The sequence below is a fragment of the Sylvia atricapilla genome, chromosome 22, assembly GCF_009819655.1.
Source record: "Sylvia atricapilla isolate bSylAtr1 chromosome 22, bSylAtr1.pri, whole genome shotgun sequence".
NCBI classification, from domain to species: domain Eukaryota; kingdom Metazoa; phylum Chordata; class Aves; order Passeriformes; family Sylviidae; genus Sylvia; species Sylvia atricapilla.
In genome coordinates this window covers 2122554-2266412 of record NC_089161.1, presented here as the reverse complement: position 1 = coordinate 2266412, position 143859 = coordinate 2122554, and the positions used below count along the sequence as shown (strand labels likewise).

The following is a 143859-nucleotide window of genomic DNA, read 5'->3' as shown; positions in this document are numbered from 1 at the left end:
GGTTCCACCCCTCGGGCCGCTCCAGGGCCCTTCACTCCTGGCTCTCGGGCCGCTCCAGGGCCGTTCCCGTGTCCAGGGCCGTTCCCGTGTCCAGGGCCGTTCCCGTGTCCAGGGCCGTTCCCGTGTCCCGGGCCGGTCCCGTGTCCCGGGCCGTTCCCGTGTCCCGGGCCGGTCCCGTGTCCAGGGCCGGTCCCGTGTCCCGGGCCGTTCCCGTGTCCCGGGCCGTTCCCGTGTCCCGGGCCGTTCCCGTGTCCAGGGCCGTTCCCGTGGCCAGGGCCGGTCCCGTGGCCAGGGCCGGTCCCGTGTCCCGGGCCGTTCCCGTGTCCCGGGCCGTTCCCGTGTCCCGGGCCGTTCCCGTGTCCCGGGCCGTTCCCGTGTCCCGGGCCGTTCCCGTGTCCCGGGCCGGTCCCGTGTCCCGGGCCGGTCCCGTGTCCCGGGCCGGTCCCGTGTCCAGGGCCGTTCCCGTGTCCAGGGCCGGTCCCGTGGCCAGGGCCGTTCCCGTGTCCCGGGCCGTTCCCGTGTCCCGGGCCGGTCCCGTGTCCAGGGCCGTTCCCGTGGCCAGGGCCGTTCCCGTGGCCAGGGCCGTTCCCGTGGCCAGGGCCGGTCCCGGCGCTCCCGCCCCGTCTGCGGCCCCCGGGAGCCCTGAGGGGACTCCGCCAGGGGGCGCCCTCCGCCGAGCGGGGCCGGGAATGGCCGGGAATGGCCGGGAATGGCCGGGAATGGCCGGGAATGGCCGGGAATGGCCGGGAGCGGGGCCGGGAATGGCCGGGAGCGGCCCCGCTGGGCCCTGAGGCGGTCCCGCTGGGCCCTGAGGCCTTCCCGGGTCACGGCGAGTCACTGTGCCCCTCTGCACAGCCGTGTGCCGTGCTGTGTTCAGCTCCGGACCCTCAGCGCAGCACGGGCAGGGAGCTCCTGGAGCACGGCCAGCGAGAGCTGCGGAGTTTAATTAGGGCCTGGAGAATCTCCGTGCCCGGGAAAGGCTGAGGGAGCGGGGCTGCCGAGCCTCAGAGGGGCCCTCAGCCCGGGTGTGGCTGTCTGTCCCCGGGTGTGGCTGTCTGTCCCCCGGGTGTGTCTGTCTGTCCCCCGGGTGTGTCTGTCTGTCCCCCGGGTGTGGCTGTCTGTCCCCCGGGTGTGGCTGTCTGTCCCCCGGTGTGGCTGGCTGTCCCCGGTGTCGCTGTCTGTCCCCCCGGTGTGGCTGTCTGTCCCCGGTGTGGCTGTCTGTCCCCGGTGTGTCTGTCTGTCCCCCGGGTGTGTCTGTCTGTCCCCGGGTGTGGCTGTCTGTCCCCCGGTGTGGCTGTCTGTCCCCCCCGGTGTGGCTGTCTGTCCCCGGGTGTCGCTATCTGTCTGTCCCCCGGTGTGGCTGGCTGTCCCCGGGTGTGGCTGTCTGTCCCCGGTGTGTCTGTCTGTCCCCCGGGTGTGGCTGTCTGTCCCCCGGGTGTGGCTGTCTGTCCCCGGTGTGGCTGTCTGTCCCCGGTGTGTCTGTCTGTCCCCGGGTGTGGCTGTCTGTCCCCCGGGTGTGGCTGTCTGTCCCCGGGTGTGGCTGTCTGTCCCCGGGTGTGGCTGTCTGTCCCCGGTGTGGCTGTCTGTCCCCGGGTGTGGCTGTCTGTCCCCCGGGTGTCGCTGTCTGTCCCCCGGTGTCGCTGTCTGTCCCCCGGTGTGGCTGTCTGTCCCCGGGTGTCGCTATCTGTCTGTCCCCCGGGTGTGGCTGTCTGTCCCCCAGTGTGGCTGGCTGTCCCCGGTGTGGCTGTCTGTCCCCCGGGTGTGGCTGGCTGTCCCCCGGGTGTGGCTGTCTGTCCCCCGGTGTGGCTGTCTGTCCCCCAGTGTGGCTGGCTGTCCCCGGTGTGGCTGTCTGTCCCCCGGGTGTGGCTGTCTGTCCCCCGGTGTGGCTGTCTGTCCCCCCGGGTGTGGCTGTCTGTCCCCGGTGTCGCTGGCTGTCCCCGGGTGTGGCTGTCTGTCCCCGGGTGTGGCTGTCTGTCCCCCGGTGTGGCTGTCTGTCCCCGGGTGTCGCTATCTGTCTGTCCCCCGGGTGTGGCTGGCTGTCCCCGGGTGTGGCTGTCTGTCCCCCCGGGTGTGGCTGTCTGTCCCCGGGTGTGGCTGTCTGTCCCCGGGTGTGGCTGTCTGTCCCCCGGGTGTGGCTGTCTGTCCCCCGGGTGTGGCTGTCTGTCCCCGGTGTGGCTGGCTGTCCCCGGGTGTCCCTGTGCCCGGACGGGCAGAGCAGGGCCGGGCTCTGGCCCCAGCAATGGCACCAGAGCCACGGGCAGGGACTGAGCCCAGAGTTCCACCTGAACGTGAGTTCCACCTTTACCAGCGCTGGAACAGACTCCCCGGAGAGAGTGTGGAGTGTCCCTCGCTGGTTTGTTAGAGTTACACTTTTACAAAGTGTCCCTCACGGTGACATGAGCAGGGCAGCTCGCTGGCTGCAGCAGCACCCACCCTGGATGAGGATTTGCCTTGTAGCGATCCAGCTCTTTTTTGCGTGATCCAGTTCTTTTTTGCGTGGTCCCATTGCCGTCATCATCAGCCGTGTCTGAGTGAAGCTGCAAGCAGGACGTGCAGCGTCCTTGTGAAGGTTTGAATTACAGCCTGATCCTTCAAAACATCTCAAGTTTGGTTAAACCCACAGAGGTACTTTCAAGTCCTTATTAGCTGCCAGTTTTATAGTTTCTTTGCTCATGTTGCAGTCAGGATTAATTGCTGTTGTACCTTTTGTAATCCCAGTCTGGTCTGGGTTGGAAGGAGCCTTCAAGCTGAACCTGTTCCACCCCCTGCCATGGGCAGGGACACCTCCCACCATCCCAGGCTTCTCCAAGCCCCAATGTCCAGCCTGACCCTGGACACTTCCAAGGATCCAGGGGCAGCCACAGCTTCTCTGGGCACCTGTGCCAGGCCCCACCACCCTCACAGCCAGGAATTCCTTCCCAATATTCAATCTAAACCTACTTCTTGTCAGTCTGAAGCCACTCTCCCTTGTCCTGCCACTCCAGGCTCTTGTAAATAGTTCTTCTCTACCTTTCTTCCAGGCTGCTTCAGGTACTGCAAGACCACATTTAGGTCACCTCAAACCCCTCAGATTTGGTGATAAAATACTTTGCATTTAGGAGTGGCATAAATGTTCTGAAAGCGAAATAACAATCTCCAGTATTTCTTTTTTCTCAGAATGTTCCAAAGTTACCAATTAGCATCAGTATCAAGGTTTTTTTTATACCATTTCCTTTCAGGTTTTTCACTTTCCTCTTTAAACCACCTCAGCTCTTAATTATGGCTGTCAAACAGAGCACAAGCCAGACATGGCATTTAGCAACCTAATTCTACCATCCTTCTTCTTTTCCATTTCCTTTCCTGTAGCATTCACAAATGCCTGTACCAGTGGGTACCTCTGACATTTCCAAATTGCAATTTGATGGTGTCAGGAAGGTTCATGAATTATTAAAACGTCTCAGCATCATAGAGGTTGGAAAATTACATGTAATTTGACAAAACAAACGCACGCAGGGAAAGAAAACCCCACCCAGGCATTCCCAAATCAAGAGAGCACCTTTAAAACTTTCCTTTGAATTTGCTTAAAAGGCTCGAATAGTAGGAGAGCTGCATGAGTCATTCTCTCTGTGTCTCTCTCTAGAACAGGAAAGCTCGCAGAGGGTGGAGGCATGTCAGCACAGTGTGGTACACTCTAAAATATCAGCTGAAATGACTAGGCTGGAGAAGTGGGAGGACTGATATTAGTCACAGCCACTGAACAGCTCAGAAGATGAAGGCAGGAGGAATTACCGGACGGGCATCTGCCACTCTGCCCAGCCTTTGAAAACACCTATCTGGGCTTCAGATCTCTTCAGTCTTCCTGCAGAATGCCCCTTTTCCCCTTTCACTGTGACACTCACTGTCTTGGCCACGCAGAGCAGCTGTGATGTTAGAGAGCAGTTGAGTTCACCCCACAAACCATAGCAGCAACTTCCATCTGGGATCGTTTTGCTCCAGCCTTTTGTTCTTTATCCCACTGGATGAGCACGGGAGCTGCTGCCACCAGCCAGCTCCATGAGCTTTAGTGAGATGGAGATCTGTGCAGGGCCACCAAGATCACAGGGAGATCTTTGCTGGGCTCTCCTGCCCTGCTGCAGCAGCTCTGTCTGCACAGGGCAGTGATGCATTCCCATTTGCCAGCCTGTGTTCTCTCACCACAGCTCTCTGCACTTGGCCTGTCCTGCACAGAAACCCTGCAATTGTCCTGGTGACCACAACACACGCCCCAGGAACTGGGATGAACTGGGATGTGAGTACCATGTCAGGCTCTGTGATTGCAGTAGCACCAAATTAATTTGGTTAAAGAAAAGGAGCAGTGTGTGCTCGGGGTGTGTGAATTCCCTAGTTATAATGGAAGAAAGCTTTCTGAACACTAGCATTGTTCTAAGATGATGAATATTTGCTTTGGTGTCTGCAGCTGAGGGATTTTGAAGCATTTTACATACTTCAGCTCACCTCTGTGTGCTCATCTTGTTCTCCCAATGCATCTGAAACCATTGTTTAAGCCTGCTTTATATGCAGAAAGTGGGGTGACCTGACCAATTTTGCAAGAAACTGCTGGTGTCAGCCACAAACTGAGCTCAGGAGCTTTCTTTTCCACTTTGTGTAAAGTTCTCTTCCTGCAAAAAATCCTGAAGCCAATTGAGTAAGAGAAATGCAGATCACACAGCATTACCTTGTCCTGGGTGGAGCATGGATACTTCCAGATTTCTGTACAAGGCTGGACACATCCCATTTTGCCCAAACTGTGGATTTTTGATAGTTTTTAAGCCCAGGCCATGTGCCTGGTGCCAGGTATTGGTTGTGCTGAGCAGGTCTGGGGGTCAGTGGGGTTTGAGCCAAGTCACAAACTGCCTGAGGAGCAGGACAGAGCTGCTGTGTCCAGGTTTTGGTGGAGTGTGTGTCCTCCTGCTCATTCAGAGATGGGAGGAGGTTTGTACTCAGATGAACTCCTCAAAAAATACAAACACCACTTTGCTGTTGGGCCCTCTGCTCAGCCTGGCCAGGTTTGCAGGATACAGACCTCTTGTGTAGCTGAATTGTTACCAGAAGGTGTTTCATTAAATAGCCCAGATCTTGCCTCTGTTCTATGCTGGTTTATCTCCCTGCAGTGTGTCTGATAATCTTATATATCACATTTAACCAAGCCAAAAATAAAACTTGCAACAGACCTTCCTGATTGTCTGTGACTGTCTGGAGAAGTGATTTCCTCAGCCCTGTGAACCGGTGTGGATTTGTTCTTACCCAGATTTCAGCCTGTTTGCCACGTGCAAATACTTCCTTAGTGTTTGCTCCTCCAGAAACATTTTAATGTCAGCTATCATATCTTTTTCTTTGAAAGGGAAAAAAAAAAAAAAAAGTCACGATCATTTACTCAATTTTCTGACAAATTCTGAAAATAATTTTTGGAATTGCACCATTCCTCTGCCCTAATTGCACCATTCCTCACCTAATTGGGTGCCTGGAAAGCATCTTAACAGCTGTCAAGAATTCTCAAGTGAGTAAAATACAGTGTGAAAGCTTATGAAAGTTATAAGTGAGCTGTACTAGCTGATGTTATTAAATCATTTCATTGGTTAGAACATCCAGAGTAGTTCACCCTTCCCTCCAGGCTGGCCACTGATTTTTTTTTTTTTTTTATGGCATATATTGAAATCTGCTTCCCAAATCATCATTTTCAGGATGATAAGGGTGGTAGCAGGCAAAGAAAAAAGACCCTCTCGCCTTTCATGGTGAAACTTGTCCTCCTGAATGCATTTGTTTGCTTTTCTGATTTATTTTCTTTTGATCAGAACCATCTGACCCTCGTGTTTAAAGGAATGTTCCTTGCAGTTTTGAAGTCTGCCTGTTATAACATCAATCCTGCAACCTGCGGCGAGAGGAGCTGGCAGAGGCATCCTCAGCTCATACTCAACAGATCCATCCCTCTTGCCACGCCAGACACCTGCAGCACATCAGCAGTGTCCTTGGTCCCTGTGCAGAGGGAAAAATCCAGGCTGCAAAGTTATGGATTTTCTCATTTCGTGAGAATGTTTTCATATGTGCAAAATCCTGCACGTGCTTGGTTTCCTGAGCCTTCCCTCTAGGTGTTTGGAGAGGCAGCTTTCTTGCTCAGTTTGAAATGCATTTTCTTCTCCTCTGCACAAAAATAAAATATTCCCAGCCTCTCCATCCCTTGTGCTGGTTTTCAAGGCAAAACCAAAGAGATTGGATGCTGGGAGAAGTGCAGCATGAGCACAATGTGCTAACGACTCATCCAGGATCCAGCCACTTCCCACCCATTCCCTGCACAGATCCAGGATCAGTGCCTGAGCAGTGAGGTCATGCAGCTTTGGGAGGGAACAAGGAGAACTGAGGTGGGGATTCTGTGATCCTTGGGCTCCGTGTTCTGTGTTCCAAAGCTCTCCGCTGTCAGAGCTGGGCAGGGGACGGTCTGTGTTTGGTTTGTTATGGAATGTCAGGGGAGACAGACAAGCAGCTCCTTTCCTGGGGCTCTTTCTTGTCCTTTGAGGCTGTTGGCTTCTGTTGGCTTTCCAAGTAGGAAGCTTTGATGAAAAACAAGTCTTTGGAGTTGTAGAAAGAGTCAGAAAGTGCTGGATTCCCAGTTTGTGGCAAACAAGTTCCTTTTTCTGCAGAAGTGAAACCTCTGGATTTTGCCAAAACTCCATTTTCTATGGACCAAAAGAAAGCAAAACACCATTTTAGCCATGACCTTGTCCCATGTGTTTTTGGAAATTCAGCCATCATTTAGTACCTAAGCTGGGAGTTGAGCTCATTTGGAAAATTAGGACTAATCTTTGGTAGTGAACTATGAATATGTACCACGTTTTTTGTGCAGGGGTTGGTAGTCAAGAAGGAACAATACTGGCACAGAAATTACTGCTTCAGGTTTGAAATTCCTGCCTCTTAATTCTTTCAGATGGCCATTCGTCAGTTATTCAACTGCATAAACACAGCTCTGGTTTAATTTCTGGTTTAAATTGTTGTCATTAAGGAGTTACTTTTGACTTCCAGGAGTCTGAGATTAGAAAGCGATTCTGATGACGTTTGTGTGGTTTGTCTCTGCATGTCCTTTGTAAGGCTCTCAAAATGTAAAAGTAAAGTAAACAAAAAATGGGTTAAAAGTGAGTGTGGTTTTATATTTGAGCAGCTCAGGCAGTACCAGAGAGGGCTGTGCTGACTACACTGACATTTCACTGCAGTCACTGACCAGGTACTTCTCTGGAAATGATTCCCAGCGTCTTATTTCATTATCAGACGTAAAATAGGTCACTCTAGGGCTTTGAATTCTGTAGTGAATCTGTTCAGGTGACCTCACAGCAGCATCCTGCAATCTGCCATGGTGGGTTGGAGCAGCAACAATTTCTTCACAGCATGAACCTGCCACTGCCCTCCCTGGTCCTCCTTTGAAGTAGGTCAAGCCTGTGAACTGCGAAGACTCCGCGGATCCCTCGTTTATTCCACCATTTCTGCCTCAGGATGTGGAGTAGAGCTCTCCTCCTGCACCCAGCGTGAGCACTGCAGCTCAGGTGCACAGAGCACAGGGACTGTGCTGGGCCTGCATCAGGAAGGCTCTCTCTGGCCTCCTTCTGCAGCTTGAAGAGGATAATCTACAAAAACAAACTCTTAAAGGAGTGGTTTCCACCCAGTTGTTTACCGGTGGTTCTTTTCATCCCTGTTCTCTGGCTTTTTTTAGGTGTTTTTTTTGTTGTTGCACTGTCTGTTTGAAGGTGCTGCAAGTTGCATAACCACGTCCAGCTTTTACTTAGGGCTGTCTCAGGTGCACAGCTTCAGGGGAACCTGCAAATCCAGGAGGGTCACCTGGGTCTCACTGGAGTGTCTGTCACTGAATTCAGGGGTTTTTTAAATTTCCTTCTCAAATCAGGATTTTCTTTTCCCATCTTTGAGCTGGATTTGCAGGCTGGCAAAAAAAAAAAAAAAAAAAAAAAAAAAAAAAAAGTACAGAATGTTGCCACTGTTTTGTTTAATTTTTTTAATCATAGCAAGAAAATGCAAAGTTTCCTGTTAGTACAGGTGTTCTGAAGTTTCACTAGTGAGTATTGGAGGAGAAACTTAAAAACTTGTATAACTTTGTCACTGATATGGAAGGGAATGAGGGAATGTCCTAAAGTACTTGGCAACTGGTCTTCTCCTTTATTAATGATATTGCCCAACTAGCTATTGCACAAAAGTTTGTTACTAAAGATATTTCTAAGGAGAGTGGATTTAATTTTCCTCATTTCACTGACTGAGGAAGTGAAGGCCTAGAGAAAGGAAGTGATTATTTAGAGACTCTAGAGAGGAAACTGAGCCCAGGGTTCTGTATAAGGACCATGTAGACAATGTAACATGTCCTGAAACACCCACTGCAGTTCAGATATACCTGTCCTGCTCTGAATTCCAGAGATAAAATACCTGTTGCTGCTCTCTTTATTCCTTTTTCTTTCCTGGAGCTGGGATGTGAAAATGCAGTTGCCCCGTGCCCAGCAAGGTTTGGTGAGTGAGTTGAATTTCAGAGCTGCCCCAGAGGCATTTGCTCTGCTGTGCTGTCACTCAGAGACAGCAGAGCAGCAAGAGCCCAGCTGCTCCAGGGTCTGTCTGTGCCACCAGGTGACACTGGGGCCTTCAGCACCACTCAGTGCCAGGGAAGAGGGAACAGAGCTGGGAATGTGGTGTTGGTGGAGGCAGGATGAAGAAACCTCTTGATTTGCTCTGTGACTTCAGATCCCAGCCCAGCTCTTGAAACTGCTCAGCAGAGGAGCACACAAGTGTTGCCCCAGCAGCATTACTTGTCCCTGTTGATGTCCTTGTGCAAAACAACACAAATCTTGAAACAACTAAATGTGCTCAGTGCCCTCTGCAAGCTCTTGGCTTTGTGGGGCTGTTCCCCAGCGTGGAGACACCGAGGCAGACGCTGACAGGGCTCTTGTTGGGCACAGTTTGTCTTGTTGGTTTATCTCCCATGAGCAAACTCAGCTCCCAGTCAGACTGATCCTATCTGTGGTGGGCGTTCTCTGAGGTCAAGGGGAGTTTCCTGGGCCTGGTGGCCTCCAAAGCTTCTCCCACCCTTTCCTGTTAACAGCTCTGGAATCAGGAGCTGCAGCCTGGTTTTGTTTACTGATAGATTTGAGAAGGGAATCCCCATCTCCATTCATTCTTTCAATCCATGGACACTAAAGCATCAGCCTCAAAACACTGGTCAACTTCCCATTGGCTGTAAACCAGGATTGCTGTGGTCAAAGTTAGAAAATGGAATGGGGAAAGGGAGAGGAGGAGGACTTGAGGGGTCTTGCAGCTGTTTTCACATCCTCTCTCAAAAAGAATGTCTTCAATTCATAGCAAGGATCTTAAGCAGGAAAACTTGGAAGAAATCAGGTTGCACAAATGTTTGGGGTTTTTTTCCCCCAGGAGCTGCCATAAGTTGCATTACTGCAGGTTATTTTATTCCTCTTTTCTCTCTCTCTGTGGAACTACAAAAGTGACAGTGCTTTAAATGGAAAGATTTGCAGCGAGCCATCAGTCACTGTGCATGGAGGATAGATCTCCTGGTTTAGTCTTGCTTGTGCATCCATAAATCAGCATAGCTAAAATATTTGTGGTTGTCTGTAGGAGATTTATGCAGGTGGGAGCTTAGAGTCAGTCTGTCATTTTTGTGGGGGAAGTGAGAGATGGAACGGGCTGGGGAATGCTGGCTTGCAGGAAGGAAGGATTTATAATGATATTTTGGACATTTAGGGGTTCCACGGAGACAATTAGGAGGAACTCTGTGAGTGTACGTGTGTACACGTCTCTGATTTGGAAACAGCCTGTTGTTTCCCTGTATCCTCTAGTCAGGCAGGTGGGGATGTTTGTGTGTATGGAAGATTCCTTCTCTTGGATCTGCTTCGGCTTGGTTTTCTTTTTTGCTCTTTCATTCCCTTAGGTCTGAGGTGTTCTGTGCCTGGGTTCTGCCTGACTTTGGCTGGTGTGTGTAAATGGGTGTGTAACTGTGGGTTAAAAAGCTCTTACAGACTGCCTCTCATCCCACAACCCTGACTGCAAGCTCAGGGACTTTGCTGATGATTGTTGCCCTGTGAGTTCTGAACAAGATTAAGGGGAAGGAGGGACAAGAGAAATATCTTTTAACAGTGGCAACAAAATCCAGGTTTCTGTTTTCAGTAATGTGTGACCCCAGTGTTTCACTGGCAGCTCTGAGTGCAGCCCCAGACTGAGTGGAGAGACCCTGATCCCCCCAGCTGATATCCCAGTGCTGTTCCTGTGGGACAGGTGTCCCCAGGAGCGGTGGGACGGTGTGAGAGTGCCCCAGACTTGCAGCTCCTGCTCCTTTTGCAGGCTCAGGCAAGGCCAGGGCTGGGCTGTGTGAAGGTCAGGGCTGTGGTTTCTCTTTCCCCCTGTCACTGGTGGGATCCTGTTCCCGAGGATTTGCTGTCTTGGCCAAAGTTCAGCGCGCAGTGGGGAGGCTGCAGAGCCCCAAACCCCGGTAAATACATTTTGGAAAGCTTTTAAAAAGTGCTGCTTATCACACGATACTCAAAATTCTCTGGGATTCTTTCTCCTCTACAGTAGTGAGTTTCTGATTTTCCAAACACTTGTTTTGCACCCTCTGATTCCCTGTTTCCCTCCAGTTTTAATTCAGACTGGGCTGTAATGTGAGACACCCAGGGAGCAGCAGCCAGCTTGGGAGTCCTGCGTAATTCCAGCAGGGAATTCTGCACAGTCCACAAACCCCAAAGGACAGGAAGGGGCAACTCCACCTACAGAATCCCCAAATCAACACGCTGACCAGAGGTACCAGCACCTGCCTAGGGGATAAAAGTGCCCCTGTAGTTTGTTAAACCAAAAAGGAATTATCCAGGGCTAATAGAGGGAGAGATGCTTTGGCAATAGTTTTTAGGGGGGAACAATAATCAGGAAAATAATAATAGTTTTGAAGTAGCGTTGCTCTGCTGCGTCACTCTCTTGCATTTTATTAAACTTCTGTAAAATAATTTCTAGGGATGTGTGTCATATAGAAGGACAGAGATGAGTCTTAAATCAGATTTTTTTTTGTGTGTGTTTTCCATCTTTGCCAAGTTCCTATAAATCTTTGCAGTTGTAGAGACAGCCTAAAAACTGCTAACATTTCCAACTACAGAGCATAACACTGAATAAGGATAGTTGAAAAATCTCTGTCAAAACTGTGTTTAATGGAAAATAGAGTTTTTATAAAATAGCATTTTCACTGAAAATAGCTGCTTTCCATGGAGAATGTTGGTTTTTCACTGCAATATTTTGACAGAAATTTTAAAATCTTGGGCTGAAATATGTACAGCTGTTCAAGTCCGTCTAGTGCCACTCATATTTCTTCACCTCCTCAAATTTGAGGTATTTTGCCAACTCTTTGGTTTTTAACATTGTGATACTTGGGAGGTTTCGTCAAGCCCACCTCAGGATTCCTGCCATAGGACTCTGGGGTTTGTGTTCAAAAAGCTGGGTTTCTGTGGCTTTTGAAGTTAGAGGGGAAAAAAACTTTAAAAAAATGTGATCCAATAACATCAGGAATTAGGAATCAAAGGAAGCTAATGAAAATCTTGGTTTTTTTCAAATAATTATCAAAAATTTTAAACTGTTAAAAAATATTTCTATAGAAAATGTGTTACCCAGTCGGATTAATTATTAGAATCCTTCTCTCCATTTTCTGTGCCTTTTTCAGACCTATTTGCATTTTTTGAAAAGGGCAAAAGTCACTACTGGACCCAAATATGAGCATACTCATAGATTTACCTGGGGACAAAGAACTGCTCTCTGTTTCCTCTTCCTTTTCCAGTGATTCTTCCCATTGTTTGCATTTCTGAACATGCTGGAGTATTTTTCTGGTTTTCCTGGAACTTTTTGTCCCAGCCTGAAGGTGCATCTGCACAGCAGCTGTCACTGGTGTCTGTCTGGGTTAAGGTGACATCGTTTTTGTGCTGATCAAAGGGGACTGGGAGGGTGAAGGAGGTGAGAAGGGAAACCTCAGGCTCGTGGGCAGGAACCTGTGTTCTGTGTGGGCTTTCACACTTGTGATTTCACTTCACAGCTGGGGTGGGTTTCTGCTTGGAGATCCCTTTTTAATTCCAAAGTAAAGATCAGCCAGTGAGGCTGGAGTGGGATCTGCCAGACCTGCTGTGACTGTTCCAGGGCACAGTGAGGGGGCAGAGTGAAGGTCTGATGAGCACACAGCTCGCTGGCAAGTTCTCCACAGTGCTGCTTCCAAACTGGACCTGGAATCCCTCCTAGGAAATGTTAACTCTAATACTCAATCTGCCATTATAAAGCTTTTTTTTTTTTTTTTCCCCTTTTTTTTTTTCCTTCTTTTTGCCTGGGTTCTCTGTTCAGATGACAGTGTCCAAGTACAAAACTTTATTCTAGTGAGCATCTGGAAATCTTAGGCTGTGTCCACGCTAGTAAAACCAAGGATGCCTGGGAATGTTCCCAGGAATGTTCCTCAAGTGTGGAACATGATACTGTACTAGTGAAGTGCTGGAATGCTGCTTGGCAGAATTTTGGCCTGTGCAGGCTGGTATTTGTCTCAACTGTTCCCAGGTAGGGTTTGAAGCTGGAGACCATTCCCAAGAAGTGGTTTTTCTGCAGTCATCCGGATTCAGAGAGCGGAGAGCTTTCCAACCCCGGCATGAGCTGTTCTGTGTCAGCTGCCCTCAGTGTTTGGGCACATTCCTGTGCACATTTAACGTGTTGGTGCTGATAGCTGTTACTTGAAGAGACTTTAGGCTAAACCCCTCCCCCCTGTTGCCTTTCATGTCACCTTTGCTTCTCAGAGAACGTGAACGTGTCTCAGGAGGTTGTTTACACCGTGTTTATTTAAATTATGCTCCAGCGAGTGTCATTGTAGCTGACTCTGTGTCAGTGATTTCCTTTGATCAGCCACAAGTGCTGATTTCAAATGGGGTTCACGGGCATGAACTTTATGCAGGAGCGTATTTTGAATATGTAAGACAATTCTGAACAATATTAATTATTTTGTGATGTGCTGGTTAAAAGGAGAGAACAAAGATTTACTACTCTAGAGCTATACTTGTACTTTGTGGGAAGTTCCTGTCCCCAAAACACCACAGTTTCAAGAGTTAATCCACGGAAGAAGTGTCCCAGGTTCACCTCTTTTTTTTATTTAAAGGTCTAGGAAAATCAGGGTAGTGGCCAGTGTAAAATCTAGTCACATGTAAGTTGTAAAAATGAAATAGATGTGGGCTCAGTGTATCAAATGGAGGCATCTTTTTTTTCATATGAGCTCATCAGAAACTAACCCATACTGTGGATTTTCATTTTATGGGGTTTTGTTGAATCATTACCTTGATTTTAAGTAGCTGGACTATGAATAAGTTACATTTTTATATCGCATATTAGAATAAGATGGCGACCATCAATATTTTGCAAACACTTTATGAAGAATTTGAAATCTGTTTGATTTGTCTATATGAATTAAAACTGAGAGCTTCTGTTGGGGTCCTGGGCTATGAATTTGGGGGCTGACTGTTAGGTTGTGGCAGAATCTTCCCCCAGGACCAGAGCAGTGGCAGTCCCCAGGGAGCTCCTGGTGTGTTTGGGATGTGCCAGGATCGGGGCTGGCAAGTGAAGGTGTGATTGAGCCATGAAGGAAATCGGTGCTGGGAGCTGCCCTCTGGCAGGAGACTTTCCTGTCCAGGGCAAGAAGCTCCCCAGCTCTTTTTTTTTTCAACATCACACAGATGTTTTCAGTGGTTTCCATGGTGAGTGTCACCCTGACGTGTGAAGTGTGACCTCAGTGATCACTAAAATGCAGGTGAAATTGGTAGAGTTGGGTTTGACCTGTCACCCTGATCCTCGCACACTCTTTTTCTGCACACCCCGATCCCTGCACACCCTGATCCTTACACACCTTCAGTCTGCAGCTCGATCCTTGCACACCCCGATCCCTGCACACCCTTATTCTGCACATTCTGATTCTTGCACACCTTTAGTCTGCAGCCCGATCCTTGCACACTCTTTTTCTGCACACCCCGATCCCTGCACACCCTGATCCTTACACACCTTCAGTCTGCAGCTCGATCCTTGCACACCCTTTTTCTGTACATCCCGATCCCTGCACACCCATTTTTCTGTACACCCTGCTCCTTACACACCTTCAGTCTGCACCCTGATCACTGCACACCCCGATCCTTGCACACCCTTTTTCTGCACACCCCGATCCCTGCACACCCTTATTCTGCACATTCTGATTCTTGCACACCTTCAGTCTGCAGCCTGATCCTGCACACCCCGACTGTCGCACACCCCGACTGTCGCACACCCCGACTGTCGCACACCCCGACTGTCGCACACCCCGATCCCTGCACACCCCGATCCCTGCACACCCCGATCCCTGCACACCCCGATCCCTGCACACCCCGATCCCTGCACACCCCGACTGTCGCACACCCCGATCCTTGCACACCCCGATCCTTGCACACCCCGACTGTCGCACACCCCGACTGTCGCACACCCCGATCCTTGCACACCCCGACTGTCGCACACCCCGATCCCTGCACACCCCGATCCCTGCACACCCCGATCCTTGCACACCCCGACTGTCGCACACCCCGACTGTCGCACACCCCGATCCTTGCACACCCCGACTGTCGCACACCCTGATCCCTGCACACCCCGACGGTCGCACCCCCTGTTGCTGTCTCCTGGAAGCGGAGAACCTGCAGCCCCCGGGCGGTGGCTCCGGTGCCATTTCCCACCAAGTCCCCAGGCTCTGCGTCAGCCCAGCTCATCGCAGCCAGGGCTGTCCCCAACCGCAGCTCTCGTACTTTCCTACTGAGTCACAGCCCAAGTGACAGACTGGAGCACTTTGAACGCTCACATTAATGACAGTCCTCCCAGTCGCCTCCGAGGGCTCCAGAGCTGGGGCACAGAGCTCTGAAAGTCCAAACTTCCACAGCACAATCACGGAGCCTGCAACTGAAAATTTCCCAGATTCACTTGAAACAAAGGTGGTTTTTTTGTGCCTTCTTTGAGATGAAACGCTTATCAGGGTTTACAAGCTTTCCTGGTAAATTTTAGCCCTGTGCCGGGGGAATTCCCTGCAGGGGGTGGTGTAAATGTTGAGGAAAGCTATACTGTAATTGTGAAAGCATGAGAAACCATAGAGGGGTTTTCAAATGAATTTTCAGGTTCATTCACAGCTTGGCTGAAGAGCAGCTGTGGGAAACAAACCTCCTGAGAACTGAAACAGTGCACGGAGTGGAGCTGGGAGCTGCAATTCTTTCAGTAAAGCAGGGAATTTAAGCATTTCACTGCTGGGGAAATGAAACTGGCCGGTGCTCTGTTCTACTGGGTGAGAAAACAGCCCATTTCTGTAGGGTTTGGCGTTGTTACAGAGTGGTTTTCAAGATATAGGAAGAAAAAAAAGAGTTACTTCAAATTTCCTTTAGCCCTGGCATATTTTGAGAGGGGAAATACTTCTGTTTGAAATTTCAGTGCTAGTCATCAGTGGCTTAATTTAGGGAGTTATTGAGCATTGCTTTTGAAGGCACTTTGTCCCTGTAGCTGTCACTGAGTCAACTGGAGAGGTACACAGGTGTTCATCATACAAAAATGTCTTAATTGTTGTCCTGCCCCAAATTGAAGGCCTCATTTTTGGTGCTGAGATCCTCCTTGGAACTGGTATTCCATCACAGGGAACGATATGAAATATGGAACATGCTTCCCTTATGGATTCTTCCCTTTCTAACCTAAATTTGCAGGTTCATTTTTTTCCCAACAACTCGTGAAGAATGAATGGGGACAGGTCTTTTAAAAAGGTGTAATATAAATTTGATTGCCCTTTAAAATCAGTGCCAATAGGATCCAGATTTTCAAAGCTCATAAGTGCTTTACATCCAGTGATTTAAATTGGAATGAGACACCTCTACAGCTTTTGAAGGTCTACGACTTTTATCTTTTAATTGCCACTGTAATGAAGAGGTGGGGTTTCTCAGGCCTGTCTGTCTCTGTGATAACCTCATCTCCTCGTGCCCGCCCTACAAGGCCTCCCCAGCTTTATCTCTGAGGCATTGAGCTCTTTGAATGAGTTTCCATTTGTTCTCAGCCAGATAAGCAGCACCCTTGTAATATCCACTCGCTCCAGCGCGGGCTCTGACGCAGCTGGGGTGGTGAAGTCTTTATCAGATTAGAGCTTATCGGGCTCACAAACACAGCCTGGACACTTGGTGTATCTCCAGGGTTACAGAGGCCCGGGCTGCCCTTGGCTTCACAGGCTCCATTCAGGAAAGTGCTCAAGCACGTGCTTGAGCGAGTGAATAGTCCCACTCAGTGGCTGTGCAGTTCCCTTTGGCTTTGTCGGGGATCTATTCAAACATTTCCTCAGATTAGAGCTTGGGGGTGGCTGATTTATCATCTAAGTCAGCTCCTGAGCAGGAGCAGAGTGTAATGGTCAAGGGGGAAATAGGTTCTGCTGCATAATTCCACGTGGAAAGCACACACCTGTTGCAGGAGGAAGTGCTGGAAGGGGAACTCTCGGTTCTGCTGGTTCACAAGTAGTTTTGAAGCATGGAAAATACTGCCAGAGGAAGCCGGTTTGCTGAAGGAAATGCTGTGCAGATGCCCTGTATTGTGAACTCATCCTAAATCAGATTTAATGCAAGAAGATCACTTATGTAATGGATAATTGAAATATGGCAGAAGTGCACAGGATTTGAACTCATGCTGAGGAAAAAAAAAATTCCACAGAAACCCCAATCAGCGGGCAGGTTGTTGGCAGGACAAGGCAATGTTGGTTTGACAGTAAAGAATGTTTTATATTTCATAATGTTCTTGTGTCATACAAGCATTTGGGGTGTCTGAAAATACCAGTGTGTTCAGCAGTTTGAGCTCACGACTTTCTGACTCATCCCACTCAAAATGCCAAAGAAATAAAGCTATTCCTTTGTATCCTTCCAGAGTGGACAGGAAACACTCCCAGGTGGTCCAGAAAAGCACCCATCATTACAGGACACCTAAAATTCAAGTGGTTTAAAGATTAGAGCACCTTATCCAGGAACTTTGGCACAGTCCTTTATATCCCTACAAACAGGTGGTGAAACTGTAGATAACGAAAAATCAGGACTGAGAAATTTGGGTCATTTGATAAGGAGGTTTAGTGAACTTTCCTGTCTTTATTGAACTTCTGTTACTCCAACATGTGGAAGGTGCGAGCCTGTCACAGCTCCTTGTTGGCAAGCTTGGCTGCTCCTACCCTGAGGTGTTTGGTTAATCTTTGAACTGTGGGGATCCTTGGCCAGTCCCAGTGGGGCAGCCAAGATAAGAGGCACTGCACGGAGCAGGGGATTACACCCAGCCTCAGTTCATACCCATTTTGTAAATGATTAGTGGCTGCCTTAGTAAATAATTGTTCACCCCAGCGTGTGCAGTGCCCCAGCCCATAAAACGTTTATAACACCTGAGAATAGTTTATTGCCTCCATATAAACTGCTTATAAATGGAAAATTAGCGTGGTGTGGGACCAAGGGCAGGGGCAGAGAGGGCAGTGTTGGGCCTCTGTTGCTGAGCTCCAGGATCCTCCTGCCACAGGAGGATGTGAGACCCTGCAGAGAAGGAGAAAAGTCCCCCTTTGAGTGTACCTTAGCTGGAATTGTCAGAGCCCTTTGGGCTCTAATGCATACAGGATTTATCCTGAGGATACAGATAAGAAGGTATTATGATGACTGGCAGCTGGAAGAAAATGGGGAATTCTGCCTGATTCAGTGCTGGAAGGGACTGGCTGGCTCTGGGAGATGGTTTTTTCCATCACTGACTGGGGCTGGGAGAATCAGACCTTTCCTTATCTATGGGGTCACAATTCACTTGGGGCCGAATCTCATACTCACCTCCATCCTCCAATGTAAATAATCCACAGGACACCAAAAGATGAGTGATAAAAATCACAAATATCTTCCAGCAGAACTGTGATTAACATGTTTTCCTTTATTTTCTCATCTTCCCTTTAAGGATGCTGTTGGCCCTGCTTGACTCACCCTATTCCCTCCATTTGGATTGGCTTCTGGTGGGCAGTTTAGCAGCTGTACCTTTGTTTTCTGTCTTCTCTCACTGCTGCAGAATATAAAAATGCAGATTTTTGTGTGTCAGAGTTTCATATGTGACTCAGTAGGCAGAGAACTCTGCAGTGTCCAATAAGTGCAATCTGTGCTGTTGTCACTGAGGAGCCTGTGCCCCCCTGCCCCACTCCCCAAACCCCAAAGGGAGCTCTGAGAATACTTTAATGTTCAGTTAAATCTGAATTAACCCAATGTCCTGGCATTTGTGTGTGTTTTTCATGGGCCCTTCTCCTTCCACAGGCCCATTAATGAGGCTAAAATAACATCAATGTAACAGAAGCATAAAAATAACACAGGATCTCTTCTCTTGATCCTGGCATCAAAACCAACAGGAACATGTGATGGGATCATGTGAATCCACATTACTTTGGCCCCACAAACAGGCCCTAAGGCCTGTTAAAAAAACCTGTGGAAAAACATAAACACAAATACCACAAGTGTCATGGAATCCCAGAATGGTTTGTGTTGGAAAGGAGCTTTAAAGATCATCTAGTCCAAACCCTCCATGTGTTTTTCCCCATGTTTTCTGCTCTAATCCAAGAGCCACAGTGTGGGCTTCAGAGGAAGGAAGGTGAAGGCTCTTTTCTTGATGAGTATCCTGTTAGAAAAGTCTGGAAATCTCTGATGTGGGAGGTTGTTCCAGCTGTGACAGTGGAGAGCAAAGCAGAGACTCTCTCCCTGGTGCAAAAGTAAAATCTGATTAAAATGAGAGTGTGTTTTGGAAAAGGGGAACCAGTAGGAAATACTGAGCTTTCTGTAGGCTTTACCCAGTTCTGACTCACAGGTGATGCTCCAGTTTTTCTCACATGATGCTGAAAGTGCTCATTGAACTGAGTGAGAGCTGCACATCTCTGTTACAGGTGCTGATTTTCTGGTATTTATATACATATATAATACATGATATTATGTCTGCTATGTTCTAAGACAATGGGATCTGCAATCAGCCTGAAATAAAAAGGCAGCCTCTCTGGAAAACCTGAAAGTTGGGCCCTGAATTGTGGCAGAGTGCACAAGTTCTGTTTCTCCGGATTTTCTGGGTTATGAGCAGGACTGTGCTGTTTTGGTTTTGTTTGGTTTTGGGTGGGGATTTTTGTTTGTTTGTTTTTATTTTGTTTGTGGAATTTTTTGAGTGCAGTTTATTTAGCACCTCTGCAAGATTTAATGTGATAACTCTTGAGATCTCAGCACACTGAAGTAGAATGTCATAAAGGTGTCTGGTAAACAGATGTTCCAGTCTCTGTGAGCTGCTGAGAAACTGCATCACTGAATTCACGTGGAAGCAGCTGCAGCTTTGGAAGCTTTAGTTTCCTGAATAAATTCTTTGGACATCTATTCCACTTTGGCAACTGTGGCTGTGGTGAGATAAAGACACAAGTAAAGCGCAGTTGCAGCAATAGGCTGGACCTTTTATCAAGCCAACTGATAACAGAAAAGTGGATTCACTTTCAGGCAGTCAGATGAGGAAGTTTTGAAAGGGAACCATTAATGCCCAGCAGACATTAATGGATCAGGAGAGGTCTTTGTCAAGATTTGCTTGTGCAGGTAGTGAAAAGGTGTTCTGTGCTTTAATGTGCATCTCACTGCTGCAAGATCATCACAGGCCCCTAAGAAATGACAAGACTTAATAACAGAATAATTCAGCAGGGTAACAAGAGGGAGATGTTTTGTTGTGGCTATTCACTTTCTGGCCTTTAGGTTTTCAGAAAATTCGAACGGCTGGGGCTCTAATAATGATATTAGATAGCCAAAATTAGCACCTGTCTTCAAGTAATACTTTTTAAAAATAAAACCTGAAATGGGAGTTGTGCCCAAAATCATGCTGGAAGATTTCAAAATCCAAACCAGGACCTGAGACTTTTGCCTGAGCTCCCCAAACTCTTTGGAGGCTTAAACGAAAAGTTGTGCAGGAAGGAAAGAAAAGCCTCCCTGGATGTTCTGTGCTGCTACACGGCTCAGCAGGGATTTCCACCCAGGGCACAACTGCTGCTCCTTGGAGGTGGAACTCAGCCTTTTCCATGCTCTGATCTCAGGGTGGGTTCATTCCTTCCCCGTGGAGCTGGCGATCCATCTTATTTGATGGAGAAATTGCTATGACAAAATGCTAAAAGCTCTTGCTCCGGGCTATTTTTAATCTACTGTAGGTGAAAGATCAGAACACATTTTTGGAAGATTTATGTGTGGTACCCTTGCGCTGCGCTGGATGGGATAAATGGGAGTTGACAAAATACAGGACACGAGATTTAAACCCTTGACCTGTGACACTGCGAGTCATCAGGACTGTATGTTATCACATTTATGTTCTGAAGGGAAAGGCTTTGCTCTGAGGGAATCTCAGAAATGCTCAGCAGAGGTGCAGGGACATGGTTCTCACTCAGTCTTTCTGCTTTTTTTGTCGGTGATCAGTAGTGCAATCTCCTCTCAGGCCTGGGTGGGTTTCAGTGCAGAATTTTTCCCAGCAGTTTTCGTGTTGTCTGTGCACAGTAACACAAAAACATGTTTGTGCACAGGAACACATCTGTGTTTTGTGGAAAGGGCGAAGCTACTTAATGACAGCTCAGCTTGTGCAGCCTCAGCAGTTTTGCTGATCCTTTAATAGTCCAGGCTTTCCAACTGCTTCCAACTCTCTGCTCGCTGTGTCCATTTCAGAAACAAGAGCCCTGATCAAGCCGAGAGACTTTAGAAATTCTGTGAAACACTGTTTTCACCTCAAGTTCAGGGTTCTGCTGAACCCTGCAGTGAATGTCGGTGATGTTCATCTGCAACGTGTGCTTCCAAAATTCCACCTCCTTGTGAGGGGCACCTCCCAATTAGTCTGGGGATTGGTTCTGCACGTGCGAATCTTTTCCTGGGCAAGGAAGTGTCACATGGAGACTTGGCTGAAGAAAGCAAGCTGTTTAATCTTAAATGGTAATTGTCATCCTCTGGCTAATGATAAGCAATATTATGGCCTGTGTATCAGCTGTAATTAAGCAGTAAGACACAACAAGGTGTATGTTACACAGTGATAACAGTGCTCAAGAGCCAGTGACCTGCAAAGCCCATTATCTCCCAGCTGCACGAGCCAGGCTGTGCACGTGTGGTCCCAAAGCCACTGTCCCCTCTGCCCCTGCCTGCAGGCTGCTCCTGGGGGGGCAAAAATGGGCAAGGGGTTTGTGTTGTATGATGTTGTGTGTTGTATTATTAACAAAGCTTTTTTTTCCCGAGTATTTGGTTTCTGTGCGTTTAAAAGACCAAATGTGAAACATTCTGAGGTGTCACTCCCTGGAGTGCTGGGAAATGGGCACCACTTCAGGCCAGGCCCTGCAGGGCTGTGCTGGCCAGGGAGGGGTGGGGTGTGCAGGAAGGATCTCCAATTCCAGCACCAAACCAGCAGCAAAGCCTCATTTGCTCCAGGAAAGAATTCCTGTTGCTTTCACAGATAGCAGAGGGAGCTGGAACGTGGGGTTAGATGGACTTTGTTTCGGAGTAGGATTGGGGTTTGGTTGGAATTAAAGGTTGGAGGAGTGAAGTTTGCACTGTTCATTCTGAACACAAAACCCTTCCTGTGGAGGTGCCATTGCCCGTGCCCTGCACAGAGTGACCAGATGCTGCAGGAGCAGAGAATGAAAACCAGGGTGGTGCAAGCACCAAACCAAAGGGGATGAGAGCACCTGAGTCCTGCTTCCTCCAGCACAATCCATGCTCTGACGTTTACTGCAGGGATCCTAGAGGAGAACCAGTGCTGGAGGAGGAGGAAACCCCAGTGTGTGAGAGCTTCCAGTAACAGGGAATGTAGAACAGGATCAGCTCCTCCTTGCTGAGGCCTGTCCTACTGTTTTCCTTCATTCATTAAGTTACCTCAGTGAAAGTTGCAGGGCCAAGTACTTTGATGTTGATCAGATTTTCAGTTTAAATATCCTGGCTGTGGATGTGCTCCCCCTTGGTACTGGGCTGCTGTGGATAATTGCACAAAATTAAAATACAGTGGATCAAATGCTGTGGTTTGTTCCTATGTAACAGTCTGTCTCACACTTAGTTATTCATGGGTTTTCTCTCCCCAGACATACAAATTAGAAAGTCACTGGGATCTTGATAAACAAACTGCTGACAATTTAGTCTGGGCAGAGGGAGAAAAGCAGCAATAAACTGAGGTGAGAACTGCCTCATCTAATGTCTTTTAGCCAGTAATTGCCAGGACTGAGTATGTCTGCATGGATTTCCCAAGTTTGGGTGATGTTACCCATTCCAGTGGGTGGATTCTTATTTAGCCAAATAATAATTTGCAAGATCTTTAGAAAGATATGAGCAAGGTGGACAATCCCTTTGTAGCCTGAGTTGTCATGTTGTCAGAAGCAGAGATCAGTTCTGAGGGTTGGGATGGCACTGAGCCCATCTGGACCCTGATTTCAGTGGATGTCCTGCATGTTACTGTATTAAAAATATAAATACATAAAGTTAGGCTTAATACAAAAGCAGAGAGACAAGGCAGAGGCCAGAGCCAGCTGTCTGCTCCTCGGAGCCCCTCTCCCGGGTGCGAGTGTTTCTGATTACAGCTGTGCACTGTGAATGCCTGCTCCATGTCTGGGGATAATCCATTCAGAGCAATTACAAGGCATCCGTCACCAGCAGGACCTGAGCCACAGGCTGCTTATCTGGGAAAATTGATGGAAGGGAAGGAGGGAGCAAGGGGAGGAAATCAATGCCTTTCCCCAGCGTTATCTGCCAAATTGAATTAAGCAGCACGGGATCCCTGCACGGGAGCTGCGTGCGGTGTGCTCAGAGCTGGGCAGGGCTGGTGGCAGGGCTGGTGGCAGGGCTGGTGGCAGGGCAGCTCCCTGGGCATCCACTGGCACCAGCAGGGCTCGGGTGGGCACAAGGAGCTCACAACTCCCCTGCAGAACCTCCAGCCCCACAGCAGCAGGTCCAGCTGGGAGCCTGTTCACAGCCCTCGCGTACAATCCCATCCTCTGTTCTTTTTTTGGAGTAGCCAAAGTCCCAGCCCAGGTTTTCCGTGCAGAGCGCTGTAGGGAGAGCAGCAGGGCTGACATCAGCAAAGATGCAGTAATTGCAGGCTGCAGAGCCAGGACTAGGAAACCTCTACTGCTGAAAAATGCTGTGTGTGTTGAATCCCTTGGCTCTGCAGTGTAATCCTGAGCTGGGAGCTGCTGCCAGGCAGAGGGGCTGGAATTTGGGGCAGAGGGTTTGTGGGGGAGTTTAACACGCCAGGAAGTGGAACACAGAAGCTTTGGTGCTGTGCCTTCCTCTGTGGCTCCACTCACCTCGGGGGTTGGAAAGGTAAGTGAAGGAAATCTGACTTTGTGTGTCTGACTGGTCACTGCCTCTGCAAAGCAGTGCAGGAAATGCAGGAGCTGCATTCAGGAATGCTGAGCAGCCCGGGAAGGGACACTTTGCCCTGCCAAGGAGATGTTTGGTGGGTGCTTCCTGCTGGCACCACGAGCAGCAGGAATGTGGCTGCAGGGAGGGCACAGCAGGGCACTGGCACAGGGAATCCTTCTGTGCTGGCTGCAGTGCTTTCACCCGGGGGCTCTGTGGCCAAAACCTCTCTTCACTCACTGTGTGGTACCTGTTTTATCCTTGGCCACATAAAGGGAAGGGTTTAATGACCTTTTCTAACAACCAGACAATGAAGGAATCTCTGTTCCAGGCCTGGAGCTGAGCACATGGAGCAACCCAAAACACCGTGTTGTAAACAGGGTTGTAAAGGTCTCTTTGTAAACTTTCCTCCCAAGATCATGGTCACTCAAGCTTATGGTCCTTACGGTGTTTACAGAAATGAGATTTTGGAGCAGGTCTGACCTTCGAAGCAGTGAAACCTCATTTTCTTTTGACCTGTGCAGGTGTCCTCTTGTTCCTTGGAGTCTTCCTCAGCTGCATAGGTGTGGAGGTGGGAGAGCAGTGGTGGAGGGCCCAGCAGACAGGATGGCTGGGCCAGGGTGGCTCTGGGGCAGTGTTATAAGGGCGAAATTCTCCAGGTTCCAGGTTGAGGAGCTGACTCAACGGAAACAAATACAAAAGTAAATCCAAAACAATGAGCCAGAAACCCCACAGATGCTTGTGCAGAAAAATTCGGCTCGATCAGTCCAGCCCAGAGAGCTGTGGAAACTTTTTTCCCTCCCAAATAAAAGTGTGTGGGAATTTGCATTGCAGTCAGGTAATACTTAAGAGTGCACATAAGCCATCTCATAAAAATTCCAGCGGTGTGTACGTCACACAGCTGGGTTTTATTAGAGCTGTGCTCTTCCTCCTGACAGTGCCTCAGATCTCCATTAACTCTGCCATTCCTGGCCTGCTCCTCCTCCCTGGATCCCTGGCATTTTCCACACCCTGCAGGATGTGTTTCTTTAATGTCTTTTCAGCAAATGAAGGTGAGAGCACCTAAAAGGTCTGGTTTGGATCCCTTGAGCAGTAACAAGGAATCTCCTTTTTTCCCCCAAATCCCTCAGACCTCTCCCTGCTCTGTGTGTGTTGAGCTTCCCTGTGCTCCATCTGCCAGGCTGGGATCAGGTTGGGATCCTGCTCACAGGACACTGGGAGCCACTGAGGTGATCTCTTTGACCCCCTCTGTGGGATTTTGTGGCCATTTCTTTCAGCTGTGCCCCACACAAGGTTTGGATTTGCCACGTATGCCCCGTGTTTGGGTTTTTAGTGCTGTATTCTGATGGCTGGGTAACACCAGCTCTTGAATAAGTCATGAAAAGTTTTTACTCCAGGCCTCAGGAAATTGGATTTTTATTCCTATTTATTTCAGCTACTTTGAGTTTGGGTCAGTTCAGCTCACTTGGTTATTGAGCAGGTTCAGGTCTCATTCCTAATGCTTCTCACTCCTAGTAAACTGAAGTTATTTTGTCAGCAGAACCAGAATTTTCAAACCCAGTTAGTTACCCCTTACCCAGAAACACCAGACAGCCTGACTGGGCCTTACCCATCTGTGTTGTTGCACTCAGAGGTCCTTGGAGACAGAATATATAATTTTTTCAGCCTCTGGTACCAAGCCTTATCAATCCAAATCTAGTTTGCTGTTTAGTTTGGAACAGGAATACCATGACAAGTCCTTCTGAGAGGGAACAGCAGGAGGAAAGTTATTTGGACATTTATTTTCAGGAGCCAGTCACAGTAAGGCTGTGCAGGTGGAAGGACAGGGATGTGGGGGACAGGATTCCTCCCCAAGGATGTGGAGCTGCATTTAGGACACAAACCCACCCCTTGGAAAGCTGGGTGAGTCTCAAATAAGATGAGATTTATTTTTTTAAGCTCTTTGCTCATTCTCCAGCTTTTCCACTGCTGTACAAAGGCATTTCAGAAATGTCCCAGAGCTGTGGAAATTCTGCAGCCACTTCTCAGAAAACCATGAGAGAATTATTCTGACATATGTTTCCATCTCCTGCTTTTTGCATTTTCCCCTCTTGTGTTTCTTTTTCTCTGACCTAGAACAAACTTCTCTGTGCTTACAATTCTCAGTGTTCCAAAGAAATTTCACTGGAGTGTTAGAACTTCCCCACGCAGTGACCCCAGTTCAACCCCAGTTTCATTCCAGCAGCGTCCCTGCAGAGGTTTTGTGATAAAAGTTGCCTTGGGGAGGGTCTTTTCCTTGGGCTGTTCAGGAAAACAGGAACCAGGTGCTGTGGGCTCGTGGCTGTGGCACGTTGAAGGGGGGAGCAGCACCTCAGCAAAGCACAGAGAACTCCAAAAACATCCCAGAGCTCTTTATTTTTTTTTTTTTCTGGACAAACAATTTTATTTTCGGTAATGCGTCTATACACTGTACATTCAGTCACTGTGGTATATAAGCATAGCTATTTTCATACATAATCTCATAAAGTCCTTTATTTTACAATATTATCTGCATCAGGGGGAGGGGATGTGGAAAAGGGGGTGGAAAAGGACTATCAAGGTACACAGCGAAATAGATAAATATGCCAAGCTTTTTTCTTATTTTTTTTTAAATCAGGCATTTATAAACAAGAAAGCATACATTACTTACATAAAAATAGTTCTAGAATAGTAGAGTAAGTCATAATATTGTCATTAGCAGCAGCATAGGAGAGACCAGGATAACAAAAATGTGCTGAAATGCTATTGGCTATTATAAATGTAAAGATTTATTTTTCTTCAATTGAAAAAATGTCATTTCTGTGAGTTCTTTCAATTAAAAAAAGAACAAAAAAAAAAACAAAAACCAAAACCAAAAAAACAAAACAACAACCAAGCCAACAAAAAACTTCTCTCTAAAACAATGGACTGCTGAGAGGGCAGAATGGAACAAAAACCAACCTTTTGGTAATAAAATACTTTACAGTGAAAATATGGACAAATAAAATGCAAATGATGGAGAAAAGGTTATAACCCACATTGAAAACTTGCAAAAAGATTTTGTTTTGTTTTGTTTTTTTTTTCCTAACAGACAGCAAAGGTTCTTCTCAGTTAAAAACACAACTCATAAAACAAGACAACTACCAGGTAAGAAAGAGTTTTGAAAAAGTAAACACCATATACACTTATAATACAACAGTGTAAAATGAAAAAAAGTATTTACATGTTGAATTTACTTTTAATGTTTTTTTTTTTTTTTTTACATTGGCTAGTTCTGTTTGAAAAGCAGAATATTATGTATAGAGTTAGCTGCTCCATAGATATGAATGTTATTGCTGTTGGTTTTTTTTTTTTTTTCCCTTCGTTAAGTCTTCGTTCAGTAATAGAAACAAGGAGTAATTAAACTGAATATACAAGTAGTAATATATTTGTAGGTACAGGGAGAGTCAACAGCCTGTATGAAACACCTCTTCTCCCTTGGAACTTCTTAAAGGAAACTAAAGCACAGAGGATGGGGGAGATGGAGGGAATGCAGCAGGGACAGGGGGCTGCAGGAAGGAAGGAATTCCAGGCTCACACAGCTTTACTGAGGTGTTGCAGACACAGGAATGACCCTCGAGCACCTTCACCCAGGGGGCTGCTCTGCCCCGGTGAGAACGGGCCTCTGGGGCTGCCACAGAGACACTTCCAATGACTCTGAATTAGAAAGGAATTGCACTCTGCAGAAATGACATCTGTTCTGCAGAAGGAACAATCTGATTGTTAAACAGGGTTAGGAAATGCCCAGTAGTTTAAGCCAGAGCCAGCCCTGAGAGCCCCTCCTGGGCAGTGGCTGCTGCTGGAGAATGTTTGTTCCTGCTCTTCTGGCACCTTATTTATCTTTGTGGGTGGGTTTAAACCTTGATTGATAGAAATGGCCTTTCACTGCCAAGGACCAAATCCGAGGGGGTTTGGGGTGAGTTCACCTGCAGGAATGGCCCTGCATGGAGTGACTGTGAGTGGGGCAGAGAGAATGGCTGTAATTCTGCTCTGCAGATCCTGTGCTGCCCCTGGGACCCTTTACCTGTGCAGCACAGGTGAGGCTGCTTGGTGATGCACTATTTCACTGTCCTGCTTGTTTCCTTGGAAAATCCTGCAGATTTCCTTCCTTCAGAAGTGTGGGAGCCTCATGCCCAGTGAGTAAATGCTTTTCCCTGGATACAAAAAGGAAAACTCATATGGTGTGCTCAGCTGAGTGGCTTTTCTTGGGACACAACAGCTGGACATGTTGTTAATTTTGGGGGGTTATAAAGGGAGAGAAATTTATCATAGATCAGGGGGGAAAACCCAAACAAGCAAAATTTGCAAAGCCAGGCTTCCATGAGCTGCCACAGGAGCGGGGTCTGTTCTCTGTGTGGTTCCCAACACGGCAGTAAAGCAGAGCACGAGACTTGAAATGCACAAAAATGATCAGCTACAGCTACAGTTGTTTAGTTTCCCTTGAAGAAATAAGTGGATAATACAGATCTGGAAATCATAAGGCTGAGAACATTTTTCTGCATACTGCATAACAAAAGAACCCCTTTACATAAGACAGTAATAATGCCCATTAATGACTATATGGCAGAGTTTAATCCATGCATATGATTTAATAATTGCAGAAAAAAAAAACATACAAAGAAAATAAAACCCCACATTAAAAAAACAAAAACAAACCTGCTCAAGCATAATCAAAATTCCTTTTGCATTGCACTTTAGAAGGAGATCTGCACCTAGAGCCAGACTCCAGCATCCCAAACACACAAGGGCCAACCCCTGTATCCACAGACAGGTTCAGGTCATTGACTTGGTGTGACTGTTTCTTGCTCCCAACAGTTTTACATTGTCCCAGTAATTCCACTCCTTTCATTTTTCTTCTTTTTTGTACCTAAAACATATATATGAACTTCTTTGTTAATGCTCACAGTTACTATAATGGTTACTATAATGGTTTCAAGCAAACAGCTCTTGTTTAAAAAAAAAAACAAAACAAAAAAAAAACAAAAAAAACCCCAAAACAAACTCTCTAATGTACTGTAAGTAAATACTATAATTTTAGGATTGGAAGCCGCTTTCTGTCTACTGGGAAATAATTTTGAAGCTTACATAGTTTGCATTAATGTCCAAAAGCAAATAAAGATTACTGGAAATATGTTTCTTCTTTTACAATAACTCTGGGTATGATGATGCATAGGGGGTTCTCTTTTTTATTTTTATTTTCTTTTTATTCTTTAAGGTAAAAAAAAAAAAGTGTCAGCATTGCCTAGAGAAGATGCTGAGAGGAAAAATGAGCTGGAAGGCACATCTGCAGCCCCAGATCACATTTTCACTTGAGTGTGTCAGAGGTGAGTGTTTATGGGTGAAAATTAACTTTTCTCCTGATCAGTAAAGCACCAGCTTTATTTATTAAGCACTTTTGGGAGCACCTCTGCTGCTCCCCAGCTTGGGTCAGATACACAGCCACAAAACCAGGTTCTAACTGAACCAGCAGCACAGGGGCAATTCCTGCTCTGGGGATTCTGGAGCTGCTGGAGCCTCCTTTGCTGACAGGGATGCTGGTGGGAGGTGTCAGTGGTGGCAGATTGGGTTCATGGTTTGCACAGCTGTTAGGGCAGAATCGAAAATGCTTGACATGTACATCTTAGAAACAGGGAATAGAATGCAGAGTTAAGATTCTGACAAAGTGCAGGTTTAAAAAAAAATAAAATATTTATATATATATATATATATAAAAAAAACCTCAGCACCACCCCCAAGGCAGTGATGGTTTGCTGCATTGTATCCCGGGGCTGCGGCTTGGATCCCAAAATTAAAGTAATTTCTCTTTTTAAAAAGAAAAAAAGTTTTTTTTTTTAAAAAAAAGACGTAGGCTTATTCACAGCAGCAAAAATGTTGGTTTTCTGTTCTGTAGTATCCGACACTGCGACGTTGGACTCTCCTTGGGCACAGAAATCCTGACTGACAGTTCAGAATGGAAGCAGGGAAATACTGAATTCATGGTAAGATGGTGCAACAAGATGAGTTTTCCAGAAAACTGAAAGCTGAAGATTTCAGAATGACTTCAACACACAGATGTCTCTGCTTTGTTCCTCTACCAACTGATCATCCATTTCCTTCCTTTCTTCCTCTCTCTCTTTCTTTTCCCAAGGCTGAAGTGCTCCTGGGTGAAGTCTCTGAACACAGAGGGGTCTGTGGGGCTGGGGCTCTCAACCCAACCCCTTCTCCTCCCCTCACCCCCTGCACACTCCTGCAGCTTCCCTTCTTCCTGTGTCCAGGGCAGGAAATGGACATAATTCAATCTAAGGAAAAAAAAAATCAACTTGGAAAAGCACTCTGAACTTCTCCTACACCCACGTGACGGGATGGAACCGCGATGGCTTCCGAGATGGCTGGAAAACTGCTCCTGACATGGATGGCATCATCACCACAGAGGGGCTTCTGCACAAAGAATCCCAAAGCCTATAAAGTCATTAAAAATTGTGCATCGAAGGTTTGTTTTTTTTATTTTTTGTCTTTTTTGTTTTGTTTTGCTTTTAAAGGTTCATTATAAAAATCTCGTTAATTTTTTTTTTTTTTAATACCAAGTCTGTGTAATGAATTATTTTAAATAGCTTATAAGAAAAGTTGGTTTGTTTTTAAATTCCAGAATGTTCCAACAGGCAGGAGAACACAAAGCCACTGCCGTGCTCGCCTTGGACTCCGGGTTTAGCTGGACCATGCTGCTTTGCTTGGAGTTTGCCAGTAGAAAATTTGCTGTGGACTTAAAAGTATTTTGTTTACAAACACTTTGTGTTTTCTAGGCACAGTAAGATGTTGTGCTATATGGATTGGGAAAAAAAAAAAAGAGGCGGAATTCAGTGCTTCTGTTCTAGAGAGTAACAACATTTGCCTTCCAACTACTGAGAATCCATATTCCTAAAGCGTGTGCCAGGACACCACTACTCACACGTGCACTCCCAGTCCCACTTCTCTCCCTCCCTGTGCCGGGGGGCAAGGGGTCAGTTGTCCATGGGGCTGGAGGTGCTCTCACTGCTGGGCTGGCTGCTGGCTTTAGGCCACAGTTGTTCCTGAAGTTCCTTGACCACCTTCTCCAGGTGCTCCCGGGCCTCCCGCTCGTGCAGGAGGTCGGCGCGGAGCTGCTCCCGGTCGGCCTCGGCGTGCTGCAGCTTCACCTGCAGGTCCTCAATCTGTGGGGACAGACACAGGGCTGTGACACACGGCCAGGGCACTGCTGTGCCTCCCCACACTCCCTGCATGGATCAGGGAAGAGAGAAAATCTCTACTCCAGGCACAGGATTATCACGACTGAGGTGAGGAAGGAATTCCCCGTTCCTTTTTTCCTTCCACTACTGCAGTGCAGTGCCTGCTTAGCTCTGAAACCTAAACATTCCCAGTGACTCCAGCTCCAGAAAGGAAAGTGAAAACCAGAAGAGTTAAGAAACAGTTCAAGAATTCCTTAGTGCACAGAAGTCTGGTCACTTCCTCAGGCATGGCTGCTCGCTCTTTAGCTCAGCAAAGCAAACCCCAGGTGTTGGCACAGGTGAGTTACAGCTCCTTTACAATGATTCTTAATGGAAGTGACCAGAAAGGGCCTTGGCTGCTGATGGCCCAGGCTGTCCCAGCTATGGACTAAAGCCCTGCAGTGTCCCCACTCTGCTCCCAGCAGGACCTGCAGCTGCCTGTGGCCTCCCTGATCTCCCTGTTTGGCACTTTCTGACAGAAAAGGCAGAGAAAACCCCCAGGACTGGAGGGTGCAAATATCAGAGAAACAGCACCAAGTCAGAAAGGAAAAGTCAGCAAAGATTGCTATTTAACAAGGAAAAGAAACCTCCAGCGTTTGGGGCTAAAATGCAGGTAAACCTCCCTCCATCTGTGGTTGGATTTCAGTATCAAGGTTAGAAAAAGGAAGAAAAAACCACAGCTCCTCAATGAGTGTTCAGCATCTCATACTTCAGGCTGAGGCATTTCCACCCTGACTCTCCCCACCCTGGCCTGAGCCTGTCTAGAGAACTGTGGTTTCCTCAAAAATAATACCAACTTCCTCTTGCACCCAAGCTGTAGCTGCAAGTATAAAACTTTATTTTAAAATTTCTCAACACTTCAGAATTTAAGTTTTAATAACATTTTATAAAATTCAGGCCTGGGAGTGAGGAGTTTTGTTACCATCTGTGCCAGCCACCAAACAGGAGCTGCCACATGCCCTTTGCCCAGGGACAGCTCTGGGGGGCTCAGGGGTGGCCGTGACAGGGGCCAGCTGCAGGGGACACTGCCAACCTGCCAGGCCTGGCCTCAGAAAAGAGAAATAATTGGCTCCTTAAGTTATTTTTGAGGTGATTTTTAGTCTTTAAGCTTAGGAAACCTCCTCCATTCCTTCCCAAGGAGGGAACACATTCAGAAACTGAAAGTGCCCGGTGTCACACAGTCTCCCCAGGACACACCTGAGCCCCCAGGCTGTGTTCACCTGCCTGGGGCTGCTCCCCAGGGCCCTGCAGGGAAGGCCCAGCGCTGCAGCCCCAGGGCGGCTCTGTTTAGTCTGGACACCCCTTATCACCCCTTATCAGTGAGACATCCTGTGATGCTGAGAGGAAGCCCAACATCATTTCCTGCTCCTGGCAGACGTGTCTCAGCGGGGAGCAGGCAGCCACTCCCCTTCCCCTTATCAGAGCCCTGGGGACTGTGAGCTTTGCTTCTGCTCTTCCCCTCCTCCTTAAAGCCACCACGCCAGGGAGCTGCAGCTCCCACCTCCAGGAGCACCTGTGTCTGCTCCAGCACTGCTGGAATCCCCTCTGCCACGAGCTTTTCAGGGCTATGTTGAACCACGTGAAGTATTTGAAGTATATATAAATACACACCAATTCAGGTACAGTAAACAGGAGCTTTTGAGACCTGTTTGAGAGCTCCCTTTAACGCCCTGCACACCTCTGTGGCAGGAGTTTAAATTCAGGCCCCACTTTGTGCAGTCCTGGCCTGCCCCTGCCCGTGTTGGTGCCTGGCGGGGAGCTGAGGCGCTGTGCAGCCCACTCTCACCTGTGCGGAGTACTTGGCGCGGAGCCTGCCGGCCTCGCAGCCCTTGTCACACACGCGGATCTGCCGCGCCTGCTCCAGCTCCCGCTTCAGCCGGATCCGCGACTCGTTGGCCTCCTTCATCTTCTTCTCGTTCTCCGCCCGCAGCCGCTCGATCTCCTTCCGCAGGTTGCGCTTGGCCTCCGTCGCTTCCCTCAGCTTCTCCTTCTTGGCCACTCGCAGGAACTCCAGCTCCTGGGACACAGAGGCAGCGAGGATGAGCGCAAGGAAGCAGAGCCATCCAAACCACGTTCCCACCTCCTGCTGCTTGTGACCCAGGCAGCCCACGGCTAAACCCCCCTCTGAACTTTGCACCAGCCCTTCTCCTTTAAATCCCGTGGAGTTCTTGCACTCCTTTAAATCCCGTGGAGTTCTTGCCACCCTGAAGCCCAGGATAACAAAAAGCTCAGCGCTACAGCCCCATTTTGCTTTGTCAAGCAGAATAGCTGCGACCATCTGGGCCTGAATAAAGATGAACTGCAGTTGGAGAGAGCTCCAGCACCAGCTCCACGTTCCAAACCACCCGACTGCAGTGCCTGGGCTGGAGCTGAAGGCTCTGAAGATGCACAACGTGGAAAGTGCAGCTCTCAGTGTCCTTTGTGTACGGCAAAGCTCAACGGGATGTCAGAAATCAGTTCTGTTTTATCAAGGCTCCCCCAAAAAATCCACTCAAGGCAAGGACAGAACACAAACTGTGTCTTTTCTAGCTCTGGGATGCTGTAGGTGATTTGGGTGAGCCTCAAGACTCCTGACAACCAGCCCATGGACTGCTCTGTCACAAGAGCTGGAAAGCTCCAGACTAAAACCTGAAGCTGAATGGAAACCACACTTTGTTCTGGGAACTGCCACTCCCCCTGTCCAGGCTGGGAGCTGCCTTGGAATCTCAAATCCATGAGGGAACCATTAACTGAAGTGATAATGACAAGGAACCTTCAAGGTACAAAGGAAGAAACTCCTAAATTGTTAAAATACATTCACAGCAAGCACAGAGATGTGGCTCACGTTTCCTAAACAGTTAAATTAGAAACTAAAGATCTATTTTTTCCCCCAGAAGCAGCATTTCCTCCCTGTCCGAGTCAAACCCTCCAGCCCTGGTTGCTGTGAAGTAACACTGCAGGGTCATGGGAAATTCACTCTTCTGACAATCTCACTTCCCAGCCAGGCCATTGTTAGCTCGGCCGTGCCCCTGGAAATACACACACACATCTCTTCCCTGTGTGGAACTGGGAATCCACCCCTTCCCAAATGGAGAATGATGGTTGGACACAGAGTCCCCTGCCCCTCACACAGGGCTGGATTCAACACTCAACTGCTTCGTGCAATTCCTGCTTTAACTACACACTATTTAGGTATTACACATAAATGTTTACTTTTAAATACATAAAATAAAACACAGATTTACTGGAATACAAAGGAATTCAGCAATTTGCTCAGGGTAACTAAAAAAAAGAGCCCCAGTGCTGGTTTTGTGTCTCCCACCCTCCATCAAACCAGGCCCTTGTTTAGTCCATCCCATGGGTTCCAGCCCCAGCTTGGGAACAGCTCCACACCAAATATTCAAAAAGGACACACAAACCTTCTACGCTGGCTCCCTCTTCTATTTCTCTGCACTCTTTTTACCCCAGCTCAAATAAAAACCAGTTCACCCATCACTGTGCTCAGCCCTGACCTCACTACAGATACAACTGATGGGTCCAGGATTTCCAGAAAGAAGGAGCTGCCTCCCTGACTGAGGCTCAGCAGCGTGGCCAGTGGGATGCCTGACAAAGCCCTTACTTCAGCTGTGGCCGTGTCCCAGGAACACCCTCCCTCACAGAGCCTTTAAAACTCCAGCTAAAGCCTCCAGAAATGTTTCCTGTTCAGTGAAATGAAAACAAAATAAACTCTGCTGGACTAGAAGATTTTTTCAGTAATGAAAAGATGTTGATTTTTGGTAACCATGGATTTATAACCCAAGGAAAAACAGGTGGCAAGCTTAAAAACGTAGGACTGGTTCCTGTGCTTTGGTTTCCCGGCTGGATTTACAAACAGAGCCTCAGCGAAGGCTGTTGCTATTTGGGAAAAATGAGGCAATTCCATTCTCAGAGCTCCCCGCTGGGCTGTACCTGGCAGGGTGTGGGCTGCCTTACCTGGTGCAGGCTGCGCTTCGCCTGCAGGGCCGCGTTCAGCTTCTCCTCCTGCTTCACCCTCATCTTCACCACCTCGTGCAGGAACTTCTCTTTGGCTTCTTTGGTGTCCAGGCCACTGTCCAGGGCCTGCCTGAGGTGCTCCAGCTCAGCCTCCAGCCCGCTGCTGTGGGGGTCAGGGTGTGCAGCCACCTCGTAGGAGCTGTTGACGGGGGCTGGGGGCTGCATCCCAGGGGAGCTCATGTCCTTGGCAGAGCTGGAGGAGGTGAAGGATGGGGAGGAGAGCGAGGATAAGGAGGAGGTGACTGGAAAACAGAAACATCGAAAATTAATTCTAAAATGTCAAGAATTAAGACATAATTATATACAACTCATATATATATATTATACAGCTCAATATGTGCCGAGGCCTTTTTGTACAGAGACATTTAATCATCAGTTTTTAAAAGGAAAGGAAATTAAAAGCCTACTCATTTTATACTTTGATACTTGAAATATGATGAAAATGCAACCTTGACTTAAGGGACTTGCAATTTGTTTGAACTGTGACTGTGTAACTCATGGCACATTGAGGCACGGGGCTTCCAGAATTCCATTTAAACCCCATGGAAGCTGCACAGGAACTCCTGCAAAAAAACCCCAGCCCAAATAAACTGAAACAAAGGCAGCCACAAGTGTCACTTACATTCTTCCCTGGTTTCTACTTCAATCTCTGCTTCTGACTCCTTGTCCTCCTCGGGGGCGGTGGCCGTGGTGGCCGCGGTGGCCGCAGCCTCGGGGACAGCCGTGTGCTCTGTGCCGTGTTTCCTCTTCCTGGGCTGGGCAGAGCCCAGGGATTCGCTGCTCCTGGACACCACAGTGGCACAGGGAGGGTTGCTCACGATCTTCTGTTGGGCTGGAGGGGCCAGGGCCACGTTGGGGGCCACGGCGCTCTCAAAGCTCTTGTAGGAGTAAAAGCTGATCGGGAGCGGGAGGCAAAAGGAAGGAGAAAATGGTCACATTCCTGGCTTTGGAGTGTTCCCATTCCAGTTACACTGCAGAGGAATGGCAGTGAATCCCACTGATTTACACCAGCTGAGAACCTGCCCATGTATTTAGTGGTTTGCCCTCATTAAACCCTGGGATCCCATCCCAGGTGCCACATATCCTAAGAGCACCAAGGAGATGAGATCTCCCAGAGCCTAAAAGTCCTAAAGCTGTTTCCTCCTGCTCTTCATGGCAGTTGTTTTGCCCAGCTGCATAGCTGGACTTGTGTCTATCCACAAATGTTTAGTCAACTCAAAACAGCAATTCCTTAAGGAAAACTGGAAAAGCATCTTCTTGTGCCTCTGTGACTCTGACACACACCTGAGTATCTGTGTGTAAAACCACAGACACAATAACCAACAAACCCTTGGTTAAACCTTGGTGTTAAAGGGGAGCAATAACATAACATCAAATACATGGAATTGTGCAAAAAGCAGAGCAAAGACTTTGCAACTTCAATTGGGCACCTACAACATGATGTGGTATCAGTTCAAAATTCTCCTGGAGCTGTTGCAGGTGGGTTTTATCCAATACTGAAACCAGCAAAGTTTCTCACAGGGATGCCAAGGACACTTGCACCACTTCTCTCCCTACCTAGTTTAAAAATTAGGATATACTGATAGGCTTTTTTCCTTCTACTTTCTGGGGTTTTTTTAAATCAATCCCCACAGCTTCTAAGAAACTTGTTCATAAGGGCAGCACAATATGTTCTCCGTAATATTCCCTAAAAACACCTGGTCACTTAAGTCAAACTTTCCAAAGAAATCATCACCCTCAGGCAGAAATCTGGCTCGGAGGTTTTTCAGACTGCACAGCTCCAGTCTGGCACAGGGATGTCGAACTGCCCCGACACTTTCTGTTCTCAGTGTGACACCAAGGTCCCACCTGCTGCGGGTGACTCACTCAGTGCTGCTCCTCTCCAGGAGCAGAGCGTGGCCTCGCTGTGTGGATGGGGCTGACAGGCCCCAGAGCCAGGAGCCCCCAGGGCACACCGAGGCCTTGGGGAGATCTCTGCTGTCCTTCAGCCCCCGGCACTGTGGGGAGGGCAGAGGATGGAGCTGTGCTGGGAACAGGGAGCCGCTGCAGGTACCACGGACAGGGGCCTGGGAATGGCTGCATCCCCCTGAGCACTGCCCCAGGACAGGGACTCCTCCTCCTTTAAGGGAGATCTTCAATGACTGCACCCAGGTGACCGCCCACACCTGACCTGGCCAGGTGTCACCTTTAACCTCCCTTGGTGCACAAACCAGCACCACTCGTTCGTGTTTCCCTTCTGCAGATCAAACCCCTGCAGGTACAAAGGGGACAAACGCAGGGCCAGCTGCCATCCCCACGGCGCTGTCCCTGTGTCCTTACCTGTCCCGGATGAGGGCGGGCAGGTGGCTGGAGAGCTCCTTCTCGCTGGCAGAGACGGCGGGGGACCAGGGCCGGAAGGCGGAGAGGCGCTGCCGGGGATGGACACAGCCGATGCTCTGGGGACAGGGCAGGACAGGAGTGACCCAACGGCCTTTGGGACCATCGGTCACCACACAGGGCAGCTGGGGCTTCCCAGGGCACCCTCACTTATCCCCTCCCTGCTCAGGGGTTCCTGGCGGAGGGGAGCTGCACTCATGGCTTGTGTTGGCCAGTGAGCTCTCTGTAGTTTGTAGGGGTCACAAACAGCTCCTGAGCCTTGGATTCCTCCACCTCAAAGGCACAAGGGAATTCCTGACTTTCCTGTCACAATCCAGGTCAATAGCACTGGAGGGTGACAAGGAATTTGGGGGCACTGTGTAGCTCTGACTAGGCAAAGGATAGAAATGTTACTAATTTAGAAACCCTGGGCATGTTCTTTCTCTCATTTTCCCCTCTGATTTCATTCAATTTGATCCCTCTTGATTACAAATATTCAACAATCACCTTATTAGATGAACTGGATAAGGACCGTAACCAACTGGACTGTTTTTCCTTCTCAGTAGAAGCTGGCGATTGGGAAGCAGAGTCATCTATTTTGGGCTTTTTGGAAGCAGGAGGATCTGAAGAGACCTGAAACAATGGCAGGAAAAATCAAAGTCAGAATTCCTCACTTCACAATCAGCTTAGAAACAAGTTACAAGGAAGAAGCAGATTCTGTTATTTAAAGGGAAGACACTCTGGGTGTTTTTCTGCTTTTTCGAGTGTAAGGGCAAACAAAGGAGTGCAAACAAGGGGCAGACAGAGACTGTGACACAACACACTTCACTCCTTCATGGGAGACACTCGGGTCAAGTGTGCGTGGTCAGGAGAGATGGGCAGTGATCAAAGGGAGACACTCGCTCCAAGCTGCAGAGAACCATCGGCCTTTTATGATTTTTGTCTGCAGAAAGGTAAGTTTAATGTGGTTGCTGAACTGGAAAGATTATTTTAAACGGGAACAGAACAGACTTTGTTATTCTGTTTGCAGTGGTTGTTATGCCGATGACTTCACTACCCCACAGCTGCAGTGGATTCTGGGGGTGCTGCCAAGAGCTGCTTTGCCTTTTCCACAAGTGGCTCAGCTTGGCCCATAAATCATCCTCAAGCATAAGAAAGCCCTTTGGCAAGCAAAATCCCTTTCCTTCAACACTGTGAAGGAATAAAATTCCTATAGTCCCAGCGTGGCTTGCAAAAAAATTGGTAACTACTGGTTTAACTGGTGTACTGGGGATACCAGCTTGAAGCCTTGCCAGTACAAACACCTCTCACAGCAGGGAGGGAGAAGGTTCTGGACCTTGTGCTGCACCATGACCAGAAACCATAAAAGAAACATCCCACCCCGTTTCTATTCCTTTTTCTGTCTTTTTGCAGTTGAGAACTCTCCACCTTTCCCCATTCCCGCTCAGCCTGGCTCCCAGAAGGGTGGCAGAACCACGCTGCAGTAATTAATAATTGCTCATATTTGCATTCATTTGTTTCATCCTTTCACTTCACCGTGATTTTTGTGGGCAAACAAGTGTTGATCCAGGTGTGTCTGGAGAACCAGGGGATGGCAGTATCCTGGGAACCTGCAATGCTCCAGCCCAGGTGACACAAAGGATCTCATTTGCCAATGTCCTGTGTTCTGAAAATCAGTCCCCTCAAGGCACCTTCAGCTGGGAACCCCGAGGCTGCTTCTGCAGGTGAAACTGCACCCTGAGCACTGTGATTGAAATGATTTACCTGAAAAGCACCTGCAGAATTGCCCAAATGCCCTTCTCAGGACTCTCTACCCAAGAGCTCTCTAACTGCACGCCGTGAGCAGTTGGTGAGAAGGCAATGACAGTGTCCATGCTGGACTCCCACGGGAGCAGGGCCAGTGAGCCCAGTGTGCCCAGCAACGTCACCAGCCCAGCCCCAATCTCAGCACAACATTCCCTGGCACTGGCACCTCGGGGCAGCTTTCCATAGGCAGCAGATGAAGGAGGATGACATGAGGGGGGGGTGTGTGTGTGTGTGTGCAACCCCCAGGACAAAATTAGCCCGTGCCAGTGCCAAATTCCAGCTCCATGGGATTTGCAGCAGATTCTTTGGGAACAGCTTCAGGCTTCCCCAGGGCTGCCTCCTGCCCAGCCATGGCATGGGCCCTTCCCTCAGACCCAACTAGGAAAAGGCATTCCTGAGCCTTTCTGCAGAAAACACAGGACAATGCGCTGGAAAAGATTCGGTTTTGCTCTCGGAGATGCTGCCTGTGCAGAATTAGTGACAGCATGAGAAAGGCATTTGGCAAGTGACTCCTGATCCCGGCCCTATCCACTGGGGATGGGATCTGTGTGGGGAGGGGAGCCCGGGCTGCAGGCTGGGGAGGAAGGGGGGCTTGGAATGAAAAAGGCAACAGGTGGCAAGACTCAGCATGGAAGCCGTCCCTCCCCCAGTCCGTCTGTCCGTCCTGAACATTCTGTCCAGGCAGGAACGGGCCAGGCCCCAGGAATGGGCCCAGGGTGGGACCAGCACCCCAAGTTCTGAAATGGGGAGCAGGGTCAGCCCTACAAAGGCTGGGGGGAGAACAGAATGATCTCGTTTGCATTTTTAAAGGAATCCTCTCCAGCTTTCTCCACTGTCCCCTTTCTTTCGCCTTCAAGTCAGGGCTGACCCCAAGGACCAGGAGGGCACAAAACTGGGAAATGCTGCTCCACTTCCATGGTCAGAAGCCTGTGCTGATCTGAAAACAGGCTTTTTTTCCATGCAGCTGGAAAAAAGCAGCAAAGGAGGGGTGTGCATGGAGGAAAACAGGGCTGTCCTCCCCCAAAGGGACAGAAGGGGACAGAGAAGGAGGTGCTGAGCAGAGCCCACAGGTTTTCCTCACCTGGAGTCATCTCTGCCTGACGTGGAGCAGCCCTTCAGAGGCTCACAGGCTGCTGTGATGATGATGACTGCTCCCAGCTCTCCAGCCCTATCCCACCTGCATTACACGGAGCAGCTGCTGCTCCAGGCAGGAACTGCCTCTTGGTCAATGCTTTAAAAACCCCACCTTGGATTTAGGTTTCTCTTTAACAACATAAAAATGCAACAATTCCAGTAGTTTCTACTACAGGAAGAGCCTCAGATGTGGAACAAGACAGACACTGAGCACCAAATCTTCTCTCCATGTGACTCAGCCATTACATCCCACTCCAGGACAGATTCCAGGCACTAAGATACCCCACTCCAACACTTCCAGCCCAGCCAGCAAACCTTGGTACTGCTTCAAATGGGGATGATTTGATTTCATTTTTCCCTCGGTGCCAAATAATGAAACACACACCAAGTTGCAAAAGAAATACTGAAAATCCAATCTAACTTCTTTGCCATCTTCATAAACAATTTATGAAACACTTGAAGAAAAACTCGAGAAGACTGAAATAAATATTTCCTTATTTCCTATTCATTTTTATTTCCATTGGAGGCAACTGAATAATCTGCTGTCAAATGGGCTTTGTGCTGGGCACAGCCACTTGTTAATAAACATTTTCTCCAATCCACACATGGAAAAAACTTCAGGATACAAAGTGGGCCCAGAAATGCTTACGTGAAACATTTAATTAAGCCTTGAGACTGTTGGTTTCTGAAGCAAATTTTAGGGAAAAATAGATACCGTAAGATTTCTACAGTCACTAAAAAAAGATTTCAGAGGTGCATTCCAAAGGGAAATTTGGGCCCGTGAACTTTGCCAGCCATTTTAAAGCAAACCGAAATGAGGCGGCTCAGCTTGGCCTGGGGCCAGCCAGGGCCACATTTGACATGTCAGATCAAATTTTCTACTTCAATTAAGTATTACAGTAACAAACCATGAGACCAGTGGAAAGAATTTTTGACCCTCTCCTTCTCAGGAAGACAAACCCTCCCCAGAGCTCGGTACCAGGAGCAGAACCAGCAGCTGCAGGTCAGGCACCTCAACATCATCTTTTTGCTACAAATGCAATGGGAAATGAGCCCAGAAAAAATTCTTGTCTTTTAAGATGTGGGAGTGCTCACAGGTATGATTCTTGGTGCCCGAGTAGCTACTAAAATACATTTCCTGAATAATTCACTGTTTTTTCCCCTGCTGTACCCCAGAGTCACACACCTGGACTGAGCAAAGGCTTTTGCTCCCTCCTCATCCTTTGTCACTCTGCCCCAAACCCAGATATGTGGTACTGAAAACTGGGCTGCTTCTGCCTTGCTAAGAATGAAAGCATCAACAAGTGGAAAACACTCAGGAGGCCTCCACACCTGTGGAATTTAGGTTGGAAATGTACCTTCAAAAATCAGCTCATTCTCCAAATCCCATCTAGCCTCTGCTGATAAAATCTCCCCAGACTGTGTCTGAGTTAGGCAATAAATCCCAAAACCTGGTTCAAGACAGAGATCTGGTAGAACAGGGCATGGCACAGGTTTATGCCCTTCCCAGGCACTTTGGTGCTGCTTTCCCTGGGGAATCCCTCTCTTGGCCTTGTCCACTCCATCAGAAGAGGGATGGGAAATGTGTTCCCAGACCAGCAGGAATCCTGGCACATCGTGTGGCATCTTTTTAGAAATTAAAGACTTAATGTCCCCCAAGCTACTGAGTTATCCCAACACAGAGAAATCTGTATTCCAACCTCTTGAAAAATTACTTGGCAAAATACCACGAGGCTGAAGAATTCCGGTTTGTATTTAAGGCAGGTGTAAATCAGAAACGACTCCACTGGAAAACCCACGGCTGGAAAAGCAGGGATAAAGCAGAGAAAATACAACCTGGGCTGTAAATGTGCAGGGTCCTCTCACTGTGCTCATTGTCACCCGGGGAGCTCAGTTACACCCTGAGAACGGGTGGAGCTTCCTGTGCCATCGGATTCCCCGTCTGGGTGCAAAAACTGAGCCACTTTCTCAGCAGCCACCGGGGCTGGGCTGATGCAAAGCCAGAGAAAGCCCCAGAGGCTCTGCTGGGGCCCAGACATGCCAGACACCATGGGCTAAAACCACACCAGAGCAGCGAAGAGACAACACAGAGCACCCCGAAAGGGGCTGCCAATCTCTGCATTTCATGGCGCCCTGAACTCCAGGAAATATCTGCATCAAGCAAGGTTGAGCAATCCGTGTCTGAGCCCTGCTCCACGAAGGGCACGTTGAGAAACACAAGTGGAACTGAGAGAGAGAACTTCCAGGCTCTGTTCTCGGTGGCTTTCCTGGTTCACTCCTGTGACCACAGGGCAGTCACACCCAGCTGAGCACAGGCAGAAAGTGGGTAACATCACTGACCCCTTTGGAAAGGCTGCCGTGACATTTATCTGCTGCTTTCACTTGGAACAGAAGGATGCCGAGTTTTATTTTAAGCCCAGTGAAGTCCTGGCCCGGAGTGGCCGCCCCTCCTCCAGGAGCACCCAGGACACGTTTTGCAGGCTCCTGCTGGCACAGGGATGAAGAAGTTCCCCAGCTGTGTAAAATGGCATTTCAGGAGGAACGTACCTCGACCAGTGACAAGGATTCAAATCTGCTTCTGGAGGTTACCGAGACCACAATTCCCACACCTGGGAACTGAACCTGGAATTTTCCACGTGCTGCTTTCACCAGTCACAGGCCTGAGTCTCTTTAAGAACCTGAACCACATGAGAAGGGAGAGGGCTCTGAGAGCCTTAAGATTTCTTTCAGATTTCCAGTTAAAATCAAATTTAAAACTGCCCACTGGAGCTTTCTTCCATGTGGGCAAAGGGCCCTTTATCCACGTCCTTTAAGCCTCCAGGAGCACGTCGCCCATGGCCAGAACACTTCTTCCTAAAGCCTCTTTGTGACGTGGTCCAGAAGTGATTAATAAGGTATTAGAGGTCTTTGTAAGGACTGCACTTTCACGTGGATTAAAGGAATAAAAATATTCAGGTACAGATTGAAAGCTGGGGAGGGTTGTCTCCATAATAAAAAAAGCTAAAAATAAAGCTGTGCCACGGAGCTGTAAGAAGATTTACTGCTTGTCTACTGTAGATATTTAAACGAGAAAAAAAAAAAACCCTACCACACTGCAGTGTCAGTTCCAGGGAGCGTATGTAGCATTTGTTTTATTTTTCTTTTTTCTTTTTTTTTTTTTTTACAATTTTGGTTCCATTGGGCAGGAAGCCAGACTTTCCATCTTCCCGTTTTTCTCTGCTCTGTGGTGGAAGCACAAGGACTCCTTTTCCCCCGTCATTTTGGGACGTGTGATTACGGGAAGTATTTGCTTTCTATTCCTGCCTTCACGGCACATGTTGGCTGCCAGAGTGTCCCCCAGGGGTGACCTGGGGGAACCTCCACCAGCCACATCTGCCAGGGACAGGAGCTGTGGAAAAATCCCTGCTGGAGTGCCCTGCTCTCCCTGCCCACGGAGGAGCCCCAGGGGCTTTTCTCCTCCTCACAGGGGGCTCCTGAAGGGCTGATTTTTCAAGGCAAACACACCTTCCCAGCTGCTCTGGAAGAAGTGGATGGGAAGAGGAGATGGTTTGGTCATGTGGCAGCACATGGGAAGTTCACCTCAAAAAAAAAACCAACCCTGGGAACTGAGTTCTCCTCACACCTGTGCAAAAATCTTTAATTTCTATGGAAACACGTCCAAAATTTGCAACAGCAAAAGTGAAGGGATTGGGCTGTTTTATTTCAGACACCATCACAGCTTAAAGCAAAGTCCTGCAAGTACCCTTTGATGAATTCATCTTGTAAAGGCAAATTTAAATTATTTTCTAGAACACTCTACATAGCCCCTGGCGTAAGTCATCATCCATTTTCAAAGCTTCTTGGCTAGCATAAAAGAAAGAAAAAAACTCACATTTTCTCTCCTGTCTCAACATTTCTTTCCCTTTTATTCCTTTAGCACAAAAAATTAGGCCAGATGACATCTGCTGATTGCACTTATCCTTGGGAGCAAACACAAGGCATTTGTAGCAGCCTGTGCCACAGCAAACCCAGCAAGAACCTCCCAGGGCCACAAACTTCAGTCTGAAATGCAGGGAGCAAAAGCAAATCTTTTCTATTTCTCACACACTGGTAAAGCTGCTGGGATTCTCTGGGCCACTGGGGACTTCACTGCACCTTGTGACCTTGGGGAAAAGTTCCATGAAGTTTGGACATGATGAAGATTGTACCTGGGAATCTGCAGTGATAAAAAAGGCTCAGCCAGCTCACCTGGCTGTTTAATCCCTGATCTTTACAATTATCCTTTTAATTTACTGTTCTCCTGCTACATCCATCACATGAATTACTCTTTGATATAGATCTGGATCTATAAATCCATACAACTCTTCAGATCTTCTACAAATAATGACTTCTTAACAGCCATTCTCTTGGTCTCAAAATTCTATGAACCTTTAGCTCACAAAATCAGTATTTCCCATTCAGAGTGATTTTGATTCCTCCAGAAAAAAAGGCAAAGCCATGTGTGAATGTGGCTACCTCAGTGTTAAATCCCTCAAATGAAGCCCCCGATTTGTTGATTTTTCTGCTGAAGAAGCCTCTGCAAAGAGCTGATCATTTGCTACATGATGTGCTTGCCTTTTGCCTCTTGGCTGATGCAGCTGGAAGCCTCCTTTCCACTGGCTAAGAGACTCTGTTTTGCCCTTCCAGTGGAAACTAAAAGTTACAGCTTGAAAAGAATTCCCTGCCCTGTGGTTAGAACCAAAACAAAACAGCTCAAGTCCCCCTTTCCCCTGGCAGGGCAGAGGCAGTGCTGGAGGCCAGCACAAGGCAGGTCAGAGGGGCTGAGCACAGGGAATGGCCCCTTCTCCTCTGGCTGTTTTTACTGGCAGCAGCTCCTGGGAACTCTGGGGTGCCCTGTCAGGACCAGGACAAGGAGAGTGACCAAGAGGGGAGGGAAGTGATGCCATCAGGTTCAGCATGGAAAAGCAGAATTTCCTCTGTGGACAGACTTGCTTTGCCCAGTTTGTGGGGGTCACAGTTCTGGTAATTAAAAAGCCCTTTGTGAATAAAATTTTCTCCTCACATTTTCTCTGCACCGCAGCCAGGCTCCCTTGCTGTAACTGCACTCAAGTTCCAGCTCCAAACTCTCCCAGGCATCTGTTCCTGAATTTTGGAGACATGTCCACTCTGCCAGCCAAGAACCTCAGTTTAGTCTCCAAGGTTATATAAAAGGACAAGTATTCCCCTTGTGACTTCCACTAATTCCAGCAGAGTTTAAGAAGCCAAGAAAGGAGAGAGTGAGCTCTAAAACTGATAAAACTGATGGGCTTTTAATGCTCTTTCATCAAACTCCTCTGGGGTACCTGGGGATGGAGCTGCCAAGCTTCAGAGTGCCCTGATTTGGGTGTCCCCAGCTCCTCTGCAGAGCTCCTGGGGCACAGAATCTGCCCTGACTCAACTAAGAGCCACCAGCACCCAACCCTTGTTAATTCTGGGAGGAGAAGCAAGCAGCACAGGAAACAGCCAGGACAGTCACCAGCCTTGATGGACGATTCCCCCAGCCCAGCTGAAGAATTCACTGTCAGCCCTGCCAGCACCTGATCTGCTATTTCTGCCGGGCTGGCTCTCCTGGCACATGTGTGTGAGCGTGTGACATCGCTGCTGAGGGCAAGGGACAGCGCCTTTTGTCAGCCTAAGCTGGGACAAGAGCCTGAGGACATCCCCAGGAATTACCTCTGAGAGCAGTGGAGCACAGCAAGCACAGCCCCACGTCTGCACTGTGGTGATTTACAGGGCTCCTGCTCTGCATCTCAGCCTCCCACTCCAGGAAAATGCACATTTTCCTGTGAGCAGCACATCTGGCTGGCTGCAGGGTCGCTTTTTGGTCATACAGAATAAAAAAAACTGTACAAAACAACTGGGATCCTCGGGCTGCAAAAAAAGGCAGCACTGCCCTACATTTATTTTTCATAGGATTTCATTTGTTTGAGATAAGAACAGGGAAAAGCTTCAGAGTGTTCTGGGGGGTGAAGTGTGAGTGGAATGACAGGACCCAGAGCTTTGGAGCCCGAGCACAATGAGGTGTAGGGAAACAACTGCAAATTACCTCCAACACCTTCACAAACATCACCACAGTCGGAATTTTCTGCTCCACCCAGCGCAGTTTTTAAACCCAAGACTGCTTTACATAAATATCAGTGAAAGTCAATACACTGGCCATGGATTAATAGTGACAAATCCTATTAAGGTTACAAGGCAGTGCCACGGAAAACCCCCAGTCCCAGTGGAAAAAACACCAGAGTAAGACCTCAGATATCTAAAACCTCACACCTTGAGTCTCTATCAGAAGATGAATGAAGGAGGAGCAGCCATATAGTTATAACTATTTAAAGTGCCAATGGCTTGAAGTTACTGAGCAAATTTAATATCCTTCAAAAGAACTCAGTTTTCAGTCAAGCGCTGCAAGAACTCACCGAGGAGTAACTTCTCCATACACAGAAGAGAGGAAAAACCTAAATTCTTTGCTTACAAAATGTTTTGAAAGCTGCAGACAGGCAGATGCTTCCCTAAGCAGCCGAGAAGCACGGTGCTGTGCAGTTCTAAGAAAGCCACAAGAAGCTCATCTACTTTAAGTAACAGTTATTACTCCTGAACCGTCCCCAGAGCTGCCAGGATAAAAAGGCAGACAACCAATTACAGTCTTAGACTTCCAAAGCTTATTTTGCTGCCTTCAGAAATAAGCATCACATGGTCTTTCCACCAGACATGGAGTTGAGGAGGGGTTAGGGGTGGTTGAAGAGGGGAGGAAGGAGGAGGTTGCTCCTCTCTGCTTGAGTTTGCTCCTTCTGCCAAAGCCAAGCAGCAAAGCAGCTCTGCTGTGTCAGGAAGGGTTTGCTTTGGAGGAACCTTCCACGTTCTGCTGACTGATTTATCTGAACAGAATTCATTTTAGCCACAGCACGCACCATGCTGGAGTGATGCGCTCAGGAAAGGATTTTTATTGTTCAGAAAGTCTGGTCACATTGAGAAAAGAGAAATATTTCCAACAGTTACCAAAAAATTAAAATAACTGAGCTAAATCACGTGGTGGGATTGCTGGGCTGTCCTGTACAGGGCCAGCAGTTGGACTTGGATGATCTTTTGGGGTCCCTTCCAGCTCAGGGTATTATAATATAAAAATATTATCCCCTCCACTGGGATGTTCCATGTGAACACTGAAGAAGAAGCCTTTAGCAAATTGTCTTGTCCAATAGCCAGAATTTTGCCAAAAGCTCACCAGTTTCTCTCCTTTTCCCCCCAACATAAACTCACCTTTTGACTACAGCTAAGAGATCTATGAGGAAATGCTCCATGGATGTGAATATGGAGAGAGAGAAAGACACAACATTTCAAAAAAAACCTACTTTGTGTAATATTAGATGAGGCAGCAAGAGATAATTTGAAGGGAAAAATGGAAGGGGAATAGGACGGACAGGAGGGGGAAATCTGGGACACTCCAAGAAGGCTTTCAGTTCTTGTATAACATGAGAGGTTTTAAGCCTTTAGGGGAGAACTGGCTGAGCAATGCTGAGAGCAGCCACACGGGTTGTGTCTGCTACAGCTCTATTAACAGGAGAGCACAGAGGGAGGCTGGGCTGTGCACACTCCACATCCACCAACAGAACCCCTGCCTTCCCTCCCCACTGCACCCCTTCTCATGGCCACAGTGACAATGTGGGGCTCAGAACGCCCAGAGCCCCCAAAAGAGCTCCACTGCCACCCCAAACCAGACCCTTCCATCGAGGACCCCCCGAGGCACTGCCTGGCCCCAGCTCATCCCCACCAAGCCCTCCCAGCTCTGTTTGCCTCTGTGAGAATTAACAGGCTTTAAACACAGGTTTTTAGGGCTGAACTGCAGGATTTAGGCCCGGGTTGGTCCATGTACAAGTCCTGTTTGTGGTGCCCCAGCAATAAACACGGCCCCTCTTGGCCTTGGCTCTCACTTCTCACTTTGCTGTTACAATGCAAGTTCTATTCCACATCCCCGTTCTGGGTGTGTAACGGGCCTGACCCCTATAAAGATGGTCAAATAAATATCTGGTGACCTCACAAGTATGAAAATAAGCTTATTTGAAAGAAAAAGTATATCTTCAGGGGGTTTGGCAGTAACTTTCAATTATTTTTAATTGCCTGGAAAATTAAAGTAAGAAAATAGTGTGGTATAAATGTTAGGGCACATTATTAAGCCGTTTTCATAATATCTTAGCCATAAGCTTAACAGACAAAAAGGGTTTTTTTAAGCCTAGGTCATCTGTTCAATATGAATGGCCTGTCTGTTCCCAGACTTCCTCAAGGGGTAACTGAACTGAAATATTCCATGATAGAAACCAGACTCAGCTTGACCTGGTAGGCAACGAGAACTCCACAGAACCTTCAAGCCTTGGGTTTAATTACAAACCACCACAGAGTCTGGCCTGCAGCCCGTGATCAGAAACACAAAGACAGGGGTTGAGGGAAAGTTTGGAGCTCTGAATGCCAACGTCCCTTCCCCCACTCTCCTTTGCCTAAACCATGGGGTGGACTTTTTTCTGATTACTGCCAACACAACCAGCTTCCAAACTGCCAAGTAAGCAAGATTTCCAAGGTATCAGTCTGAGGCCTTTCTTTCTGTCTTTCTGCTCATGGAATTCTGCTGTCACAACACTGACACTGCACCAAACCCAGCATGGGGACCAACACAGAGCTGAATTCCAGCTTTCCACGTCTCATATTTGATTTTCTTCTTTTGTCTGATACTTGGAAGCCTCAAACCCACTTGGGTTGAACTTTTCTAAGGCAGTTTCTAAAGCCCTGACTGACACACACAAGGCTTTGGGAAGTACTGGAGGATAAAACCATGGTGAGCAGCTGAGCCCAAATGAAGCCAGACCTTACAGAAAGATGTTTGTGGTGTTCCATATCCTGGGCAGAGTAGAACTGTGATGTGTTTTGGCCATAGCAGTGATTTAAATTGGCAGTAAAAGCCTGACCTGAAAGTCTTAGGTCAAGGAAAAGCCTGACTCAGAGCCTGACTGCACAAACGCTGTCACATCAGTGGGAGCTGCAGGAATGTCACTGCTCAGTGACACCAAAGGGTCACAGGCTCTGCATTTCAGTGCTGTTCTCAAACATCCAGCACACAAGGAATGATAAATAAATAACAAATCAAGGAAGGAGGTGGTGTGTGTCCATCTAGAACAGGGACAGGCAATCTCTGTCTAATGCCAGGAGCTGAAGTGAGGGTGGATCACACAGAAGGGACTTAATGATCACAGCCTGAGTTTGCAGGAGATTGTGGTAACGTGGATGAAGATGATGGATGAAATGTCAGGTATCTGCAGTCAGACACAAACTCCCGTGCTCCTGGGAGGGAGAAGAGAACTCCCAGCCATTTTCCAGAGGACAGATTTGGCACAAGGTCCTGGGCGCTCCTGGGCCACTCCATCTGTGTGTGCACCACATATTCCAGAGCAGCGAGCTCAGTCAGGTGCCTGCACTTGCTACACACAGACAGGGATGAACAGTCTGTGTGGAAAAAGGGTCTGACATCTTCCCAAAAGGACCAGTGGCAGCCCAAGCAAAGAGTCCACACCAGTGTCACTCATCACGCCAGCACAATCGGTCACATCCCAGTGAAGAGTCCAACAACAATGCAGTCCTGGGAGATGGGTAATCCCAAGGTTTGCTTTGATCTTTGCAGTTCCCCATAAGGATAATTTAACCATTCTGACACTGCCACAGCTTTACTTGCTTTAAAGGATGTCTAAAGAAGCTCAAAACTCCAAGAATAAACTGCTGTAAGGATTTCACATCACTGCAAATCACCACTTGCTGACGTGTCTCATTCACTGAAACACCAAAGGAAAAAAGCACACAAGTCAAGCATGAAAGAAAAATCTGAAATTAGACTGATCCTCCCGTTCACTTGTGCAACCCAACAGAAAAGTGGAGCCTGGACAGACAAATTAATGGATCAGATGTTACTGTTACATCAGGAGTCAGATGTTCCAACGAAAGCTTTGTATTTAATTCATTGCCTGCTTTACTGTGACACTGTGCCAACAGCCCCAACCCCGAAATTTTTACCTATCTATTATAGGCCTCTCTGTCCCACTTTTCTGAGATTGAGTATTAAAAGATCCCAAGCAGGTTAACCTGAAGGTTAAACAGGATATACCTGTGTCAGGTGAAGCCTGAGGCCTGCACTGGAAGGAGCAGAAGGATCTCACTGGTCCCTCTCCCAGTGGGACAAAGTGTCACCACTGGTTGACAATCCCTTCATGGCAGGAGGAGGCTGGGGCTGATGAACCCCAGAAACCAAGGAGAAGGGCACAAGATGGCTTTGATGGAGGAATGACTCCAGCCAGGGCTGATTTCTGTCTCCCCAAGGGAAAACACAACAGGCTGCAGCTATAAACACACTGCCCGTGTGTGCATTCAGCCTCAAGCAGAGGGAAGTTGACATTTCACCTAAACACAAGTGATGCTGAGAAAATCAAAGTTCACCTCATCAAGGAGAGTTTTGTCAGCCACTAAAGGGAACAAAAACTATCACCTTTACATAGATATAAACCTAATTTAAGTGGTGCAACAGCCAAAAGCTTCAAAGGCCTCAAACACATTAAGGAAAAATCCTCTGCAACCATTAAAGCAGTTCCATACACACGGCTGGAGAATTATTGTCCAAGAAATTCAGGCAAGTTCCTCCAATCAGGATAAGAAAACTGCTGCTTAGGAGGGAAAAGAACTGAACCAGGCTGCAAATTCCCCACCTCTGCTGAAGTCTCTGACAAAAATCACAACCCTGCTCTCAACAAGGCCAAGTTCAGCCACCTCCCCTAAGAAACAGGCTGAGCTGCACAGCAACAACTGCAAATGGAACAGGGAATGGGGGATAAAGCAGCAAATCTCAGGAGAATGGAGAGAATAAGCCTTTGAAACACCAACCAGAATCCCAAACCTTCATTAAGGAGTACCGATTAATTTTGTGGGAGAGGAGGTGATCATTGCCACTGCTGCTGCGCTGGAGTGGGAGGAAGGAGCTGCGGGAAACCAGGCAGATAATGCAGGGCTCAGCTGTTCAGGGCAGCAGCTGTCCCCAAATCCCCATCGCAGGGAACGAGCCAGGAGGTCACGGGAGTCACGATTATTTGGAATGAAGAGGGGCAAACAATAGGTTGGGGCCCTCTGTCTTCTTGCCTTTCTCATGGCTTTTGTGAGCTGCTGCCTTCCCAGAATAGCTGCCTGCACTCGGGGCAGCTCTTTTCTCCCCTGCAGCTCCACAAAGTAAAAGGAGAAGTGCCACCTCCATCCCCCCGTTGGTGTGCCTGGCTCCCCAGCACCTCTGCAACACCTTCAGCTGACCAAGGAGGCACAGGGAGGATCAAAACTGACTCACTCTCAGGAAATTTATTTTCTCTGACCGCCTCTCCTCAGCTGAATTTCTCTCCCAGGACAAAGATAATGCCATGCTGCAGGACACTGTGACAAAGCAGTCAGAATCCCAGTTTTTCCTGGGCCAGGAGTGCTGCTCCAGAGGGGAGTGGAGACACTGCTGTTTGATCCAGTATAATAGAGCCTGTAGCACCCACAGGGCTCCAACAGGGTCTGCTAACACTTCAAAGTTTAGTGAACAAAAACGGCCAAAAAATTGGTTTGCCAAGGTTTTGGGCACCATAAAAGTAAATAAACTCACCTGACCCTGCAGCCTTGCATGACCCGGGCAGGGCACTGAACCCTGATCCAGCCAGGGCCAAGGCAAACCTGATCCCAGGGCAGAAGAGCTTTAAAATGGCAATTCTTACACAATGGTGGGGTCTGACTGGCCAGGCTTGGAGAGCCGAGGTGAGAGTGTGAACAAGGAGTTCTCTGCTTCCCTGGAATTCCTGATGGAGGCACGGATAGAACAGACTGACTTTCCTTAAAGATTTTTTCTAACCAAGGCTCCCATTTCCCGACTCCTACTTGGTGTGAGTTTGGAAAGAAACAGGTCTTGATTTTCACTCCAGGATGAAACTGTTGTAGTCCTGCTGGATCAAAAGCCCAGGTGAAACATAAAACATTTAATTTAAGATGAGCAGACAGTGTTAGTCACTCCTTGCTTGTACCAGTAGGGATGAACTGCTGAAAACTGCACTGTGAGTAATATTAGGGTAAATCTGAGATCAGAGAAAACACATTTCTGGTTTTAAGAGGTAGTTTCCCCCTTTTTTCTCCATACAACTTCATCATTGATCCACAGGCTGAGGATTGTTGTAGGGTGCCACCGGAATTGTTTAATTGGATACTTCTTGTGTTATAATCTGGGTAAAGAGACCCACATGTGGATTTGAATAACATCCTGGAAGGAGATTGAGTGTAATAAGGCGACAGAAAGATTGAAAGAAGATTAAAACTCATTTGATCCCCAATTCCCAGGCAAAGCACAGTAACTGCTCCCTGTCCTCCACCCTACACACACCTGATCTGACACTGCAAAGAGGCAGAAGGCACAAGAATAAAAACCCAACCAAACCCAGGTTTCCTTTCTGGGACAAGTCTGATGTGTTTGCTCAGGAGATGGAGCCACAGGGGAGTTTGGATATCCCCAGGAGCAGGCTGGAAAGCAGTGCCAGTGTTTCACCATGTCACAGACTCTTGGTGAGACCTAAAGCTTCCAGGTTTTTTTCTAATGCTATTTGGCTTGGCTTGGTTTTCTGAACTGCTGCTGCTCTCAGGTTCAACAGGAGACGTTTCTGTAAGCTGATTTCTCTGTGGCTGAGGATTTAATCAGATCAAAGTAGCGATTTAAACATGGGCTATAACCACAAGCCTTAAAGGGAGAGCTCCAACACCGAGCTCTCCCCCTTTAAAATCCAAGGAGAAGCATTATCTATCTCTGGCAAATGTATGCTTTCAAAAAATCCTGGATTTTTGCTCCTTCTGGGTCACCTTTCCTCTCGATAGGGTGCGAAGCTCCTGGCAAGAACCAAGAAATGAAGAAATGCAAATGAATTAAGGGCTGCAGTTAATGTGAATGCATTAACACCACCAAAACACCCTGGAAGGTGGGTTTGCTGACACTCCCTTCGCTCCAACACATCCACTGCAAACTCCCAGCACAGCTCCCTCAGACCCTGTCAGTGCTCCTGACATTCTTTCCTACACTTTTCCACTTGCTGCTTTGTAGGTCTGTGGTTCCTTTCATCCATCCAAAGACAGCACGATAGCATGTTGGGAGTGGTGAGAAATAGGATTATAAAAGATGTAAATGGAGCAGCATTTCCACAGCTCTACACAGAGTAAACCAGAGCAACCCAAACATTAGGGCCAAAAACGCCTTTTTAGTGACAATTAGTCTCAGAAACGAGGCTTAATTTTACATCATGACCTGTATGAAGAGCCAAGGAGCTGTGCCATCAGATCCATGAGCCCCATCCCAGCTCCCTCCTGCACAACAAAAACAGGCCAAGTGACTCACTCGGCAGCTGAGGATGAAGGCTGCTGGGTTCTGGCTCCTGTCCCCTGAGCCCCACCAGGCTGGAGGGGAATTGTTCCCCAAGGTGCAGCCCAAGAACAGCTCCTCTTGATCCCTGTGGGAGCTCTGCCCCAGGAGTGCCACGGGATGTTCTGAATTAATGGAGAAGGGCACGTTCCACAGGAGTCAATATTTATTTGTTACGCCGAGTTGGCAGCTCAGCCCTCTCCTCACTTCCATCACTGTGACACCTTTGAGATACCAGCTCCTTGGTATGTGGGATAACATCTTCTTCCAAGCTATTCTTGACACTCTACTCCTACTCCTCTTCTATGTGTTTAACCATTTTAAAGCTGATTTGGGTCATGACTAATAGAATTAGATCCTAAAATCATGTGCTGTCAGCAGCAGACATTGTAGAGCCAGCAGGACCCACGTGGAATGCAAGTCGAGGCAGCTTCAGATGGGTGGGAAAGCAGGCATTAAAGTTTGTGCTTCCTTCCCCTTTTAAATAGAATTAAAGCTGGACTAAAATCCCAAACCAAAACCCCCAAACCTCAACTTCACTCCTTTTGGAGACAATTTCTTTAGTTTGCATACAAGTCTAACCCCAAAACAAGGGGAGATGAAGTTGTCCTCAAGCACTGCTGGGAGCGAGGACACTGAACAAATAAATGCCAACAGCCCAATTTTAAGATCTACTGAATTAAAGCAGGCACATGTGTTTTAAATCTGGAGCCACAGACTTGGGGCTTGTGCAAACCTCACTGGTTCTATCTACTTTCAGTCTCCTTGCAGCCCATAGGAAGAGCACATGCCCTTCTCATGGGTATTTCCAGTAATTCTGCCTTGTTTTCCCAGAAAAACTATTAAAATAAAAGGAGAGCACAGCCTCGGTCTCCCTGCTGTGACATTTGGAGAACGATCTGTCCATCAGCTTTAGGGCAGGACTGAGAGGCACAGGCTGAAGGTCAGCAGCACTGGCTTTTACTCCTGGCTCTGCCACTGACGTTATTTCAATGGCTTTAGGTAAATAAAATGCAAACATTAAAAAATGTAAACAGCCTCACAGATTCTGAAGGAGTTTGGTTATTTTCCAGCAGAAGGCACTACAGAAACAAGACTGATGTTTTCATAGCAAATAAACCCCAAAGAACCTCCTTTTCCTAATTCTTCAAAAGGGTTAAACGCCATTAATTCCAGCTGGGAAACAATTTAAGGTGCAGCTCAGGAGTTTTTGTCTCATAGGTGTTGAACACTCAGTTTTTGAGCCTTTGACTTGCCAATGGCTGCAGAAAACTGTTGCAGGATGTAGTTGTGGAAACCCCCAACAACTCAAAAGGGCTCAGTTCATCTTTCTAAATAAAAACATGCAGTTCAGTAGAAAAGAAAATTTAAGTTAGCCTTTGATAAAATCCTCCAAAACTGGACACTCCACAAGAGCTGCTCTTTCTTTGCTCCTTTTCCTGACACCTCTCACACATCCCTGTGAATTCCTGCTCATCATGTTCTCCAACAGTGAGTCCATGTGGCAAGTTCAAACCCAAGCAGTGATATGCAAAATATGGTTATTTAGAACTGGGCTCACCACAGGTACCATCAGCTCTCAGATGTTTATATGGGGTTACTTGTATTTGAGCTAACGGTCCAGATTCCCTTGCAGGGACAGAAAGGCACTTTTGGACTGCAATAACCTTTAAAACCTGCAGAAAACCCATCACTTAGCACTGACTTAGACACCTGCACTGGAGCCAACCAGTAACTTAGTCCTGGGTTTATCCAGGTTCATGGACAAGACTCTGCACAGAGGAAATAAATGTCTAAATATCCTCAAAGAGCTGTTCAAAACCCCTGCACAGGACTGGGCCCTCTTTAACGGGGCAATATTTAAGCATCTTTTCTCCCAGCTCCCTCATGTCAGCTGACTGAGATCTGCTAACGTCTTAGACAACACTTTTATGCCTCATGCATAAGTCAGATTTATTTTTGTGGTGTTTTCTCCTCCACACAAAACAACAAGTCTAAAGAATTATTTGAATGAATGGCTCCCTTTTTAATGATTACGTTTTTCAGTAGAACAAAAGTGTTCTGGGCCCATAAGGAAACCGAGGTACATTTGTGCTCATACACAGAAAGCCCTGGGGTAGGAAGGAAGGAGAGAGTGAAAGGCAACTCCTTTCCTTGTGGGCAAAGATGTTTTACTTGCAAATGCCTGTAACTGCACCCAAAAAGCAGATTACAAATAAAGCCAGTTATCCTTGTGTAAAGGTGGCTGAGCCATCATGCTCAGGTTACGCTGTTTGGAAGGTTTTTACCACTCCAACCACACGCCTGAATCATTCTGCTGTGATTTTTACCCTTTCTGATGGGGTTTATTGACAGCAGTATAAAGAGGTGGTTACAATTCTGCAGGAATCATCAAGGGTCTGACTAATGTACACACAGCCCTAGTGGGACATGGAGCAACTGAAGTCCTCACGCTCCTTCCCTAGAAAGGATCCCACAAACTCATCTCTGGCAGAGCAAAGCCACCAACCCACGGCACAGAGTCTCCTAATGGAGCGTGGAGTTGCAGTTCTCCCTCTGTGTCCTCTTGCTTCCACCGTCTGTGATGTCAGCTCACATGAAAGGGACAATCAATGTTTCTGTCTGGCTCTTCCCCTGCTCCATCCCCCCGGATCTGGGAGAGGCCAGGGAATCCTGGCTCCCAGCCACGGCGGGTGGAACAGCATCTGCCTTGCCTCTTCCCTCTCCTGGCTCCTCCTCAAACCTCAGGCTTAGGCACAGTGATCACTACAGAGATTAAAACTTGCAGAGGTGCAGAATAAAAATAGCAGAACACAGCCTGGGTGAGGCCTCGGCTGTCTGAGGTGTCACCTGAGGGGCTGAACTACATTAACCCCTCCTCGTTATTCCAGCATCACACTTGGTTCTCAATAAAAATATTTCAGCTGCACAGAACTGTCAGTTTATTCCAGCCCAAGTGCACTGTCAGCTGTATATCACTGAACTGGAATGTCCATTAGGAACTGGAGGAAAATCCAGGTTTTTACCTGTCCAAGCACACAGAGGTGAGTCTTGGATTAAGGAATGCAAAAGTGCAGTGATTTCATTGAAATACCACAGGTATTCTGCTGTGTTTTGAAGCAGAAATATGTGATCACCATTTAAACATCCACCTCTCTGATGCTGTGCTTGACTTGAATCTTCTGGGAAATGCAAAGTTCAGATGTCACCCTGAAATCATGTGAGATTTACCAGTGGAAGGGGGCTGCATCGAGGAGAAAAGCCAAATCTCCAGAAGTTATGCCCTCAGTAAACACTGAATGTCCAATAATAACAGCAGTGATAAAAGGCATCACCTGGAATTATGCACAGATTCCTGGAGGAATTCTGGTAGGATTCCTGTGCAGTCCAGGTGACCTCAACAGTCAGAACAAAAGGCCCCAAAATTCTGCATAATACACAGAAGCAGGACAGTAGAATTCTTCCATGCAGATTATCAAATAGTCCCAGGAACCCAGTGGCAACCAAAACTCTTTAGTGTAAATTATCACCTCCAAAAACATCTCAGTTTCCCCTGAAAATGGCTTTGAGCAGTTTGGTGCTTTGTGCTTATTAACACAAATTCATGGAAACATCCCACCTTCCCTGATACTTTGTAAATTTGCAATTTTAAACAATTCTAGATTGGCCAGGAATTCCTGCAAAGAACATAAAAATGAACTATACTAAATTGCCACTCTCACTGTTACCACTGCACTGACACAAACGTTGGTGTTTCCTACGTGCTCAGGGAAAATCAGTAATCCCATTTTAAGGCTGGATTTTTTTTTTTCCCTGAGGAGGACACACATTTCCACGGCCACAGGTTCTCTCTCCATCACTCACCAACGTGTCCAGCACGGATCTCTCTGCCTGAATTATCCCCTCAGTGCCACAGCCACCACTCACTTCTCACAACTGCTGGGCTCCACGGGATTATTTCCCACTTCCATCTGCATTTCAGGTCAGTGGAAAGGCACTGAACCACCTGCTCCCCAAAGGAACAGCCACTTTCCCTACAAAACAAATGCTCCAGGAGCAGCAGGGCCATGAAATCCCTCGGCTCCTCTTCCCAGAGCAGAGGAAATCCATTCCCAAGGCTCCTGTGTTCCATCCTCAACCAGCACAGGGGGAAACTCAGCATCTCCAGCTTTGCTGAGGGACCAAAGCTGATCATTGCAGCTTCTGCCAGCAGCCCCCAGGACTCTCAGGGATGAGGGCAGCAGGGCAGGTGTCTGTGGAAAACAAGAGAGAAACCACCAAGTCCCCAGGGAGGATGGACGGGAGAGGAGGAGGGGAATTATTGTGGTTGAGAAAAGGGAAGGGGTTGGTGGAGAGAAATGCTATAAAAGCACCATGACGACAGAAGAGGGTGATGGAAAGGTCAGTCCCTTTCAATAATGCTCTTTTTTTCTCTTGTCCAAATGAAATACTTGGCCACGTCCACCGGCAGAGTTCAGCTGGAGGTAAATGACCAGACAGGGGGGCCATAAAGTGTCTAGAGATGCTGCTGTTCTGGGGGGGCTCTGCCCTGCCACCGAGGCGATTTCCACCGCAAAAAGCTCCAAAAAACTGCACCAAACAAAAGGTGCTCTTGTGCAATCCCAGCACTGAGCTGGGCTGGAACTGCAGCCTCCCTCCAGGGAGGGAAGAGCTGAGCTGGAGCCTGTCCTGAAGGAGGATTCAGGAGTGAGCACGAAGGGATTTTCAATAATGAGCCAGTGATTAATCCTGATAGACATGCAGCCCTTGGAATTGCTTTTCAGCTGCTGCTGGTAGGTGGTCAAATTATACCTTTCCATCACATTTCCCACTATACTGCACATCTCCTCAGTACATTTTCTTATGAAGCACTGGAAGGATTCAGAACAATTAAACCTAACGACTGAGTAATTCCCACTCCTTTTTTTTTTTTTTTTTTTTTTTTCCTTAATATGAAATCATTCTTTCTAGTGCTTTAGGAAAATAAATGTAAGCTCTAGAGCTCCGAGTCAGTATTAATGGACCAAAATGGTGCATTGTAACAGGAGATGCAACACAAAGATTTACTGTTTCCAGGAGTGGGTGCTGGAGCCAGCTGAACGGTCATTTAAAGTTTTCAGCTATGCATGACAGGTGGAAAAGCTTTCAGGGGAAAAAAAAATAAATTATTGTATAGTGACTGGTTCTGATATTACACAAATGAGAGCATTTCCTGCCTATCACAGCCTTCCTTAAGGCTGGGAGGGTTTTGGGTTTGTTTTTTTTTTTTTTTCACTGTTATTTATTCACTGACAACTGATTTATTTCTTAATTTATTTCCTAAGAGCACAGGAGTGGTGGCACATAAGCAAATATGTCAAGGAGCAAATATACAGCCCAGACATCTATTCCTGTAAGGCCAGGGCAGCTCTGCATTCAGTGATTCAGCCTCCCTTTCACCACTATTTATGTATTTACAGGAGCTAAAAGTCTTTTATCAAATTAGCTCCTGTAAGGCAAATTCAAACCCCTTTTTACCTCCAGTAATGTGTTTGCTTTAAAAAAAGGGGGAAGGGGAAGAACACTGTCATCAGTTCTTACCTCCACTGAGCAAGTTGGTTTGCATTTTATTTATCATTAGTTTTTTCCCCTCCTCATGCACTCCTATGGAATAATAAACTGGAGTAGTTCCTCCCATTCCAAGTTTAATTTTAATATGCACGACCTGAGCAGCTATAAAGAATATGCAGAAAAGTTTGGGGTTTTTTTTTTTCCCTTCCCTACATCCTAAAACTTTAGCTCATCCCTGGCAAATTCTCTCTCATTCCTGGCCCCAGTGATACCAGCTCTTATTTCGTGGTCACTGGTGAAAGGGAGGGAACTAAAGGGATGCTTCATCCAGGACTCTGCTGGCATTAAAGATCAAAAATACAAAAAGATTTCACTTTTTCACCAAGAATTAGAGGAAGTGCTAAACAAAAATGAATCACAAGGGCGTTGTCGTTATTCTGCTTGGAGAATGTATTTACTAGGAATGAGTAAATAATAAAAAAAAAGTATTTTTTATCTGAACATTAAGTTTGTATGGCAATGCCTACAGCTTCTAGGTTTACAACCTGTTCTTGGGCTCTTTTAAGTTTTGCCATTAAAAAGGCTTTAGGAAATGGCTGACAGCTCTGGTCCCTTTATTTTTTTCAGGCACTATCACAGGGTGCATTTTCATGCATATTTCCCATCAATACTATTTTATAATCCAGTTACAACCTGTGCAGAAGGAGCAGTGCAGCTTGACGGGTGCTTAAAGAACGGCATTAAAATGGGATGTTTGGATTTGCAGAGCAGGAAAAATATTTAAAAAAAAATAAGTGGGGGGAGTGGGGAAGGCAGGGACTGAGCAGAAGAGCACAAGCAGTAATTATAACAACACCTTGTGCCTTGCTGAGTGTTCCACAGCATGACTCATTAGATCCTAACAATGCCTAGGAGATAGGAAGTGTCATTATCACTATTTAATAAACGGGGGGAAACTGAGGTAGGGGAAAAAAAAAAGAGAGAGAGAATGTTCTTGTCCAAGGTCACCCAGCAAACAGCTCCAGAACGAGCAGGATCTCGTTTTGTGACCCCCAGGCCAGGGTTTGCCCCTGGAGCAGTGACCCTTGAGCTAAGGAATCACCAATCCCCTTCCCGCAGCATCCTCCCCGCCACGGCTTCATGAAGAGATCACCAGAATGGAAAAGAATTTGAGCTGTTAAATTACATAAGTGTGTAGTCACCACCTAGCAATGGAGAGAAAAAAAAAAAAAAAAAAAAAAAAAAGGGCTGGATATTTTCAGTTACAACTAGATTTTCTAACCAGATGGCCAGAAGAACTGACGTCACTCACATTCCAAATTACAGAGCTGCTTGAAAGCTGCTCCAGCATTAAGGATGCACCAGGCCTGCCTTTCTAAGTCAGTTTTCCAAACCCTTTTCTGCACAGAGATCAGGAGGGGTTTTGACATCATTTTTTTGCTATTCTGTTGAAAATCTGCTCCTTTTGGGACACACCTGTCCCAAGCTCCCTCAGGGATGCTCACGTCTCCTTTTCCTGGGATGAGCCCCAATTCAGGCTTAGCTTTCAACGTTTACCAGGGTCCTCAAAAATCCTGAACTTGGGGAGGTTTTTTTTAACTTTCACTGAAAACTTCACGGAGGGAACCATCTGCCAGCACTGACTGCTTGTATTTAACTCACCTGATCAGCTGGATTTTGGCTCCAGATGAAAATCTCAGCAAATACAGGAGCTCAGGCAGGGCAACAAGACAAGGGGGAAAAGAGACACAGGAGGTGCAGACCTGTTCTGAAATTTTAAATTTCATCCTCAACACTGAAATATTTCAGGTCTGCTCTATTTTTTTTGCTGCTTTCCCCCTCTCTTTTCTTTATAAGTTTAAGAGCAAAAAGTCAGTGGGAAGCCAGCAGGAGCCTTGCAGCACAGGGAAGGCTGGATCTGATTCCAGGGTAAGAACCCTCTCCATCCCAGCAAAGTAAAAGGTCTGAACAAGTTCCAAAATCCCATCAATCACTGGCTGGACATTTTCCCACCTTCAATGAAATTAAATACATAAGGGGCCTACAAAACATTTTTTTTAAGCCAAGCCAGTTCAGAGTTCTGGGAGACCAACAGAGAAAAATCAGAAATATCTAAATCCCCAGGATGTTGATTTTCGACTACAGCACCTTAAGGATCAGAAAAGTAACATTATGCATGTTAAAACACCATTCCTCCAGAGAGCCCAGGACAGCTGGCCACATTTCCCTGGAATGCTAACACTGACAGGCTGGAGGCTCCATACAGATGTACCACATTCAACTGTGACAGGACGAACATTTCTGACTTCAGCAGCTACTCATGACAGCAAGAGGGCAAATCCTGGGTACTGCCCAGCCCTGCACTGTGAATCATGGAATCATTTAGGCTGGAAAAGGTCTCCAGGATCAGAGTCCTGTGCCAAATCCCCACCTTGTCCCCAGCCTCCAGAGTGCCATGTCCAGTCCCTCCTTGGGCACCCCAAAGCTCCCTGGGCAGCTCCTGCCAACCCTGAGCAGCATTTCCATGGAGAAATTCCTGCTGGTGTCCAACCTGAGCATCCCTTGGTGCAATTGAGGCAGCTCCCTCTCCTCCTGTCCCTGTTCCTGGGGGAAATCCCGATCCCTCCCGGCTGTCCCCTCCTGTCAGGGAGTTGTGCAGAGCCAGAATTCCCCCCTGAGCCTCCTTTTCTCCAGGCTGACCCCTTCCCCAGCTCCAGCCCCTCAGTGTCTCCCTTGCTCTGAGGGTCCCAGCACACGGGGAGAGGGCTTAAATCCTGAATTTCTCTGCTCACAGCAGCAACAGCCCATTGAAAAGCACCCACCGGGAGCCTGTAATTACCACATCTTTGCCAAGTGTCCCCAGACCCATTGGCAGAATTGCAAAGCACCGTCACTATTTGCACAGGCAGGAAAAGGAGCAACAGGAAAGAAAGAGCTCTTTGCACTGGCTATTAGCCTTAAAGGCTTGGGAGAGGAATGTCAGGAAAAGTAATCTGGTGCAAAGCACAGCATTTCGAAGGTGATAAAGGAGGAGTCTGAAAGAAGAAAACAAGTTCTAGGATGTCTAGCAAAAGGTGATTTCTTTAAATCACCCCCTGTGCAAGGCTGGCCCAGCGCTGGTTGTGTCTGGGAGCTGGCACCAAACTCTGCCAAGTTTCCATGCAAAATAAAACCTTTTATTTCCTCTAATCTCTTTCTCCCCTCTCCCCATGCAAAAGATCCCTGGTTTGGCATAGAACGATGAATTGAAGGAAGAAAACATCAGGTAAAGCAACAAGAAAAAGGAACTCGAGAACTTTTGAAAAGGGTAGGACGTGCTGCTGCTCACAGGTTTAGGAGAAAAGCAAAATAAAGCAGAAAGAAATGAATTCTTTCAGAGGTACAATAGCAGCCCCCAGTTAAGACATCACAATTCACTCCACAGGTTACTGAGCAGTGTGAGAGGGAGAAATCCCACCCTGGTGGTTTGGGATCCCTTGGGAAGCCCCTGTCCTGACTTCCTGACCAAACCACAATTTACAAAGCTAAGTTACCCACAGTATGAGACAAAACCCCAATTTCAGTATCCCATTTTTACCTTTCCACGGGACCTGCTTGCTGTAAAAGGCCCTTGAAACAAAGGAATGTGGATTTTGATCCATCCTTTTAAGAAGAGATTAAGAAACACCCAAGACTGTCTCCACGGTCACTAAGGTGGGACATTAACCCAACCACAGGAACTTTGAGGAGGCAGCTTTAACACTCCAGTGAAGAGTTGTCTTGTCCACTTCACCCCCAGGAGGGAACAAAATGCACCAGTGAGGAGGCAATCCCAATTTTACAGCCTGTCTTCAAAATGGTTTAATACTTTTGTTCAAAGAGGTTTTACCTAAAAACCAGATCAATTCATGAAATGGGAAAAGGCAATAGCAGCTGTCAGTTCCCAAAATCCACTGTTAATTCTGGGGGCTGTCACTGGACTGTCACAAAAGCATTGCTAACACAGTGATTATTGGCTGCTACTGCCCCAAAATATGGGCACACACTCCTATCACCAGTGAGCCACAAATGGTGCTGCAAATCTTGGAATCTTTGGCTCTAACGCTTAGTCCTGAAAAGATCAAATCTCATTTCTGGTCACTCTTGATGTTCCCTGCTTACCTTGGCTCCGAGCCCCCCAAGTTCCAACAGTAAATATAAAATATACAACTCCCCTTGTACTCCAGCCACCAGACCTGACTGACACCTGCAGAACCATCCATCACAACCACAATATTACCAGGGAAATTCCATCCAAGTGCCGGGCAGGACTAAAACACAAACCAAGGTAATGCATTCACACTGAAAATAACTCAGAAAACATGCAAGCACCGACCAGCTGTGGGGTGGAAATCACAGACAGACACACACACACATTCCCAGTCTTCCCAAAAGCTCCCCAGGTCCCACAGCTGGCTGTGGAAAAACGCAGTAAGTGACAGACCAACCCAACAACTTTATGTATTTCAAATGTTACTTAATAAATGCCCTCCATCAGGTGGTCTGCAGGCTTTCAAATTATTATTCTTAGTAATAAGGAAAACTAACACTTTTCCTGAATAAAGTCACAGTGTCTAAGGGAGACATTCGAGACTAAAAAAGAGAAAGTACATTTTGCTCACCTCCCCCAGTGTAACTGAGTGCACACTCCAGACACCAACAACTCCACGGCAAGAACACCACCTGATGCCACACACATCTAAATTTACTGCTTGTGTTAAAAAGCAATACTTGAAGCACTTTATAAATACTTTTCATCAGTGGAAACCAGCTATTAATTGCAAACCTAATGTATTGTAGGCCGGGACACCTCTATAAACTCAAGAACTCTCCAAGGAACATCCTAGGATTAAATAATAGTCATTAAAGGCTCTTTCTTTCTCCATGCATTGGGTTTTCTTGCACTAACTGGTGTTTTATTACACATCAGTTGTCCAAGACAATTGATTATCTATCATGATCACAGGAGGTGAAGAAAGGTTGTTTGACTACAGCTATTAAAGATCCATCAGATTTGTTAAAAAGGGAACAATTACTCTATTGCTTTTCTAGTTTTTCTTCATCTCCCTGAGTTCCAAGAACATTCATTTTTATCAGGGATCACAGCGTCTCCTGCACTTACTCCAGTCACTGAGGTGTGCTGGAATGAATTCTCCAAGAAAAACCATCCTGCCTTGGGACCTGCCATAAATGTTAACTTACAATCAACACCTTAATTATGAAGAAAACACACGACCAATAATGTAAAGTTTCTTATTTTAAAAGACAACCCAGCCCTGTTATTTATCAGAGAATACAAACTCAGGTGAGGAACTGCAGCCACTGCCCTGGGAAGGATCTCCCAGAACTGGAATGGCTGTGGAGGCTGGCACACACACACTGGGGGTACTGGTGCTGGATGCTTTGACACACACTCTTTGCCACTTGCTGTCCCAAGGCCACAGAGATCATTCTAGATGCTAGAATAAGACACAGCAGTGTAGGGATTGACCACAGGCATGTCCAGAAAAGGGAAATGATTCTGTGTGAGCAGGGTAAGAGCCCTTTCCTATCCCTTGATCCCAAAACCATTCCACTGCCAGGGAATCATGACCATCGCTGCCCTTCCCCACCTGCAGCACGAAGGGGAGTGGATGCCATGGAGCAGGGCCAGGAGCAGAACGGAGCCAGGAACCAGACTGGGGCACATCATCCCCAAGGATTTTAGCCAACACAACCCATTCCTCTCTAAATCATGTGCGGTCTGGGGAGCAGAGTCCTTGAAAGAGTCACTGTTCCAGACACACAGACAAAATAAACAGCCCCACAGCCCAAACAGCCGGCACAATTAGACTAAATTGTTGATCATTCCAACAGCCCTAAAAGAATAGATGATGAAGAAACATCTGTGTAAATTAAAAGGATACTTGGAGCCAGAGGAGCCTCACTTGAGATTCCAGGATGCACTATAAACACCCCAGAGCTTGTGCTCCCCCCACGCAGCTGGGACCAGTTAGATTCTGTCAATGGTTTCCCGTCTCCCTTCCCAATTACAGTAAGGTAGCAAATGCCTTCAGTCTAAACAAGCTTTGGGAGAAGCAAATGTTTTTTTGGAGGAGTGCACAGCTCACACGGGAACTGAGAGAGGGCAAAGTAGATATTATTATTATTACTATTATTATTATTATTACTATTATTATTACTACTACAACTACTACACAGCTGAGGTGCTTTGGAATGAATCCTTAAGACAACTAGCAGCAAAAAACCCAAACTCCAAAAACTCAGATTCTCCCTCACTTCTTTCTAAAACAGGAACAACTTTCTTTCACGAAGTACCTGTGACAGGAAACATTTGGGCACAGTCTGCAGCCTGTGGAAGGCCCTTTGCAGAAGCTGAGGGACTGGCACGTGCCATCTCTGCCTGCAAGTGTTCACTGGATGGAATCCTCCTGCCTGGGTTTACCACTGAAACCCCTACACTCCTCTATTTAGAACACTTCCCTGCTCTCATTCCTATTCTGATTTCAAGCACACTGAAAGGCTGTGCTGGGTGAAGGGAGTTGGTGTGGATTACATTTCTATCCATATATTTAGTATTATGATAAAACAATCAGGTTGCACAACAGCCACCTCGACTCTGCTACACCTACTCATTACCTTTGTCCTCCTCTCAACACTCTCATTCATTTGCTTCATTTTCTGCTAAATTAGATTTCAAGAAGGAAGTCGGTGCCTCTCGATGCATTTACAGAGCATGAGGCACAGAAGGTCATGACTCTGGTTTCCAGCCTCTACTACAGCAGGAATAATAATGAATCTGGTGTTGGTGTTACAGTGAAATGGAGCCTGTAATCACAGCGTGAGATCAGAGAGGGACGTACTACTATTAGCATAGAGAGAAACAAAAGTCAACAAATGAATGCCAAGATGATGTCAATTGGAATCAGTCCAGATTTACACAACTGTCGTAGAAAATAAAACCTGGAAGTTGGGGAGGAATAATTCAGACCATTCCCTTGCACAGATTATTGTCCTTAGCCACAAATACTCAGAAGTGGGAGAAGGTTCGTTATATATACAATTCTTTTAATTGTCATCCAGTTTGACATAAATCTGGAATAATTCCAATTTGTTGTTAGGAAGAAAAACTAAAAAAAAAAAAAAAAAAAGCCTTAATATTACTAGATGAAATCCCTGTAAGTACCAAGTTAATGCAAGAGGGAGACATTTCTTCTCTGGGGTCTTTACAGAATGAAGCTTAATCTGAACGAGAAATTGCTTAAACTTAAGCTAAAATTCCAGATAGATTTCCCCCCCCCCCCCCCTCCCTTTCGGAGGTCAAAACTGTCTGTTTAACAAGGTCCCTTTGTTCATTATATATGCATATGCAGTTTACAAACTGAGTCAAGAGAGACATTTTGTGCCATTTCTGATAACAGTTCCACAGACTCAAACACCTCTTTAGCACTCAATCTATGAGTCAACACTCCAGCAACTGACTCCGAACTTCTGGGTTTTTCCTATGGCAACCACCAGACTCACTTAAATGAAAACATTCTGAAAAAAAAAAATAGAAAAAAAAGAAAAAAAAAGAGGGGGAATGGGATTACATCCTTGCCAGCATAGTTTCTTCTGTGATCCAATTAAAAGCAAACCATAGTAGCTATTAGATGTGAACAGTTGTCTGCAGCTTGTTCTTCAGGTCTTGCAGATGAGCATGGAGAGGAGACAGCAGGCTGAGAAAGGCCAAAATCCACCTTAATTTATGTGCTCTATAATCTGTTCTTTTTTCCTACCAGCGGTGGCTCAGAATGCTGATGCATGTGCCTTTTGAAAGTTAACATTTAACAGAGATTTCAGGTCTACCAAATTCCAAGAAATAAAAATAAACTCTTGCCCTGCTTTAGCTGCCAGCTGAGGCCAATGTTTGCAGAGGGGAATGCTCAGAACCACAGAGATTTTCAGGTGGAGGAGTTCCAGCAGCCTCAGGGGCTGTGCTCCCCTGCCCCACAAACCATTTCTGAGCAGGGAGATTGCACCCACTGCTGCTTCTCCCCTCCTTAATCAAACTTTTCCAGCAACGGCAGAGTTTTTACAAATATCATATTCACTGTGGTGGCACACAAGGGTGCATTGAACAGCCTCTGGGCTCTCTTTGGGTCCCACCTCATCCCTCAGTGGGATGAGACCAGCACACCTTCCCCCACCAGTCCAGGGCCATGCTGCTGCAGTGAGGAGGATTGAAACAGAAATGCCTCTTCCTCCAGCCCAGGCTGCAATTAAGATGTTTGGAACTGCCTTTCCTGTGGTCAGTGTCTGAACTGTCAAAATAAAAGGGGAAATGTGGTTAAGTGTTCCAGGCTTTGTTCTAAAACCAACTATTATTCTGTGGAGGAGCTGCACATTTCCCAGGATCTTCTCAGTGCTGACCTGTGGGCTGCAGTTACAAGGCTGTTCTCAGTGACACTGCTCAGAAATGTCACCACATCCTACAGGACACCCAGGAACAGCCACATTCATTTGACCCTTCAAACAACACCAACAATAAAAGCCCATGTGAGCTCATCCACTTTTTTCTTAGCCAGAACTCCCTCCCAGCTCCAGGCAGGTGAGGATCTGGCTGTGTCTGTGCCTTGCTCAGGGCTTCCATCCATCTTTTCCCCAGGTAAAAATACCAACATTCAACAAGCAGGTGCAACCCTGTTGGAAAATCAAATTACCTCTCTTTAGTGAAAAGGAAAAGACGCACTGGGCTGCTTGGAGCAAAATATATTTTTATCTTAAAACTGTGCAAGATTCTGATGGATTCCTTCTCTTTTCTTAAGGAATAATCTTTTCTTTGTAAATGCAATATATCAAATAGAGCATGCTTTTTGACTATTTCTGAGAATGTTATCTACCTGTAAATGCAATTATACTGAGCCCTAAGATGCAAATAATTATGCCCACAGAGTACAGAAGTTGTTTCTTGACTTGTCATGATTTCGAATATAAAATGTGGAAGCAAGAAGAGCCTCAAATGTGACACGTTTTTTATCAGCACCCAAAAGTTTACACAAACCAGAGCTGGGGATTTCTTTTAAAGGCAAAGATCCCAAAGTTCTATGACTCAGCATTTCTGAAAGATGTACCTTTAGGTCTTAAAGGAAGGAATATTCCCTGCAATGAGGAACAACTGAATAGTCCACCGTGAGAAAGTGCACTGAGGGTTTTTTCACTTCAGCTATAGATGTCTGTATATGTCCTGTGACTATTTCTGAAGCCAATAAAACCAAAACTCAGGGGGAAGAAAACCCACAGAAATTCTGTCTGGTTTGTGCACAAAACCATAAATTGCTCCCAGCTTCCCTGGAAGCCAGCTCCAAGCCTGGTCACAAAACAAGCTTCCAAATCTCAACCACCTCAGTCTGAGTTGGAATTATTATAATGACACCTGAAGACCCCAGGATTTCCTTCCAGTCTGAGGTTTGGGAGCCTGCAGAGACCACCACCAGCAGCAGCAGCTCTTGTTCAGGGCTGGTTTGATGAGTGAAATGAGGTTGGGGTGGTCTGTCCTTTGGGGATACAGCAACACAAAGCTACAAACCCACCCCAAACGATTCCAGGCGTCATCCCAGAACACACCTATGAAGACATTTCAAAACAGACCTGTGTCAAGAGGCTGGAGGCCAGGAGTGAGTGTGGGGGCAGGTGATTTCTTGTTGATGTGCTGTGGTTCCCCTGCAGCCCGCCCAGCACACGTCAGGCCCCGCTGCTTTACAGGAACCTCCAACAACTCCCTGGAGTCAGGATCTTAAGAGACTTCTCCTGCACCAGCAGATGGAGAGGAGATGATAAAACCCACTCACTGCCATTAGCAAACGGTGCAGGGGCTCTTATCTGATGCCAGAGGTTGCTCCCGAGCCACTTGAAACGCACCTACTGAAATGTAACCCACGGTGTGGATGGGAAGAGAGGTCTGAAACCACTCCTAAAAAAGCAGAGCTTTGTTGGGACTGACTGAAAAACCTGAGGAAGGCAAGGGAGGGGCTGGAAGCACTCACTCCATGAACTCCCCAATTGTGCAGCTCACCCAGAGGCTCTGGCAGAAATCACCTCTGTGCTGCTGAACCCCAAAGGTGTTTCCCACACCAGCTGGGTTCAGCCACCCACCGAATCCACTTCATGGTCAGGATCCTTCCCAGCTGGAAACACGCCTCAGTTACAGACACACAGATTTCAGTCTGACTTTGCACGCCTGGGAAGGCAAAACCCCACTCCTCACAATTCAAAAATGGGGAGAGAAGGGTGAAATCAAGATTCCACCTTCAGAGCGCAAGAGGATCACATTTCTTCCCCACCCCACACTCCCTCCACTTCCTTCTTCTCCTTTTTTAATACTCTTCCAGGTCTGGCAACCCGTGTGTTTTTTTTTCCCTCCATAGAAACCGACATAACAGCGAGTTTGAGCCAGGCTCCAGCTCCACAAACACAGCCTGGCCCAGGGCAGACTCCAGAGAAACACGGAGACATGGAAAGAAATGTCCAGGATCCCCTCGAGCTGCCAAGCACATCTGATCCTTCAAGGTATTGCTCTGAGCTGCTCAGGATAAAGGCACAGTCCCATCTGTCCAGGAAGGCAGCACAATCCTGTGCCCTCTGCTCCTCCGGCATATATCAAAAAATGACATTATGGGACAGCACCCATCATATATAATAAATCAAGAAGAAGGACTGATGTGGCCAGAATGGCACCAAAGAAGCAGCAGTTTGTCACAACAGGTTACAATGTCACCACACACCTCACTGGGGTGTGACTGTGCAGACACCAAAATACACACAAATTAAACACGTTTGGAACTGACTCTCTGCAGCTGGAGAAATGGACAGAAGAGGACCCAATAATTTCCCACAAAAAGCAAATGCAAGAACAAACCCCAGTTCTTCTACGATTCAGATCTGTGCCCTAACCTGTCGTGCAGGAGCAGAACTGCTCAGCTGTGTGTCCAAGGCCATGTGCAGCCATCAGACAGTTCTCCCTTATCTAAGCCACAGGAATTTATGTTTTCAAGAGCAGGAGACTGTTCCCACTGTTAAAATGAAGTTTTGAGTGGAAAAGCTATGAGAAAATACCTTACTGGACACTGATGTGCTCCTTTAGTGCATTTTCATAAAGATCCCAGTATGAAAAACTGGAGCAAAGAGAGAGCAAAAAAAGTAATAAATGGAAGAAATTATTTATCACAATTTAGGGCTTTCTGCTTTATTTCTGTTGCCTTTCAACACAAGAAGCTCCAAACCTGTGACCAAAAAGATTTCAAAAACGCCAGAGAAAGCGAACTCCCAGCCCTGCTATATTACAATTATTCTTCTGCAGTGTTAGGTAAGAGCAGCACAGCTACAGTATGGAAATGCCAAGTGAAAACAATTCCTGCTATCAGCAGGGGCAGGCTCCAAGCTCCCTGGCTGCTCCTTCCCTCCCAATCTGCAGGAAACACCAGCCCAGCCCACCCTGGGCACTCACTGACCTCCCCTGTGCAAGCAGCAAGGGACAACAGGGCCACAGAGGCTTGGGAGCAGAGAGATAAAGGAGCCCAGCATTTTCAGAGGGGAGAAGGAAAAGGGGAGAGTGCTCACAGCGAGGACATCACTCTCAAAAGGCTGTGAGAACAGCCTGTGCCAGGCAAATTGGGTGACTCTGCCTTTTGTGGGCAAATGGGGATTCACCCCTGGAAAGGAGGCAGCTCCAGCACTCCCTCCCCTCTCCTCTCTCTAAGCACAGAGACAGGAGGCTGCAGCGCATCTCCAGAGAAGCTGGCATTGCACTACACCCAATCTGCTCCTCTCTGCTGCCAGGGAAAGAATAAACTCATCAGCAGCTGCAGGTTTTGGGGGGGAAAGCCCTGGAACAGCAGCTGGGTTGTGTGGGATGCTGCACACCGTGCTTGTGACCCCACCACAATCACAGAAGCACTGGATCCATGGAAGAGAGCTTTAGGATCATGGACCCCAGGCCTGTGGCACACTCTGAACACACAATGTGTGTCCCTGGCAGCATCAGAGCCCTCATGGGCACCGAGATGATGCTCATGCAGGTGACTGATTCACCTTCCCTGCTGGTGGTGACCTTAAACTCTGCGCCAGGGCATTCACCAGGATCCAGAGCAGATCCAGATCCACACTCCCTCAAGCACAGAGAAGTCACAGACTGGACTTTCCATCCTTCCCCACTTCCTCCAGACATTCTGCTCCCTCTGTGCACTCCTGCTAACCTTAACAACTGCAGAGAGAAGAAGAATCAAACAACTCCTGTGTTTCAGTCAAGTCATGTTGGAGATTCCCATCAATGTAGCGCCATGTGACTTCCAGAAATCCCGCTTTGATTTAGCCCAGCTCAAGAGAGATTGGGATCAATCCAGCTGAGCTCAACTCCAGCTCTCCTGTACCTTCCCCAGAGTATCATCCCAGCTCAGGGGAGAGCTCTCCTCCTGCCCCCCACCATCCTGCTCCCCTTTTCCTCTCTCCTGCTGCAGCTCCTCCGTGACCCTGGCACAGTCACGCATTTGGTTCCAGTCCAGGATACAACTGCACTGCAATAAACAACTTTTCTTAGAATTCTATTCCCAACCCCCCTTCCCCATCCTGTGTATGTTGTCTGAGGCTGTGGTTCAAAACACCGAGACAGAATTATTGCAACCCATCTTTTTTACACACTGTGCAGACTGTCTCCTCAGCATGATGCATTTTTAATAGGTTTTCTAAATGCAGACAACCAGGCTGCTAATAACAAGCTGCTTTATTTTTTCCCCCCTTTTCTTTCCTCCTCCTTTTATATCTTTTTTCACAAGGTAAAACTGCTGCAGAGCTTTGATGTCTCACTGCACCTTACTCAAAGAAACACAGTTTATATGGCAAACAATTGCAAAATCCACAGCACTCGAGCTGTTAAAACTGTAACAGGCACCACTGGAATGATCCTGGTGCTTGCCTGCCACTGCTGTTAGGTCCACCACAAGTTTTACTCTCAGAGGCCACAAAAAGAATACTGTTTGAACACGAGTTGAACAAAAGATCTCAGGATGCTGGGCACCAAACCAAGGAGAGAGATAAACTCCAAATTTAGCCTGCCACAGGCAAAGCCCATCTCCTGCAACACGTCAGACAACTGGGGAAGAACTCCTCCTCCTCGTTGGACTGAGATGAAGAGAAGAAATCTTGTTGTCTGGCTGGAACACCTTTCATCTCCTGTCCTATCTACATCTCCACTTTGCAGCTACCCCCTCTGCGTCCTTGGCACCTCATCAGCTGCGAGGCCACCCTCGCAGGGATCCATCCCCAGCTGCTGGAAAAGGGCTGATCCTGCATTGCAGGGTGTTGCTTCAGCCCATGCCCCAGGTGTGACTGGAGAGTTACTGAGCAACAACACCGAGGAGAAGATGAGAGCAGGAGGTTCTGGCTCTGCACGTGGGTGGCTGGATGGATAAATGATAATAAAAGATGATAAAAGATGGAGAGGCAGGTGGGCACTCCTTGCTACGAAAAGAAAAAGGCATCACCCTGCTCAAGCTTTCCTAAGCCCCACTGCACTTTCAACCTGTAAAAGTAAAGCTACAATTTAGCTTCATTTTTTGCTGAAAAAATTACGTATATAAATAAAAACCAGGAGCACTGATGTCACTAACTTCTTTTCCCCCTGCTTTTCCAAAAACGGAACTTTAAAAATGGGCCAAAATTCAGGAGAAAAGGCTCTACTGTCTCCAGAGCTAAAATGTACCAGTTTGACTTGGCAGCTGAACAACTTTCCACTGATTTGATGCTTTCCCCCTCCTCGAATTCTCCCATCCAAATGCAGCTGGAAATGTCGTTAGAGAAAAGAAGAGGCATTTCCTGTGCGGTTCCCCCTTCCCCCACCACATTCTTGGCACAAAAGGCAAGGGAAAAGCTAGAGAGACAAAGTGTGCATAAGAGGGAGAAGAGAGAGGCAGTGTGCAGGGATTTCTGGCTGCTCCCCAGAAAGCGTACAACAGGAATTGCAGGGCTCAGAAGAGACACTTTACGCCCTTTCTGCAAGGCTCTGGAGCCCTTGGTTCAGTATGGAAGGGTGGGCAGGGACAGCAGCATGGCACTACAGCCTGGCCGGGACACAGTCCCTGCAGAGTCCCCGGAGGAGGGATCCAGGATACTTCCCACAACCAGCCACACACAGCTTAATTATTTACACTTCAAATCCAGCCGCATTAAAATCCTGCAGTGCTCCAGAAGTGTAGGGAATAACGGGGGGAGACGGATTGAGGGCAGACAGATGAGATGGGGATGACAGAGAAAAAGGCTGCTTTTACTGCTTTGGTCTTTGGCCACATTTGATTGACTTTTTGTCACACCACACTCTGAAAAAGGCACCAAGAGAGGCTTTGCACAGGACAAGTTTCCAGAGGCTCTGTTTTTCAGAGCGTGTGCATTCGGCACTTTGTGAAAAATAAATCCCTCCAAGGTATCCAAATGCAAGCCCTGGAAGGGGCTGGCGTTTCTAAAAGCAGTCTGCAGAGCCCCAAAGCTCCGTGCCGCTGGCTGCTGCCCAGGCGTTTTGCACTGTGGTGCCCTGCAGAAAGCAGCCATTGTCCCGGCCCAGAACCCCCGATGCCACTCCCAAAGTGCTGTAACATTCCGAGTTCTTTGTGAAAATGATCCCACAGCAACAGTCGTGAGCTGGGTACTGCAATCTGACTTCCCCTGGTTTCACTTAGTCACTCCGCTCCAGAATGGATCAAAGCCTCCACAAAGGTTGAGTCAATTTAAACATTCAGTTTGCTTCTTGAGCTGTGAATTAAATGCATTCTTTGGTGGCTGGGTAGGGATGAGTGACTCAGTCTGTATAAACATTAACTGCCTCTAAAGCTAATGGAAAAAAAAAAAAGAAATATGGAAAGGAGAAAAACAGAATCATACATAACTTCTTGTTTCAGCTGGCAGCAAACCCAGATTCAGCGGGTGCACAGCAGCTCGTGAGGACTCTGTACCATCCACTCTGGTTTTTCTAGGGCACAAACACACCCCTACCTTTAGGATTCTTTAAGTCTCAGTCCGAAATTCACATCCGTGCAGGGGAAGGGAACACATGAAGGGTGTGGCCTAATGACTTCCTTCTTTGTTCTGCAATCAAACAGCACCAGGCTATCTCTGCCCTCACTTCCTCCTTGGCAGACGGAAGAATTCTCAGTTCACTAAGACCTTGCTCTCTCTCTAAAGCTTCCAAAGGATCCCGTTCTTATAGCAGGACCCTGCAGAAGTTTTTACAGACCTCTAATAAGAGCGCTGCACGCGCATTTACCAGCAATTCCTATTCCAGAGAGTTTAAATCCAAAGAAAAGGAAAAGAAAGGCCCCTTTTTGCAGATCTGGATTAACACGATTTAGATCATACTTACAGAGGATTTATGTGGCAAAGGAATTAAATTTACATATCCTTAGTCCCAGCTTCCACTGGAGCAGCTGCGAGACTCCTCACTCCGATATTCCAATGGAGCACATGGAGCTAACTCCAGCTCCTCAGAGCAGAGAGATGTTCTCTACCTGGGGCTGAATCCGGAGGAAAGGCAGAGGAGCAGCTGCAGCGTTGACTGTGCAGACACCTCTGCAAACACAGCTCGCAGGGCACTGACCTTCCCTTATCTGCCCCCGATAAGGCGCACTTGGCACCGGGCTGCTCGGGGCTGCGACATGATTTACAGAGGCAGCTCCTGCTGCTCGGCTACTGCATTTCACTCTCACCTCTGCGCTCCGTGACGGGGCCAGAGGTGGGCCTGGGGAAATCTGCTGGGAGAGTTCCCATTTCTGTGCCTAGGGGCTGGTGACGGACCGTGCAGCGTTCTGAGCTGCCCTAAACCCTCTTTACAGCAGCCTCGAAGTCAACAAAAAGGCCCTTTTTGGTAAGATGAGGTTTTATAGAAATGGTTTCTGTAATGGTGCAAGTTCTGTTTCAGCCGCAGCGCAGGTGTAACAACGCACTCTGTGTGTGTGTTTGCAGCCTCCCAGGTCACGTCTACACCCAGAACTGTGAGACAGAGCAGGACTGAGGCTGTTGCAAGGTTCTAATTGACCAAAAAACAGCTCATCTTGGAATGTCTGCTGTGGACACTGCCTGTGGATGCCCACTTCTCCACACGTCAGCCCCCACATCCATCATCGTCCAACTACTTAAACTGTTTTAAGATCCATTAAGAACTGAGGGGTGAGAGGCAAAAGCTATAAGCCAGATCACTGAGGGAGAGTTAAACAAAGGTCATCTTGGTCTCTTCCTTCCTCCACTAAATCCAACAGTGTCCCCAACACTGAAAACTGGACCTGAAGAACAGTGCACATATTCCTCCATGGAAGCAAAGTGGAGAGCTCAGCCAGCTCTGCTTCCTGCACTTTCTGACCTCTCGTGTAGGCAGGAATTAAAGAAAATTCAAAGGCACCCAGAGAAAAAAGCCAATTTCATACATTGCTCTATACATTAAAGTAACCATTACAGTCTTATACTTAGGAATGTTCCAGAACCAAGGCAAAAGCCATTAATTCTCATTCAAGTGAGGTGGTTTTCTTATCTCCTCCCTCCACAGACTCTCCCCCACTGCTGCATAAGGGGCCTACAGGGCAGTAACAGGAGTGTTCAGCTACAGTTTGCTGTTTTTCTAGAAAAGGAAGTGAAAGTGCACTAACATAGAAAGAACCTTAAATTTAATGCTGCAGATCAGCAAGAGCCACCTCACACTGCCTGGGAGTGTCTTGTGGCCGCAGATTATCCAGCACACGCTGCAGAGTCTGGACACCTCCTAAGCCACTTTGTTCCTCCAAATGTCCTCCTCCTCCCTTTAGCTGCACACTGAGAGGGAGAAGGTGTCCATCCACTTGATCCCCCAGCCCAGCACCCCAGGGGCTGAAATGAAATCCCAAGCTCCCACTGCACAGCCAAAGCAAAACCTTAGCATGGAAAAAGGCTTCCCGGAGCTATTTGAGAAGCATCTCCTAACACGTGTCAGTGAAATTCTGGGCTTCAGGAACTCAGAATAGTTCAGACCTGAGTATTTTCAGCAGCAGAAAATGGATGGAGAACACTTCAGAATGTGCTGTAAGACAGTAAGCAACTGCAGGCCTCACTAAGAATGGGAAAGCTTGCTGACTTTACAGCACAATGCTGATAGGAATCCTGGCTTTACCAACAATTGCTTTGATCCATCCCCAGCTCTGCCCGTAACTCAGGGCCCACCTCATAAAAATACTCCTTATTTCAAGTGCTCTGAGCCTCTAACTCCAGCTTGCTGACCAGGGTACACGTGTAATAGAGACACAGAGAGACAAGAAGTGTTTCAAGCAAGCGCTCAGCTCCGCAGACAGATCCCCACAGGTTTGTGTGTCACTACCACCTTTTCCTTCCGAAGCTGCTCGTCCTCACCACGGCTACCAGTGTGGTTAGACTGAGTTCAGAATCCGTGGTTAAATATCTGTGGTCATACTAAGTAAGTGAAAAAAGGTGGTTGGACTCCGTAGGGGTGGGGTGAACACAGCCAAGGAGGAAAGAAATCTGTTAAGTATCAGCTTCTCAAAGCTCCTCTCCATGAGCAGCCATGCTCACTTTGTTCTGGGAGAAACGAGGCAAAACACCCTCCTTTTTACTGGCAAATCTCAGCGGTGGTAACCAGATGTGTTGGGATTTACCAAGCAGTGACATCCACATGCAAATAAACACTTCAATTTTGTCAAGATGTTTATCCCTGGTGTGTGGCTCCATCACTGCCAGCTACACTCGGATACTCCCAGCTGTTACCACCACTTGTGCTACCAAGCTGAAAGGTGGGAACTTCAGGACCACCACCAGTCCAGCAGCCAGGAGCAGTGGATGACATAAAACTGCTGAGGTTATTTGGCCCAGGTGGACAAGAAGCTGTGCAGTGTCCCCAGGGATGATGAGGCTCCCAGCTTCTCCCTGAGCTGCTCTTTCCAAGTCCCTTTTGTTTCCCCACAACACTTTGCACACTCACTGTCTGTCTCTGCTTCCTCCTGCCTACCCTGCGGTCGGAGTGGGAAGCCAAGGGACTAAGGCCAATTAAATGTGGGAGCAGGTGGCAGCCAGGTGGAATTATGGGAAGGAGAGCAGAAATTTCCTCTATTCTCAAGGATCTGCTCTCTCTGCACTGAGATCATACTTACAAAACAGGTGCTGCTGCACCATATGTCTCAGAGAAAGTCACACTAAGCAAATTCTATCTTGCAACACAAGAATCCTTTTTTTTTTTTTTTCTTTTGGATCCCTCAGGTATCAGAACGCTCTGGGGAGATTCTGGGGTGCTCACACAAAAAGTGCCAGGAGCATAATGTGTATTGGTGAATCTTGCAGTTGAATTTACGTGCAATGAAATTGTTACTCCCATTTTGTATAAAAGCTAAAAAGGACTTGGACACTGTTGAAGCATCTTCCCAACACAGCGTGGAGGCACAAACAGAGGTCTGCTGGTTTTGACCACTTCTTACTCATCCCCTTTAGTAAATGAGTAGAAAAGCGATCCAAAAAACCTCTCAGACATAATGATGTTACCCTTTATTAGGAAGCCATTAAAGAATTATTGGGGTTGTCAGAAAGGCCTGACAGGAACACTTAAGTCATCAGCCTGCTGTCCTCTCTTTCACCCCTATTCTTGGCCCTTCCTTTGGAGATGAGTATCTTGCACAAACAAAATTACCTTTGATTGCAACAGTTGAACTTCAGAGAGCAGGGAAAAGCAGCTTGCTGACTACAGGGAGTGGGGCTGCCCCAGACAAACACGGGAGAAAGAACAAGAAAAACAAGTTTGAATTAAAGCCACTTCTAGATTATCAATTTTCCCTTTTGTACCATGAAGTTTGAACATACTGAAGCCTGAAGAGTGTGATACCAGTGACACGTTACACAAGGCGATTCGGGCACTGAGAACAAGGTGGCAACGTGTGAACAGCAGGATCCTGCAAAGTGCTGAACATCCCCAGATCCAAGAGCCTGCAGCACACAGCTCCAGCAGGAATATCCCTTCTGACACCTCTGCTGACACGGGTCATACTCGTCCCTCCCAGAAAAGCTCATAATTTGACTTAGTGCTGCTGACAGGAGGTGGAGGAGTCACACAGCCACGGGTGGCTCCTCTGTCCCTGCCCCGGGGGATTTCCACAGCCTGCATCCCAGGACCAGGCATTCTGAACCAGAATTTAACAGCCCAACTTTTTTGCATCAAATGTTCTAAGTTTAATTGATGTAATCTGAGAGAAGAATTTGGGGTTATTTTTAGCCAGTGGTTGCTGCTGCTTTTTATGTATATACACTAAGGAGACAGCCATTACCAGGATCATTTTACATTACGTTCATGCATAACTGGATGTAGGAACATTTTTATACATCCATGCACACATTCTCCCTACATTTTAAGTACATATTTCGTACATGCATGTCAAAGAACAACGTGCAAGGAACCTGAGCACACAGCGTATTATCCTGCCGCTACACAAAACAATTCCCTTTAAACCAATCAGTTACACCAATCTTTAGAGTCTTAAAATTTGTCATACCATCAGAGAGAGAAATTAATCTATAGCATTGTAAAAAAAAAAAAAAAAAAAAAAAGAGAGAGAGAGAGAAAGCACAATGAATCGAAATTTGCAATTCATGGGCTCAGTGGGGTTTTTTTTGGGGGGAAGGGGAGGAGGCTGACAAGGGAAGCTGATGGATTCGGCTTTTCAAGCCGAGGGACCAGCACCCCCTCCCCAGCTCCCTGCTGTCACCCCCTTCCCCAGCCCTTTTTCCAAGTGCACAGCGCCTGTAAAAATTCCTGCGCGCTATTTGCAGGCAAGGTCACTGCGAAAGGGCATGGCTGGGAGCCAGGGTGTTTTTCAGCTGAGCTGCAGGGAGGGGAGGCTCAGCTCAGGAACTCAATTAGAAGTTTCTCCAGTCTAGCCAGGAGGCTGGAGCCCAGACTGCGGCTGTTCCGCCCCGGCTGCCGCCGCTGACGCATCCCGCAGGCATCCCTGGAGGAGCCCGGGCTCCCTGCCGGCCGCTGCGGCCCCGGCTGCTTTTTCCGGCACCGCGGCTCGCCGTGGGGATGTGCCCTGGCCTTTCCCAGGCGTTGTGCTCCGCGTGGGTACCGCGTACGGAGCTCCGCCAAAGAGCCCGCCCAGCCCGACCCGCAGCCGCCGCTCCTTTGTCACCCTTTTGTCACCCTTTTGTCACCCCTTTGTCACCCCGGGACGCGCGGGGCAGCCCCAGCCGGCGGCTCATTAATTCTCGGCGGCATCATTTGTCTCGAGGCGGAGGAGGGCCGGCCCCGGGCAAAAGCGCACGGGATATTTGAAATACTGTCGAATGTCACCCAAGGGGAACCTTTGCCCTAAAATTGTCACACAATTTCCCTGGCTGGGACTGCGTCCAAGGCAAATCCATTCAGCAGCACCGCATGACTTCCTCTCGTGCCTGCAGGACAGGGAACCCTGAGCGGCGGCTGAAAGGAGCACCTGCCCCGCAGAGCTGCTGCTGCTCGGGGCACTGAGCTCCATCCTCCCCGCACCCACCTGCAGCTCCTTTCGGCTCTCTGACCGCAATTCTCAGCTTTGAGCAGCAAAGGCTCCCAGAGTCCAGCACGGAAAATCTGCCCCCAGAGTGGCTGGGAACTAAGTGTTGGGATCCCAGAGATGCAGTGCTGGCTACTATTCAAAATGTGAAAAGGTTAGTAACACTTAGATATAAATCCCCTTCCTGCCGTGCTGGTTTTCTAATTAATTGGAATGAATTTGGGCACGTCACTTGGGAAATGAAACTGCGTCTTTAATCATCTGTGGAGTATTTCATACAGACCCTTTGAGTACATATCCATACACAGACATTCGCATCCTCCCCAAGTATTCACTTCCCTCGTTGAGCTTAAAACTTCCCAACAAGAGGGTTAATGAACCAGCAGGACCTTTCTCGCTTGCCTGAAAACTGGGCAGTACTTCTCTAATTCCATAATTGCAGGAGGAATCCTGTGCTAACAGGCACACGTGAGAGCCCAGGAAAGCCTGGATTTGGGGTGCTTTTGTGCTTCCCAACTGTGGGAGCCTCGTGTCGCTCCCCTGAAGCCAAGGCACACCAGCCTATCTGAAATTAGAACCCGCTTTCTGAAGTTTTTAAGGTCATGTCACCTTAGATTTTTTGATAAAAGGCTGAGCAGTGCCTGCCTGAGAATAAATGCAGCCAGTCCTCAGAGACGTTGTTGCATGTCAGCTGGAGGAAGTGATTAAAAATTAATGCGAGCGAGGAGATAGAGAAACCTGAAAGGGTGTGCCCGTAAAACACACTTTCAATCTCTCTCGTCAGCAAAAGAGGAAAAGAAATCAGATTCTTATAATACCAGACTCTAGGGAAGTGGTTGGGGGGCATGAACTCCGTGTTCTTTTACAGATTCACCCCGAACAATGAACAAGAAGAAACTCCACGTTAGCACAGAGCAGTTTCTGCCTTTCCGGGTGGGGATGCTGGGAGGAGGAGGAGGAGGAGGAGGAAGGGAGCGTGGGGTGTGGAGGTACAGCTGTGGGTGGCAATTACACTGCTGGGATGTGCAATCTCACCCTTCTGGAACAGATGGGAGTGAGCTGGCCTTGGACCATTCACTCCTCTGGGTATTGGTTTGGATTTTTTCTTTTATTATCATTGTTGTTTAAGGTCTTCATGAAATAACCTTGAAGGGATATAGAGAACCTGATCCTCAAGGTTTGTGTTTGGGCACAAAAACCAGACACGTGCAGAGCAGGAAAAAGGAAAGACAAACTGAACAGCTTTCCAGGAAGTGGAATTCAGAAGTCATTTTGGTGTTTGACACTACCTTCATGCACAAACCTGTGTCTGAAATACTCAGTTTGGGTGGTCATGAAGATCTGAGGAATCAGCAAAAGAGCAGAAGCTTCCATATCCAGTAAAGAAATATTTCTCCTCCAACTGGAAATGCACTAAGTTCCCCCAGCATAGTAATCCTGTTTGGAACTTGCATGGCTACTTGAATTGCAGTAATTTAATTAGCAAATATAATTTGTACTTAGATGTCTGGCAAACAGCAGGATTCAGTCTTATTTTCCTAAACAGACTGAACAGTTTATTTGAAAAAAAAGCTAATTTTTGGGTTGGAAAAAAAAAAATGAGGTAAGAGAAGGTATCCAGTTCATAGGATTAGCAGGAATATTCACAATTAAGCTTCATGAGACTTCCCAAAAGCTGGGGCTGCTATTCCTTCCCAATCTCCTCCCTTTCCTGACCCAGCTAAAAATCCCAGTCATGTCATTAACAAGTTCAGACTTCTGTGCTCCTCACTGAAGGGGGTTAACCTGTGACCTTTGCCATTTCCAAGCCCTCCTGACTCCCCCACTCACCAGCATCCGCCCCTGGGACTCGCAGGTTTTACTGCTCCCTCTCCAGCACTGCCAGTAGAATGGAAGATGGAAATAAAGCTTAAAAAGGGACACTAATAAATGCCTTTATATTATGTATGTTGTGACAAGACTTCCTGGCTGTGGATACCAGCAAGGGCTGGAAGAAGGCAAACATGGGGCACTGGAGCAGGACCTTCATCCCAGAGCTACACCCCAGCTCTGCAGTTATTGAAATAAAGAAATAAAGAAATAGATTCAGCAGGGGAAAACCTTAGAAAACCTCTCAGGAAAAAAAAACGAGGAAGTGCCTCACAAACCTGCCACTGACCCATGTGAGAGTGTTCCCTGTGCAAAAAGTCACCCCAAACAGCAGCACATGTCACTTGGAGGGGGAAAAAATCAACAGAGAAATGGTCCCCTCATCATTTCTTCTCCTGAGCATAGAGCACACACGACTTTTCTTAATTATTCCTGATGTTCATTGTAGGTTGCATCATTTTGGAACACCGACGGTATCATTTTTAAAACTCTGGTTGCCATGGCAGCACAGAATGTGGCTCTTAAATGTACTCTGCTTGCACATTCCTCTGATGAGAGGCTGCTTTTCTTTCTTTTTTTTTTTTTTAAAAAAAAAAAAAGCATCTCCACCGAGAAACATGATATAATGACAAAAAAAAATCCCCCTAGAGAACAAGCATAGAAAGAAAATGGTGGCTTAAAAAAATATGGGGGGGAGGGGAGGGGACAGAAACTGGGCTGAAAAATATAGCCAAGAGGACACTTTTCTTTGAAAGGCAGACTGTAAGCAGAGCATTTGGGGTTCTCTCAGAAGGTTGTAAATTCAGACAAACCCAGTCACTTCCTTGGTGACAGCAGGTACAGTTCTGTATTCAGCCTTTGTTTACCTCCCTGAGGTCCTCCTGGGCCAGGGATTACTCAGACCCAGAACTTTAAACCTTGAGCAACCTTTGAAGAAATGGTGGCAGGAGATAAGAGCCAGCCAAGCAGACACTCCCTCACCTCTCTCTCCTGTGCCCCTCTCCGAGCCCAGGTGGCTGCAGGAGCTCCAAAGGGCACAGGAAAAGTCAAACAGCCTCTTGGAACACACTGGCCCCACCAGCAACCCCAGTGGGATACAGGAATTGCAATTCCAGTAGGACACAGGAGGCTTCTCTCAAATGTGTTCTTTGTAGTGGGAATAGTGAATCCTTGACACCGCCACCAAAAGAAGCTGGTACTCCTCATAATGATCTCTTAATGATGAATTTTCCAGCTGACAGCAGCAAGGCTTTGCCATCCCTGCCCTACCCACTTTGGAGGTACCATTTAGAGTCCTGTGGGTGTTTTTTCTGGGATTGTCTCTATTTCAAAGGTCCAATCCTTTCCTTAGGAATCTCCTAAGGAAGAGCCTCTGCTGCCATTAGCAGGGCCCTTATCTGAAAAGGAATGGCAGAACAGGGTATTTTTTGCACCTCACAGGACTGTGTTCTTCAGCACAAGTAGCTGGGTTTGAAACTCAGTTTAAATAAGAACTCAGCCTCATCAGTGATCCCCCAGCCTCAGTCATTAAAAACACGGGTTGCACCTACTCTGTGGGAACTGCTGCACTCCTGCCTTCCAAAAAGAGCCCAAAAAGAGGAAAAAAAAAAAAAAGCCAGTGAGACTTGCTTTTTGAAGTGCTCCTTCCCTTCTGGCTTCCACCAGCAGCGAGAGTGAAAATTTAAATTAAAATCAATTTCTCCAAATGTTCAGTGCAGTCTAGTTTTGGCACAAGCTCTCAAGCCATTTTATCCTTCCCTAACAAGCAGCCTATCAAAAAAGATAACCCTCTAAGTGCTTCATATAAGTCTATAAGCAGCATTATCTCCATTTTTGCAGGCAGGTTAACAGAGACAAGGATTTTGAGCCCATCACTCAGCAGCAGTCCAAAATAGAAACTAAGTGCCCGACCTTCACACCCGTGCCCAGTTTTTAATACCCCCACATACTCTGAGAGTAAGAAAATTAATGATGTCCTAGGTCAGAAAATGGGCTGGAATGATGTAAAAAAAGGGAAGATATGGAGGAAATGAGAGTTAGAATGACACAGCAACCACCAGATTTTAGTAAGGCCACAAATTGTTGCTCCAGGTAGAATGAGCAAATAGGAGTTTGTTCTGCCTGTGGGACTGGTTTAAGATTTTTGGAAGCAAATTCTGATTTCACATGCCTTCATTTCTGGGGGAGCAAGAGAGGAGGTCAACACACATCAGGTGCTAAAATCAAGATAAAGAGATCTAATTGTCACCAGCTGCCCAGTCATTACTTGGGCAGTCCGTGCAAATTCACAATCAGCTTTTGGCAAAGAATGCAAATTCCTGGATTTAAAGTTTATGTCCCTTTTTTGCCTTGCAGATTTTTCAACAGCTGTTAAGTCCACATTTCAAATACCCTCAAGCTGACCATTATCATCAAGATGCAGGTATGAGCCAACAATAATCTCGTCCTACTTCTGTTTGTAATCACAAACTGTTTTTCTGTGTTCTAGAATCAACTCAAAGAGGTTTACCATCACATAAAATACTTCAGATTAAACACACGAACAAGATTGACTGCCACAGAACCAAAGTAAGAAAATAAGACTCACACAAACCTACTCACTGCCACGTTTTTCTACATGAGCAACTTCTTCAGAACTTCACTGAGGGGTGGAATTAGTAGGGAACCACAACAATCCCAAAAAGGAAAGGAGATTAGGATTAAAACTAAATAACAGGCCTCTACTGATAAAATACTGGATTTGGAGTCACGTCTGTGTCCGATTTTGACCATTTTGAAACTGAAACATTTTGGAATGACAGCACAGCTGCAGTGGGTGTCTCTCTTCCCCCTCTTCCCTGCTTGCACACAAAAAATTCAGAGGTAACTCTGGATTTTGTTGCTTCCACAGCTGCACAATGCACTCCCTGAGAGCTCCCAATACCATCAAGGAATGGAAATGGGTTGTCAGAGCAATGGGCTTAGTCTCAAAAAACCCCAAAGGAACCCACAAAAAACAACTCTCCTGCAAGAGGACTGAGTTTCCATGAGACTGAACAGGCTGAACCACCTCAGATCAACACTTCCTCTTTTCCTCCTTTTTCCACTACTGCTCTGTGGGCTTCAAAAGCTCAGGAATCACAGAATCCACCTTCCCTGCCCTCCTCTCAGGTGCAGTAGCCTACTTTCTTTATTTGGCCAAGGTGAAGAGGAGGAGTGGTGTCCTGGCTGGGTCTGACAGCTGATGCTGCTTTTATGGGGGGAGATTAACTGTAAACTGGATTGTGCCCCGAGTTCAGAGTTCAGCCTTATCTACGGAATCCTTCCCCTCTTTACACATTCCAAGGGTTCTTACAACTTCAAGTCACTCAAGCCTGCCATATTAACCCCTAAGCAAGCTCTCACTGAACTGCCTGAAGGAAAAGTGGGTTTAGAAAAATTTTTTGACAATGTATTTTTAACCGCTCCAGTTTGCAGAAACAAAACAACTTTCACTTCCTTCAAAACAATCCATATGTCCGTTTTTGTGTCTGTGCCATCGAATGCAAATCCTTCTGCTTTCAAGTTGTGGACAAATACAGACCAGGCTCTTGTCACTGCATACACCAAAAAAAAAAAAAAAAAACACCAAAAAAAAGGCAAATAATCTTGTAACCAGTTCCACAGCCAAGAGGGACACCTCGCTGTGACCCTGCCTTTTTCAGATGCCCTCTGGAAGTGCAGCTGGGAATCGGATCTGTTCCACAATTCAAACGGTGACAGGCAGATTTGGTGTGATGTCAATGTTGCAGGATCATTATTTCCTGGGACACAATGGCATTCCTGCTTTTTGCAGTTCAGAAATTGCTCTGGCCTGCTAACCAAGCCAATGGAATCTGGCGAGGATTTGGGGTTGGTTTTAGGACACATTGGGTTTTCTTCCTCCACTTTTCCACTGCATCCAGTGAATTTTCTCTGGGATTATGTACTGAACCTCCCAGCAGTGGGAACATCTATTGTGTTTTTACTACCTCTGGTTTCTACCATAATACAAATAAACTGTGACTAAAAATACAGGCAGTGATTGAATAACACTTTGTGGAACACTCTATGACAAACCTACAAACCAACACAAGCCTCTCTGCTTCCCAGAACCTGAACCCTTTTGAGGTGGTTTTGGTTTGGACAACCAAAAACAAATACTCACTTCCTCACTTCCAATATTTTGGGACAAAAAGAGAAAAGTTCAATAGCAGCCAAGATGCTGAACTTTGATTGCAAGCAACTTTTTGCACTGAAGCTGCAATTGGGAATTTCCAGGGCAGGTCCAGCTCAGCTCAGGAGAGAAGCCAAGAGCTGACAAACTTTACCTTCAACTTATTTTAACCGGTGGGGAAAAGGGGGAAACATGTATTTCAAATACTTCTGAATTAATGTCTTGAAAAATGAAATTGAAGCCTGCAGCAAACAAATCTTCCCCTGGCAAACCCCAGCAATGCCCCACGGCCTGAAGTTCCAAAGACAAACCCAAACACATCACAGTGACCCTGGACTGACAGAGCCCGTGCCTCTCCTCTCAAACAGCACCTCAGCAAAGCCTCTCACCCAACACCACCTGCAAAGGCCAGCTTCACTGGAAAAGAAACCCAATGCTTCCTGTCAAGACAACTGGGGCTTCCCTGGAAGTATGAGAACACAAAAATTAAGACCTTAAGTGCATTATAATCCCTCTCCTTTTCCTGCGAGATCCTTATCTTAATTAAACACATCTTCATTTTTTTTACCTGTTCACAGTCTTCATATTTGATGAACAAATGTTTCTTTTTTGGGCTTTGTACTGCTTAATTTTAAAGAAAAAAAAAAAAAAAAAAAAAAAAAAACAGACACAAAACAAACACAAAAACCCAACACTATCCTGAAACATCAGCGTGTTTGTAAAGCAGCATATGAAATTTAAAGCCCTGTTTCTATATTTTGACTGTGTTCTGTCACTTAGGCCACCCCAGCAAAAAGCCCAGGTCTCCTGCAGACTTCTCTGGGGTTTTCTCCAAAGGCGCCTGTGATGGATTAGGGAAGATCCCAATGAATGAGGAAAGCTCATCTGTAGTTGGGCAGCACTTCTCTAACAGTCCACCTGGGCAAAGCAATCAGTGCTCTTGGATATTTCTCCAAAGATCCATTCAGATTCTGTGATACAGAACAGCAGCTCTGCTGTGCTTTTGTAGAAAAATGCCCCATTACTGCCTGTTATCAGCAAAGCTCCCGAGAAATATACTTGGAAAATATTCTCCTGTACCATTCACAAGGAAATTAAAATGTAATTTAATGACAATGCATATGAATGGTAAGACAAATGACTTCTAACAAGAAGGACTAATACACTGCTCTGCCTTCAAGTGCTTTAATGATAATTTGTCCACTTTTTGTTCATTTGCTTATTTTAAATAAATAAGGGGAAGGGGAGAACTAAACTACTACTACAACTACATAAAAAGTTCCCAAAGCACAACGAATCCCTTGTGAAACAACAGAAGATAGGTAAGAGAATTCCAGAATAGAACTGTAGCAACAAAGCACATCTTCCAGTCAGAAAGCAAGATATTAATCTGGGAAAATTCTTCCAAACCCATCATCACAATTTAAATACAAGACACAAAACATGTGTTACTTACCCAACTCAACCATCCAGCACAGTCAGATTAAAAAAGGAGGAGAGGGAGAGTGTGATTCTTCCTCCCTCTTTCCAAACCTGTTCACTTCTCAGAATTTAGGTGTGTTTCTTTTTTCTTTTTTTTTTTTTTTTTTTTTTTTTTTTTTTTTTTTTTTTTTTTTTTTTTTTTTTTTTTGGTGCCTCCTGTCATAGCAAGACACATTTTTCCAGAATTATGTTTCACATTTTCAAGGGAAAAAAAAAATAAATCCTAAGGGCCCTTGAAATGGTTTATGAGTGTACTGGGCACCAGTAAACTGCAGTCTACAAGTCCTTCAGTGGGAAAAGGGTTCCTGCTGTTAGGAAAGAGAGGCCAAAATGAGGCACAGCTGTTTCTCCCTTATTTCCAAGCCTCTCGTTTTCCAACACTCAGGCTGTTATTCCAGACAGCTGTGAAGTCTTGCAATTGCTTTGGGTTTTGAAGTTTATGTCTTGTTTTAAAATGAAGGTGAGCATTCGGCTTCTCTTAAAGAATAAAAACGTTTCAAACCTTGATAAGCCAACGTTATTTCTAGAACTTTCAGTTGAGCTGGTGAGAAAGAGAAGGAATGACTGTTTCCCCTAGAAAAACATCAGGAGCCATAAAAAAAAAGACAACAGCCCTGACCCTCCTGGTGCCCTGGCCAGGAGGGATGATGGTCATGAAATGGGACTCCTGAGAAGCCAAGGGAAGGTAATAAACACTCACACACACAACAGCTCTGACCTTTTGGGCCTCGGATCCACATGGAGCTGCTGGACACGACTGTCCCATGGGAAGGACACCTGGGAGCTGCAGAGAGGCAGCTCCTCACTCAGGGCTGGCAAAACCTTTGGAAGGATCCTGGGTCTGGACCCAGGAATGAGAGAGGCAGGAAAAGCAACAGCTCTGGACAATCAGGCCACAGACTATTGTTACCTTAATAAATTATACACAACTGAACCATCAGGTTGGATGCCAAGACAATCCAAGAGGCAGCACACGCTGAAACAAACAGCCTCCAAAGAGATGAATTAACAAGGGGGAGAAATTCAGACTGGAGTCAGTTATGCCCTCGATTACTCCAGAGGGGCTGCTGGTGGATGGTTTCAGCACAGCTCTGTGCAGCATCACCTGCACTCCTCCCTGCCCTGCACACCACCCCAGCAGCAGCTCTGCCAGCCGGCTGTGAGCAGGCAGATGGTCCCTGCTGGTCCCTGCAGCAATCAGAGGAGGAATGGTTTCCTCCTGACCACTTTCACACTCGCTCTCAAGTGACAGGCACTAAAACCCTGACATAAATCACTCACGCCTGCTCCATCTACCCACCCGCCGCACAGCACGGGGATGTGTCAGCCTGTTTCCTACAGAACCAGCCTCCTGTTTGAGGAGGAATCGTGTGTCCTGTGTGCTTTTTAACGTGCTTTAATAAACGTTCGAACCAGCCTTTCATGCTCGGCGCTTGATTGATAGCAATTAGTTGGCACTGACAAGGATATTGCTTGATGTGACAGACCAACAAAACACGCCAATTTGTGCCAAGAAAATGTGTTCAAAAAAGGTGGTGCATCTATAGCTCTAACAGGGCTCCTGCACTAAAAAATTAAATATAATGAGCATGTTCAGTATAAATAAGGGAAAAGTGGCACCTCACTGCATGACTGTATATGGATTTAATAAGCTGTACAAGTCCTTCTACAGGACAGGCGTGGTGGTTTGAGGTTTTTTGAAATCATAGCTGTAGTAAGAGTATCAAGGTAAAATTCAGTTTTATGCTAATAACACAACTTCATTACCTTGGTTTTATCTCTGCACCTAACACCGCTTTCAGCTGGGCCAAGTCATTCAATTTAAGTGATTTTATATGCCAATAGTGTTGTTAAATAGCAGGCAGGAAAAGACACAGTTCAATTGTCATGCGTGTCAGGAGTCTGGCACACACTCCCTTGGAGATTTAAACTTCTCTTTAAAGGAGAGCAATTAAACTGTTCATGAGGAAAGGAACACCAGCATCATTCCTCCACTGAAAAGCTGCACCCGGTTCAAACTAAACTGGGGTCAACAGCAACAGACTCGTATTTTTTTGTGTGTTGTACTTAAAATTAAGATGTTCCTAACTGACAAATCTAAACAAAAAGACCATTCTTATCAGAGCTGTTTGCACACATTCCAAGTACAGCTGCACTGACTTAGCTGCAGGAGTTGAAATTCACCCATTAGGTTAAATATTATGCAGATTTTCCATGTGGACACAGCATGTAGTGGATCCCAGATGTGTAAAATCTTAGGGCCTGATTCTACACACTGCTCACCACTTTCTGGAGGCAGAAACCATAGAGATTGTCACATTTATTTGAAAGAACACATTCAATTTCTAGCCAGTCAGGACAGGAAAGAGCCATGTCCCTATTGTGGAATGCAGGAAAGGGGATGAGGCACCTGCAGCCCCTCTCTCCATCAGTCTTTGCTTGTTCAACAACAGCATTTTAAAACAAACCAAAGCCAGACAATCTACGGCAGGGCAGGATATAAAAACCTGCACACACTCTGTGAGACAGTGTGTGTGTTTTCTCCCCCTGGACAGGCTGGGGAAGAGAAGAAAGTTCCCTGTTCGAGGACATGCAGAATTGGAGGACAGGAAGGAACCACTTGGCCAACGACGTGTGTTGTGACTGGACGTCCCCCAGACTGGGGCAGGTTTCTGTGGTTTCCTGCAGACAGTTGTGACTGACACAACCAAAAAAACCTCCTCCTTCCCCTTCCTGTCTCATGACCTTTAGTGCCACTCGTTCAGGTTTAGTGTGTGTAACCATTTCTGAAGCACACCGAGTTGGACAGGCAAAAAAAACCACCCAACATTCTTAACTCAGCAGAGTCAGATTTGAAAAATGCTGGGGAAGTTTTCCTAATCTACCACAAGTACCAACTGTTCTGACTCTTGCAGGATAAGAGGAAAATAATTTGGTAGTATTTATTTCCAGCTTTCTACTACTAGACACCTCCCCAGTATGTCTAGATGAACGTGCCTTGAGTGTGAGAAGTTTCACAGATACTTATTTACCTGAATTTCACTCAGCCAAACTTCTGGATTTACAGTTACACTTTTAGAGTCAAGTTCTGGGAAGCACTGCTAGTCAGGTCAGATGAGTATTCTAATGTGAAGCATCTTTAAAGCACATGGTAAACCTTAATCATTTTAAGTCCCTAAGAGAATTATCCTAAGCAACTTCTAAAATTATGTCCTGAGAATTGGGATTTCAAAGTAAGCATTTCTAATCTTCCATGCATCATTAGAAACCCTCCAGCCCTCAAAACTAACCCTGCCATGCTCCCCTTGGCTACAATACATTTTGGTTTAATTCCCCACTTTTGGAATCCAGGCCCACCTGGAGTACTAGCTTAGCCTAGGTAGCGATATTTTAATTTCCATGTCATTATAACCAGACAAAATGGTGCTTGCAATTCCAGCTTCCTTAGCAATCCACTGTGACTGTGACAAGGCAAGGCTGTCAGGATGGCAGCAACAACTGGAAATTCCAAAGGGAAATTGTGGGTTCAAAGCTGAGCCACCACAGCCATCACCTCCTCCTCTGGTGACGCTCAGCCCCTGGAACTCGAGCACTGGGAGTGAAGCTGTGAGTAGATTTTCATGGCACTCCCAGCTCCTCAGCAGGACACTATACTGAGCATAAACTGGCTGTTTTAATAAAAATTGCTTGGCAACAGGGGTTTGTATAATACAAACATTTCTACATAAAAACCCAAGGTAGCTTTCTCATGTGATTACAGCCGGGTCCACAGTAATGCAGACCAGATGTGCCTTCTGCATTCCAGCATATTTGTTAATCTGGAGGTCCTGTGCTGTGTGGGAGGAAAAAACAGTTTATAGAATGATTCATATTAACCAGGTATGGCTGGTTTAAAATGCTCTTTATTATTCAGAGACAGAAATTAATCAGGTTCTCTTCTTTGGAAAAAAAGAGATGGGTCTTTTATCACCCATCACTTAAAAACCATCCCATGTTCACAGCTGAACCTTCCTGGTATTTTATTCTTGCTCCTGGTTTCAGACACTGCTCTCTGACTTGTGTTGTAGCTGTTTGAGCACCTTGAGCCCCCTCCTGCCCTGCCCTGGATGGAGCTGCCTGCCCAGCAGTGCCTTTGCTTTCAGCACGGAACCATCGTGGCATTCGGGTAATGCACAAAGTGCCTCTGTCAGATGTTACTCCTGTCACATCTGGGCAGCTGGAACTTTCACCCTGGCAGAGAGGGATGGCCACGGAGCTCAGTGGGAGGAGCTCTGACTGTACACAACGTGCAAGTCAGCAGAAGAGAAAGCCTTATATAGTGATTCCAAGTTTTACTTTCCTTTGGTGTAATTCCGAGAAGTATCAGATCTGCTGAATCACTGATGTGTTTACCCCCTTAATGCCATGTGCTCCTGTATCAGCATTGCCTAGAACTGCTCCAGAGACACCACCTCACCTCTTTCCAAGGGTTTCATACCTTCTTCTGAACAGGACACCCCAAAATCTTCATGTTTTCCTCCTGCTGCAGCTGAACAACTTTTACAAGCTCCTAATTGTGTTCAGGAAAAAAAAATAAATAGAAGAGTAACCAGCCTGCCTGCCCTTGCCAGCTCATTGTTTGGGGGCTGCCTGCCTGCTCCATCTAAGCACAGCCGGGCAAAGTTGAGGCTGTGTTTAATTCCTGTATTCCCTGACCAAGCTGAAGCCATGTTTAATTCCTGCATTCCCTAACACAGATGAAGCCATATTTAATTCCTGTATTCTCTGACCAAGTTGAGGCTGTGTTTAATTCCTGTATTCCCTGACAATTCTGAAGCCATGTTTAATTCCTGTATTCTCTGACCAAGTTGAGGCTGTGTTTAATTCCTGCATTCCCTGACCAAGCTGAGGCTGTTTTTAATACCTGTATTCCCTGACCAAACTGAAGCCATGTTTAATTCCTGCATTCCCTGACAATTCTGAAGCCATGTTTAATTCCTGTATTCCCTGACACAGATGAAGCCATGTTTAATTCCTGTATTCCCTGGCACAGATAAAGCCATGTTTAATTCCTGTATTCCCTAGCACAGATGAAGCCATGTTTAATTCCTGCATTCCCTGACAATTCTGAAGCCATGTTTAATTCCTGTATTCCCTGACACAGATGAAGCCATGTTTAATTCCTGTATTCCCTGGCACAGATAAAGCCATGTTTAATTCCTGTATTCCCTAGCACAGATGAAGCCATGTTTAATTCCTGTATTCCCTGACAATTCTGAAGCCATGTTTAATTCCTGTATTCCCTGACACAGATGAAGCCATGTTTAATTCCTGTATTCCCTAGCACAGATAAAGCCATGTTTAATTCCTGTATTCCCTGGCACAGATAAAGCCATGTTTAATTCCTGCATTCCCTGACCAAGTTGAGGCTGTGTTTAATTCCTGCATTCCCTGACAATTCTGAAGCCATGTTTAATTCCTGTATTCCCTAGCAGAGATAAAGCCATGTTTAATTCCTGTATTCCCTGGCACAGATAAAGCCATGTTTAATTCCGGCATTCCCTAACAATTCTGAAGCCATGTTTAATTCCTGTATTCCCTGGCACAGATAAAGCCATGTTTAATTCCCGCATTCCCTAACAATTCTGAAGCCATGTTTAATTCCTGTATTCCCTAGCACAGATGAAGCCATGTTTAATTCCTGCATTCCCTGGCACAGATAAAGCCATGTTTAATTCCTGCATTCCCTGGCACAGATAAAGCCATGTTTAATTTCTGCATTCCCTGACCAAGCTGAAGCCATGTTTAATTCCTGTATTCCCTGACAATTCTGAAGCCATGTTTAATTCCTGTATTCCCTAGCACAGATAAAGCCATGTTTAATTCCCGCATTCCCTGACCGAGGCTCCGGCTGACTCCTGCCTGCCCCAGCACTGTGAGCCTGCGCTGCCCAACCTCCTCCCAGCCCCGGGCCCAAGGAGAAAGGGGTAGGAGGGGCTGGAGGACAAGCCATTTTACAGTCTCTCGGCATTCCAGTCCGCTGCCTAATTCCCATCTTTGGAAGAAAAAAGAAGGGGGAGAGGACGAGCTGAACTTTTGACCTGCAGCGCAGACACCCAACCGGAGCAGAGAAGAGCCATAAAGGTGTCTGTGCGGGGCCGGGATCTCACGACAATCGTCTGCAGCTCGTTTCCTCACCATCCTCCTCGGAAAAATGTTGATTACTTTGTTTTATGATTGCCAGATGGTGGACTCTACTGAGAGCCTTCTCCATCGCCGTGACTGCCTGACCCCACATAAAACTGGAAGGGGCCGAGCCTTTCCCTACCCACGGCACACAGAGACTCCGGACCTTAAAGAGGCCGGCCCCATCTGTACCGAGGCTGGTCCCAGTTCTCTGTAAGGAATTCACACCCGCATTTACCCGGCACCGGGGGCCAGCCACTGGTAAAACATCACACCACACCAAAAGTACACAGGAGGGGAACACCGCATGAGCTCCTTGCCCCAAGAAGGGGATTTAAACCTCGCCACTGCCCTGTACACAAAGAGCAGAGATGGTCTTAGGGATGAGCGTTTCACAACTGTTTCTCTTGACTGCTGTGCAGTGAGGGAATACAGTCACACACAAGGAAAGCAAAACTGCATTTTTTAAGATACTGGCTTGTGGACACACAAAAAAATCCCAGCACCTATTCCAGAATGGCCCGTGTGGATACAGGACTCCAAATAAAAGGCATTTTATGCCATATGCCATTTTGTGCCATGGAGCTTCCACAGCTACAAAATACAGTCAACTTTTACTACAGACCAGAATCCCAGGCAAGGAGCTGCTGTGCAAAACTCAACTCTTCTTTTCCTTCCCACTGCCCTCGGTTTCCCCACAGGGACAAGTGGATTTCCAACAGCCCTTGCTTGGGCCAAGACTGAGCAACACCACAGAGCCCCGAGCAGGGAGAGAACAGTTCCCATTTCTACTTCAACTGCAGGCAGCTCTCTCCTGTTTGCCTTGACTGTCCAGATTCTTTTCCCTGGATCCTTTTCTTTCTCTGGCTCTACCCATCACCATAACTTCTGAATGCACTGCAAAGAGCCTTTTCATCTCTCCCAAGTGGACACCAAAGAAACCAGAAAACCTCCCACCAAAACCCCAAAAAACCTCACGGTTTCATCTTCTGAAGAAGTAGGAATTTCCACTGGGGAGGCAGTGGATCCACCCATGACTCCATGCAAAAAAATCTAGTTACTGATATACCCTAACCATGTTCCTCTGGCCATTTCCTTGCCTCAGCAGTGTCACAGGCTGCTTCTGCTTTAAGGGCTGGTGTAAAGCAGCTTCTTTCAACACATTCAGAAAGATTTTTATTGCTAAAAAACCCTGGGCACCAAAGGTTGTTCCCACAGGATTATGAAGGTAAAGGCACTGATGTTCCCAGTTACCTGCACTGCAGCAGGTGAGCTCTCTGCTGTCCTGCAAATGCCAGCAGGGCCATACAAGCAAATACATTTTAAAATCCCATTTTCCCAGGCTGGGAGCGTGCACACCCTCCTGCTGATCCCACTCCAAATCAGGGACTGCTTGGCTGTAACTTCACTTTTCCAGGACTCAATCAGAATTAGCTTTTCACTGGAGACACCACCGGTAAAATGGAAAGCTGACAAACTCAGGGGAGGGAAGTCCCTTAAGGCTCTTAAACACAAACTTCCCAACTCAGGAAGCCCTTAAGCTGCCCATGACTGATGGGAATATATATTGGGAAAAGCATCTCTGCATGCTCAGCCCAGGCTCTTTCCTTCATTTGCCCACTTTCCAAGTCAGGGCACTGGGGTAGGCGGACGAGCAGAACGGTCACTCTCACACACCACAGCTGATAAAGCATTTTTTCCCTCTAACTCCAGTCCTCGAGCAGTTCACACTCAGAGCTGAGTGGCTTGGCCTTATTCTGTTTTCATTCCCTCCTTCTCCCATTCCTCCCTCTGCCATTTTAACTGATAAAACCCCAAAGTTCACAACCTCACTGTCCTAGGATTCCCCTCAGATATGGCATCCTCCCCCACATCAGTGATAAATAAGATTTACAGGGATGGTGACTGCATCATCCTCTAATCTCCCCCCGACATACCAACAAGCCATAAAGTTTAGTGTGACCCCCTTTCTGGGGTTGTTTACAATACAATCCTGCTTCAGCTTCTGTCTTGAATAGCTATCACGAAGGTCACTTGGACCTAATTGCTCTGGGTGCCTCCTAATGACCACAAATAGCACCTTTTTAATGAGCAGAGAAGGGGGAGAAAAGAAAGAAAGTGAAAAAGAAAAGAATTCAGCCTTTCAAACTCAGAGAAAGCCTCAACTCTGTGCTTCTCAATTACACACAGCTCTTAACTTCTGCTGAACTTTACTAGAATATGCACAGGCAGGAACTCAGAAGGTATCTTAATTTTTTATCACCTAGATTTAATTAGGGGATTGATTCTCCTCTCACATACTTCAGTTGGATTTTATTGCTCCCTCTTCTCCCTTAGGTGTTGTCTTTAGTGTGGGTGAGGACGAGATCTCACCACAGCAGCACAGAATCACCAGGACTGGGAGAAAGCCACAGTCACACACGCAAAATGAGGACTTCGGGTTGTTTTAGGGGGAATTTCTTATTTACACGTGGATTGTTCAGGCTCAATGACCAGTTAAGTGATATTTTCCTTGTATGGATTCGTCCTGCTGTGATAGACTTTTCTAAAAAGACACAAACCCAGAAGAATTCGCAATGCTCATTATTTTTCTTTTCCCTATGATCCTGATCTGATTGCTGCTAAATAACAAGCCCAAATGCTTGCAGGGATCCTCAGGTAACCCATCATAAAACAAAACCAAACCCACAGAGGTGCACAGTATATGTTACATCAGACAACTTCAAACACATTTCTGTAAGTTTGAGACAACAGAATTAAAACTGTAAATAACTCACTAATGAGGCCCCAAAAAGTAATTAATATAATGGTCAATGTAGTCCAATACTCCACAATGAAAAGAACAAAAAAATATGAGCACAGTTTCCCAATTGCACCACTTGGGGATGAATTTACTTCATCTCTGATTTCAGAAGTACACATTGTTCTGGAAGGGAGAATTTCTTTGGGAAATTCAGCTTCATCCTTGTTGGCTCTTCCCCTTTCCCTACGCCCAGATAAATGGAAGGGTTTCTAATTCTGTTCCCATGATGGAGTTTTCCTTACTCCTGTGACAAAGGATACATTATTTTGGCCATAATGAGTTCTCTTGCTATTTGTTGTAAAACCTACACCAAATTAATAAGTAAATTCTTTGCACACCTTCTTTTCTGCCATTTTTGGTTCAGGATTTTGCATTCTGTTTTTCTTTTCATGTAACATCTGGTCAGCAGAAGGGCTGATCCACCCCTCTTCTTTACTGCATGCATGTAACTCACATCCCAACACTAAATACAGACCACATGAACCCTTCCAACACTGCCAGAAAGGCTGGTACTCTTAAAATACTTACAAAAATACAGGAAGTTATTTGCTGAATTTAACATGCACTTCGCCTATAAATGAGTTAACACCAGGGGGAAAAAAAGAGGTTTTTTTTTAATTAACACAGGGCTGGGAAACATTTTGAGAAAGGGGAATGTGGAATGTGATACCTTTTATAGTGGCGCCTGAATACAACTAGAAGTCTTAAAAAATTAGGAATTTACCCATATAGCCCTCATTTTTCTTTTGCAAAGGGACAAACCATCCCCAAACCTGCCTAACCCACAAGGGACATGAGCCAGCCCAACTATGTACAGCTGAACCAGAGGAAAGGGACATGAATTCAAGGCTCACTATAAAGCAAGATATGTAAAGTTAAGAGTTTATTTGCAGTCGATTCTTTTTATCATTAAGAGGTTTAGGTAAATAGTTAAGTATCTCCTTTAGCATCTTCTCAGTAACATCCCACCAGCACCTTTCCTTGAATTAAATGCTGGTTTGGACAGCGTGTTTCTGCAGAAATCTCTCCTAACATGCGCTGCGATCCAGATTCTTTTCCCACAAAAAAGTGGAATACAGTTTAGGGGAAAACCAGAGCTAAACATGATTTCCATTTTACAAGGCAGCACTTCATGGGAAGGACACTGAGATGTGTCAATCTGGTGCTGTGCAATCCCCCCCGTTATTTACACTCCTCAGAAACTCTACTTTGAATTCAGCTCAGGGCGTTTTGACATTCATCCAAACTTTCATCTTTCCAGCACTGAGGTTGGTTTCTGGATTTTCTGCTTCTTCAAAGAGGCACCATGTTACCAAACAGGATTCTGCTTAGTTTTATTCTGTGTACAAAGGGCAACAATAAGCGTTTCCAAGAGCTCACCAGGCCAAAGGCAGCGCATGGATTTTCTCCATAAGGGCAGCTCCCAGTGTCCCCTCAGTTAATTCCAGGCTCCATGGGATCCCTGGGAGCTGGCAGAGCATCCTCCTCATGGACCACACGGCTTCCTCCAGGCGCTCACGGCTGGAATTGTGACACCCAGCTTTGATCCTGCTCTGGACACACAACAGGGAGGTCAGAACATCACACACTGGAGGCAAAGGCTGTGTGCCAGCAGGAAAAGCTCTTCAGGTCATCAGGACACAGCAGAGCCTGGACCGGAGGGTTCTAACTTGAGGGCCGGCAGAAAACTTCTTGTGTGGCCACAGACGAGCCACGGGGCGTTCTCTATCTCAGCTTACTCCTCGAAGGAGCGGATAAAATAAAACTCTTTGTCACGGGGTCACACAATGGCTGTTTAACATATGTAAATGTTCCAGCGGGCTCCAGCAAACTAAGCAGGGAAGGCAGAGCTGGGGGTGTTGCTGTAACTGGGTCCCGACAGGCCGGGATGTCACTGGGGCAGCCATCTGAACGCTGAGCACACACAGGTCTCTTTAAACGCCAAAGGAAAGGATTGTGTTCCTCATCGCGCCTCCCGTCACAGCCCTGCTTTCCTTTTGCCCTTAAATCCCAGCTCCGTGTGCGTGTGCCAAAGAGCACGGCCGGCCTCTCCTGCTGAAAAAAGGCTCCAACAAATCCTTCCAGACAGCATTAGAGAGGAGAGGAGACACTGCCGGATCAAACAGGCACCTGGGGTGACCTCTCCTGCCTCGGAGACAGTTACATAAGCCCGGGTGGGAGCCGCCAGGAATGCGGCGCTGGGGCCAGCGGGCTCCTGCAGCTCACTCCAGCCAGGTGCTTCTCCTGCTCTCGGCAAGGCAGGGACAGTGTCCTCCAACAGCGACACTCATCACACACAGGGCTCCCTGTCCCCAGGAGGAGGTGGCACCACTAAGGTAACACGGGATGCGTTTGATGGAGAACTGAAGCCTCTCCTGTGTGAGAGAGCTGAGGAGTTGTACCTGAACAAAATACAGCCTGGTGGATGTCCAGACACATGCCAGGAGCCCTCAGCTGAGGGATGAGAAGCCCCCAGACAGAACAGAAATACCTGCAGGGTGTTTGCTCCTGCTGGGCCCAGCTCCTCTGCCCAAGGACAGTGTGTAAGAAGTGCTGGAGGGACTGAGGGACAAGCCCCAGTCTGTGGCTCATTAAACATATGCCTCTGACTCAGGCATTTGGAAAACTGTGTGCTGGGATCAAAATAAACCCAGGGGAAAGAAAAAAAAATAAGTAGCACCTTTTGAACTCATCTATGCAAGTTGAAGTGAACAGGCTGAACCAAGATTTACCAAGAGTTTTGGTTTATTCATCTTGTTTTCTGAGTATCTCCACAGTCTTAATGGGGAGTGGCAAAGGGCACCCTGAAGATCTTAAACACTCTTTATCCTGTAGAGACCCAAAATAGCATCTTGTGATGTACTTGTGAAATTCTAAAGAAGTCACACAAAAGCCCAGAAGCCACAGGCAGGGGAAAATGGAGCACAGCAACACAACTTATGATTGCAGGACCACAGGAACATGCAGGAGAGGAGGAGAGACAAATTCATTCTCTGAGTCATGAATGGGAGCCTGGGAACAGCAGGGTTGGGAGAACTTTAAAAGGGACTTTTAAAGAAGGAGCAGGGGCTTTCCCAGCACTGACCTGCCACCAGTAAATCACTGAGTTTGCTGGCTTTTTACTACCACGAACACTGCCCAGCTCGAGAGCCTCCACGGTTCTCATCAGGACCTGACTGTAATTGCGAGCTGCTCCCAGAAGATACTCGGGCACAGATCAAAGAGTGCTGAACACTTTTCAAGGCTTTAGCCAGGGACCTGTGCTGTGGATAATTTAATTAACAGTTCAGCATCCAACACATGACTGCAGCCAACTGTGATACTGCAAGTCTTCAGCCCCTTGGAGAACAACCAGGAATATTGCAGGAGAGAGAATGCACCTCCTCTTACCTACTGAGGCCAACAAGTGCAACATCTCTGTGCTTCCTCTCCTTGCTCTTCTTCTTAATTTAGAAGTGTTTTCTTTACTACATGAAGGAAAAGTTTTCTCCCCAAGATGTTCCCCAAAGGACCAAGGTCCAGGCTGCCCCACTGCCCATCCAGCTGCAGCCATCGAGGCTCTGTGATGTTACATTAATGCTTGATGTTGCTCAGAAGGGCCCTGAACCGTGGTTTAGAGCCCCAGGGCACTTTCAGAGATGTTCTAAGAGTCATTGCTGAACCAAGCTTGCTTACAGGAATGGACCATGAGGTATTTCTCAATCTTTCCAAGCAGAGTTCACTAGAACCTGCTGACCTCCACCCTTAAAGAGGAAAGAGCAAAATGAACCAACAAAAGAGGGAGAGGAGAGATTCCTTCCTGTTAAAATCTTATTTCTGTAAAAACAGAACTGGCTCATTCAATCTGCATTCATGTAGTTCTGCTTTTTGCTCAGTTCAAATGGGAAATGGATCGAAAATGGAGAGACAAACGATGTGAAGAACTTCCATGGCCCCAGTGGAAAGCCACCTACCAAGATCCTTCAACCATCCTAAGGTGAGCTCCATGGATTTTGCTTCATTTGAAACCAGATATGAAGGACAGTAGGATGCTGAATTTTATGCTTTCTCTCAGGAGAGCAGCACAAGGCTGTGTGACTGAGAAACAGGGAGTAGTAAAGTTACCTCCATGAAAACATGAACTCAACGCTCCCAGTTTCCCGACAGTCACACAGATTTTCCAGAGGCTCAGCAGAGTTCAGGATTTCCCATCTTGTATGGCAAGTGAGAGATGAAACAGAACAGATTTTTCTTCAAAGCAACTACTAATGTGAAATTACTTTCATCATATCAAATTTTGGCATCAAGTGCAAAGAGAGATCTAAAACCTCAACTCCATCGACATGCACAAATAGGAGATGGGAGCTTCGTTTCACTATCATTTTATCCAAACAGAAGATGCCTTACCCTATCACAGCCATTGCAAAGAACAAAGCAATACTGTAAATAGAGGGGGAAAAGCTTGATGGACCTTGCTCTATGCTCAGCTATCCATTAGCACATCCATTCACATCAGCAGAAATAAAAGGTGTCAAAAAGGACAAAACTGGGCTATCACCACTTACCAGCTGCATGGTGCATCGAGAAATGAAAGTTTAGAAAGAGTCGCTTGTACCTTTCAATATTGGCAATTTTAGAATGCGCACATCTGGAACTTTTTGAAAAGCAGGCCAACACCAGGCAGGTCCAGCTGCACACACCAACTCAACTCATGGGGGCTGCTGAAACTCAGAGGTAAAGGGCAAACCCTGCTCTGGTTCTGGGGTGTCCATCCAGCCCTGGTGCAGTGGCACAGGCTGCTCAAACTCAGAGGTAAGGAGCAAACCCTGCTCTGGTTCTGGGGTGTCCATCCAGCCCTGGTGCAGTGGCACAGGCTGCTCAAACTCAGAGGTAAGGAGCAAACCCTGCTCTGGTTCTGGGGTGTCCATCCAGCCCTGGTGCAGTGGCACAGGCTGCTGAAACTCAGGTATAAAGCAAACCCTGCTCTGGTTCTGGGGTGTCCATCCAGCCCTGGTGCAGTGGCACAGGCTGCTCAAACCCAGAGGGGTAAGGAGCAAATCCTGCTCTGGTTCTGGGGTGTCCATCCAGCCCTGGTGCAGTGGCACAGGCTCTCCTCGTGCCGTCTCTGCCCCGTTTCCTCAATCCCACACAAAGCACAAGTGACATCTCGCTGGCACGAGCTGACTGCCAACATGCCCATCCGAGCTCGCACTGAACCCCGCTGATACATGTGAATATGGATTTCAGAGTCACTATTGTTTTGCCCTCCCTGTAAAGGGAAGGGATTCCCCATCCCCCAGCGCTGCGCAGCCCTCTCCACCTCATTTCCATCTGGCTGACGCTGCACGAACGCTGAAGCTCCAGCTGGATCCCACAGTATTGTCTTGAACATTGTGTTCCGGCCGAGGCGAACTGGAGGAGCCTCCCGGAGAAACGCCAGGGTTTTCTGGGCACAGCGGCCGTGCCAGCCCGTGCCCCCGGCGCTGCCCGTCGGGCTGGGAGCAGGGCTGGCTCCTGGAGCAGGGCTGGCTCCTGGAGCAGGGCTGGCTCCTGGAGCGGGGACAGCCTGCAGCAGGGCTGCCTCGTGGAACCCGGCCAGTTGTTGTGCTCCGGGGGTTTTGTTTGGGTTTGCAGACACTGCCTCTTTTCACAGCGAGCAGACAAACGGGAAGACTCTCCCTCGCTCCCTAATGAGAGGGGCTTTGCTCCGTAACTCCTCAAACCTTCCCACACTCAGCCGGGGCTTCGCTAACAGGGATTTTGGAGCAGGGTTCTTTGGAATAGGTGAGCCCAGAGCAGCCAGGTCACACACAGCTCCCTGTATTTGCATTTCCCCTCTCCCCCAGTGAAATACAGGAGAGCCTCGGGCCACAGCAGAAGCCAAAACCTGGCTCTCAGTTCAGCTAGCAAAACACGGGTAAGGCAGTAGCTGGCATTTCGGAGGGCACACAGTTTCTCTCAGCTACTTCGTGCAGAAAGCTCAACACCTTCCAAGAGTTAACAGGACTGGGCTGCTTAATACTTTACCCTCATCAAACATGGTAAGAGGCCTCCCATGCTGGAAACTCCTATGACCCAGTTAAATACAGTGACCCAATTCTGTTATGACAGGAATGAAGCCCTTCTAATTTTCTCAAACAGGAACCATTTCAACTAAACAAATCCATTCCAGTCGAATCAGCTCTTGCACAGAACAGAAATCTGCAAAATTCCTTTTCTGTTGCCATGGACTCACCCTTTCACAGGGCCATTCATGTCAGTGCATCTTCAAGCACTTTACAAATTAAGAAAGCACATTTAATATAAAGTAATTGCCCACATTTAAATTCCCCTCTTGCTTTCAAAGGTAAGAAATCCAAACTCAAACCAGGAGACCTTTCTGCAGGCCTCTGCACTGCTCCAGGGGTGCCTTCCAGGCAATACTACTCCTAATAAATGGACAAACTATTTCTCACTGCCACTCAACTCCCTTTGTCAGCTGCAGGAGAAGGGAATGCACAGGTGCCATGAAGTGAGTGTATTGGAAGGTATCTCTGGTACATCCCCAAAAGATCCTCTGTGAAAGCTCCTGACCTTTGCACAGCAGAATCAGGTGCTAAGTGACACAGATCTCCCCGAATGTGACACGGTGAAGGCAGCCACAAATACAGAGAGGAAATGCCAATCAGTGCACTCGTGTTTCAAACCACGAAACTAAGTATTTCTTTAGGTGAACCTTTTTCACTATTGTGGAAAGTTCTGATTTACACCAGTCCTCCACCTGACGCCTACTGAGATAATGCAATTTTAAAATGAATAAAATTAAATTTTTCAAACCTATTATTTTTAAACTATCAACAAGTCAGTGTGGGAGGAGGAGAAGGACAAAGGAACAGGTCACACCAAATTTTTTAACCTTCCAACAATCCCCACCAACCACAACATCTGACTGTTTAGTACAGGTCACCTTATGATCCTTCCAGGGGCAGAAGAGCCCACAGAGCCATGACAAACAACAAAACCTCCCAAACCTTAAAATGGACAGAATCCAGCCAGCAATTCCTGCCTCGAGTGAAAATCAACCAGACTTTTGTGTGTAGCACCTTGCTTGAATCTGGAAAAGGTATGTTCTATCCTCTATTAACAAACCCCAACATTTAACAAAAAGTTTGAATTTCATTCCATCTTCCACCACTGAAAGCAACTCTTCTTTCTCCAGACAAAAAGGTGAATATAGGGCCAAAACTGCACATAATTATTTATATTTTTGACCCCACATGTTCATTCACTCAGCAGGTAAAGCATTTTCATTTTAACCACAACAATACAGAATTTTCTAAGAACACACACGCACTCATAAAAGCTGCATCTGCAAATGTGAACGCCCACAAAACTGAGATACCCCACGTGAAATCTCTAAGCATGCAAATCAAGATACAGATCTGCCCAAGATTCACATGGATACAGGAAAAATACCATTGCTCCTGCCAAAGATTCCCACAGGGCCAATATGGCACAAGGAAATAATAAACCTCAGGCACCGAGTACACAAGGAGCTGCCTGGGAAGGTGTCAGGGGTTCATTCCAAGACTGGACACTCTGATCATATGAAGCATTTCTACTTTACAGCTCTGTGCTAAGTTAGGAACAAAAGTGTTTCTGAGACCAAACTGAGCGACTCGTCCTCCTCCAAGAGCCTTTATCCAAGTCTGCACTAAAACCCCTGAGAGCACAGAGCTCCCCCAGGAAGTCCCAGGTGAATTGAAGGTGGAAAGCAGCTGGAAAAAGGAGTCCCAGAGAAGGACAGGGAGCTGTGTGTGCCCCAGTGCTCTCAGCCAGCACAGAAACACGCTCATGTAAGGACTGGAGAGTCTTCTGGGGGAAAACTGGCCACCAAATGTTTTACTAGTGAATAAATCCCAGTTAATTTATCACAGACCTCCCCTAAAATGTGTGAAAATCCACTGCATCTCTTGAACCATTCAGCTTGACAGAGCTTGTTGAAGAGCAGACTGTAGCACTCCAGAAATTTATTACAGATTGGTAGAACAACAGCAATGTTTAACTGAGTCTACGGCCTTTTCTGTTTCTTCGTGTCACACGTTCACTTTTTAATTCTTTATATCCACGTGGAGTGAACACCATGGGCATTTTAGAGATGAGTGTTAATGGCCAAAATGCATGGACCTAAAGATATCAGAAGGAGGAAGCCTAGTTCCCCATTCAGATCAGAGCTTTGACATGTTTCTCTCTGACCTAAACCTGCCTTGCCAACACAGCAGACTGAATCTAAGATTGCTGGCTCTGAGCAGGGACAGATGTTATCTGAGAGCTGTCATTATAACACTGAGTCACATCACCTGAGAAGACCTCTGGACTGCAGGGCTGGGATGTTATTACAAAGCACTTGGTACTCAGGTCTGTCTGCCTTTCAACAGCTGCAACCCAAACATGAAGTCCTGTGGCAACTCCATCAAAAAATTTCCTCCCTTCTTTTTATTTCATAGACAGCACAACTGAAATTGAACAAAATACTGGCAGAGCTCAAGAATAACACCCATAAAATCTTAAAAATGAATTCACAAATTCTTCATGCGACATCTGGGAACACATTTCTGATAAAATAAGCAGGGTTTGGCCATAAGGGCACCAGCATCACTACACAAGGCCATGTTCTTCAGTTTCTGCCTAAGAACATTGTCCCTCCACGTCCCAGATCCGTGACTGTCTCCCTTACAGCACTCCTGCCCTTTTCCCACTCTAACTAAAAGATCCAATGAGATGAGGATCATGTCTCTCCCTTACAAACTGGAGCCCTCCCAGCTCTGAGCACCCTTTTCAGAGCAGCTGCACGGTGGAATTGATGAAAAGAGGAAGTTTTCCTTGACACCAGAGCAGTGACACCCTGGAGACGGCGCTTGTGCAACCTCCTCGTGGGGCTGTGCTCTTCATTTCCCTGTCAAAGCTCAGTCGTCAGGAATCAAAAATAAAACTATAGCACAACGTTTCACCATTATTTCTCCTCCCTCAGCGGTATGAGTTGCATTGGAGGATCTCACAAAAAGCTCTACAGAAAAATAGTACAGACTCAGTTTGACAGGAGCCTTCCTAAGCCCCAGCCCTAAAATGTCACCAGAAGGACTGCATATTCACAATAAATACATTTTTCTTTTAACACAGTGCTAATTAGAGGAGAAATTGTTTGGCACTTTCTCTTCTGAGTACGTCACCAGTTTCTGAGGACAACACTCCCTGTCTCTGCCACTGCCTAAATTCAGAGCAACCACAAGCCTGTAATGAGTAACGTGTGAAGGCCAAGGTGAGGTAACGTCTTGGCACCTTTCATACATATTCATAAAGAAACAACAACTCTCAGCACTAACACACTCCTGTCTATATGTAAAATGCTTCACAAATTCCTCTTAAGAGCCTTGTTGGGCAGGGAGGTAAATATTGTTAGTCCTGTTCACAGAGAAGTGAGGCGACTTGCCAGGGAAATAACTTGCCCAAGGTCACCCAGTTAAGTGGTGTCAGGAGCTGGGACTTTAAAAACCTGCTCTTGCCTCAATCTCCTGCCCTACCCACTGAGGCAGCATTACCTCCCTGCACCTATGGTAATAACAATAACACCACCCATGAACAAGTTATACCTAGTGAACACCAAGTCATTCCAGAGGAGGGATGAATGAACTCCTATGTAGTTAATTCCAGGAGCTGATCCAGTTCAGGCCTGCCCATGAACACAGGGAAATTTTTCACATAGGCAGAAAGAAGAAAGAAAGAAAGACAAAGAAAAGAAGAAAGACAGAAGTGAAGCGCTCCACATCAAGTGAAGCATCATAATCCCCAAGCAGGAGCTAAACCAGACTGACTGCCCCAAGGACAGAGCTGCCTCGACAGGGACACAGTTTTTAAAGTGCAGAAATGTCTGGCTAACCTGACTTACCCTGCTCAGCCTCCAAGGTGTGCTTGTGGCTTTAAATATTTTCTTGCTGCTGCTTTGAAGGCAAGAACAGACACGATCTCCCAGGCACCCACTGCTCCGCAGTTGGGGGGAGGAGGAGGAGGTGAATACTGTAGCTAGCTGAGAACTGTCAGATTGTGTTTGCCATCAAGGAATGCCATTTCCCAATGCCTGAGTTTAACTCTGGAATGAGATGCACGCTGCTGCTGACCCCTGTGCTGCCACTCCATAGACTCCCTTATCTCATCAGCCCCTGAGCATCCCATCCTCACTCCTCCGCGTTCATGTTCCCAAACTGTCAATCTCCCCGCAGTGACTCACAAGGTTCTGAACCCACCATTCGCCTCTGAGTCTCACTATTTTTTCATACAAGTCCTTCTGGTTTAGATTGAGAGGCGTCTTATTCTTCTTAAATGTTAAAACCGAAATTAAAAAGAATCACTGAAAGCAATATGCCCTCAGCACAACAGCCTCCCTGAGAGCTCTGCATACTTCAAAGAAAAACACAAGAATCTAATTCTGCTCTCCAGTCAGAGTGCTGCAAATGAGGAATAATTCTGCTGAAGTCAATCAAGCCACAATCATTATAACAACCACTGCGAGCAAAAGTGAAGCGGGGCCTGCCTGTGGGCACATTTCAGGAGTGACAATGGATTAGAAAATACATGGCAAGGGTGTATTAAAGTTTAGGTCAGCTTAAAAGACTCTCGATGAACTCTTATAACCCACTGAAAACAAGACTTCTCTTCACCCACATTCTAATCCTCAATATTGCACAGTGCCAGCACCACCTGTGCGTTACTAACACACCTCTGAGAAGGTGGGGTGGTTGGAGATGGTTGCCAACCAAAATTCCAGCACAGGCATTGTTTGTCATCCCCACGTGGCACGGATGTATCACCCACCGAGGATGGCTTCAGTTCTTCACCTTCTGTCACCTCCCAATTCGGATTATCCCACATTAAACCCAGGGCTCACTTAAGGCGGTGTTTTTAAAACTGGTGGAGTTCAGCCATTGGTAATGGAAGTGTTTTAATGCCTTCTCATCCAATCCTACTGCAAAGAGGAGAATGGAATACAGGCAGCTCTCCTCAAAACACTCATTTTGAGGTTTTGACATCCCATAAGCTACTGAGTAACCTGACCAAAGTGGAAGGGGTAACAGCAAACCCAGCGCGCTTATTTTCCAGGGAGAGCACAGAACCAAACCCAAACACGCACATCCATCCATTATTGGATTTGCTGGTTAAATCAGCAAGTACCAGTGACTCAATTAGCCTCTTAGCAGTGCCTAAATGGCACTAATTCAGCCCGCTGGCTGCTGCAGCACACATCTCCCAGGCTGTCCCTTTGGATTTAGCGGTAACAGCACGGCTATTCTTCTCCTGACAGCACCAGGGGCCCAGACAGTCTCCTGCTCTCTCTCTTTTCCTCTGTTCTGCCAACCACACAGAAAGAAAAGACCCCAGGGCTGACTGTGTGTGAGCGTTGAGTAGGAGGAAAAAGGAAGAGGGAGACACTATTTCTATTCATTTTACAGCTTCATCCATCAAAAGCCTTCCAAAAAAAAAAAATTGAAAAATGCATTTCCAGAAGCTCCTGGTTTAGAGCAGGAGCCTAATAAGGTGTTTAAGACATTGACCCAAGCTCTAGCAGCCATTATCTACTACACCAAAGTTCAACAAATTACAGATTTACTTATGGAAGTACTATTTGATTCTCACCCACACTCCCACCATTGTTCATCTGTTATTTATCATTTTGGGGTTTAGGATAATGGGTAAACCATCAACATGAACACACCCTGCTTTTCAGTGGAACTCTAACACCTTTGGCAATCTCCAACAGCAACACACAACCCCAGTGAACAAAGCAGCCGACCCCAAAGTGCTTTTGCTGGGCACTCAACAGCACATTTGTTCAGTTAATTTTTGTGACTCTCCCTTATATAACAACCAATTTTCAGGCAGATTGATTCCCTGGTGAGTTGTTGCACATTGTGCAGCCATAAAAGCACCAGTGACAGTCAAAGAAGGTGACAGGAACAGTAGGCTAGTGTTAGGGGAGAAGCCAAAAGGAGTTTTGGCAACAACTAAGTGTATGTCAAATTAAAGTGACCAAGCAACTACAGCTTCAAAAGTATTGAGTCAGTATGAACAAAATGTGCTGTCAAAACACAACATGTCAGAACTGAGCCCATCAGATCTAGTTTACTTGATGACTATATAGAATTACAGGTCAGGAGAAACACAGGAGATCTGAGAGGAAGAAAAAAACCTTTGCAAATCAACTTACAATGTGGAAAGCAGACCTGAAAAAAAGGAGCAAATGATACCTGAGCTCTTCTCTCCCTTCTTCATAATTCTCTTCATAACTTAAAAATGAAGGCTCATTAAAAAATGGTCAAAGGTGGACCCACTCTTGGTTTGAGAGCCACATTTGCAAAAGAGGTAATATTGCTTTAAATCCCTTCCCAGCTGACAACAACTTGGCATCCAAAGACTAGGTAGGAACTTGGCAAACATACAGGATTTCTACAATAATATTTGCAACATAAAATGAAACAAACAAATAAAAAAGAATATCCCTTTCAAGTACTAGACAGTAAACAGGCCTTGCACTCCCACTCCCCTTTCCTTATTAATATTCAACAGTTTAAAATAAAGATGTACCAAAACACCACCAGGGAATCCAGGGAATTCATTAAGCCTTCAGTATTTCAGTTCACCAGTCTCTGATTTCCAGTCAGCTGAAACTGGAAAGTCATTACTTCAGCTACAGCCCAGGTCAGAGGAAAGACTAATCTCAGACTGACAAAGCTGCCAGATTCCAGGTTCAGGATGAATGCAGGGTGGTTGGGGAATTAGAAGGGAGAATAAGTAGAATGCAGTATCTTAATTAAGGAAAAACAAACAACCTGTGCCAACAAACAAGGACATGTACTCGGGCAGCATAAATCAGTGTTAGTGAGCAGGAGCCACTGGAGCCACTCAGTGTGAAACCTGCACAGAGCAGGGCACAGAAACGACCGAGTCTCCTAGTGCTGCGTGTTTAGGTCAGTTTGATATCTGGCTTTGAGAGATGCTCAAGTGTGAATTCCACACGTCCTTCACCTTGCCAGCCCAAATCCGTGGTGAGTCCCCAGCTCTTGCCTCCACACAGACCCTGCCAAGGCTGGTCCAGAGGCCAGCACAGCTCACAGCACAATCCCCCCCGCACAAAAGTCAACATCATCTTTCCTGCACTGAGGACAGGAAATTGTTGCCAGCGAGGGGAACTCCGTGGGAAGTGTGCAGAGACAATATCCTGCTTGGTGCATCCCCACAGCTTCCCAAAACAGTCCCAGATTTGCTGCTGAATCCCCTGCCCAAATCCCTGCTCCCCAGAAATCCCTCCTAACTCAGCTCCCAGCTGCTCCCAGCACTGCCCATCCAGCAGGAGCTGCTGCTCCTCCTGCCCCTTTGGCTTTATAAAAACACTGGAACCGGACAAGCAGATCTTGGTGGGGTTTTATTTCCTGGGTTTAGGGTTTTTAGGTAAACTCCAGTGTGGCACAGAGATTATAAACTGCAGCCTGGTATTTGGGAAAAGGCACCTTTCCCTCGGTGCTGCAGCGGGCAGAGGTTCTACCAAAACGAAGAGAGATCACAATCAAATAAATGGAACTGTTCAAAAAACATTCTCTTGAGTAGGTGATGTTACTGCAGCTTATGGACATTTTGTCTTCCCTCGTCAGAAAAGCTGGCTTGCTAATTTATGGGCAGAGTGGGAAAAGCAGAGGGATACAGACAGACACAGAATACTTAAAACAGGCCTCAGAATGGAGACAAAGCTCCCCTTTCACCTCCTGCTGCTATTTACCATCTGGGATCCTGAAAAGGGGGTGATGGGTAGTTTTGTGATAGGTTTGGCAAGGGGCAGGACATTTAGGATTTTCTATGTGTAACGAGGTCATGTGTCAGCACCTTTGCAGCACATGGGAACACTATCCAAAAGAAGGTTCAACAAAGGGGTTTTGCCCTGGCTGAACTGGAAAGAAATTCTCTTTAAAAATATCCTGGCACCAACGCAGCATCTTAATAAGATTAGTAATAATAATAAATTTGTAGAAAATGCCTCCAGAATGTAGCTTGGGAAAGCACAGGGAAAAAATGAAGGAATGAACGCATCCAATTAAGAGTGGGTATTTTATATTATTCTATTTTTAGAAGCGGCATGAAATTTCAAAGCAAAATGGAAATTCTGAATCACAGTATTTACACCAGAGTTGGGTAACCAGCTAGGTCAGGTCACTCCATGTTTTTTGGTAACTTTTGCTTTCTTGAGCCCCTTACACTGTGTTTAGGAAGGAAGACCTGAATAGGCCAATATGAAACGTGCTGCAAGTCTGTGGAGAGGGAGAGGTGCTTTGTATGAAGTATTCTTTGACATTTCCACTAATGCTGGGGGTTGGGGTGGTGGAGATAACTCAGGATTTCAGTCTCTGCTTGTAAGAAGTGCAGTGGTTTTGTTCTTTCTTTTTGATCGCTTTGTTTCACAAAAGCAATTTACAAAGAGCAGTTACATGAAATGAGGACTCCTGTCTTTATAAAGAGAATTATTAATAGGGTGAATTTCCCATCACAGGGTGCTACAGTAAATCTTTAAACAGGATCCTTTAACCCAGGGACCTGAAAGTAACATGAGCAGCCCAGCCTTTTGCCCAGACTGGATGTCTGCTGACTGAAGTGATTCTAACAACGCTCCGACTGCAGACAATTCAATCTGTGTGCTGAATTATTTAAAATCTGTTCTCTACGAGATGCCCAGATGTGAGAATTAGTCACTAGAACTCATGCAGTACTTTCCTACCCATGCGCCTCAAACTCCTGCTTGGAAGAACCCCCATTTTCAAATCTAAAAGTTCTAAACCCAGGATGTGACTATCACACCAGCAACTGTGGGAGACAAAATTTCACAAGGTACTGATGGGGAATCCTAAGTTAATCCTAAAGAAGAGACCCTTTAAACCCATCACTGGATCACAGCTGTAAATACGGTACAGTGCCCTGGATGTGAAAGTGTGGTTCTTGTTCCTGACCAGCCTCTCCTCCGTGCAGGCACATCACAGATCCAAACTGGAGTCAGGCAGCCGTAAAATGACTACAGCTGGCACATTGCCATGGGATACAAACAGATGGACACCTTCAGCCCACCAAGAAGGGAAGGGATCAGAGCTCAGGATGGCTCCATCCCGCAGCCTGGCTCAGGCTGCAATCAAACCCCTTTTGACAAAAAGCCAAAGCAGCCACCCCCCTAAGGGACCTCTGGTGAAGCCACAGAGCACCAAACGTGATCCTGAGGGCTCCTTCAGGTGATCCCTGCCCAGCTCCTGACACCTAAAACCTTCTGCCCACACCTCCTGAGCTCTCCTCCTGTGGCATGTCCAACTGCAGAAGGAGCACCATGAGGGGCTTGCTGAGCACACACAGCCCGGGCACCCTGGACACTGTCTCACACTCCCCTCCTGCTCTGGGTCTCAGGTCACCAACACAAACCAGCCCTCAGGGTCAAACAGGAATAAAGCATGAAGCCCCAGCAGCCCATGATTTTATAGTTTTGATGCAGAAATGAGTGGTGAGGGAGGAGCAGGTGACAGATACCACATCAATCCGTGGCCATTTCCCACGCTTACACCCAAGACAAGGCCAGCAGCTCCTGACACGCAGAGCACAATGCAGGGACCTGCACATCCCCCAGCTGCTGCTGCCAGCCTCACCTGCCCAGGTATTCCACGGGAGGAGATGTGAAATAAAACCCCACCAGGTCTGGTATCAGCAGAGAAATCCTGTTTGTATCAATAGTGAGTGACCTGCAGCACTGCAGCCCCCTGACACAGCCACAGCCTGAGCTTCTGCAGAGCTACAGAGAAGCACCTTGGCCAGACAGAACATAAAATAAAAGCCACCATTTAACATAATCATGGCAGTCACATGAGGCTGCTACTGATAGTACTATCATGGTGTCACCTAGCTGCAAAAAAACCAACCAAAAAATGGCTTTTCACTCCAAAATTCCTGAGTGTTTTTTTTCTGTATGTGTTCTGCTCTGAGACAATAACCATAGTTCTCCTTTGTCCCCCCAGTTTTGAAAAGAGCTGCAGAAGGAGGGGGGCACACTCACACAGAGGGTAAAGGCACTGGACAATGCTCAGGAATGGAAAATGTTACCAAAAAAATGAAAATAAATAAATAAATATAATCACAGTTTTGATAGTTCTGTGGAAAAAAAAAAAAAACCTTAGCAAATTTGCAACAAAACTGTTAAGTAATTAAGGCAAGACACTTCACACATGAACTTAAACTGCTAATTAAATCCCCCCTGCTTAATTGACTAGATTTGCATATCATTCAGTGAGGAATGGGAATGGCTTGGGCATTACACAAGCACTTCCTTGTACAGGAAGGCAGCTCAGTAACATAAACTAAGTTATAAGACAAAAACAATGCCAGTTTCTGAATGAAATAGAAATTTTCAGCAGAGATTTTCAACATGGTTTTGTGAGGAACATTAGACCAGAACTCACTGCAATCAGTAACTACTATTCCAATAGTAATAAACTACAGCAAATGTTTTATATCTGCTCCATTTCCCTACTCTTTAACCCATGATCTCTGTCTGTTCATCTATACAAAAAATTGAGTTTACATCCAAGACAATCCATTTCTACTTGGAAAACCTCAATACTTTCATTTCAATAACTGCAGGAGAAAAGACATTAATGTCTGTCCCTCTCTACCACTAAACTGAGTGTCAATTTAAGGAAGGTTTGAGCAAACTTCCAGACCTGTAGCAGGGAAGAAAAACTTTTAAGACCAACCAGAGTCAAGGAAAATGTATAATTATCTATCATTCCCATCATTCCCAAACCCAAAGTGTGCAGAGTAAATCCAGCCTGGCAGAAGCACTGCTCCAAGGAGTTCAGATGATGCTGTTTTTAGGTGGGTAAAGACTCACAGACAGGAACACAACCTCCTCACACGGTAAAAAAATGGTCCTAGGAGTTCCTTTCAATAATCTGCTTTTCAAGGAAGAGTTTTTACACCAATGTACACATGAGCACCTGGAGAATTAGGGCCATTCTGGCCTTCCAGTCTCCAAAAGATGAGTGTAGATCACAACAGTATCTCACCACTTTGTGAGGAAGTTGGTGTCACCTTAGTTGATTGCACATTCCATTCACAAATATTGATAAGGAGATTATTTTTATACCTCATCTTATACCTAAAAAAAAAAAAATATAATCAATCTTTCTCTCATTTTTAAAGGTTCTGTAAGTCTTTGAAACATTAATATTCTCCCTAACAAAGCCAGCAGCTGCTCTGCCAGTCTGTGACATGGATGGTTTTGTTAAAAGGTTTTCATGTGGGGTTTTTTCAGTTCAGTGTGCTTTGCATATGAAACAGGACATTTCCCCACCCTCCACCCCCATTCCCTCCTAATCCAGAAGGGACCTTACTTCCTCCCTCTCAAACAAGCAGCTCATTCAGCAAAAGGGAAATCCCGAGATGCACTCGGGCACAGAGCCTAGAGAAGGAGCTTGGAGAAAAAAACCCAAACCAACAAACCTAACAACAAAAACAGCAACACACAACACCCCCCAAAAAAAAAGAAGAGCTACCAACTGTGTCCAAACCAGCAGGAAGAGGAGCTGGTAATTATGAATTTACTTCTGCAAACTTCTCCTTTGGGACATGGCTCTGCCCTGCTGGTCTTTACCAAAATTTTCAGGGCTGCAATTCTCTTTTGGCCCTACAGTGACACAGCCCAGAGCCCCAGCAGGAATCACAGATTGGAGAAGCCTTTACATGATGGCTGAGGCTGAATTTGGACCAACTCAATTGTTACTTCGCTATGATATTCTAAGGCAAAATTTGTTTCTGGCTTTAGAATGAAAGCAAAAACCAAGCAACCTCTTCTTAATTAAGAAATTGGTTTGAGCAGGATCTGTGTGTCTCTGTGTTTCTCTTCCCTGAGACTTTGTGACATCACAACTGCCCGCAGCAGTTAATTCTGATGTCACAGGGGATTAAGATTTTGGCTGAGGGAGCAAAAAAGTTCAAAAGTGAGGGGGATCTAATTAATATTTTTTTCAAGGAAAAAACCTACATACAAAAAAATCCAGCAATTTCAATGTAAGGGTTTCACATCTGCCAAGATGGGATCCAGCTGCTCTTTTACAAGCATATGAATGAGCATCCCTCTTAGAAACAAAGGAATATATGGAGTTTTGTGTGATTCTACTGAAATCAAATAATGTTATAATAAGAGAAAACTGCACCAATATATTAGTCCAGCTAACAAGGGCAAATTTGATAAAATTTTTTAGAAACCTAAATTATAAATTTGCAGAATTCAAATGTTGAAATGGACATCCGAAAAGAAAACCTCCACTGAAATTTTCCACTTGTAACATCTCAGCAGAACGTGACCCTCAAATTATTGCCAGTGAGGAAAACCTGTCCGCATTTGGGAGTGAGTTCCACATTTAACTAACTCTGGACCGAGCCCAGTGACCTCAGTGGAGTGAAAGCACAGAGGCTGGAGTGAGGCACTGGGGCTCCATGGCAGCTCTGGGGCAGCTCTGGGGCAGGGTTTGGGGCAGCTCTGGGGCAGGGTTTGGGGCAGCTCTGGGGCAGCTCTGGGGCAGCTCTGGGGCAGGGTTTGGGGCAGGGAAGCTCCAATTTCTCCCCTTTCAGTCCCTGGTAGGGTTTCCCTGGCAGGATTACCCTGGCTGCATCCCAGGCCGACAGAACTGACTAAAGACCCTCAAGGTCTGGAGCATAGAGACATTCAGAATGTTCTCTCTTTTCTCTCACAGGAGTTAAAGCTCACCATGAGGACACCAGTGTGAGCCCACGGACAGTGCAGTACACGGATGTCACACCAGCTTGTCACACTCCATTCCCAGAGATGATTCCAGGGAAGATGTTCCTGCTGGGAACCTCCCCACAGCTTCTCCTGCAGCTGCAGGAACTGATGAAACTTCGCAAAATAACCCAAAACAGGGGAAACCAAGAGAACGCTGCGATTCTTTGGTAGCAGTTTCTGTCCCCATGTTTGTGACTCGGTTTGTGATTTAAGAGTCCTCTGGGTGACAGAATTAGGAAAAAGCCGAGTCAGCTGTGCAGCACAGCATGGAAATACAGGTGGAGCAATGATCCCCACGAGGGAAGGAGGTGGAAAGGTGACCCCAGAGCTCCCAGCCCGGCTCCTCCCAGCGCCCCCGAGCAGCAACTGGGACTGAGAGTGGAACATTCTCCATCCCCAAACTGCTCGACCCCAACTAAAGCCAAGCGTGACGATCTCTACAAATGCAAATGGCCCAAATGCCAAGACTAACATTTCTAAAACCTAATTCAACTCTTTCATTTCTTAGCTGCAGGCCCTTTGCTGCCACTCCTTTTTTCCACCCAAACAAAAGACTAAAGGGATGACTCAAAGCAACTTGAATTTCAAGCTGAAGCCACAAAGCGCTGAATGCCTCATCTTTAACATTAAACAGGTGTGCAGATGATATTCTTTCAAGCCCCATCATGGTTAAGTTAATTGCTCAAAAACTGCAAAAAGACCAAATTCACTTAAAAGACACATGAATAAGCTAATGCTACAAATAATGAAGCAAGTCATACAACAAATACAAGCAAATAGTAGTTAAGGCACTGCCAATTCTCTCTACCCCTTTTTTCTAGTTAAAATTACTGATTTACTTTCATTTTGTACTCACAATTTTATATAATAAAACTATAATTATTTTTTTTCCTTTAGAACTCAGTAGCCTTCAACACAATACCTTTGCTCTAGAATCAGCAGGGCAAAAAAATGATCAATGAATCCAGTATAAAAAAAAAAGTTATTCCCAGAAATGTTTTTAGAAATTAAGGTTTTAGAAAAGGAGGAGCTCATTTGCAGGCTGTGGGGGCCAAGGCCTTTGCCTAGTACTTCTGCATATTCACTGATAGTAAAAGTTTACTAAAAGCACTTTACTCCACTTCTATCACTGCCTGCCGCTGAAAATGGCCCAAAGGTTATTTGGCTCCACTGGTTTTACAAAAAAAACTACAGTGTTGTGGCAAAAAAAGGGCAAAAAGGCAAATAACAGAAAATCTTTGGCTATATAAGCACAAGGACCCATTGCGTGGCATGTTCCTTATTAGTGACTGAACAGGAACAAAGAAATATCAGTGATGGACCTGATGCTGCTCTGAGGCTGGTTTCCTTCCACAGCAGCTCTGCACCACTCCAAACACAGTTATTTCAAAGGAATATTTCTGAATCATACCAGCATGGGTGAGATAACTCACTGAATAAAGTAATAAACTGGAACTGCCAGTGGGAGTTAAGAATGGTTTTGGTTTTTTGTTGTTTTGGGGTTCTTTTGGTTGTGGGTTTTTTTTGGTTTGGTTTGGTTTTTTGGTTTGTTTTTTTTTTTTTTGTTTGGTTTTTTTTTTTTTTTTTGGGTGTGTTTGGTTTTTTTTTGGTTTTTTTTGGGGGGTTTTTTTTTTTTTTTTTTTTTTGGATGACACTGTTATCTTTCAACTCAGATAAGTTTTCCAGCTGTGGAATGATGATGCTTCAGAAAAGCCTGTTTAACATATAATTCTTAATAATGGAAGTGTAAGTCTGAAATTCATTACATCAGGGAAGGTTACTGAAATCAAACCATATTTTATAACCTTAATATTTTGCATTTTCTGCTTTTTTTAGTCCACTACTCTGTATAAAAGCTATAAAACTTATTTTACTGCTATGAACAGGTAAACCAGAACAATCTTTGAAGATTTTTGTAGGGTGAAAAAATATGGAACCTAGAAAAATTTATTACTTAGGTTTTTAATTATTTAAAGTAATTCACTGCTTCTAATTGGTACTACTGCAACCTCTGTCTGGGTGAGCAGCATGATGCCTGTGCAACTTGTATTTTTTATTACTCAGCAGAATTAATTTTGTGAGCTGGATCCTGGAAACAGCAGCTCCCAGCACCATGAGCGCAGCACTCCAGAATTCCACAGGGAGGGAAAGAAAGTGACTGTCCCAACGCCACTGGAGCTGCAGGAACAGCTCTCCAGACCTCTGGAATGGACACAGCTGCCAGGACACAGTCACACACAGAGCCTCACACAGAAATTCACACTGAAACAAAAATTGTTTCGCTCTCTTCAAGTTCAATAAACGCTCTTGACTGCAGTGTTTTCTCCTCCTGGGACACAAACCTCGATTTTGCTCAAGGGCAGCAGGAAAACTCCCTTACTAAATGGTGAAAGCAGAGCAAGAGCAGCATTACAGAGGTATTTCAGACTTTTTAATGGTAATAAAGGCAACGACTTCTTGCACAGCACTCAAGTGTCTGTAGACAGGGTGGTGAACAGTGGCTGGACTGGAGGAGCTCAGAGGTTTTTTCCAGCCTCAGTGACTGTGATTCTAACAAGTGAAAGAAAACACTACAGCAGATATGCATCAACAATGCTGCAGAGCCCAGAACATCCCACATGAGTGCCTGGCTGATCTACCTGGAATAAAAATCAGCACCTGTAATACAGGTAATGTGAGAAGGGGAGGGGGTAGAGAACTTCATAAAAATGCAGGATATGACAGTGAAAAGATATGAAATGGTTTTTCTCCCAACCCCAACAGATGTTGTTCAATTAAGGATGCAAATAAATCACCCTCTGCATTTCGAGTCAGAAAACACACACATAAAAGCTTTCTAAATACATTTCAGTTTAAACTTGCATAATTCTCCCAGTGGAGACATCGTCTTCAACTTATGTAATCCTTAGAAAGAGACATTATTACACAGGATTCTGTGGCACTAAGAAACAAGGAAGACGTATCTAGAGAAGAGGTGCACCCACACATGATTAATGACATGGGTCTGCAGGGAACAGAGGGGAAGGGCTGGAACAGAGATGCAGAGCCCCGAGTCGGGTGTTTCCACAGAGACTGAGCTGGGAGCTCCAGGGGCTGCTCCCCTTTTGCCAGCCAGAACTGTCTGTTATACTTAACCCAGACTTCCGAACACTTGATATCCTGTCTGCTATTTCAATGCCCTTACTCAATGTTTCAGACAGACATTACACAAACTGGCTGGTGAAAAGGGTTGAGAAACCAAGAAGCAATCCAAGTCAATGACCTTATTCTATAAACGATAGCACTGAGTGAACAGCAGGAACAAAGCACAGGGTACCACAGCCCCCGAATCCATCACTGGGATCTTCCTCAGGAAAAGACAAGCACCAGGCTCTACCTTATCTCATTGATAATGCTGCTGTCTTTTAATCCTTAAAGCCTGAGCAGTCCTTGTGCTTCCAGTGGCACTGATTCTCATACCAAAACAGAAACAGCTTCCATTTTTTTTAAAGAAAAAACTACAGAAAACCAAACATAAAAGTCCCGTTTTCTACAAAGCATGTGCAAAGGTAACTGTACATAAATCAATAAAGAACAAAGCCAGAACCCAGGTTATTGATTAGCTCCTTTGCTGTTTACCTCCAGCATACAGAATGATGCTGCACTTTTTAGATACACACAGAATCTCCAGCCTCATGTACGTGTTCCCTGACCCTTTAAACAGGACTGTTAGAACAAGGCTGCCTGAGTGAGGATGGCAGGACCTGCCTTATTTCCCAGAGCACATGTCTGTGCAGCTTATCAGGTAGTGTTAATATTCATCCAGTGCTTGGAGAAGCCTTATTTTACGTGAGAGCCACGGAACCATAGATGGAGGCGATGATAAGAGCCCCACACACGGGAATTCCCGTTGGCTCCCACAAGAGCTCTGTCCATCACACACTGACAGGATCAGAGCTCAAATTAGTATCAGCGTTTTCGTCACCTCATCCAACCAAAAGTCAAAGCAAAATCGTTATCTCAGTGCAGAGGGGGCAGTTCCCTATCAGCCAGGAGGATTCCCCAACGCCAAGGAAAGCTGCACACTCAGTCAACTGCTCCTGATTTAACTCTGAGGCCAAGCTTATGGGCCTTGAATTTGCATCAGCAGAAAAGGCTGGTCCTTATCCTAACCTTAGATATACTTCTTCATTAGTAAAAAGTCAAATAAAAAATAATAACTGACAAATTCTAAATATAGAAAGAGAAGATCTCAGTGGTAGATCTCTACCACAACCTTAAAATCAAATCTTGCACGTAATGACCAACAGACAAGACCCTTTCAGTGTGGAGCAGCTGTCCCTTTGGGAGATCCATTAGGATCAGAGCACCCAATGTCTGCTGCACCAAATCCTCATTAATGAGCAAAATGAAAATAACTTCAGTAGCAGAGCTACAGGGTCTCAGAGCCAGCACAGCCCTGTACATAGCAGCTAAGGCCATAAACTCAGTGAAGCCGCTCTGCCTCAGCACTGGGACATTCTGGTTCAGATCTGTCCCTGGTCCCTGCCAGCCAACACACAGGAAGGAGTCTCATACACACGAGTCTGCTGTGGTTTGTGGGTGAACTGGTTCCAATTACTATGGGCTGATTGCTTGAGTGGGAGCTGCAGAACCGGCCCCAAAGCCCCAGACCTTCGGATTAACCTGCTGTGCTCCAGAAGATCCAGAGCAGGTGATTTCAGTGATGATCTGCGTCTGTTAACAATGAAATTTAAGGCATGTAAGACTGCATAAGGTATAAAAGAGGAGGGAAGGGACCAGTGCACATTTTTTCAAATTAAATTTGCTTCTCTGAAATTGTTTTCCAAGAATATACACTGCCTGTATTAGAGACAGAGTGGAACAGCATTAAAAAATTGGTGCTGATTTATTAGTTCATAATAATACACATTACCCAGATACACAAAACATATGCAAAGCAGATATTATCTAATAAAATGTATCATTAACACACGTGCTCTAATTGACAGATTTCAAACAAAAACATGCTATATTCCTGCATTTTAAAGTAATGCTTCCTGTATGTGAAGATCAATTTGAATTAAGCAGTCTACAGCCACTCAGCTAAAATAGATCAGCCTGGTAATTGACAGGATTCCATCAATAGATTCTCAACAATCCACTATAAGTCATTCTTGTCTAATTTTTTTCCAAGATCCCCCTACTGGATTTGGTGGAACTCTTCCATTTGGTGGAAGGGTTCCCTCCTAAATAAGAATTACAGAGTCAAGTCCAAAGTGTGCTTTAAAATAAAACCAAAACAACCAAACCAAGCCAAACATATATAAAAAAAATAAATCTGTGTCTTAATACTGCACACTTGGAGACACAGGTGATGGCAAAGCAGTCTGGCCAGCTGAGCCAGCAATGTGAGTTCAATCACCAGTGATCCCCAGTAAGAGCCAGCCCACTCCTGACTGCTCTGGGGACACTCGAACCCTTCACTGTGGTGAAATCACTGTGCCAGAAGATGCAGGTCAGGTGAGTTTTTCACGAGGCTGGATGCCTGCAGACAGGCAGAGGCCGTGGCTGTGGCCCCGGAGCCCCCTGCTCTGGCAGGGCTGGGGCTGGGGCTGCAGATAAGGAACCAGAGGCTCCAGCCCTGCGCTGCCCGGACACGCTCCGAGCAGCCTGGCGCAGACGCCTCCAGATGCTTTTACAACACCAATCCAAAGGCGCCTCTCAGCAAGTGCAAACACACCCTCCCGGGTCAGGCAGCCCCAGCCAGCGATAACTGGGCTCGCAGCCTGCCAGGGACCAGGTGTCGGGCTCCCAGTACATCCAAAAAACGAGCGCTGTTTACACGCATCTTCAAAGCCTGCTACTGTTTGGGCAGAACACACGCCCAAGCCCCAAACCACAGAAATGGAGAGGCAAGCGAGACAGCCCAGACAATGGAGGGAGAGGCAGAGGTTTAAATATTTTAGGTAGCGATTTTCAAAAGCACGGATTGCATATAATTCCCACCCTAACGCAAGAGAACTGACTTGAGGAACTGAGGAACTCTTCTGGAGCAAGAGAGCCGTGGTTGACTCAACACCATTAGATCATTGGCAGCAAACTCTTTGTCCAAGACACATGCACGTACCTGCTGCTTTGTTCTCGGTCTACAACATCTGTAAAACTGTTTGCACGCTTAGGAAAAACTACTGATGTTTGCTTAAACGCTGTCCTCTCCCTGGGTACATGGGATTTCGTTCAAGCTGGTGTCACTTTTGAAGTTCAACTTTTAAGCTGTAAAAGGCTTCTGAACTAAACCACTGTCCCAAGACGCCAGTGCTTTTGTTTTAGGGACTTCTAAATTTTTACTGGAGAATCTCTAAAGCAACTCTTGAACATCAGGTAGAACACATGACTTCAATATTCCACAGGAAAACAACTGAACCCTCCTCAGTTCTCAGGTAAAAAATTTTCAACAGTATTTTTCACATGAGGAATAAATCCATCCTGCAGTCAGAACACCAGTGCCAGGGAATAAGCTCAGAATGCCTCTGCTACACCCACCACAGGATATACCTATTAACAAATAAAGGTTACTACTGCCAGGAGGCAGGACTTTAGAATAAGACACAAATCCCAGCTCTCCTCCTGCAGCCTTTCAGGTGGCCATAAAGCACAGCACAACCCACGGGCAGCACCTAAAAGCCCACGTCCTCCCTCCAGCCGCGCCAGCGCCGCGCCGCTCCGCTCGCAGCAATTTGGGCTCTTTGATTCTGCTGCACACTTGACCTGGCTAAACCTTCCTCCAGCTGAGCGAGCTGCATGTTGTGGCAGCGCTGGGTTGGGAGGCATTGTGAAATAAAGTGGGAGGCCTCATGTGCTCATTTGTGTGTCAGTACCCAGAATGCTGCTTCTGGCTTCCAGCTACTTCATAGAAGTGCTGCTGGGACTTGAACCGTGGGAACACGGCAGCGCTGGGTGTGTGGGTGTGCTCACACGTGTGCAAGGACAGCTCTGGCTCTCCTGGGCCCTGCTCACAGCCAGGCCTGCCCAGGGTACACGTCTGGCACACAGGTGGGGAATCTCAAAGTGCTGTCAAACGTCGCTCGGTTCAGTATTGGAGAAAAAGGGTTCGAAATAGACACAGCTGAACCCACCCTCCTCTTCTGGAAATAGCAACCAACAAAGCCTTCAGGGCTGCGTCTGAACTAATTCTGTGTGAGTGGAGCATCCTGATGTGAGGCAAGCAGGGAGCTCTGTCACACAGGAGTGGAGAGCAGCTCCACAGACACACCAAGGCCACATGGGTCCCGCAGGAGAGCACGCACCAGGAGCTGAGCCCCAGAAAAGGCTTTGGCACCGATGGTGGATTTCTAGGACCCTGTTTTGCAACCCCATCAGGTTATTCACATTTTTAATTTCTAGAAATTCCCCAGAATGTAATGGTTGTGCTGCACACCAGTAATGGTGGAGGAGATGAGACAGGTAAGGAAACAGGACACCCACACAAGTAAAAGCCGTGCCGGGGCAGAGAGAAAGCAAAGCACAACAAACCCTGCATGGAAAGGTGAAACACCCAGTGAAGGACACAAAATGAGTTAAATGGAGAAGTTACACAGGTCAAGAAAAGAAAGAGCTTTGGGAAGTGGTAGGAAGGTGAAAGACTTTATGGGAGCTCAGTTACTCACCCAGGCATGAACAAGGAGGATGTAAAAACCGAAATTTTAGAAGAGGGTAAGGAATGTGACTGAGACCTTTATGGTCCCTGCTCTAGTGGGGGGCTCCAGCTGTCACAACTCCCTCCAGCTTTTGGTTAAGACCCTTTGCTGGCTTCAGACAGGTCTGGACAAAGAGTGCTTCTGCAAGGGGCAAGACCAGGCAACAGGAGCCTTGTTCAACCAACACGGCTGGCAGAGAGAGGAGATCTCTGCATCTACACATCCATCTCCTGGTACAGAAGGATGGATATGCACTACAGTTACTTGATGTAGAGAGAAATACGCATTGGGAATGAAATATCTAGGAAAAGCTACGCCTTGTAGCAAAGCTTTAAAACCACGCCAAGGAAAAAAAAAGGAAAAGGAAAAAAAAAAAAAAAAAAAAGAGAGAGAGAGGAAAAAAAAGCAGTTCTGCCACTACACTGAATCTGCACCAGGGGCTTGTGCCAACCCAGCTCCTCCATTTAAGTCAGACCCTTAAAAGGCAGAGCTGTGCTGGCAGAAATCTCCAGACCTCATCACAGAAACCTCATGGAGACACATGAAAAGGTCAAAACACTCACTGCTGCTTAAACAGCCATAAAATTGGTCATATGCATCCCATGCTACCAACATACTACCAGAGCCCCAGGGAAAACACACCACACAAAGCAATGTGTGTACACACAGAAAGAAAGAAATAAACAGAGAAAGCGGAAAAAAAGGCCACTCCTGGAAGCAGAAAACCCAACATCTGACACAGCAGCTTATGGCACACCATGCACATGAACACCTCTGTATGAAACAGAACAAAGCAAAGCTGAGATCTACATCAAAAAGGAAGCCCACCACAAAGACACATGTGCTTCACCCTTTCATCCCCGAGACAGCCAGAGCCCCACAGACACACAAAACCCACACAGGATTTAACACACACGGAATGGGACCATCCTGTCATTTCCTCACCAGGCATCTAAACTTTACTCCAATGTTACTTGCCCCTGGCCACAGCCTACCAATCTTAGAGTCTGATTAAATCTCTCCGTAATTATCCGCACACACTGCTACAACACAAATGACCTTAGCATATGATATCCGTTGGCTAAGCCCAATGGAAAAAGACTTCAGGAAAAGGAAGGATAAGCGTACAAAACTCTGCCAGCACCGTCAGGGTCTCCTCAGGACTGCACTGCTTTAACAGAAGACTCCTGAAGGCCTTGAAACTTAATACGAGACAAAACATTGTTTTCCCTACCCCATCCTCTGAGCACACACCACTCTACTCTTCCCCACCTCACTCCTTGCCACCTTCCAAATGAATGTATGCAGGACACTTAGCATTTCATCACGATGGGTTTCTGGCAAAATTTTCCAAAAAGGAGATGGCCACCATTTCCTCGCACGGTTTTTGGTGTTCACTATTAGATACCTTCAATTCACTCTGCAAGAAGTGCTGCACTCCAGGCAGATTCTGGAGGGTGAGGGAAGAGTGTTTCTCATGTTCTGATCTAGGACCTGTCACAGGGTCCCCAAAAAAACTGAGGCACAGCCAAAGCTTAGTAACCTTTTCTTGTTCTCCTTCTGCAGCCTTGCCTGGGCTGTTGGATAAATGATGCAGGTGAAGAGAACACTGAAAAAGCCTTCCAAGAAAAGGAAAGCATTTCTCTACTAACATTCATTTTAATAAGACTCTGGAAATGACCAAGCCAGGGGAACAGGACCCTTCTAAAACAACACTGTGGAGATTTCTTCATTTTACTTCCCAAACGAAGCATGCCCTAGAAAACTCCTTTCCCAGCACGAAAAATGTCTCCAGTTTGAGAGCCATATTCTCACATCCATGTAGATCTATCCCACCATTCCACCTCGGCACATGACTGACGGAGAATAGACAAGCCATTAAAAACACATCCACCTCCAACCACGGGGATAATGTGCCTCATTACAGCCCAGCTTTGTCACAGCGTCCTGACACTCCGGGGAGGAAAAGGAGGGGTGAGGACAAGGACTGAGCCGGAGGCCAGGAGAGAAACTGGAACTGGAAGAGTGAGACTCTGCTCCTTAATCCAGAAGTGTGCAGCCCGGTCAGATGGGCTCACTAGGCCTCCCAGTCTGCTTGTGGAATTACTGTATTGTTTGCACAGCATCTTTTCTTAAAAAATCTGCGGTTTGCCTGGGTATTTTTGTTGCACTATTTTATAAATAAAAGCTCAGCCTTAGTCAGAGTGTGTGTCTGCCCCTTTAAACACGCATCAGGTAAGTTAATGCAGAATTTTCACAGTGGGCTTTAAACATCGCTTCTCTTTTCCAAGCCTGTGTATTGCCCTTCCACTCCGGACACAAAATCCCGAAGTTTGGAAACCTCTGACAGTGGGGAGAACCGGGCAGAGGCAGGGGTTCTGCTCTCCCCTGGCAGCGGGGGAAGGAGCAGGCAGCAGAATTGCTCATGCCCAGCCAGTCGCAGCATGCCAGGAGGCAGACACACATCCCGGTGTCTGCGGGTCCCCAAGGCGCTGTGGCACTGCTGCCCGTGGAGCAGGACCGCTGCCAGATGCCAAGGCAGCCTCCCACCCACACACCGCGGATTCTGGGATCTAAAGGCAGCTCAGACTGAAAGAAAAACAACTGGTATCTAAAAAAAATGTGCTTCAGCTGTCTGGCTCAGCACAGCACGGCATGGAATACCTTAAGGAGCTGCTGCAGCTGGCCCCAGACAGAGTCATTCGCTGGATGTTCACATAATCCAATATACAAAAGCCTGTCTGCTGAGGAAATTCAGGCTCCACAGGGATACTCTAAAAGCAGGGACTTCTCCTTTCACGTTCCGAACACTTCATCTATAAACCAGTAACCTGCACTGCCGGCACTTTTTTTTTTTTTTTTTTTCCTTAACAGGCACATTTTATTTCCATACATGCAATTTAGAGCATTCAGCCCGCACCTCCATCCCTGGCGACACTCAATCGACCAGAAAAGTGCAGGGACTTGTGTCTGGAGCCATCAGTACCTGCTCCTTTTTTCTGGCTTCTTCCTCGCCTTGACCCCTGAGTGAAGAAGCCCATAAAGACCCGAAATCATGCACTGCCAGATAAAGTCTGGGGCAGTGCGATGGGCTTCTAAGACCAAGGTCCACGCACAGTAAAATATACAAATACACATCTGTAATTTAAACAAACTCCAGCCACCGTGGTCAGAACACAACCAGAGAAATAAAGGTGCCATCTCGAGCACTGCTCCTCCAGTGACACACACGCGGGGAGAATGGAGAACACGATTAAAATTTCTAAATGACTCCGAGGAAAAGCAGCTGGTAACACTTTGGGTATATCGATGAATGTTACCGAAATTCCCCCCGCCCCCTTTAAAATTACAGGCACCACTTACCCGAGGGGCTTTCCTCTTGTATTTGTTGTTATAGTCAAATTTTTCTTTCATTTCATCTAAGAGCTGGCCCAGTCTAGCTTTCTCCTCTTTCCCAGTATAATCCTGGCTGAGGAGGATATAGGATCTCCAGTTTGCAGAGTCAAAGCCCCAGTGGCAAGTCCTGTTTTCCAGCGATTTGTGAGAGTGGACCACAAATTTGTGAGGTGGGTACATGAGCCTGCAGTCCAAGCACTGGATGCAGGCTGCGCTGGGGTTACTGTAAAGCTCTGGCACCAGGAGTCCCTTACACTTCCCAAAGCACTCATGATACACCTTGAAGCTCTTCTCCGTGAGCTCCAGCTCAATTGTGCTAGAGAATTCCTTCTTGCAGTGGGGAGGATAGGTGCCACCATAAAGCAAGGCGTTACAAAGCCTCTCAGCATCAGTTTTCGTGATGAGCCCGCAGGAAGGAGCGGAGAAGGGCAGGATGCCCATGACTTTGAGGATTTCCAGCTGGTCAGCAGTGCATCTGGAGCAGTAAATATGTAGCTCATCACACACCGAATTAATCTGCTGCAGGGAGAAGTCCCTGAGCACCGAGTTCAGGATCTGGGGCAAGCAAAGCCGCTTCTCTCCGCCCACCACGAAGCAGGAGATGGTTTCCCCTTCCAGGATGGTCTCGCACCTCTCCGTGGATCTGTCCGAGGGCATGAAGAAGGGACCAGGCATGACCGGAGGAGGCTGGATCGGGGGCAGATGCAGTACAGGTTCCGCTGGGTCTTTGCCATTGTCTTTCTTGTACATCTCCTGTGCCCATCGTGCTGAGAAAGCAGCAGGGCCACCCAGGGAGCTCATAGAGCTCAGATGAAACTGTTCCAAGGTCTTCTGCAGTCCTGGATGAGGCTGGAAGCTGCTTCTACTTACAGTCTCCATTTTTTAGTTTCTATTCCCAAAACAAACGGCAAAAATCCCCAGTTATCTTCCACCCTGGTGCAAATCCACTTAAGGGATTTTTTTTTTAAGGAAAAAATATGAACAAAATAAAACAACCCACCCTTGTGTTTTTCCTCCTTCTCACTCAGCAATCCACTAACGGAGAGGAAATAAATCCTTTTGTATGCGTGTCTCTCTCTTCTTTCTTTTCTCTTGGTTCGCGTTACAATTTCAAACCCTCCAAGTCTCCAAGCTGCCCCGATGGAGCACAGAATCACGGCAAAAAGAGGTCTTCATCCGAGCACTCACCCCCTCAGCCAACCCCCAGGCAAACCAATCCCTCCTCCCACACCTCCAACACACACTCACTCACACACACACACCACCCACAGAAACACAAAAAGTCTGTGCCACGCTCCGAGCACCCGGGGCTCAAATATGTTCTGGCGGCTGCTGCTTCTCTGCAGTGATCCCCCTTCTGTCCATATCCACCGAGGGAAGGCGCGGGGGAGGAAAGTAAAAAGCAGGAGGAGGCAGAAGGCTCGGTCTGTGCAAGGAACAACGCAGGAGAAAAGGCCCGAATCTCCGGCGCTGCCAAAGCGGCGCGGGGGCTCCGCACGGGCGAAGAGCGGCTCCGCTGCCCCTCGTGGTCCCTCTGCTCGGCCTGGGAGGGCTCCTCGGCTCTCGCTTCGCCTTCCTTGCCTTACTGCTGCCGGTGCTCTCGTCGTGCCGTGGGGAGCCGCGGTGAGAGCGCGCACATCCTCCCAGCTCCTCTTTCCAGCAGTGACTGAGAGTGCCTGAGAGCTGAGCTAATGCAGGCGGGCTCAGCCTCCCGCCCTCCGCCTCCCCCCCTCTGTTTGTTGGTGTCTGCCTCAGTCATTGAATCCCGGCCAAGAATGTGACCAACTCCCCGGGCCGGGCTCTTCCAGGAACAGCGCCCGCCTCCCGCTTCGCGCAGCGCCCAGCCCGGCCGGGATGTGCCGGGATCAGCCCAGCCGGGCCGAGCCGAGCCGGGCCGACCGAGCGCGGCCGCGCCGAGCTCCACCGAGCCGAGGATCCAAGGCCAGCCGCGCCGCGGCGAACCGAGCTGGGGTGTGCCGAGTCCAGCCGAGCCGAGCCGAGCCGAGCCGTGCTGAGTAGTGCCTAGCCGAACCGAGCCGTGCCGGGCCAAGCCGAACCGAGCCGAGCCCGGCCGAACCCAGCCGAGGCGCTGCACGGGCGGGCGCGCGGCGCGGCCCCGGCGGCGAGGGAGGGAGGGAGCGGGGGGAGGATAAACTGCTGGGTTCACGGACCGCCGCGCCGCCGAGGAGGGGCGGTAGGGCGAGGGCTTTTTCCCTCTCGCCGCTGGATTTCTGGCAGCGGCGAAATGGAACAGGCGCGGGGAGCGGCGCTGGTGGCGCTGGCAGGGCACGGAGCGTGTGTGAGCACTCACGGAGCCCTGCGCGGCTTCGACTGCGGGCACACGCCCCGCGCCGGCAGCGATCACAGGCGTGAGAGCGCGGCCGATGGGCGACAACCGCGCGGGACGAGGGCGCATCCTCGGGGCGCCGCGGAGCCCCGAACCCACTGAGCGCTACGGGGCGAGACACACACGTGTGCTTCCCTGTCCCGACACGCGTGTGCTCCCTCGCTCGGACACACATGTGTCCCCGCTCCCGGCACACGTCACACGCTCCTTCCACCCACAGGCGACGCTCAACGCGTGGAACGAGCGAGAGGCGCAACCGCAGCGCGGGCGGGCAGGGGCTGGGGGCTGTCCGAGCCGGAGCAGGAGGGCAGAGGCAGCGCTAGAGCCACGCTGGTGGCACACAAGAGGGTCGGCTCCTGGGCTCCCACCCGAGGGGCCGGGACTGTCCGGTGTGTCCGGAGTGTCCGCGCTGTCCGGAGTGTCCGCGCTGTCCGGGCACCGAGCGCCCCCCGCACGCCGGGGACGGGCGCCCTCTACCGACCGCTGAGATCACCGCGACCGCCCGGCACAAGCGCGGCCGGGGCTCGGACACCACTGACCACTGCCCGGGGCTCGGACATACTGACCACTGCCCGGGGCTCGGACATACTGACCACTGCCCGGGGCTCGGACATACTGACCACTGCCCGGGGCTCGGACAGTCACTGCCCGGGGCTCGGACACCACTGACCACTGCCCGGGGCTCGGACACCACTGACCACTGCCCGGGGCACGGACATACTGACCACTGCCCGGGGCACGGACACCACTGACCACTGCCCGGGACATGGACACCACTGACCACTGCCCGGGGCTCGGACATACTGACCACTGCCCGGGGCACGGACACCAGTGACCACTGCCCGGGGCACAGACAGTCACTGCCCGGGGCACGGACACCACTGACCACTGCCCGAGACACGGACAGTCACTGCCCGGGGCACGGACACCACTGACCACTGCCCGGGGCACGGACAGTCATTGACCACTGACCAGGGCACGGACATGCACTGACCATGGCACACACACCTGCTGCTTGGGGCACTGACACACCCACTGCCCTTAGCACAGATGCACTCTGGCCACAGCACAGACATACACTGCTATAGCAAGGACAGTCACTGACCATGGACTGGACACCACTCACCACTGACCATGGCATGGACACCAACTGACCATAGCACAGATACCCACTGCCCATGGCACAGACACCCACTGCCCATGGCATGGACACCAAGTGACCATAGCAAGACACCCACTGACCACAACAAGGGCACCCACTGCCCAGCAGCACTGCCAACTCCATTAAGGATTTATTATTCAGATCAGGAGTGAGATGCTCTTAGTTTCTATTAATATCAAATTTTGAAGGAAAAAAAAAAAGTGTCTTCTCCCATTTTCCATGGACTACACACCCAGAATTCTAGCAAACATTTCAATCACCACTTAGCATCACCATAAGGAACAAGCTGAAAAGGTTTCTAGTGTTATCTCAGAGCTCTGTCAACTGTGTGCCAAAAAGGGCTGGGGAGCACTTTCACACTACTACAATGGTTAATAGTGTTTGTAATGCAACAAGGACTCTAGGCACTGCTCATCCATGGAGTGTGACTGAGGGACACAGACACTGAATTTTGGACAGTCTCCTCTGGAAGAGTTCACCATGGCAGTGAGAACAGCAGCAAAACCACATCGGGACAAAAGAGGAGGAGAAAACAGACAAATGTCCAAACAGTGCTTAAAAGAGCAATTGGAAAAATCCGCTGTGATTTACTCAGACTCATTGTAATGGGGCAGGGCATACACTGAGCTCTTGTGTTTTATTTGTACTTTTATATTCTGAAATCCCATTAAGAATAAAGGGAAAAGGTGTAAGAGTTGCATAAGCACTTTGACCTTGCCGCTAAGTCAGCATTTCCCCAGAGAGGAACCCACTCTCACATACCCAACTTGGACATCAACCCTCAAAGTGCTAAATGGCTTCAGAAGAGGCAGGAAACAAACACATTGGTTCAGGTCAGCAGCTGTGCCTTCATGTGCTCAGAGAAGACACTTGGAGGATCTTCACCATAACACTTCAATACAAAGCCACTGGTGGTAGCAAGAAGGACCTTTGAAGTTTCTGTTTATAAAATCCATCACATGTGGATTTAGTGGCCCATGAGTGGGATTTTTAGATATTATCACAATATCAAGGTCTAAAGATGGAATTTAGCATTCTAGGCCATACAGTCCTTGTTGATTCCTGATGCTAAAGAAGTTACCAAATTAAGAGGAAGCAGGGCTAGGAATATTCCTCTCTGGGTAACAAGATAATCTAAAAGGTTTTAGTTAAGAGTAATTTTTTAATTATATTCTGCAGAAGATACATATGGTACCTTTGGACAATATGAGGGACATCCATCCACTCCACCATTTCCAAAGTGAAGGGTGTGCATTGGTAGAATGAAAAGCCCTCCCAGCATCCAGCCTCCTCTTAGAGAAGCTCTGACTGTGACTATGACAAGGGAGAAGCACCAGACACACAGTGAATTCCCCCAGGGCTGTGGCAGTTCACCAGACTGTCAGCAGAGACACTTGGATACAATGGGGACCAGCAGCAGGATCACTCCCTAGATGGATTTAGTGCAGTTTCAGGCTTTTTTTTTTTTAATCCACTAAAATATAAATGGCCAGATATACTCAAATATCACATATGGAGTTCCTGATTCTTTTAAAGAACCAAATTAATGCCTGCAGGAAATTTGGATAGCAATGGAAAAGCTTCTCAGCTCTGGAAGCTGTGGGCGGGGGGGTTTCACTCCCTCTCCATCCCCTAGAAAGAAAGGACAGCAAGCAGTAGCTGCAGTTCATTTTAAGAGAGGTGCCATTTTCTCTTCCAAATGACTTTTTAATGCAAGTAAATCATTGGATCATGCAACAGATTGTTTATGGGTGGAATTCGTAAATGGAATTCCTGAAGCAGAGGGGACTACCAAAGAGACAGGAAGGATGGTCTTGTGGTTAAGACAGAAAACTCAGGACATCTGGGGTCTATTCCTAGATCTCCCACAGATTTCCTGTTGCCTTGGGCAAGTTGCTCAGTCTCTCTGTGCCTCAGTTTCTGTATCTGCAATACTCAGACAGTGAGCAATTGGAGTGGCAGCTTCCAAACCGAAAGCCATGACGGGACAGAAACCAAGCTTCAACTCCTGCAGTAAGAACACAGCAAAACTTCCACGTCTTTACATCCCACAGGCTGCAGAACTAAACAGCAGCAGGGCAGGAGAAGGGGGAGCAAAGGGAGCTGTCATGTGGCATTAAGGTGGCAGTGGCTTTTCAAGTCTCTGCCTCTCGATGACGGACTGTGAGCGCCACATCCTAAAATCAGACTAATCTGTCCTCTAGTCACTGTTTGTCTTGCTCCAGTTCTAAAGCCCTGGAGCTGGAGAAAGGAGAGGGGAAAAATATCTCTGAGGAAGGGCCCTAACACCACAGTGTTTTTCTCACTCTCTCCCTCTTCTCCTCCCCCTCTCCATTGGCTTCAAGGCCAACAGCTCCTGGAACACAAACACTCTTGTAAACTTCTGAACCACACAGCCCTATGGTGGGTGGGTGTTTGCTCCCTGCCTGCCAGTTCCAATCCACCCACAGATTCCAAAGGCCCAGAACAAAAAGCAGACTCCATTTTCCATATTTAACAAGCAGTTCTGTTCCCTCCCCATCGCCTTCACTCGGTGCTTTCTCCCCAGCACTGGTCCCACCTTTTGCACGTCCCCCGGGCTGGGGGGATGTCGGTGCCTGTGTTTGTACACACAGGAGAGAAGCGTGTTCCGAGAGGGTTTTCCCCCAGCCCCCTCTGGTTCTCACTGCCTGCCTGCTCGGGGAGAGCTGGGGATTAGCAAGGGCTGTGCTGCATATTGCAGCTATTTGACAAAACGTTTGGGAAGGGCCTATTGTGAAGATTGTGAAGAAGGAACGGGGAGGGAAGGGGGAGCGTGGGTGCGAATGCGACACGTCAAAATTCCTGCTGCAGCTCACATTAGACAGCGCAGCCCTTGGAGCAGCCAATTTCCACTTCCTCCATGCTTGTACCATACATATTCATTGCTAATTGTCACAGAAGTAAAACAATTTCTGCATGGCCAGGATATTTCTGTCCCTCTTCTCATTTAGAGATGATCATTTATCAAGGTCATCATTTTCACTAAGCAATTACAGTGAAACTGGGGAATGCCAAACTCTTCAGAACCTGCGGAATAAGGTGTCAAACTCTCTGTTGGAAAGGATTATCTGAGAGTTAGGTGGTCTTTTTCATTCAAAAATTTCAATTTTTTATCAACACACATATTCTGTTTACAGAAAATTATTTCACAAATGTGAACTAAATTATCTTTTCGGCCAAAATGAATTTTGAAATATTTATATTTTAAAGACACCAGTTCTTTTTGTACATATTTCTCTGAGATATGCACTGAAATAAGTGAGTTTGAGACATCTAAAAAATCAGCAAAAAAAGTTTCAAGAATTCATATTTAGGATGAACCAAACAAGAATTTTCACTGTCTGAGAAGGTCAGCAATAGACTCATGGCAACAAAAACAGTCTTTTTTTTTTTAATTAATGGAAAAGTCAACTATTTACAGCACACCTTTCAGGGCAAAGATCTCAGCGAGGTGGCTGGGACTCTTCAGCAATTGGCAGCAAGGCTGTGTTTTAGGCTTTGGTCCACCTCACTGATTTTATTTTACCATGTTCACAGCAGCTTCTCCCAGAGAACTCCATGGATTCAGAACTCATCATTATTTCCTTAACCCTTCCCCAAATTCTTGGATATGTCCAGCTCAGCTCCACAGCCTGTCTCCTGTATCTTTTGTATCTTTTGGCCCATATATCCATGATGAATACATGCAAGGAGCATATGACCTGCTTAAAACATGACTTGCTTTCACCTAGAATTCATATTTAATTTGCAGGAAATCATCAGGCATCCTAGGAAGTATGGGAGGTGAGGGGTGGTTAAAAGCACATGAAAGGGTTCTCCATTTTTTGGATTTTTTTTGTCCCAAATTGCCTGGTATGTTGCTCAGGGCTGCCCCGCCCTCCCTCTCACACTCTGTACCTACATGTCCTGATGGATGCTGCCAAACACCTCATTAAAAAAAAAAAAAAAAATCAAAAAACCATGCTTGCTACTGCTAATAAAAAAATAATTCACTGGGAAAAAACAGAGTCAGAGAAGGGAATAAGGCTGGAACTCCTGGCACTCCCAAAGGAGCTCACAGAATAGTCCTGTAGGGAGTCAGGGCTGCACAGACTTTTTGCCATTTACACCAACAGCAAATCTTTCATTTCTCAGCATAGCCAGCCGTGAGCAAACAGGGCAGAGCAGGCACTTCCAGCAGAGGCAGGGACAGGAACACCAAGCCAAGGCCTTGTCCCTGTCCACAGTGCCCTGAACTGCTGCTGTCCCCCCCAGCAGCTCCTCCCAGAGCCACCATCACCATTCTAGAGAAGAAAAATCGACCCACTTCAGACTAAATTAAGCCTGGATTTAAGCAAGCCTCTCCCATAGCTCATCCCAAAGGAATCCATGTTAAAGGAAGTGCCAGCCTTGCCCTACAGGAGCTCCTGCTCAGCAAAAGCCAAGCTGCACCAAACCAGGTGGGAGACCTGCCCTCCCACACCTCTGTGCCATGAGGAGAAGCTCTGGGAACGCTGCCTGGGTCTGCTGCAGCTGCTGGGAGGAGGGAAGGGCAGCAGAGCTGGGCTCCACAGCCAGCGTGAGCCACCTGTGACAGCAGTGACACGGCCTCGCTCCCACCTCACCCAGAACCCACAGGCCAAACATCACCACCTCCACAGCCTCCCCCAGACTCCAGGGAATTCAGCTCTCTCCTCCATGATCTCTTCCATCTTTGAGATCATTTCTCATCATCATGGTATCTGTATCTTGCAAATAATATTGGTAAGATTAATGAACCTTTGCCCCAAAGACTCTGTCAGATCTTCTGATCTGCACACTGGGTTTTTATCACCACAGCTTCTGATCCTGGTGTCTCTCCTCATGTCCTTTGGTACATCCTTTACTACAGCTCAACATCCAAAATCATGGCAGGGAATGAGTCTGCTTGAAATTTATGACCTCTTCCCTCTTGTTGTAAAGTGATCCCCTGTCTGCTGGTCTGACAGGTGAACCTGCAATTTATTGTAGAGGCCTGTGCCTCCTATAAATAACACACAGAGCACCAGGCACTCTGGAGATCAGTGCTTGCATCATCATTTCACTCATTCAGAACGTGCTGTCCTAAAAATCCTGGATTTCTCCTCCTTTCTTACAAATTCTTATGCATTGATCTCATATTTATTTCATTTATGGGCTTTCTGAATGAACCTGTGATTAAAGCACATGCACACCTCATTAGCATAATGAGATTTTTCCTACAGGCATGTAATGAAAACGAAACAAATTCATTCTGTCATTTTACAGATGTGGAACTGCAGAACAGAGAGGATATACAACTGGCTTAAGGCCACCCTGCAGATCTTTATCACGATCCAAATCTTTTACCAAGTTAAAATCAACTGCTTTTAACTTCATGACTGGGTTTCTTCTGAGCAAAACTCCACGAAATTCCTAAAACTACTCCTAGATCAAAACTGTGCAACAGAATCCAACACTGAAAAACAAAGAGGACTGTGGTTGTTTGATTTTTTTTTTTTTTGTCCATAAGACCTGTTCCACACTCCAGTGGACAAGACAGGCAATGTTTTGAATCTGACACTTCGGTCTGGTAGACAGAGGTAGTGAAAGTCCCCTACTAGATTTGTATTTACTGAAGTGTCTGATTTAACTTTGCCCTGTTCTCTTTTTCAGGAAAAAGGCACTAAACATTTCTGTTTCTAGACAGCATCAACTGTCAGACTAGCTTTTATGTAAAGCATTTTCATTTCAAGTCTCTTCAATTTTTAATTAGCTGTGTCAGAAGAGAGGAGCACAAAAGCTGGTGACAGGAGACACCGGGGCAGCAGGTTCCCAGTGTCCCAGCAGGACATTTCCACAGCCTGCCCTCCTCCAGCTGCACAGAGCACAGATGCACTGGGGATGTTCCAGCAGGACCTGCTCAAATGAGCTTCCACCAGACTTTCTGAGAGTTCCACTTCTGTCTCCAGCAGTTCTGCACTTCCAGAGTTCCCTATGGCTACAGGAATGGCATTTATGTAGATTAAACCCACCTCACTTACGTGGCCCTCTGACAAAGAATGGTGCATAGAAAAAATAATTAGGGTTTAAGATTATTTTAAGCAAGAGATGAGCTCATATCTAGTAAACTTCTAAACTATTCCTGGGTACAGCATTTGTATTAAATAATGAACATTGACTGTGAGAGGAAGGACTGCAGGAAAGGCTGGCCTTGCTTGGATTCCCTTTTTCATCTCCACCCTTCAAACATTTTTATTAGATTTCTTTCCTGCACGTGGCAGGCTGGCAGTGGGACTCTCCTCTCCCCCTACCATCCATCATGTAACCCAAGCCCATCTTGAAGCTGTGATCTGTCTGTCCCATGCCTGCTGCAGCATCACCACTGGGACCAGGCTCCATCAGGGAATGTGCCAGCTGGCACCTTTCCCTCCCCTCTGCTTTCCTTCCCTGTGCAGGAGAAACCATTCCTTGCCTTCTGGGGCCAGCACTGGACCCACACTGTTCCTCCTAATGAATGCAACCTGTTCTAACGAATGTGAAGCTTATTTGTGAGTGTGGAGCTGCACTCAATTGCCTGACATTTCACATTTCTCACCATAAATCTGGGTAACACTTTATTTTAATTACTGGGACATTTTCTAACTTTTATTGTTTCTGGCAAACACAGGCGAAATGAGCTCATTCATTATATAAGGTATGTGAGCTATTTCTTCAGGGGAAATTGTGTTCTATATTACCCTTGCTATGCAACAAGATGCCATTCACCTCCCTTGTACATGTCATTAAGTGTCACACGGACTGAGAAGGATTAATTCATCTTTTCCTGAATGACAGAGGCCTTGAAGGTTCATCCATCCATCCATCCATCCATCCATCCATCCATCCATCCATCCATCCATCCATCCATCCATTTCTCACACACTCATTAATTGTCAGCAGCTCTGTCACTCCACTCCAAAGCTGGTGAAGGCATCACCTTGATGCGATACAGAGGAAAGTCAAAAATGCAAATTGCAGACCCTGGTTTTGATTTTTCTGAGGTAATTTTGCTCTACAGGTGTTACAAAAGAGACAAGGAACAAACTGGTGAGGGAGATGCTCAGGGAGATGCTGTGTGTGAGGACTGGGCACCAGAGCCTCAACTCAGGGCCCTGGAGAGACACAAAGGATTTTACAAATGCCCTGGAACCTTTGTGTAAAAATCTCTTTTTATTTCCAACCCCCCTCGGCAAAGTTCTGTAACTTCACTAAGATGAACAGGACTGGAGACCAGAGAGCTTGGACTCCTCCAGCTCTCCAAGGTCACATCAGAAGACCTGCAGAAAAGAACACTCAGCATCTCTGGGCCTCATTTGTCCCACAGCAATCAGTGCCAAATTTCAAACGGAGTCCAAACAAAGATTAGGTTTAGACTCTCTATCTCCATAATGATAATTTGGGGCCAAGACTCAGTAGGTGCTGAGCACTCTGCAGGCAACAGCACATCTCCCTTGTAAACCCAGCCCATAACTTTTCAATTACTGAATTCAGACTGGACTGGAGAAATCATAAATCAGGCCACTCCTTTTGACAATTGTTTGAGCTCTAGAACTGGACTCCTGCTCTTGGCCTGTAGCAATGCCTCTCCCCTGGTCTGTTTATTCTGTCCCTCCTCAGACCGAACCTTCCTTGTTCCTACTGAGCCTGAGATGATGGAATTGGCCATTTGCCCAGGTGAAGGGGAAAAAAAAAGGTAGTTACTGCAGTGGAAGGGCTTTCTGACTCTTCTGACTGCAGAGTGAAAATCTCAGGCAGATAGCACAGAGCCTGTTTAATGACTCACGCTCTGCTTTTTCACCAGGGAAAAATTTCAGGCCTGCACTCAGTTAAAAGATGGAAATTTTTATAAAACTTCCATTGTGGTATGTTACCATCTGTTCAGAAATTAACAAAAACAAAATCAAAGTAAGCAAATGGGTTGATTTTCTTTCTTTCTTTTTCTTGTAGAGTAAGAGCTTTCTGTTCTGTAGATAAGAGTGAATCTCCAAGGGGAACTGTGAGCACACAGAGTTCAGCACAAGAAAATAGAGACTCCAGTGTAATTGTTCGCTGGCTTTGCGCAAATCAACGTCCTGCAAAGTAAACTGTTCTCTCAGTGATGGCCATTTCCTCCTGCAGGGATCAGGAGTGTTCCTGTCAGTCAGGGAGGGAGAGAATTCTTGTGTCTGTAAGCATTTGCATGTGCTCAGCCCCAAAAACTCCTCGGATCTGAACAGCATCCAAGGGCTGCTGAGGAGACGACTTTTCTGACAAAGTGTTCCCTCTCCTGGGAACCAGGCCACTGAGGATTTGGAAGAGATGTGTATAATAATGCAAAATTTCAAGTTTTCGTTGGAGAAAAATTAAAGGAATTGCAGACAGCAAGTTTTGCTTCGTTCTTTGTAAGGCTTCATAAGAATATATAACTTTTTCCACCTGGTTTTGAGCAAGAACGTGTATTTCTTTTCTTTTCAGAGTTGAATTCTTGGAACTCATACCATTTTCATTTGGCTATTTTTACCCGCCCTGCTCCTTCCTGTATCCATGGAGTTTCATCAAAACATTGAATTCCAGCCTCTAATGACATAACCTTCCCCTTTCCTTCCTGTTCTCATGTCACCTCTCATTTTCTCACTAGCTCCAAAGCCTCCTCTGATTTTTAGACTTTTTCTACTTTAGACTTCTTGTTTTCTTTATATACTTCGAATCAGCATTGTCCTCTACAGAATGGAATATTAAAATGTCACAAACTTCTGAATAAACAAGCAAACAGAGCAGCCCTCCAGCTGCCTCAGCTGAGAACACCTTCTCTTCTTCCTTACTCTAAGGAAAAATCTGATTTCAAACATACAGCTTTGTCTTGCATCAGTATCAAACTGGAATGATTTGACTCCTGTCACTCTCTGAGTGTCTTATCTGCTGGGCTGGGGATAAATCAGCTGCAGGACAGCTCAAGTGAAATGAAGAGAATGATTGTCATGTGAAGCTGAGACAAAGGGACTGTGACACACAGCCAACAATTTCACTGCCTGTATTTACCCATTAAATGTGAGATAAAAGTGCCATTCAATGTATGGGTCGAGTTACTTAATGGATTAGCACTGCAAAATACCTGTCATAGTCTGGCTCTTTCCACATGGATCCTCCACTTGTGTATTCCTGCACGACACAGAGCTCCAGTGCTGTGTGAGCTTGGAGGGAAAATGTAGGAACAGCAATCTGGCATGAACATTCCTTGTCTAAGGAAAAAAATCGAGCTGCGAATGGAATTCATTTGCTGATTTGCAGGAACAATGAAGTCAAGCAACAAAACTTAGCAAACCATATTAAAAAGCATCTTCACAAGTATTTTTGCAGGCAACAGAGGTGTTTATGAACCAAAAAAAGAGGTGTAGAAGTTACAATTGCTCCAGGGCAAATTTTAACTGGTTTCCCCTCCTTATTAGATTTCTCATTCATAAAAAATTGCTGGCTGACTTAGCAGTCACTGCACCATGTGGGATTTTAGGTGTTCCTAACCATCTGCATGCATTTTTTACCATTTGTCTAACTAATTTTCCATCTTCAGTTTATTTGTCTTAATTTTATCTCCCTGTCTATATAATTAGAGTTATCTGGAACATCAAGACAAGCCTTTGTCCCAGCAGAGGGATGGACAGTCCATTTGCTATCAGAAGAAAAGAAATAAGCTCTAATCTATTCCAAACTCCACTGCCATTCTCTGCTGGCAATAAATAAAGTTCTTCATGCTATAAATCATGTTTGATCCTGACAGTTTTTCCTGATCTGGAGCCTGGAAGTTCAGAGTCCTTCCAAAGGGTGTCACTGAAGTTCCCAGCCAGGTTTGCTCTCAGAACACGACATTCTCAAATCCAGAGGAACAGCCCCAAGTGAACCAGTTTGAGCTCCACGCTGACAATCTGCCAGGAATTGAAAGTCTCTGTATAAAGCTGAATCCTGAAATGTGTCAGGTGCCCAGAATTTCCATCAAATTCAGTGGCTGAGCCACTGAGTGGGATTCAAGGATTAGAACATTAACTTGTGCAGAGTTACACCTATCCATAACTTCCCTATGGGAATGCCATGCTGGAAGATTACAAGACTAAGTCAGCAATTTCTCAGTCCCACAGTCTTATCTTCTGGTGCCCAGCAAAAGTCTTTTATCAACAGAAAACAGCTGGAAAGCTTTATACAAAAAGTTATGATCCTGCAAGATTCAGAATATTATTTGCACGATAAGCTGAGAAATGAGGTTTGAAGTCTTTCCTGTGTTTAAGCCTAAAAAGAAGAGCTTAGTAAGATTCAGAAATGCCAAGTTCAGTCTCCTTACACACAGAAAATTAAGTCTGTTTGGATCCATGCAGATTATTTTGGGCTAGCCTACAGAAGCTCCATGGGGAACACATTTAGGTTAAAGAAGACATGCAAATGAGAGGTGTGTGACACAGATTTGTGCTGCCTTTCATTTTTGCTCATGCCTGGAAAAGCTCCACGACTAACAATATCAATTATGTTTCTCTTAGATGTCCAGTTGTACCCCCACTGGAGTTGTATATGTTTAGAATTCACCTGCAGTTTATCCATATTTAATCTTTTCCATGCCCTCCTTCTCTGCTTACTCTACACAGATCATTGATATTTTGATCAGTTACAATTACAAAGACACATGGAATGATGGATTTGTGAAAGTTCAGAACTGAATCCCTGGTTCTCCCTCAGGTTGGAAAGACCATTTTTAGCAAGTCAAACCATCATGACTTCCTTTAGTCGAGCTGTACATGGGCTGTACCCAGAGCAGCGTGCTACAAGAGGAAACAGTGGAATGGGTTTTTTTGAATTTAGCAGCAGGAACGAGACAATTTTGTCATGACCTACTGTGTTACCTCCCAAAAACAAGGTTTTGTGCCATGTTTTCATTCCTTCTCATCACAAGGAGCTACTGCCTTAAATTGCCTCTGTGAAAAGACTCTTCTCCCTCAGCAGGTAAAACAATGAGGTCCTTAAAAGGGCTGCTTAGAAAAACTCAGCAAGTTCACAGAGATGTTCTGTCATTTCTGCCCATTGCCCAATGATATTCTTTATATAATTGATTAATAAAGCCCATGAAATTTCTCTGGAGATAGGCCAGGCCACAGATCCTGTTCTCATTTTATTTTAGTTCTAGGAAAAGCAAACAACAAAATACTGCTTCTAAAACAGTTCAGCTTCTATTGCTGACACTTGGTTCCCACAGACATCTGTCAATAATGGGGTGCCCAGGAGATGGTTCCTGGTGTCCAGGAGGTTGTTCTTGGTATCCAGAAGACCTGTTTCTGGTGTCCAGGAGGTTGTTCCTGGTGTCCAGGAGGTTGTTCTGGTGTTCAGAGGTGGGCCACAAGCTGAGCTCCATGTACTGGTCTCAGCCACCTGAGGGAATGTCCATCCAGATTTATTTTTAATGAGTTTTGCTGCCACACTGTTTAAACAAATAGGAGTATGCACCATTTGTGCAATTTCAAAGTCTTACTAGAAAGCCTTTCACATGAACCTCCAGCACTTCCTTCCACCTCCATGTTTCCCTTCCTTTCCAGTGTTTTGCACTGGGATTCTGGCTTCCAAAGCCATCAGAAGTGCCCCTGAATCTGTCTAAGCAAAACACATGGGCAGTTAATCTAAACCAGAGCATTCCCATCTGTTGGATGTCCCCAAAGCTGACATCACCTCCTAAGGGCAGACTGCACCTCCAAGTGAAGACAGTGCCAAGCATATTGTGATTTTCATTTGCAAGATTTAATTTGGAAAGATCCAGTGACAATTCCTGAGTGGAAGTTAACAGCCAGTTGGAATCACTGTTAGCATGCCAGGAGGAGGGGGCAGGGAGGGAAATAAACCTAAATTAGCTGTGGTTTGTGAGCAAGGGAGGTCAGCTCTGAAAAAAAAATAACATGGTCCCAGTGGGATAAACAGTACAGCAGATAAATCAGTAACTGGGCCAGTCATGAAATACAGGTCCAGCAAATATTTCACAGCCATGGAAGGGGGGCTAAGGAGAAAAACAGTTGACTGGTTGGGCACTTCCCAGCCTCTGGAAAGGTGGCACTGCACAGGGGTGCTGCTCTGCTGACTGCAAGGGATTGCCAAACTGGACAGAGAGCAGCCAAGCACACACAGCTATCCTCAGGATTTGTGTCATCAGTGCTTGAGCACTAAGAACTCAAACCTCAGCAGAGGCTCTGTGGCTGATGCTCTGTAGTAAGTCAAAGGTTACCTCCTTTACCTTCCAAAGGTCGATTTTGTACTCACTAAACCCATGCTAATTGTCTTCCCCGACATTTGAATTTTTAAGACGGTGTTTCTCAGACGCTGGATTTGGATAGCAAGTTATACTCTTTGAAAAGCATAAAGATTTGCCTCAGATGATTTCAGCTTAGTGCTCCCACGTATCACTCCCTAGAAATGTGAAGTGCAGAAAGCAATCCAGCAGGTCAATATGATCAGTAAGATTCTGAAAATTTTCTTCAAAAACAGAACCTTGAAAACATCACACACTCAAGCACATAAAGGAATCGTTTTAATGTACTTTTCATCACACTAAAAGATTCAAAGACTCTTTCCTTCTTGATTTTCTTCACGAAAAATGAGTCACATAACAGATAAAAACTAGCACATTTTCATAATGAAGAACTGCTCTGACCTCTAGTTTATATTAATTGATGCAGGGAAAGAAGGGGAAAATTTCCAAAAAAATAAGAAAGTAGTAACTGTTCAGTGTAAGTAAGGAATCAGTTGAACATTTTAAAAAACCTAGAAGTGCTTAGGACATGGGCTTCAATATATAACCTGTTGTGAATGAGATCATACAATCAACACAAACTATCTATTTTTCCCTCTATTCCAGATCCTGAGCATAGGTCTGTGCTACCAGCCCAAAAGGTCTGAGCTGTTCTGGGGGATTGTTTTATGCCACAAGGCACCAATACACGAGCACAGCATCGAGTGACCAACCTCTAGATGAGGATCCTGAGCACAAAATGCCCTGTGGGAACGGGCTGTGGCTCACAACACCAAAACCCTGCACAAGGGCAGTGGTGTGTCCATGCACCACGAAGTTCCAGAGCCCAGGAGCCTCTCCCTGAGCTGGAGAGCCCCAGCACTCCCACCTCTGTCTGTACCTCTTGCAGGAGTTTGCAGTTTGGAAGCCACTCTGCTTAATGGCCATTTCCTGTTGACAGGAGTAGTCAGTAGAGGGGAAACATCTGTAGGTGTTGCTGTAACTTAAAGGCTTTCCCTGCACAGCCTGGAAAGACAGAACTGCTTCCCATGTGCCTGAACTCAGCGGAAATCTCTGGTGCCAACCTGCTCAGCTCTCAGTGCAGGACAAGGTCTGAGCTGCCACAGGCATTCTACAACACTCCACAAAATCATTAAAGATGTATTGGAAACAGGAAAAGTCCCAATTCCCTGAAAGAACAGGGTTCTAAGAAGGAAAGGCAAGTTGGACTATTTCCCTGAGAGCACTGAGGTTATTTAGCACCTCAGTAAAGAAGTACCTGTGGAATATCATGAGCAACCTCCACCCAAGGACTTCAGCAAGTCCTCCACATGGTTTCAGAGAATTTCAAAAAGTCACACTGTACTGACAAACTGAGGCAAGAGAAAGGAATGAAGCAATTCTCTCAAAAAACAGAGGAGGTCTGGAGAGAAGCACAGATTTTCTGTGCTTTTAACCAGTCATGAGGGCTCTGCCTCATCAAGCCCACGCAGGTGATGGAAACTCATCAGAAGCAAGGATCATTATGCAAGAGAGAGGATACAGGGCTGCTCCGACACCTTCACCCAGCAATTCACTCAAGCCACAACTCAGAACAGGAAGTTTCAGTCAGACTTTCAATTCCCACACCAGGCTAAATCAATCTAAATCAAAAACATTTAAAAGAGAAAGCCTTGAATGGAAAAAACCAGTCTTTTTATGCCACCCACTACCAGAAAGATTATTGTTCTTGCCTCAAAACTATTTCTGATTTGAAAGCTGCTTGAATTTAGAAATCCAGGGATTGGATTATTTTTTCTGTGTTTGAGTTTCTACACAGGAAAACTGAGTAATTTGTACAGTCAGCTAAGCCAAAAAAACAAAACAACAACAACAACAAAAACAAAAAAAACCCCACAACCCCACAAAAAAAAAAAAGAAAAAAAAAAAAAGGAAAGAGGAGGCAAGGAGGATAGCCTCTGCTGGATTAGAATTAATTTATGCTGATAGAATGACACTATCAAAAATCCCACGGGAAGAAGCATTTTTTTAAAGTCTTTAATAAGGCCTTTTCCTTTTTTCCCCCTTTTTCATTCCATTCTCAAAAGCTTACTCCTCTGATCCATAATAATTTTGGGACCAAGCCTTTGCTTCTTG

At 46.7% G+C, this 143859-nt stretch overlaps 2 protein-coding genes across 3 annotated transcripts; both read right to left on the bottom strand.

Moving 5' to 3' along the window:
• Positions 1-31: 31 nt before the first annotated feature.
• Positions 32-2506, bottom strand: LOC136370899 (putative per-hexamer repeat protein 5). Its single transcript, XM_066334587.1, has 2 exons — positions 2434-2506; positions 32-624 (listed from the first exon to the last, which is right to left on the bottom strand). Exons 1-2 carry the CDS (start codon positions 2504-2506, stop codon positions 32-34), a joined length of 666 nt encoding a protein of 221 aa, XP_066190684.1.
• Positions 2507-27705: 25199 nt separating this feature from the next.
• SKI (SKI proto-oncogene) lies at positions 27706-127696 on the bottom strand. 2 transcript variants are annotated; one of them, XR_010745221.1, is made up of 9 exons: positions 126947-127696; positions 125914-126835; positions 37556-37681; positions 37013-37128; positions 35316-35587; positions 34634-34935; positions 32469-32699; positions 30388-30628; positions 27706-30259 (listed from the first exon to the last, which is right to left on the bottom strand). XR_010745221.1 is itself a non-coding variant. In XM_066334178.1 (8 exons), exons 2-8 carry the CDS (start codon positions 126823-126825, stop codon positions 30440-30442), a joined length of 2148 nt encoding a protein of 715 aa, XP_066190275.1. In that variant the 5' UTR covers positions 126826-126835; positions 126947-127696; the 3' UTR covers positions 27706-30439. The 2 variants fall into 2 exon arrangements, 1 of the variants encoding a protein (XP_066190275.1); XM_066334178.1 differs by having other exon boundaries at positions 27706-30628.
• Positions 127697-143859: the final 16163 nt, after the last annotated feature.

Coding starts and splice junctions, on each gene's coding strand:
- LOC136370899 (XM_066334587.1), bottom strand. CDS start 2,506: ATGGGACCACGCAAAAAAGAACTGGATCACGCAAAAAAGAGCTGGATC. Junction 625..2,433: donor AAGGCAAATCCTCATCCAGG/GTGGGTGCTGCT, acceptor CGGGGGCCGCAG/ACGGGGCGGGAGCGCCGGGA.
- SKI (XM_066334178.1), bottom strand. CDS start 126,825: ATGGAGACTGTAAGTAGAAGCAGCTTCCAGCCTCATCCAGGACTGCAG. Junction 37,682..125,913: donor ACAAGAGGAAAGCCCCTCGG/GTAAGTGGTGCC, acceptor CCATTGTTTCAG/GTCTCTTCAGATCCTCCTGC. Junction 32,700..34,633: donor CGAAGCGCAGCCTGCACCAG/GTAAGGCAGCCC, acceptor TCTGTGTCCCAG/GAGCTGGAGTTCCTGCGAGT.